We start from the raw sequence: 144179 nt of genomic DNA, 5'->3' as shown, positions 1-144179 counted from the left end.
CTCCCTAGCGCCCGTTGAGGGGCCGCGGCCGCCCCCGCTCCTCCCTTCGCTGCGGGCCGAGCCCCCCGCGCCCCGCCGGGGTCGGTGAGGTGAGGCCGCGGCGCGCCGTGTGCGCTCCCCGCCGCCCCGCCCGGCCCTGCCACACGCTGCGGAGGAGCCGCGGCGGCCGCCTCGGCGCCGGTGGTGGCGAGGCGGGCAGCGGTTCGCTCGCCGAGCATAGGGGCAGCCCGGGCCCTGCCCAGAGCGCGCAGCTCCGGCCGCGGAGCCTTGGCGTCCCCGCCTCGCGGCCCCGGTGAGGGCGCGGTGTCCCGCGGGGCGCCCTGAGCCGCTGCGGGTTTGTGCGGCGTCCCAGCTGCGCAGGCACGCGCCATAACGCGCTCGAGGCGCGAGAAGGGGCCGGGTGCGGGGCTGAAGCTTCCTGGATGTGTTTTCGGGGGCCACGTGCGTCCAAGGGCTGGAATTCGTTGTGTGAACGCCCCTGCTGGGCTTTGCATATTAGCTTTTGTGGCTGTTTTTTAGTTTAAATTGCCTAGAAAGGAGGTGAAAATAACGGTGAGGGTTTGTAATAAAGCACGCGCCCTGCTTGTCATCGCCTCTGCGCTTGAGTCGCCTTCTGGCGTGAACGCCGACTTCACTGGGCTTCAAAGGCCGTCACCGCCGCGGCGCCGCAGAGCTCATGCCCAGCGGCTCTTTGACGTCACGGCTCCTGCGCGGTCGTGTTTGGCCTTCGGGGGTTGGATTTCCTTACAACTTGGATTGGCAAGGGATGCGCTGACATTTGGCCAGCCAGTTGTTACCTGCTTCCCCAATTCCCTGTGCGCACTGCTCGGTGTGCTGGGTAATGTTATGGGAAAAAAAAAAAAAAAAAGCTATTTTGTATTTTTCCTGTAAAAGTCAGTGTATGTGTATACAAAATGTAAGAAATACCGGGCAACTGTTGAGAAATTGCTTTTGTGCTGACAAAGGTAAAGACTGATTATTCATAAAATGTTTTCTTTGGATCTAATGTCCCACTATATTGAGTTAGGGAGCTGTGATAAAGGAAAGCAGCAGAGTAAGTTTTGTTTGTTTAAGTAAACAATGAAGTTGCTGTTAATGTCTTTGCTTGATCTCATCACCTTCGATGAATAATCCTCCTGTAGCCCAGGTTCAGGATAATTTTAGATTTCTCAGTAGGCAAGAAAGGTAGTCCTCCTTCCTTTTCTGCTTTCATGCTAGCTATCAATCTGCAAGAGTGAATTCACTCTGACAGGCTTTTCCTACCAGTTTTGATACTTTCTCTTTTAACTCGACCAAACCAAGCACAGCTCTAAGAAAATTTCCAGAGGGAGAAACTGCGAAGGCAGCATTTCCTTCATGCTATGTCTATAGCTGCTGCATATCCATTTAGTCAGGATGCCATCATCCTGGTAGCTGTATTAATGCCCTCTTGTTGGCTAAGAGCATATTCAAGTGCTCTATGTCTTTGTTTTGTGAACCAGTGAAAGAAGATATTTGGGTGCATTTTAGAATTTGTGTTAAAGGTGCTATATCCAAAGAGACATAAACAGGAATTTGGATAGAACATTCTTGCTTTGCAGGTGCAGCTGCACCAGCAAACATGCTCCTTGCAAAGATGTTCCCAGCACAGCAAAGTGTGGGAAACGTTGGCGTTGTCATTCTGAGGCTGAAGATGGTCTTGTCTCTCCTACCTGGTGAGTCTCAGCAGTCCTCATAAGTGTCTGTTGTCTTTCCTGGATGTCCTTTTTCCTAGTCAAAAGCATGGTGACTGGGAATGAAGACAAACCACTATGAATCGGAAGTTCTATAGGGTCGTGTTAATGGTTCTTCTCATGACATTAGTGAGTGTGTAACAGTGCCAAATCATATAGGAACTGTTTTTTGCAATTTGTCTTGTCATAAACTCCTCAGAAATTGGTGGTCCTCTTTCTTTTCAGAGAGTGCTCCCATGTGAGTTGGTTTTGTAGGAATGGGGTCAGAAGAAGTGAACAGTCATGTAAGGCACAGAAATGTTTGAAGAAGGTAATGCTAATGCTCTAATGCAGGCAATGAGAATTGTCTTGGTAGTCCCCTCTGTTACGAATCAGTCATCTGGTTGGTTGTGAAATACAGTGTCACAGAAAAGAAGTTCCAGGGAAAAGAAAACTAATTTTTTGGGCTGTTGGGGAGTTGGTTGGTTTGTTTTGGGTTTTTTTTTCCTGCTGCGGTGAAGCTGCATTGCTTATTCTGTTAAAGTGTTCTCACTGAGATTAAAAGCAGGCAAATTAAGGAGGAGAAATTTAAGAATGCAAAAAAAAAAAAATCAATCTCAGTTTTGAGTTTAGGAAAAGGTCAGAGAACAAGAAAGTCAGTGTAAGTATTCCCAGTGCATATAGTTGGGGCTATGCTGCAGGTTAGTTGCAGCCACAATTACAATGAAAGTCCCAGAAGACTCTTCAGTAAAATGTTACGAGACTTTGAGGTGGTTCAAATCCTTTCCATGCAGGTGTTGTTGGGAAACACCCTTTACTTGCTTATATAGAGAACTAAGAGTAGGCCATAAGGGTTTCATGAGGAGGTAGATACCTCAACACAAATTGGTAGATATTGTGTGGAATATTATCTGAAACGAGATTTGGGAAAAGCTGGTGAAAAGGTAAGTTCCCGTCTGCAAAAAGGTTGGGTGTTTTTTTTATCTGTCCTCCAACTGATATTAAAACATGGAGCCTGTGATCCAACCACTAGTATCTTTGTTCAGTTTTCCATTTTCTGTTGATAATCCTGAGTGCTCACTGCATTATCAGTTTTTGTTTGAATTCTGTTCTAACTTGTTCTGGCTTATATTTGTAAATGACAAATCTAACATCTTTGCACAGCAAGATAGGTAATTAATTGTGGATGTGTGGATACTTAGCTAACACATCTCATGCTCTTAGTTAAACTTTCCAGTCAGTGTCAGCTGAGGAATTCAAAGGAACACTGCCAACTTTAAAAAACTGATTTAATTCTGAAATATCATTAGATGAAGTAACACAGAGTTGAAAAATAGATCTTTCTTAAAAAGGTAAAAAAATAGTTTATTAGGATTGTGTGTTTAGCACTTGTGAATGGTCATTTTTTTTACCATTTCTCCCATGAGTTTAGCCAGTTTCTCTTATTGAAAAAGTTCCTTATAAATACAGCAAAACGTATTGCTTGGGATAAAAGAACCTTACACAATAAAAGGTGCCGATTTTTTTTAATTTAAGGTATTTAAAAGCTAGAATAAGATAATGTATGTAGCTATTTAGCAGAGACAACAGTTGCAAATAACATATGTTCAGTTTCACTGTAGTTATGCTAATGGGAAATAGAAAATTGGAAAACATTGAAGGTAAAAAGATTCAGAAATAAAAGAATCAATCGGGACTTTCCAGGGGCGTTGTTCAGAAACAAAACTTAGTCACAAAGATGCCAGCACAAATATTTGTTGCTTTTTATAGAACAATTTTTATTATCCCTATATATGTTTACTCAGTGTTAAAAAGGTCAAGATAATTTGTGTGAATAATACCCGATTACCTTATACGGAGTAAGATACTTTTATGTTAGGTAATAAAAGAAGGATTCTGCGGGGAGGCAGCCATCCTCTGCCACTGCACCAGTGCTCTCCTCGTCCCAGCCAGTCTCTGCGGGGTGCTCATTAGTAGATGCTTTTTCTTAGAATTTCAGGTAAGCTGTGTAAGTTTGTTTTCTCCCTAACAGATTAATTACCCGCGAGTGTTCCTTGAAGGAACTTTTCAGCTGTAGATTGGAATATTTATTTTCTCACACATTTATTTTCTTTCTTCATTATCTGCGTGGTCATAAATTTCAGACATTATTACTGTAATGTTTATTAAGCCTTGTGTATCATGTTTGCAGTGCATCGTTCTTTGCTTATTCACTGTTGCTTATGTAAAATTGTAATTGGAGTTCTTTCATCTGTTACGGTGAAAACCTTTTTACTTTGGGATAAGTGGCTTGAACTGTCATGGTTCCCAGCTCAGAGTGGAGAAGATGGGGCGAAAACAGTAGCTGTTCCTGCATTAATTCCAATACTATGAGGAGCTTCTTAAAGTGACAATGTAAATATTTCGACTAGTTTTTGAAAAGCAGATGTGTTCTTTCAGGCTTTGATTGATTCCCCAAGATGTTTGCAAAAGCAACAAAGAATTTTGTGAGAGAAACTGACAGTGGAGGTGACTTGATCCCTGTTTCCCAGTTGAACGCCTCGGACAAGCTGCAGCTTCTGAGCTTAGTTACGAAGAGGAAGAAACTCTGGTGCTGGCAGAAGCCCAAGTACCATTTCCTGACAGTCACCCTGAGTGATGTGCTTACTGAAGACAAACCGATAAAACCAGGTAAAGCCATGCTGGGGCAGCCCTGTGATTGCAGATAAAAAGAATGCAAAGCCTAATCTTTTTTGTTATTACACTCAGTTGTGTTTCTAGAGGGCTCCTTTCAGAGGAATGCTCTGAAGTATTCTCCATCCGTGGAAATGAGATGACTGGATCTGTTCTCACTTGACTGTTCTGTTTACTAAAACCAGTAATAAAAAAAAAAAAACGTTTTGCCTAGATGGTCTACTGAAGTTGAGTGCTGAAGGTCATCAAACCATATAGTCCTACTGTTTATTAATTGTCTGCAGCCACAGGATCTCCCCTAGAGTATTTTTAGGGGATTCCAGTATGCGATAGTAGCGTGAAATTATACTCTGCTCCGGGTCAAAAGGGACTAGATAAGCAGTGTTGTCTTGGTGACAGTGGCCCGGGGAATGCTTGCCCAAGCAAGGCCAAGCAAGTTTTACCACTGCTTCCTTTCTTCTTGCACAGATTGTTAAAAATGGTTGACCCTTGGACTTCTTCCTTCATCCAGCTGCAGCAGTCCTAACCAGGTTCTAGGATTAATGATCTGGAATCCCTTATTTCTGGGCATGTCACAATTCCATACAGGAAAATAGATAAGTCTCTAAGTAGATGTTAATTGTAATTGCCTTGGAAAATTAACTGATTCTGAGTCAGTTATTTTGCTTATAGGTATATAAGATTCAGAGTTGTTTTAAGCTAATTAGAACTTGCATTGATTTTCAGTGAGCTTTGGGACAGCCCTGCCATGAGCTATGTCAAGATAGCGGCAAAATATTAACCCTATTGTATAAGCAGGTCTGCTTTGTAGTTTTGCTTTGTAGCTGAAGTAAGTTTCAATCATTCTTTATAAATCTTCCATAGCATCTGAGCTCAGCATTTCAATCACCTGGTGTCTTCCCAAAGAGGCAAAATATAAAAGGTAGGGGAGCGAACATGATGAAAACATGGAGAAAGCAGAAATAAGAGTTGCAGAGCTATAAATTTCAGTATTTACCTGCTCAGTACTGTTCCTTGCCTTCACTAACTTGTCACATTTTCTTTAAGTTTGTGTTTTTCTAATCACTTCAAGACCATTTCAGCACTTCTTTTCACAAAATAAAAATTACTTTTATTGCTTTCCTAGTAATTGTGGAGTCTGACTTCGCAAAATATATGGGGAAGTTTGAAGATGTTGTTCAAGGAAGTATTGAAACTTCTTTTGGAAAGATCAGCCTGGGAGTTGGAGGGAAAGGCTATGTGGAAAACCAGTCCTCGTTTGGAAACCTGAGGAAGCAGGAGATTGACTTGCAGCAACTTATGAAAGATGTCAAGGACAGGTATGTTTTTAATGTTGGGCAGCGGTGATCACTGAACAATTAATTGATTCTGTAGCATTGCCATTGTTTGAGAATTATTTTTATTGTAAGCTCTCATTTTCAGATGATAAATCATATATACAAAAACGAAAATTTCCAGATTTTGAAAGCTTGATGGTCGAATCTTTCCCTTTCATTTTAAGAACATCTCTCTGCAATTTAATCTTATGTATTTGCATGAATTACCATGTGGTACAAGACTCAAATCCTCCCTTCTTTGCATTCCCCTCCCTTCTTTGGGGAACTGCATTGAAACAGTCTGGAAAAAAAATGGATTGGTTTCTCTGTGTTACTGGGGCAAATGCTATGGAAACCGAATTCAGAACTTGTAATGGTCTTGTAAGCAGGCTTTATAATTTCTTGTGTGTGTGTGTGAGTGACTGCTAGAAAATTGGATTATTTGAAGTTGAAGGAATAGCAAAAGTGAGCAAGCACAGTCAATGCACGTTCTACTAGGAATAAAATGCAATTCATAAATCTATTCCTCACTGTTACACACTGTAATAGCTGAGGGGAACTATAATCTTAATTTTACAAGATATGCAACACTTCCTGTCCCACTCTGAAATTGGATTTACTTAATCTTGCAATAAGAAAGTCATGGACCAAAGCCTACTTGGCAACCAGCTGACAAGTCAGAGTCTGCTCTCTGTTGCAGGTCCTGACTCATGGGAGATGAGGGTGATTGGATTTTGACAGCATTGTACCCTAGATTTGTGGCAGGTGGTGTAATGCATTTTAATAGCTTTTGCAGATGCTCTGATAAGAAAGATGTTAGGTTTTTGTTCTCAGTGTAAAAGTTGTAGAAGCAGTGTAGATTTGCTTTAGATACACTGATGTTCTAGAAATAATCAATTCTCAGTTTTCACAGAAACAAATGGCTGTTGTTCTTTTTATCATGAGTGTTCACAAGCCACCAAACTTATTCTAAAAGGCACCTTGCTATCTTTGTACTAAATGCCTTATTAAAAGCAGAAAATACTGGGCTAAATATGGGTACCAGCCTGTAAAATCAGTATGCATCTAGTATCAGAAAAATAGTGTCAGTCAAAATTTAGAATCTTGTTTCTAACACTAGATAGAGTCCTGTAGAAAACCAAACTAGAGTAACTTCTATTTGTATCAGTAAGCTTTTACTTAACTTTCTGCAGTAAGTTACCTCCTCTGTTCAAACAAATAATCCTCCTGTAGTGAATCAGATGTACTTCAGGACATCTTGGGGTTATAATCCTGAATGTAACTAAATACTTAGAAATACGTTATCTTCTTTTGAGTGTGGAAAAGCAGTAGCTCTACATCGATCTGAATATAACTGTAAATGAGGTTAATGTGTGTGCCACTTTATACAAATATACATAGAAACTGTGGCAACGCCTTACAAATGAAATTCCAGTTACTCATTCATAAATATGCTGTGATTTATGATGGATTGTGTCCAAGCTTCTAGCTTTTGTCTCGTTCGTGGAGTGTTGTGTGGAATTTGGGAATTCGGCATTCAGGAGTGCTGGTGCCTGCAAGTTAGTGATTCTTGAATGCAAAGCATTATGGTACTAAGAGGATGTTTACCCATCAGTCCTTGTGAGATGAGAGTCAGCTAAGTGGTGTTGATTTTATCTAATGACATACGTTGCTTGTGCTTGTTTGATCAATTATTGTTTTGTTTATTATTTCTACACATAGAGCCTAATTAAGTTGCATTCTAAAGTGTTCTTGTACTAGGCTGTTTAAGTCAAAGTTGCAGATAAATAGCAGAAAAATCTTTAAAAAAAAAAAGTCAAAGCTGATATGCCTTCTAAACTAAGTCATGTGAATCTTCAAGGTTCAGCAAGCTGGAAGTCCTGAGTGGCAGCAAATAGGTTTCCTGTCACTTCTTATGTGAACCTTCTGAAGGAGAATCCTTCTGATCTTTTGATTAGATTCCAGATGCCACATTGGCCCTCCTTTTCTGAAAAGGGATGACAGCTGAAGGGTGCAGGATGAGATCCTTCCCGATTTGCAGAAGCAATGACATTCTAAATGCCGAACACACTTATTAACATAATATGCAATATAAAAATAAAGTTAAATGGTACTTTGAGGTATAGAATCTTGGCATATTTTATTTTACGTTATTCTAACTTTTCATATTACATTGTACGTGCTAATTCAGAGAGTGCTGTAACATCCTGGTTTTAGGTCAGAGTCCTGTGCCTTTAAGTCAGTGAGATTGCTATGGATTTAAGAATATGTTCCATCTTCCATTTTAAGGCTTTCAGTACTGTCTGCCATAAGATCTTCATAGAGAAGCTGCTTAAGTATGAGCTGGATGAGTGGACAGTGAGGTGGATCAAAAAATGGCTGAATGGCAGGACCCAGAGGTTATTGATCAGTGGTACAAAGTCCAGTTGGAGGTCAACAATTAATGGTGTACCCCAGGGGAGAATACTGTGTCCAGTCCCATTTAACATCTTCTTTAGTCATCTGCGTGACAGGGTTGATGAGTGTACCCTGAGCAAGTTTGCTGATGACACAGAATTGAGAGTAGTGGCTGATACACCCAGAGGGCCGTGCTGCTACCCAGAAGGACCTCAACAGGCTGATCTGGTGGGAACCTCATGCAGTTCAACAAAGGGAAGTACAAAGTTCAGCACGTGGAAAAACCCCAGGCACCAGTACATGGCTGAGGGCTGACCGGCTGGAAAGCAGCTTTGCAGGAAAGGACCTGGAGGTCCTGGTGGACACCAGATTGGACATGAGCCAGCAACGTACCCTTGCTGCAAGGAAGGCCAATGGTATCCTGGACTGCATGAGGAGGAGTATTGCCAGTAGGCCAGGAGAGGTGATCCTTTCCCTCTACTCAGCATTGGTGAGGCCGCACCCGCAGCGCTGTGTGTGATTCTGGGCTCCCTAGTACAAGGGAGAGATGGGCATACTAGAGAGAGTCCAGTGAAGGGCCGTGATGAAGGGAGTGGAGCACCCCATGTTTGACAAAAGGCTGAGAGAGGTGGGACTGCTCAGCCTGGAGAAGAGAAGGCTCAGGGAGCATCTTACTAATGTGTATAAATACCTGAAGGACAGATGGAAAGAGAATGGAGCCAGAATTTTTTCAGTGGTGCCCAGTGACAGAATAGGAGGCAATGGGCGCAACCTGAAACACAGGAGACTTTGTCTGAACATCAGGAAATGCTTTTTCACTGTGAGGGTCACTGAGGACTAGCACAGGTTGCCCAGGGAGGTTGTGGAGTCTCCCTTCTTGGAGACATGATCCTAGCCAGCCTGCTCCAGGTGGCCCCCTTGAGTAGGAGGGGTTGAACCAGATGACCTTCCAACCTCAACAATTCTTTATTCTCCCCTCCAGTGAAAGGGATTATGAGAAGGTTATAATCTCGATAGTTCTCATGGATTAACAAATTCGCTTGCTTGTTTTTACCATTTCACTAAGTTGTGTTAGGTGACTGAAATAGAAGTTCTGAGAGGACAGTGACAGCAGAGAGAAAGAAATAAGACCAAGTGACAGCAGTCATTCAGTTCACATCAGGTGCTGAGAAGTCTGACTGTCACACGTCCATCATTTCACATGAATGATTCCAAACTCTATGACTAGCATGAGAAAAACAGGGTGTTAATAGTTTTATGCTCTGCATGACTGAAAGATGTTTTTACATATTGCACTTTAATATGCGCTTTCATTGATTCAACTGTTGTCCACACTAAGACAAAAATAGATGCCTGTTCCTAATCTGAATACAGTAGAAATTCAGCCCATTTTGTTATTTATTCTTTACAACTCCTTGAGTGTTTATGCATATGAAGAGAAAAACATTCAGTTTTCTACCAAAGGTGTTACATGGGTAATACAAATTCACAGAATGTTATGAGACAGGATAGAGTAAAATCAATTGTGTGTGTGCCTGTGATTTGAAGGATAAGGAGGATGTCAAATAGAAAATAGAGGAGCTATCTGTCACTTGCATTCCCAAAAGTCTCTGGTATTCTTGGGGAAGATGTTCTATGAAGTAACTGTCAGGTTATACTGCAGGGAAAATTGTGAAATGCTTTCAATGAACTGACTATAGCAGATAACTGTGTTCCAGCATGACTGTAAGAAGTAGGTCAGAGAGGTTATATTTGAAATGAATTAACAAAAGAAATATTATGTGTCTGTGCTTGGTGGAAAGTGGCAGAGTGAGATCTGGTGGATTTTACTCTATGGTATTCATTTAGAGGTCTCTATTAGAGAAGGAGCAGAGCTGGGTGAAGGCTCTCACTGTGCAGCAAGCAGCATTTGTATGGAAGGCATGAGACTACTGCGCATTGTAAATGAAGTGGAGAAGACTGAACAAGCTGAGGAATTCTGGGCGAGCGGTGAGAGAGATTTGCAGTCAGTCATGTGGATGTTGTGGAAGAAGTTGCATTTGGGCGAGACAGTGAGAGTGTGCCACCCGTGTCTCTACTACTGGGAGAGGAGGTGTGTTGAGGTGATGTTTCCCGGTGCAGGACTGAAAAGGTTTTTCACTCATGGGTAGTTTGCATTAGGGAAAATTTGTGCAAGCAGGCAACAGTGCTGACTTCAGTGTGAGGATGGATGGAGAGTACTCACAGCAGTAACCATTCTTTTTGGTATTTGTAGTAAATTGGCGAGTACCTTGTTTGAGGATTTGTGGGGTGGGTTACTGAGAAGACTAGACAGAATTTGATGGAAAAAGTGGTCCTAGCCCCCCTCTTTTGTGAACGATCCAATCACACGTTCTATGTCTGAAGGAAAGACCCTCAGTCTCAGCTGTGGGGTTTAGAGCAGGCTCCTGCTTTCTGTGAGAGCCTGCTCTATTGTCAGGTGTTGTCTTGTTTTCTCTTGCCTTCCATTGGTTTCTGCCTTTCTTCCTTTTCCACTTCCAGTCTGTAGCAAATTGCCTTTGTGCCTCTCTATTCTGCACTGCTTTCCTCATGCAAGAATAAAAAGGTTGAATAAAAGTGAAGGAAGCCTTTGCATTATAGGAGATTGGAAATGTTTAATCCAACTAGATGTGGAGAGAGTGAGACCAAAACTCAAAGAAACCCTTCTCTGTTCATGTTTGAACTATAGAATCATAGAACATTTAGGTTGGAAAAGACCTTGAAGATCATCGAGTCCAACCGTTAACCTAGCACTGCCAAGTCCACCAATAAACCATGTCCCTAAGCACCACATCTGCATGTCTTTAAAGCATCTCCAGAGATGGTGACTCAACCACTTCCCTGGGCAGCCTATTCCAATGCTTGACAATCCTTTTGGGGCAGAAATTTTCCCTAATATCCAATTTAAAGCTCCCCTGGTGCAATTTGAGGCCATTTCCTCTCGTCATAGAATCATAGAATCGTTAGGGCTGGAAGGGACCTTCAAAGGCCATCTAGTCCAACCCCCCTGCAAGGAACAGGGATATCTCCAACTAGATCAGGTTGCTCAGGGCCTCATCCAACCGGGCCTTGAACGTCTCCAGGGATGGAGCATCCACCACCTCTCTGGGCAACCTGTTCCAGTGTTCTACAACTCTCATGGTAAAAAATTTTTTCCTAATATCCAACCTGAATCTACCTCCCTCTATTTTAAAACCATTACCCCTTGTCCTATCACAACTGGCCCTCCTGAACAGCCTCTCCCCATCTTTCTTGTAGGCCCCCTTGAGGTACTGGAAGACCGCTATAAGGTCACCCCGGAGCCTCCTCTTCTCCAGGCTGAACAGCCCCAACTCTTTCAGCCTGTCCTCATAGGAAAGGTGCTCCAGCCCTCTTATCATCTTCGTGGCCCTCCTCTGGACCCTCTCCAACTGGTCCATGTCCTTCTTATGTTGGGGACTCCAGAACTGGACGCAATACTCCAAGTGAGGTCTCACGAGGGCAGAGTAGAGGGGGAGAATCACCTCCCTCGACCTGCTGGCCACGCTCCTCTTGATGCAGCCCAGGACGCGGTTGGCCTTCTGGGCCAATCACTTGTTACTTGGGAGAAGAGACCGACACCCACCTCACTACAACCTCCTTTCAGGTAGCTGTAGAGAGCGATAAGGTCTCCCCTCAGCCTCCTTTTCTTCAGGCTAAACAACCCCAGTTCCCTCAGCTCTTCGTAAGGCTTGTGCTCTACACCCTTCACCAGCTTCATTGCCCTTTGGGACATGCTTTAGAGCTGCCAGCATAGTAAATAATTGACTTCAGGAAGGTTATTTACAGAACAAACAATCAGACAAAAACCCATAATCCTTATCCTTTAAATTATCTTTATGTATATAGGCTTATACTCTGTGTGTTGATAATGGGACTTAGCAAAGCAACATCTCATTGTATTTTATATATCATTACTTTTGAGTACTTCAGCTCAGCTTCTCAAGGTGGGAAGGAGAACGGTGTGCAGTACAGGTCACACAGGATCAGTAAGGGCTCCTATACAATAGATGGTGAAAGAGATGGTAAGAGTGATGGTTGTAGAACAAATAAAAGCTCTGAAACGTGACCTGTAAAATTAAAAAATGCAATGCAACTTGTGTGCCTGCATGCATGTGTTCTCAGGAGTTTAACTCAGCCATCTCTTGTTAATTCAGATATATCCCCAATATTCGGAGTGTTATGCTAGCAAACGAGTTCAGCTCTTGCAAAAATATACTCATGGATTCAGTGGCCATCGCCCTGCAATAGTTCAAGCCCTGCTCTGATTGTCAAACTTCAACTCTGCTGCATTGTGCTCTTGATGATTATTTTCAGTGATAATTTAGATAAGCTGAGTATTTGCTTACCTCACGTTGTCTCGTGTTTGAGTCATCGAGAGGAGCAGGATGTTTTGCCTTCTCCAGGCTGCGCCCCAGTAATAACTTGGGATACGCTCATGCGCAACCCTGGAGTCTAAGGGGTTTTATGATAGAAAGTTGAGTGCCAGAAGGCTAGAGGAGGGCGTTTAGCTGTGCTGTCCTAAAATAAAAGGTATTTGTAGCTGTTGGTAGGTATGTACTTTAAAGCTCTGAACCTGGTACTCACTAAGCGTAGTGGGAAGAGGAGAGCATTTCTGCCGGCTTTACAGTTGAACACATCCCCTGAAATCACTGGAGTCTCGGGGCTGAGGCAGCAGCCATGTCCCTGCCACGCCGTGCAGCTCTGTGCAGAGGACCCAGGTTACCTCCGAGACCCAGTGCCCATGGGACCGCGGCATCGGGGGCCGAAGCGGGTTGCTCAGCGCCCCTGTGGCATTAGCATCACCGCACAGACCCCAGTGCTGCCGCAGCTCGTCCAGCGCTGCCTCAGCCTCAGAAACTTCTTCGCCGCGCCTCTTTGCAAATTTACGTCTGTCTTCTGGCTCTTTCGTTCTGCCACTAGTTCTGCATCTGAATCTCAAAGCCAGGAGCATGAAGGGTTCTGAGCCAGTCCCACCTCGGGCACAATTCTGAAGTAGCAGATGGCAGAAAGTCTCTTGGATTATTTTGGTCATTCATTTGTACACACATAAATCATATTCATATGCTTTGTATGTTAACACTCATTCTGAAACTGCAAATCTTTATTTAATCTATATTTTTCTACCACCTTTGCTTGTTTTGTTTCTTTTGCTCTAACTTTTGGGGATACCTGGTGAGTTTGTCATCCTCTAAAGCAGGCAAAAAATATGTCATATGAAAGCAAACAACAAACTGCTTTTGTGCTTCTTCATTGTATTTCTTCCCTGTGACTTCTTAGGGCAAATGTTAAAATTGTAAGTTCTTAGTGCATTAATTTGTATTTTCAAGATGCTTAGCACACCTCTTCAGAATCATAAGTAATTATTATGAAGTGTATGATAGGCTTGATGGTCTGTTATTGTGATAACTAATAGCTCTGGTTTGGCAGACACTTCTAAGAGCAACAGTGTTTGTGATTGCCTGACATTTCTTCAATTTTTGCTTAATCCAAAGATTCATTGCATTCCAAGCATAAAGCGTGGCTTTGCAGCAAAAGAAAAAAAGTTGTATTAATAATCTCAGGAATGTTTGGGGCTGCTTTTCTAGTGGCTGCTGCATTGCTTCAGAGGTATTTTATTTGCCTTGTTTAAACGATCAGCTTTAAGGTTTTCAGACAGTTCATTCCAACTGATTGAACTTTCATATAAGCATGTAACTCTCCAAAGATCAAAAATTGCCTCTGGATATTTTTAATTTAATAAAGAATCAAGCTGACTTCAGACTTATACAGACTGCATAAATCCAAAACTCCAGAATCTAATAAATCTAAAACTTTTTAATTAAAAGTGAAGATATCTTGATTTAAATGAAGTGGAGTCTTTCTGTCGTATTTTTGGGGAGTTGCCATTTAGCCCCATGAATAGCCATTTACAGTGAAAGGGAGGAGAAAAGACTGACTAACTTGAGCCAGGGATAGCAATCTCCTAATCTTCCAGCTGTCTTGCTAGAGCTGTCTGTTCATAGAAGATATGACATCTCATCCAAGGACGTCCAATGAGTAGTTTGCAAAAGTATAATATAATTGACACTTTTTAATCAATTAAATACAGTTAGGAAGTGACTTGAACTGTTACCAGAAAGTCTGTTAACACCCCAGAAGACAAGGTAGTGAACTTTGTCATCTTTTCTTAGAAAATAATCCTCTCGTGTTGTTTGTGGGAGTTCACTTTCTTTCTTATGCTCATTCTAAGAACCTGACTTTAGAAATATCTCCAGCAGCATGTAAATGCACACTGAATTATGTTTTGGTGTGAGTAGGGATGACTTGTTAAGTTGGAAGCATTGGGCTGGTAAAAGGATGTACAAAGACAAGGGTGACAAGGCTGTATGGTGACAAGGAGATAAATGAGACCAAGTTTGGCCAGATGGCTGGAAAGTGGTAAGAATGAACTACGAAGAGGGGAGACTGAGGCTGGGAGCCATGAACAGCTGGTGTCATGTGAGGGTAGAAGATAACAGAGAAACTACATGAAGCGGGGCTAGTGAGCTGGCTGACTGCGGGACAAAGCTGAGAAGAATGAGAAGGAGGGGGAAGAAATAGGACTTGATCTGGTCAGGTAAGAGAGACAAACCGAAGAACTATTGTGAGGAAAAGTGGGGCTTCATTACAAAGAGAGAAACTAAGCAAACTGGAAGATTGTTTGCTGTGTATTTCCTGACTTCCAGTAGCTTGACTGCAACTTCACTCTTTCTGATCAGAGCTTTTGATGTGTAGATAATGCTATTATACTACACGCTTCTTATAGATTATTATAGGTATTTTTGTTGCATGTGCGTATGCATGGTGTATGCAGTGTTGTGCTAGGCTGTGGGGAGTTCATAATACGGACCATGAGCACAGGCCTTTTGTTTGTACTCCCTGGTTAGCTTTTTTGGTTGAAATCATTTTTTTGAGTAAAGACTGCAGGATGTGACCCATTGACTTACTGACACTGCACTAACATGAGACTCTGAAGAGAATGGTTAGCTGGCATCCCCTGCCATGGCCAGGTGAATGTCAGTGTGAGTTCACGGTAGCAGAGGATTCAGTCCAGTGTCCACGAGCCTGGCTGGTTGCTTTCATGTTGCTCTGGAAGCTTAAAGTTGTCTTTAGTTCTCCCTTGCGTTTCTTGCTTAGAAAGTAGCCAGACAACTGCCATTTTTGCTCAGAGTAAGGAATCAAGAATTCAATACATGTATTGGGAATTACTGTGGAATACGGATATTTACTACTACCAAATAACAAAAGAGAACGTAATAATTTTGAGGAGACTGCTCATACAGAAACCATTGTTATGATAAAAGCTTCTTCAAGCAATTAAGAAAAGTTTTTTTCTCAATTCTAGTATTTATGTTGTTAATGGTGTCTTTTCTTTTTCAGAACAATAAATCTAAACAGTAGTTTACTGCAACAAGTAATGGAAAGAAAACGTGAAGTGCTCTGCATCTTGAGAGAAAAGATAATAACAACTCAGAAGTGTACGATATCTGAACATATCCAGACAGAAGAAAAAATCAGTGGTGTGATAGGATGCAGTACAAAAATAGTAAAGGTAAAAGTTATTAAAAATCTGCAAGAAATAGAACATTTGGAGATTATCTGAAAAGAAATTATGATTTCTCCAAATAGACTTCAGAGTATTTTTCATGCTTCCTTAGCATGTTGAACTCTCTTTCTTAACATGTCGAACTCACTGAGCTGCTCAGTTGTGAAGCTTCGGGAAGGTAAAATGTTTTTTCCGTTGCCTCACTGGCAAAAGATACCGTCTTTTAGTGTGAGCCTGGAATGTCGTTTCCATGAATGCTGTCAAATTGCGTTTCAGTTTCTCTGTAGATTCCTGCCTACAGCAGAACATAAAACAAACATAAAACAATTCAGTGAAAGTTGAAGAGCAAAAAGCATTGCTGAAGGAAATGTGTTTGAAACACCAAGTAATCATTCATCAAAAATGTTTGCAGTGTCTACTGAATTTTAATATTTAACGAGAAGCTATTTGTTTTCAATCATGGGAGTAGAGATTAACTGCATTGTGAAGATACCTGAAAAATTGCCTATGAACTGAGAGGGAATTACCAAAGTCAAAACATGCTCATTCGTTGTAAGTTTTTTTTTGAAGCTGCAGATAAATCCCTTCTGTGTACGGGGTGTCTCCAGTAGCAGAAGTCTGGGAGTTGCAGTTCAACAACCCTCTGTGCAAGTGCCACCTTACTGGTACCAGTCTCCAGCTGAGCAAAAGAGGTGTCAGGGTAGAAGAGGGCAGGATACTGAAGTGGGTGCCCGTTTCCTGGTGACACAGTGTTTTGTGTGTGGCGAAAGCTGCACCTGGTGCTCAACTTTGTGGTAGGACAGGGTAGCTGAGGATTTGAGAGCTGCTCTTGGCATTCTGCTTCTGCCTCGCTGCCCATCTTTTTCCTTTCGTAGATGTCAAATGTAATGTGTGCTTTAATTAGACATCATGGAGAATAAAGCACATTCTTTTTCTGTATTTCCTCTAAATTAATTCTGTGTTTAAGCTACACGATAGCTGAATCAGATAAAATGTGAATAAATCTGTCCTCTAGGTTTCAGTGAGTGAAAATGGAAGTATGATGAAGGATTCCAGTGTGATCCTTGAAATTCCTCCTGCAACCACTATTGCCTATGGTGTAATTGAGTTGTCTATAAAGCACAATGGCCAGTTTGGTAAGTATAAAGGTCTCTTTCTGTGGCACACAGTTCAGCTGTGGACAGAGCTGTCTGTTGTGCAATGATTTTCGCATTTCCCTGTGTATGAAGGTGATGACATTGTATAGGTCTCCATTGCCTTGATACTTATTTGTGCTGTGAAACGCTCCTCTTCTGGTTTAGTAATGCTTTTTCATTTGTTTGCATAAATCATAAACTCTGAATAATTTAAGTTTCGAGGGACTACAGGAGGTCATCTAGCTCAATCGCCAGCTCAAGGCAGGGCCAACTTTTGAAGTTTGATCTAAGTTCAGAGTTCAATTATATCCTTCTCTGTTCAAATTTTGAATATCTCTGGAAATGGAGATTCCTTCACCCCTCTTGGAAGCCTGTTCTCATATTTGACTACCATCGTGGTGAACTTTTCTTTCTTTCTTAATAGCTAGTGAGAATTCCCCTTTCTTTAACTTGTCTCTTGCCTTTTGTCCTGTCGTCATACAGAAGAGTCTGGCTCCATCTTCTCTATATGCTTCCATTGGGTGGCTGTGGATAGCAATAAGGCTCTCCCTTAGCAATATTTTCTCCAAGCCGGACAAACTCAGTTTCTCAGCTTCTTCTCATAGATGATGTTCTCCAGCCCCCAGTGGTCTTCGTGGCTGTTTGGTAGATTGCTCCAGTATGTGCGTGTCTGTCTTGTACCGGAGATTCCAAAACTGGACATGGCGCTCTGAATGCAGTCTCCCAAATTGTAAAATCACTTTCATTGATCTTCTAGCTACACTTTTGCCAGTACAGCCCAGTATGCAGCAAACTTCAGTAGCTGCAAGGGCACGCTGCTGATCCTCTCAGATTTGTTGTGCGGGTCTTTTTCTGCAATCTTGCTTCTAGCTAGCTGGCCCTCAGCCCATGCTGTCGCCTTCACCTGTTGTCAGGGACAGTGAGCTGAATATAAATGAACGGTCAAGCAGGAATGTTTAGACAACAGTCATGCTAAGAAAAGAATTGTTCATGAAGTATAGGACTGAAATTTAAACTTTTCTGTCTATTTTACACTTTTCTGTCTGTTTTACACTTTCATATGTAGATTGTTCACAGAATCGTTGCACAAGTGTCTTTGCCATGTTTTCTGGTCATGCTTTACTTATTTCAGGTCATATACTTTCAGGTGTTAAGTTAAAAAAAAGTGTTGACATTGGCTTTGGCGGGGACTAGTGACGCTGCTCTGCAGAATCACCTGAGTTTTTCTTTCTTGTGTATCCTCAGTTAAACTCACTGACCTAAAGAAGGTTTCAGACGATGCTAAGCAAGAAAGAAGGAAATCAGATGGACTGTGCAGGGCTGAAAGTTGGAAAGGACTGATGTGGAGAGAACAGGAGATACGTTGAAGAAATAATTGAAGTGCAGTTGAGATTTAAATCCAGGATACGCTTTATTTGGATAAGAAATGCAGAAGATACTATCATTCTCCTTCAACTGACTTCTGATATTAAGGAAGTCTGTAGGTTCAGGAATATAAGTAAATATCATGTAACCTGTAAAAAAAAATTCCGAAATGCAGAATTGCTCTGACATAGACTGAACACAGAGATATACCAGAGGGCATTGACTTCATAGTCATAACAGAACTGTAATTCAGAGCAATCAGGTGTGGTTAAGGCTATCTGACTACATAGGTGTATAGCTGATAGCCTGCTTGCGTGATTTCTAGGTGGAAATTCCCATGTCCTGCTAGCTGATAATACATGGGTCTTGTTAGTGATCTGTATTTCTCAAACAACCTGTCTTGTCTCCTTTTTTTTTAATTTGTGCTCTCTTTCCTTGCCTGACTGTCATTGAGAAGGTAAAGTGCAGGAACTAACAAGAAAATTAGGGATTGGCTAGCAAGAATAAGTATGGTGGAGCCTAACCTTCAACTTCTTAATGTTTGAGCAGTGATCAGTGTCTGTGGAGGTAAAAATAGCCTTCGAAGTTAAATCCAGAGACTGATGTAGTCCTTTCACATGAGACTGAAAGTGACCAGTAGCAGGTGTAACATAATGGGATTCTCTTCACATATAATTATGGATTAAGGTCCATGTAAGTTTGGGGTTTGTTGTTTCTTTTTCTTTGCCACTCACAGTGCTATTCTGTAAGGAAGAATGGTATATAAACTTTCCTAAAAATGTCCTGGCTAATGTGACTAGTTGTTGTTGGACATTAAAAATAAAAGGGAAAAAAAATCTAATCCTTTTCCAGTTCCTTTACAGTATTATTTTCCTGTAATCATTCTGTTTAATTTCTACAGGCTAATTTTCCACTATATTTAAAAGCTGTTCCTGTTAAAAGGCTTTGCAGTTTTGTGTCTCTAAAATTTCACTGCAAGTCCTCTTGTTCTTGCTTTACAAAACAGGAGGTATGTTAGCACCGGGCTGATTGGCTTTGTTCTATTCATTGCTATATATTTGTGACTTGCATCCAATGTTTTTAAATTAAATTTTCCTAATCTTTTCAGTTTATCCCCGCAAAGAAGTCTCTTTGCCTTTGATTGTTTTCATTGATCATCTCAAGTTTTCTTCCATTTTTGTTCATGTTTCTGAATAACTAACAAGCTCTAACTGCACTAGTGGAGGTTTGTCATTAATGGGTGTAATAGAATTCAGTAAATATCACAGTATTAATGTATGGTCTTTCATTTATTTTTCCCTTTTTTTTAAAGCATATGATTAAATTAATGAGATATAAAATGAATTAACAGTCTTATTAATATAAAACTTTCAGAATCCTGTGTTTTCCTCTGAATTGAGTCCTCTTACAAGATTTAACAGCAGGGTCTGTGTCTCTTAAAACTTCTGAGGTGATGCTGCGTATTGATTTCCCTCATCAGCATCGTTCTGCCTTAGGAGGGCAGGTAGTTTATCAGCACTGTCTTCCTCCTTCAGGGTTCGTGTGAAAGCCTTATTATTACCCATGAAAGTAACATGAACATGGTGGCCTTATAGTGCCGTAGCTGCTGTCTGGAGTCTTGTTGCTTTGGGAAGTTCTTTAATTTGTGTTGATCGCTTTCTGCTCCACTGTAGCTTGCTCTTCTCTGTGAAGGGTTGTGCAGGCATAAAGATCTCTGTCGTCTTTCTTTCTCTGTGGCAGAGATGTCTTTGTCTGCTCTCCCTTTGAAAAAGCTTTTTGCTGATGGAGTGCTCTCTGTGCTTTCTCATCTGCTTTGAATGTCCTTAATTTGGTGAGACAGACTCTTAAAACTGCAGCAAGGTTATATTTGGGTTTTGTGCCTGGTACATGTGAACACTTGCTTGATTAGTTACTTTTTTTTTTTCTTCCCTCCCCTTTGCTGTCAGGTGTTAACTTTAAAATTGAGTTTCTCTTGCTAGCCTGCTCATGTTCTCAGACCTGCTGCAGAGGGCCAGGGGTACGGTTTCAAATCTTACATTTGCACCAATAAAAGATGATCAGAATATGCATAGGGCTTTGATTATATTCTGCATCTTTGGGGCACAGTATTGGAGGCCTGAACACAGAACTTGATATTCCAGATTTCCCAGCGTACCTCTTACAAAGGCTTCCTGTGTACCTTCCAGGAGCCCCTTAGCATCATCACGATGGAGGCATTGGGGTGGCAGGAAACTGCAGTCCTGTTTGGGTGGGGTCAGCCAGTGCTTGTCATGAAGACGAGGCAGAAAGGGTGATCCAGCCAGGCCGTGTTATTTTCTCCATTAAGTTATTGCAAAGAGACAGTGTATTGCAGAGTGGTTCTGTTAGTGAACATGCCTGGGTGAAGTCCTCTAGTGACTCTGGAAGCCCCCTGTTTTCTACTTATCTGGAGAACTTGAGGAGGGACCTGTGGCTTGGCTGAGAAAGAGGAGTCTTATCAGTGCCGTGACCAGAAGCAGCTCTGTGAGGGACTCGGAGAGTTCTTCTGAATCTCAGAAAGTGCTTTCCTGTGTCTCCGTCATGAGCGGATCCTGTAGCCCCCATAGCAGCACATCTCTTAATTGGTAGAAAATGTGAAGAATTCATACCTGCATCTCTTGTATGCAGTGTTCCGGTTTGCTGTGTCAGTGAGAGGTTTTCGTGTTATTTGCTGTCTACGTTACTTTAATTCACAGGAGCTGGTGTCACATTTTATGGGTGGTAGCTGCACCACAGGACCTTTGTTCTGTGCACGCTGTACCAAACATCAGGGCTGCAGTAATGTTTGGTAACTCACAGACGTAGCAGCAGACATGGAGAAATCACGTGCGAGGATGCTGCATAATAGAAGCAAGCATCTCATTCAGTAATTGCTTGTGAATTTTATTAATTTTTTTTTTAAATTTAATTTCTAATTACAGAATTCTGTCTGCTAGATGAACAGCAAGGAGGATTTGAAAAAGAAAGCACTGAAGGTTCAACTTATCCCCATTCCGCAGGATTCAGAGATACTTTGTTTCTCTATCAGCCAGATGCTGTTGATAATGAGAGGTACTCTGGAGCTAAAAACCTCATTCCCAGCGATGCTTCTTTAAGTGTATTGAAACAAGGTATTACCAGAAATGCTTGACATGATTACCTTACAGCCAGTTAAGCAACACGATAGAAGGAAGTACTCTGGTACAATAGTACACAAGAAATTATGTTAGTTCATTTTAATAGCCCTTATCAGGAACTCTTGGGGGAATACACTGAAAGAATAGAAAAATTTACTTCTACAGTAGGTATATGCAGTGGACTGTTCCCTAGGAACATTCTGAATCCCTTTGTCATAAATTATGATCTTACAAAATCAGGTTTTTATGCCCGTTCTGTTACATTCCAGATAAGCTCTATAAGATTAGTTTAGATTTATGCTTTCATTCAGAAAGGGTCACTGAAAATATTTTCTCATTATTTGGAAGATACTCTCAGTAAAGCTTCTCAGTTAAAGGTTACTTTAAGTCTCTAAAAATACAAAGACATCTCTCCTGCCTTCACTTAGCCTCATTATTTTCTGAGAAGCTTTGTAGAAATCTTCGGTATCAGCTAAGGCTGATGTAAGTGAAGCTTCCAGATTGGTATAATGGGTGAGGCACAACTTGTTTATTCTAGAGATGTGGAAGAAAGGGGCAGGGTTGTCACCAGAGGAATGAAAAAAGGGAAAACAAATCGAGGCCTCAGAACACGCTTTACTTTTCATCAGTTCTTGATAGAGTCCTTACAGCTGGATCCAACGATGAGCATCACTTTTGTTACCTCTAAATTTCACCCTTTGTTCATGACTGGTCAATAGACTAACTGTGACCAAAATAGATATTTGTTGTCCTGAAGTAAGTTGTCATTCTCCAATGTAGACTTGTTTGAAAGGCATAACTGTGTCTCTGTGTGCATATAAAAACCACTTACTTGTGAAAGAATGGTATGCCACTGTTTCATTTTTTCTTTTAGCTTGATATACCTTTGTGTCTTTCTTGCTTAAGAGGTTTGGAGATTTCTTTTAATTAATTAACCTGAACTGTCTCTCTGAAAAAAACTAAAAAAATTGTTTCTACTACAGCAATTTAATGTAGGTTTCCTCTTCTGTTATTTGTATAGACAGTTATATGATTGCATCAGGTAAAAAAAATATCTGCCTGTGACTGGTCTTTTTTTTTTTTTTTTTTCTTTCCTAATGAAGTAATTTTTAAATATAAAAGGCATCTTTAAAGAGAGCATGTTTCTTGACCGGAGTGACATGAAGGGAAATTTCTTTTAAACAAGGTTAAGAGCACTTGCATGCCCATATTTTTGGAATGTAGAAAAACACATTCCAACCTTCCAGTTGGCATTATTGACTTGAAAACTTATTTTCTTTGGCAAAGGGGTAATTTCATGTCATAAAAGATTTTGTTTTTTTGTCATTGTTGAATTGTGGGGAAGGAAGTGCAGTGAACTCTCTTGTGCTCCTATTGTATGTATTGTAATAGATTCAATATTTCAGTCAAGAAGAGATTTTTGTCCCGATTTTTGTAATAATAATCAGGTCGAGAGTGAAGAGTTGTAATTCTTGATGCACCTGATGAAATATGAGGACAATAACAATTCAGGATCACAAAAGGAACTTTTAATTCTGTGTGTGGACTCATACCATTAACTTTGTAATTAAACCACAGATTAAGAAATAAGGCTATGAGCAGAACTCTTCATTCTGCCTTATAAATGAGCATTGTCTGGAGATGAACTTTCAAGTGAGAAACTTAATATATGGTTAGTTCAGTTAACATTAAAATACTGACTTCTAAAATACTACAAATATTGAACACCGAATGTTGTTCCTCAGTAACTGTTCTTCTTTCTTAGAATTGTCATTGATGCATCATTGGCTCCTTAGGGAAATATCACCAGATGTGTTCCAGCCTTTCGTTATAACTTGTGATGATGGAAATCAGGATGTCAAGATGATGTGATAAACGAGCTTAGGAAACATATAGCAAAAATGGAAGCTGTTTTTACTGGCGTTTATGTAGCAATACTTAGTTTTCATTTTTACGGCTTTCTTGGGAAAGATCTGTCACAGTTGAAGAGTCAGTTCCAGCCCTTTGTGAAGCTGCCGGAAGACAAGCAAAGAGCTTTGTATAAAACCCTTTGTGAATTCTTGCTCCATGAAGAAATGGTAGCTGCCCTGGAGGACGTGGTAAGATGAAGAAACTTTTGCTTGCTTCCTAAAAGTAATTTCGCAATAGAGCTAGCATTCTCTTTTGCTTGAACCTTTTTCTTTTCAAGAAGTTTTACTTATTTTTTTGCTTCCAGGTAGATGATATCTGCACAGGAGACAAGCCAGATATGAAGGGGTTAAAATCTGCACAACAGCGAGACCTGATTGACTTCTTGCAGCTCTTAGGGTGCAGTTTACAGAGTGAGCTGTTGTTGCAGAAATTTCAGCCTCAGGATGAAGAACTCTTCTCAGCTGCTCACCTCCTCATCAGTGCTATCTCTGGTATGTCATGAACGAAGAGAAGAGCCCTTTCTTTTTTTTAATTTTCCTTTTAGAAGCTGTTTCTGAGTTAGTGTTTGTGGCTCTTTTTGAGCTGAGTGAACATAATTTATTCTGTTCCTTTTTATGGGTTTGATACACCATGCTTAGCGTTCCTGGCTGTGAATTAAATTCAGCCCTCAATGACTGACAGATTTTGCTTGTAAAACACACATTCCCCCAAGATCACTCAAGTCTCCTTTCTGCTGAATACGGGCATTTCCAGTTTGGCAAGATAATTTCTCTTGTTGCATGCCAGAGTTCTTCCCGCCTAAACGCTGAGAATTACAAATTGGGTGTTGTCTTCTGTGTAACAGCGTATAGTGTAGAGGTGCAAACTATATTTAGCAAAAATGATTTAACATAGAGACACTGCAATTAGAGGGTTGTTTTGCAGCTGAAAAGGAGATTAAACATAAATGTCAAACAAATGCCATGCTCACAATCTAGTTGGCACCACAGTGTTAATTAAAAGCTACCTGCAAAGTCCAAGAGAGACTTTCCGGGCTTTTTCTCCTCTCATACATAAAGAATTTCCTGACATTAAGATAACGAAGGGAAGTCCAGTGTGGTATTAGTTAGATGTGGCACTGTGCAGCAAAATGTCAGCGTGCATCCGTATACGCACAGTACCCAGGTAGGAAAGCTTAACTCATTTGCAGAGACAGAAAAGAAATAGAAAACAGAAACCTGCTGATGTGGTAACACTTGTCAGATGCTATTAACAGCAGGGCGCAGCTAATTGAGCGTGTTGCATTAGCACCTGGCTTTGGACATAATGCCTGCTGCTAATGTCCAGGCGTAAATGCAGTTGGATCAAGAATCAAAAGCTGTTTTATGCCTGTTGCTTCTATTAGGAATTACAGCCTTTGAGTTACACAGTTGAAGGACACCCCAGGGATCATTTAGTCCATCTCCCTGCCCTAAGGCAGTCTCAGCTATGTTGTTCCCCTCAAATTGTGTTTTTGCTGAAGTCGGCATCTCATACAGATTTTCAGAGCGGGGGTTCTTGTTTTATTCAAGGCCTAAATTATTCATCCAGCCTGCAGGCTCAGAGTGGAACACTGGGGAGATACTTAGGGAGGAGACAAGAATGATGGGGAGGAGAATCTCCTTTCCTACGAGCTGCCTTTTGTCAAGGGCAGGGATAGTCCGTGTGGGGCTTGTATGCATCACTCATCCCATTTTATTCTGTGCTCTGGGAAGTAGGCAGAAAGGGGCTGGATGAGCCTCTTCCAAATGTCCAGCAGAGCACATGTGACATCTGTCCTTAGCATTGAGTCACTTTGGTCTCCAGCGTCCATTTCACAAGGTGCTGTGCCTGCGGGTGGGCCTCAAAACCGCGGCTCATCTGTCTTTGCACAGCAGGAGAACCCCACAGAGCTCACTGTTAATTCCCCTTTCCAGCAGCCAGCCTTGTGCAGTGTTCACTGGAAACAATCTTTTCCCTTGTAATGTTTCCTTCTCAGAGCTGCCTGATTACACTCTTGTCCTGCTGCGTGCCTGCTGTGATCTCCAGGTTGTTCCGGCACTGTGTTGCTTGGTGAGTAATCAAAATGTGACTGTGCAGTGTGTGGGCCCCAGCAGCAGTAATGACTGTGGTCTCTGCCTTACTGTGTTTCGCACCCAAAAAAGAGGATGTCAAGCTCCAGTGTGAATTCCAGCCGTAGGCGTTGCTTAGGCAAGGTCAGAGTCTGACAGTGGCAAATGATGCAGGTAATTTACTGCAGGTGGATGCCTAACTTCTGCAATGTTTCTGTATTTGGGAGATTTCGTGGGTTGTGAGCAAAAAAAAATTGTAACTTAAGCCTGAAATTTAATGTACGAATAGTCTCACTAGCCCGTTTTGCCATCTCAGTAACAGTAGTCACCTGCCCTTGGGAAACTGAAATTTCACTTCGATAGCAGCAGCGCTTGGGCCTTGGCAAACTGTGAAGTTCCAAAACTCTGCGGCCATTCATTGAAACTGCTGAAGGAATAGGGCAAGGCTTTTTTTAAGCTTTTTAAGCTCACTGACAAAAATAATAATAAAAGCCTTTAAATATGAGGGGCAAGGGGAATGCTACTGTTTGCTCAGAGCAAGAGCAGGAGTTAAGTGTGATCTGCAGTGAGAGAAGTTGAACTGGGGGAAAGTGCAGTAGGTGAGATGTTTCTCCTTAAAGGGTGCCATAGAGCTTTGGTTCTGGATGAATACGTCGTACTTGTCAAGGCTAATAGTAAAGGGAATCTTGCCCTTCTGCCGCTGTCTTCTAAGCTTGCCAGTGGTTTTGTAAGAAAGAACTGAGCTGTGTGATGGCAGGAACAGCACTGCTTGGAAAGCCTTGTTAATGCCTCTGTCTTTTGCTCTCTCTCTCATAAACACAGCCTAACATCGCTTCAGCTGATGGCACTGTGGTGCTGAGCAGTCCTTTGGTGGCTCCTCTCACTGACAGAGGAAGATTTGATGTTGTGCAAAGGCTGTTTGCTTCATCAAACATTAATTTGGAAATGACAGAGTCTTCTGTAAAAGCTGTAACTATGAAAGAACCTAGATTCCTCCCACTCGTTCTTTACGTTGCATTGTATGGATTTTTTGCTTTAGGTGGGAATGTATAGCAGCTTTTTTGAGTATCCAGTTACTGCTCTAGCCTGTTCTTTCTTCTGTAGCATTGTTGTGTCTGAGCTCGCAGTAGAGCTGCTCAGCGGAGCACTTGCCGCAGCCCAGCCGGGCGGTGTGGAGGGCAGGGAGGGCTCTGCATGCCTGGGCTGAGTGCGCTGCGCTGCCGTCAGCTGTGCTACTGCTCTGCAGCTTCACTGAGCGTGTCTGTCTGCGGCCGAACGTACGTAAGTGAGGGATGAAGGGGAGGGACTAAAAAAGACAAACCTGGAACAGAAATTGAACATAGCTGTTCTGGTGGGTGTCGGATCTGCAGGGCAGTAGAAGCCTGATTGCTCGCATTAATATGCGTGGGAGGAAACTGCCAAGTACAAACCGCTTTTTGTAAGCGAGCAAACAAGCAGGCTCTGGTTCTGCGACGCAGTCAGTGTTTTGCTCGTTTAAGACTTGATGTGCAGAGTTCCTTCTCTGAAGCAAGGGGAATGGAGGGCTCTCAGGTACTGATGAGGTTTTCACTTATTAAGTGTAGTTTGGCTTTACGGATGTGAACTGCATACGGCAGGAAATAAAAAACCCGTCTTTTTAAAAAACTAAGACCACCTTAGGGATTTATGCCTCTGTACAGCATTTCTGTTTTCTAGTAAGTTTTTATTCACCTTAGCAAGTTTCAGCTGTCGAATTGCATTCTGAACTTCCCCTTAGAGGTACAGTGATGCCTTTTGGTGTGCACACATGAAACGTCCCTGCTGCACTCCACAAAAATGATCGTTTTACCCATATGACATTGTAAGTGCGGATGTTTTGCTTGTTTCTTTGACTAAGAGCAAAGTGTTAGGAAAGCACTTTGTGCTTTGGACTATTTTGCCTTTTTTTCATCGTAATTTTTTGTAATCATGTGGATGGGACAGAAATGCAGCAGAGATGGCTGTAAATATGGGCTTGGGAAGATGATGTTCCAGGTAAGTGGAATATCGGTACTTGCAGATAAGATTGTGAGACGGCTGACAGGCAAACAGGCAGGCACCAGTTGAGGGGGGTGATCAGTAACAGGCCCTGCAGCTTAGCTGGTGGGTAGGAGTCCTCAGTTCAGTTTTCTGCTCTACTCTCGCATGGTGTTGAGCAGATTGTCTAAGAGGTCTTTAAAAACGCGTGTTGTCAGTGAAGCTTTCCCCAAGGAAGTAGACTTTGCAAAAAAGCACCGTGGTACCCTTCCATACCCCGGAGAGCGCAGGGCAGCCTTGCACGCTGAGCTCTTGGTGTTTGTGTGTCTCATCTGTTAGATGAAGCTGGTGCTGTTGCCTGAACGTTGCACTGGTGTTTATGGAAATGTCCTGTAGGAGGATGGAAGCATGTTACTCTGCTTCTGGGAGAGATGTGTCTTTGTAAATGGGAAAGTCTTCTTTTGCCAGTCACTACTCAAAAGTTGCCTCTGTAACTAAGTAATTTTTGAAAAACTTTCTATTAAACTTTATGTTAAAACAATAGAATGCACTTCAGTCTTGGTTTCGTCCTTTTATGTGCTCACTGTTGAGGGGTTTTCCAGCTTTTCTCTATTTGGCAGCACTTGTGTGACCATAGAAGCACCTCTAGACCAGCAGGTAGCACTAGGATGGCCTTTTTGGAACTGAGTGAGCAGCACAGCTGGAGGAAAAAAACACTACGGCAAGTTACATGTTCCTCATTTTGTCTCCAGTTCTTCCATGCCCTTGAAAGCACTGTGATCCTTATGCACATTAATATTAAAAATAGCTCAGACTGAGCATATGAAGATCCAGGGGAACCGCAGAAGCAACGTGTCTCTTTCCAAGTAGCGCGTGCCTTGCCTTTCCCTAAGATAAATGAGGATAGCCTCTTCAGGGACCCAGCCTGAGCTGCGCTGATCCAAATTAATACAGAATCCACTTCAGAAGAGCTGGATGTGCATCCACTACGTCTTAGATAAAACAGCAATTTCTTGCGACAGGCCGGCCTCACACAGAAAATGCTTTTTCAAGGTTAGACAGGGCCTTTCCTAGAAAATGGAGGCGGTAAAAGGGCTGTAAGGTCCTTCAGAGAAGGTCGGTGCTTGTCTCGTAAAAGGTTTGATTTCACACTCCAACTTCCCTCCCCAAAATGTCGCTTCCCTTTGCTGTACTTCTGCATTTCCCCCAGGAAGGGGGAAGAAACCACACCTTTGCCATTCAGAATCAGGTCAGGACCAGGGAAGATGAGGTCAGCAGCTCTTTTTCACAGAGCACGTGTGGTCTCCAGTGGTGAGCAGGCTCAGCCCTGCTGTCGGTAACCGGCACTTGCTTCGCGCAAGCTGCTGTCCGGAGTCCCTCGGGCTGATTACAGCAGGAGAATGACTCCCTTAACGCTACAGTGCTCAGAAAATGAGGAGCCCAGATTCAGCAATGATGACATTTATAGGATGGTGAGAGCTCCATACATGGAGCAAGCATTTGGCACATTCAAGAACATCAGGTTAAACAAGACCAACTGAAAAGGTGCTTTTCTGAATTCGACCACTAAACGAGACCCAAACACACCGTACAAGCAGTGCCCGTGTACCTGTGAAGCCTGCTACGCTTTTAAAAAAAACAAAACAAAAAAAAAAAGCCCAAACAACTAAATCCAAGCAGCGCGTGGAGCGCAAAGCCCAGCCTGTGCAGACGAGTTGGTCAGTGCAACACTTGGTACCAGCGCGTTAGTGTAGAGCAGGAAATAGTCTGTTAATGTGGTGCCAATGTACAGCAGTAAAAGATCAGGTAAAGATAAAAGGCAGATGTGCGCTGATTTCTCCTTGATGGCTTATTTGGCTAAAATTCAGAGTATGACCCCAAAAAATCATCATAAAAAAAGCTAATTACATTTTTCAATATTAAATCTTTATTATATACAAAAATATCTTGTTGGGAATTAACAATTTCACAATTTGTACATTAACATTTTTATGTTTGGCTGCGTTTATTGTGAAAATATTAGCTGTGAAAAAGACGAGGGGTTTAGAAAACAAGTCCTATGTATTAGCTGACTTTAGCAGTATGCAGTCAGAATGCTGACAAGTCCCATCTAGGCCTGCTCTACAGTATTGTGTGCAAACAACAATTAGGTACTAAGACATCTTCAGGTTTACATTAGAAAGTTAAGCTAATAGTTAAGATTTTTTTTTTTTTTTTGGTAGGATGTTCTCAGCTAAAGAAAGTACTTTTTTTTACAGGAGAGCAGTTTTTAAAGTTTTACAAAAATGTCAAATCCAGTTTAATTTAATATGCTGTAGAAGAAAAAAAAAAAACAACAAACCACAATAGCTTCCAAGAGGCAAAAACAGTTGTGAAAAGAAGCAAGGTAAGGACATGCACGGTGACAGACTTCTAATACACGTTTAAATCCAAACACTCCACTAAGATTTTACAGTTTTTAGCCCAGTTTGGGGTGGGAGAGTGGCAAACTTTCTTGTATTTTAAAACCTAAGGAAGCCGTGCCCCTTCTTACACCAGAGTACACAATGTTACAGGCAATATATGATGAGGGAGTGGAGGAGGGGAGGGAATGCTCAGCATGCATTTTCAAAGGGGGAAAAACACATTTCGACACTTATCTCCATCTGTAATTGTGTGCAAGACCTAAACCAACAAAAATCAGTCAAAAAAGTATTATTTTTTTTGCAGCCAACAATTCTGCTGCCACCCCAGAACTGTACAAAGCGGCGCCATTCCTTTTGCTTTACACTATGTCATGTAAGAGGTCAAATAACAGAGAAGTTACTTAGGCTTTTGGAAAAGGTTTTACTGTGTTCTAGGTAAATGTTGGCTATTTACGGAGTAATACTTGGATCAGCCGTGAGGACAGCCAGGCTTGCATGGACAAGCATGTGCATGGAGTTAATGACATTAAAATGAAAAGGATAAATGGGATAAAATGTTTCTTTAAACTTCAACTTTAACTTTAACACTTTAAACTACTTAACTATGTCAGCCTTGCAGGTTGGTCAGTAAGTATTCCACATCCAACCACTGCCTCAGCCGCAAAAGGAACTCTATACCCAACTACCATGAAAAAAGGTTAAAAATGTCAAGAACAAAATTCATATTTACTTCGAGTGTAATTTATTCTATAAAATATAGACATTGCTGAGACTCTGTGGAAAAAAAAATTCTGCTTGGAGATGAAACTGCTTCACCAAGCTGGAGTTTGTTTCCAAGCCTGTACAGGTAAATTCCAGCTGCAGTACCAGCAAATGAACTGAGAATTCAGCAGTTTAAAATGTGGCAGTTTGTGGAATAGTATCCCACCATGGAGAATTCAGGTAAATTAGAAGAACCTGTCTGAGTTACTTGCAGTACTTACCCCTAAGTTTTATTTATGTCTCTGTGTGCGTGCACATGCACGAGAGTACTCTTAATATGTTTGGAAGCCAAAGCTACCTTTGAAAATTGGCTATTTTACAAGTGTTTTCACTCTATTTTTTAAATTTTTTTTTTTTTTTAGTATCTGTCTTGGGACTAAAACCGTAAGTTACACCAGTCTTTAATACTTATTTTTCTATTGACCACTATTTCCTCTACAAGACACCAGTTGAGAATCCGAGACAATTCTCATCAGTAAGCTTGTTAAACATACGTGAAAACCAAGAAGGGTAGGCCATGAAAAGAAACACAGAAAAAAACCCAAACACCACAACAATTGGGCCAGGACTTCACCACCTTCAGTAATGACAGTCCACTAGAGAAAGCAAAAAGTACCTTCAACTACAGAAGTCCTTTTAGTGGCCCCGGAGGGGTTTTGGGTAGAGACTGACAGCTGGTGGGGTGTTTAAGGCATGAGGCCTGGCAGACTACAAGTCTGTGTATCCAGTCACCGCTACCTACACACGGATCGATTGACCTCGCCACTTCTGCAAAAGCAGTATCGCAAAGTTTGGCAATAACAACACGGAACTCTAACTCTGCAGAATGGGGGTGAGGCAAGAAACCCCGTGTGAAGCAAACAGTCCGTGTACGTTTGCATGAGGGACGCAGCAGACCTTCACCTGCAGTTTGCCCGAACGCTGCACCTACAGGCACACGGCGTGATGGGGACTCTACTCAGGAGGCACTACAGGTGTACCGAGAAACAGCACCTGCCTCCAAGTTCAGTCTGAATGAAGAAGCAAGACGGAGGAAGCCTGGGTGGGAAACCAAGGAATAGGTAAAGGAAGCCTGAATTTATTTACTTTCACAATAGTAGCACATGCGTAAAGATGGATAACAACCCATATCTCCTAATTTCTGGTATGGTGCTCTACTGGATCGTTCTCCACCAGTCCTTAAGCACAGCAGAGAGGCAGGCTTGGCTCCAAAGGGTACCTAGTCAGGAATTTTCTGTGTTTCAAGGAGAATAAAAGTTTCCTATTTCATATCTGAATCACCCGCTTCAAAACGAAACAAAACCAAACCCAGATGAATTCCTGAACTCTGAGCTGCCGGCAATTGGTACAGCGAGTCTTTCAGGTATGACTTTAGAAGATGCAATGAGTTAGAGTTGTACAGAAGACTGGGAAAAAAAGTCGCACTTTGAGTCTATCCATGATGTGACAGTTTAGATAAACACAGATTCGAAAGTGATGAGCTGATCTGCCATCCTGCTCCACACCACTTTTGTACACAGAGTGTGCTGGCGTGAGAACAGCACAAGTTCAGGGTACTGCACTGGTTATAAATTCCCTTTCCCTTGCCTACATCGGTCTGTGATTCTGCTCCTGTTTTACCTTCATTTTGTATTTGCAGAACGTTTTGAAAGACCTTTCTAAATCTGTGCAAGATGACATATCCCATTATAATTATCCCACTAAACTTTAACTGACTGCATCTTGTCACATCATGTAGAACTTAAAGCAGACTTGCTAGTGTACCATTTAGAGACACCAAGGTAATCACTTGGGTACACATGCACCAAAGTATTTACATTGAAGTGGAGATTGGTGCACACTTAAGGGAATTTTTAGTGCATTTAAAGAAATAACTTATGGGTCTTGGCATACTGACTGTACTCTTATGTATAACTTCTCATTCACAGGGCAACTACAGTGTTTTTTTCTATAAGTCTCTATATGTACAGAATTTTACAGCACCTCATGCACTGTCCAAAAACAGATAGAAATTACAGATAAATATAGAATTTTTAGATTGAAATATCTGTATATTTAGAAAAATATACATTAGTAAACACAATAAACCAGGTAGAGAAGTGTACCAGTTCTAAAGTCTCACATGCAGGTACATTTCTGGATTAAGTCATGGTAGCTTAGTAATGTGATAGCAGACGTGAGCATTTTTTTGTTTTACCATCCACATACATACATATACACAGACAACTATTTGATAATTTACTTTTCTAAACTACTTAAATATTTATCTTGTGATACATACCACATATCTTAAACATTTAGCAGCATCTTCACCTTGCTCAGACACACCTATTGTTATCATTAACAGTCAACGTAAAAAGTTTTCCCGTTAGTATCTGAAAAATAAATGTTTAGTACAGAATGTTACATGAAATCCTAGTTATTTTAAACCTCCCAAAATACTTCAAACAGCTGTTACATTAAATACTTTCACTTGCTCAAAACTAGCCTTTCATAGTGTCTTTCACCTCTAATTGCACAAGGTACAGGTGTCTCTATCTGACATCTGATACGCTGACAGGTAGAGACACTCATCCCTGTGTATGTGACCAAAATGGCACCATCATTCAAAGAACCTCCAAGAATGCCCTTTTTTTGAAAAAAGTAACTGCCATTCTCATTCTAGTCATCCTACCAGGTAGTGACAAACAAAGTAGAATATCTGATGAAAATCAGATTTTGCTAAAAAAACAACCAAACCAAACCCCCACCACAAAAACAAACCCACCCCACTCCCTAACATTATATCTACCAATCTGAACTCTCACTTTTCAGGATTTAATGAATAGATGCAAGGAATGTGGTGTTTGGTTTGGGTTTGTCTTTTTTTTTTCCTTACAACCTGCACATGGACATCCAATTAAAACCTGCAGACACTTCGATACGATCTTTGCATGCAGCCTAAGCAAGCCATCTTCTCTTATTGCGTCAGAAGTGTACTTCTCATTGGCATCTACATTAACACCACCAAATAGTCAGCCATGGGGCTCCGCTGTACAAGCTGCTTGTTTTAAAAACCACTACGTGAACCTGCAGCGAAAGCTAAAGCTTTAGGCTTCAGCAAACACATACCTGTTTGGAAATTGCTAACCAGGGAGGCTCTTCTGACAGTATCCTCTCTGGGATGGAAACAGAAGGAGCACAGAGGTTTTTCTAACTAAATCTTGGTGTCCATGTTTCATGTGTTTCATTTGGTTAAGTAAATTTATGGAAAAAAAGATGAAAACAGGTTACATTTGCCACATAAAGTACTATAGTGTGGAAACTGAGGAGTCTTCTTATTCCATTCATTAGGGAAGAGTGAGCTCAGCCCACTTTTGGCATCACAAATAGAGTATTTTCTAACTCATAATGAAAAGGCATCGTATCTGGCCAGATAGCACATCTTATTTACAGCGTATGTAGGTCTCTCGTTACACAGTATACACACACAGAGTTTAGTCACGTTCAGCCCATAGTGCCAACAGCAAATCATTAAAACAGTCAAGCAATGGCTCTGCTGTCATTGCTGCCACGTACAACACTCCACCCACTTCTCAAAGCGGCCTCTGAGCGACAGGACCCCAGAGCATGTCCCATGGGAAAGGAAAATAAAAGCCTCATGGGGGTGCCACATTTAAAAGCTCTGCCCAACCTAAACAAAACCAGAGAAAACATATCCTGAAAAGTATTAACAACAGAACAAAGTAGTGGTACAAACTTTCCTTAGAGACTTTCAGATTCCCTCTAAAAGACTGGCATCTCAGTATTAAGAGCCACAAAGTTTAGCTGTTATACACAGTTTCCACTAACGTTCTTCACATACACTGGGATCTCAAGCCCCACCCTGTCCCTTTTCCCCTACAACAACCAACTTTATAGGCTTTGTAAAAATCATCTGTAGTACATGGGTGTTTTGAGGGTTTTTTGAGACTTTAACTTTTCCTGCACTGCATCAACTCCATTCTTTTCCCTTGTGCATGTAAAAGCCTTTAAGAGCCCCAGGAAACAATACTGTTTTAACAGTGTCTAAGCCTCTTTTCCTTCTGAGGAAGTTGCCTTTTGATAGCATTCCGTGTCACGCTTCGGTGTTGAAAAAGAATTCAGAAGTCAGGTGCCTGTCACCAGATGGAAGAGTTTAAACAAATAGATGACTTCAGTTTAGACACCTAACCTGGTAAGTGATGGCAAATGTTACTATATACAACAGCTGACATTGTAACATAAAATACGGTCCTAAAAAGAGCTTGTCTTAGCAACAGGCTGTATTTTCATTGTTCTTGTTAAGCAGAAATTTACACCAACGTAAGTTTTGATCGATGAACTTGAACCTAATATGAATTCTATCCATGAGCCTAAGGGGAGAACTGTCACTAAACAAAAGGAAGGATGTTGAAAAACAAAAAGGTATAAACAACATCATTGCTTTTTAGCAGTAAGCTTCCAATTCACAAGCTATCTAATCAAAATGCAATTAAAACAATGTAACAAAAAGCACAGAAATTCCATTACATCGCACTCATAAAAATACAGCAGTTGACCACACACAAATGTTAAAAAAGATAATATAGAACCCAGCTAGATATCACAGGAAATTAAGCCACAGATCACTATACAAGTATTGAACAATGTCCTAAGAAAAGAAAACGCCTTTTTTTAAAAAAAAAAAAAAAAAAAAGTGTTTTCACAAGTGTGAATAAATAGTCCTAAACATTGTCACTCGATGAGGCTCCACCTTACCAGGTTCTCTCTCACGCTATTCCACCGCTATTCCAATTGCACTGAATTACCTGTGTACAAGCTTTCTAATGTCTGTACTTCAGCCATAATGGCCTAACAGCCTGGCTCCCAACAACGGCCTAATAAGCAGCTTGCAAGGTATTGCTTTACGTTATTTTAGGAGACACATATAAGGGAACCTACACCACAGTTGTTCTAAATCAAGAGACATCAAGAATTCGTGAAACACCAAGAATGCACCAACATTAAGCTGAAAGAAGCTGGAGCAATGGACCTGTGTGTTGGTTGCTGCTTTTAACATTTAAAATTTTGCTCCCATTAAATTATTATTTTTTTGAGGAAGAAAAAAAGAAAAAAAAACTAGTGTTCTTTCCTAATAAGAGCTATAGACTTTTGACAAGTTAAACACTGACGTTAACAAGTTTTACAAAAATTGTTTCAAGTATCCTTTTTTTAATCACAGTGAAAATGTAAGACCGAGATGTAAATGTTGAAGTGAATGACTGAAAGTTTCTTAGATGAAAAAGGCAAAGGTACTAAATCAAAACATATAAAAATGCTTAAACGCATTTCCTTCATGTGATATGAATAGAAAGGTTATCTGTAAAAAGTTAGAAAAATTAAAATAAATTACATATTTAAGTACACTTCCCCTTCAAGGTTTTTATAAAAATTCAGAATAGTGTACTTTTGAATATACACAGAGTAAAAACGCACAGGTGCCGCAGGTTGTCGTCAGTGTCTGCACGGCGTCACGCCGGCGTGTTTGCGGCAGTTGGCTTCACGTGCTGCTCAAGCTGCTGGTGAGCCACCTCAGTACACCCAGCTGATGGGCACCCACTGCGGTTCCAGCCTCAGTCTCTCGATGGCAGCCTGCAGCTTCTCGAAGGCTTTGTCGAGGTTGTCGTTCACGATGGTCAGGTCGAAGTAGTGGTTGTACGCTCTCTGGATCCGTGCGCTTTCGTCCACTGTTTTTTTCAAATCGGTGTCCTGTTGAAGAGATTTTACAGATTAGTAAGAACGTACGACTTGCCAAATCCTTCCAAATACAGAAGAGGTACCCCTTTGTTACGTATTGCAACTGACTATTTAAAGCTATATAGCGAATAGATTTTAAAAATAATGAGTTTTCATTTATAGTAAATCCACACAGAACTTCAAGCTAAAATGCACTGAAAGGGCTGAAAAAGGTACGAGCTGTGCCAGTAACATCAAATATGGCAACAGAACATTTGCAAATCTTGCATTTTTAAAGAAAGTCAACAGAAGCACATGAACTTGGGCTGGTCTGCACAACGAGCAGTTAATCATTTTGTACGTGTAACTGACGATCCAATCAGAATAAAATTAATGCTTTAGGAATGACGAGTTGATCGGTAATGAAGCTATATTTGTGCCCATTTTTTGTTTCCACAGCACCAAGAAACCCAAGAAGTTAAATTAGTATGAAACGAAAGACAATGAAAGATATGTTTCTAGTAGAACAGAGCTCTAGAAGACCTTAGAGCTTTTAGAGGCTACTTTCAGCCTTGCTCACCTGACATCAGTTCCCCAGCTGTAAACTACTGCTGCATTATTTTAGTTCTGACATGAGCTGAAAAATATGCAGGAAGTTTATATTCCTACATTATGAAGCTTTCATGAAGTGCTGCCACTGAGCATTTTTTTACGTTTCATTATGTCCTACATTCTTAGAAAATTCCTCTCCACTTTTGCGTAAAAGCCTTTTTTTCTGTAAGCAGCTACGAGATTTGTTTCCTTGACAATATTTATTTTCATATTTTCAAGTCTTTATACAGTTGTAAATTCAAAAGCCAAAATGAAAAAGTCAGTTCGTGAATAGCCTTTCCTTCATAGTAAATGAAGGAGACAAGCAAATGTAGCACCACAAGAGCCAGTCCTTTTGCAATGGAATGGCTTAGCGTGCTAGAAATAACGTAGACAGACCCACTAGCAAGTAGAACATAATACTTTAAATGACATTTATTTTTCATTTGTTCAGGAAGTACAAGAATATGAAATAGGAAATCGTGCTCTTTATATACATGTGCACAGATATAATTTAGAATCCATAAATGAATATAAATGTGTATTTTAAATTTAACTATGCTCTTTATTATTCATAAGGACAAGTAAAACAAAGGCAAGGATGTCCCTTAGGGAATCAAATATTAGGAAGTGCAGGAAATTATTTTTATACTTGTCTGGACAGTTTTAAGCTTGCCTTCTTGTATATTCATCACGAAACTCAGGGTTCATTTGGGGCAGGAAGGAGGAAAGGCAGAGCATCTAGAGAGATGCTAGAATCGGTAATAATAAGAATCCATGACTAGGACTGCAGAGCCTCTCATGTGGGTAAGAGAATGGGATCTCACAGGTTTGAAAAGAAGAAAAGAAAAAAAAAGACTAAAAATCCCATATTCATTTAGCAGAAATTAACCCATCTCCATTTTATTGCTTTGAATGCCCCATCAGCATTATACAAGAGGATAGTTTCCTTAACTGCTCAGTCTGGCTTTTTTTGCTTTGGTCCTGCAGCTGGGAAAGCTCGTGCCCATACAGAATATTCATCATTTGCTGCGCTGGAGGAAGCATTTCCCTCTGCTACACACTGTGTCTCAGAAAAGGAGAGAAGATCTAATGAATAAAAAGTGCCACCTTGCTTACAAATCCAAGGCACTCAAGGTGAAGAGAAGCTATCCAACACTTCTTATTCTGGCAGCTCCCAGCCATTCTCAGTGCAGCGTGTGCTGCAGCAGCAGTGGAAACAAGGCCTAATTGCATTCTGTTGTTGGTTGTTGGTTTTTTTTTTATACAGGCTGCAATATCTTTTCTGAGGATTACAGATTCCATTTTTAAAGCACACCTATGTTATAAGACAAAACTGAACAAAACTTTTTAGGAGGAGAGATGGGGAAAGTGAAGGAAAGACATTTACATAAAAGAACAATTCCCACCATCAGATATGTACAATTTGCTGCATGTAATCCAAGGTGATACTTCCCAAAGAACATATTACAAGTAATTTTTGTAATCAACACCTCTCTGTAAGAGGTCTATTTTTAAGAAAGAAGCAATCTGCCTTATACATAGTATTTGATTAACTTCTACTACCTATTCAGCAAGAGTCTTGCCTAACTTTTCTTAGATACATTAATTTCAGAACAAATTCCACGTAAAATGAAAGGAAAAAAAATCTAAGAACATTCTGTTCAAAGCAAACTAAATATGAAAGAATCTGCTTACAGTGAGAAGTTTGGTTGTAATTCCAGCATCTACCACAGCCTTGTGCATAGCACGCAAAGTCTCCAACTCTGGAGCAGCAATGAACACGACATAGGGCATGAATTCTGAAGTCCTCAGTATTTTCAGGGCCTAGAAGCAGAGAAAAAGCAAAAAAAAAGCAAACAAAAACCCCAAGTATAAGAGTCACCACACATCCCCATTACTTAAAGGGCATTGCAAAACTACTCTGTTAAAATGGGTAGAAACACATAGGTGAAGATTTTTATTTCTATTTTAGAAACTCCTACACTGCCTTTTGAAATGCTCAACATCATTCTTTCCTTAGCTAAAAAGATTATTTACTGCTCTGCAAGACTCCTCTTCCAGCACAATTTAAGCTGGGTTTTTTTTCCATCTTTGTAACTCATTCCAACTACGTGCCACAAATGCAAGAATCCAGTTGATATTGTAATCTTTAAAGCAGATAAGAAGCCCTCAAATTGAAAGGTGTACCTCTTCAACACTGTCCTCCCACTCTTGTAGTGTTAATGTTATAAATTATATACCTGAGGATTCACGTCCAAGATGCAGGTCCTTCCTGTCTGAACAACTTCAAGGATGGAATCAATTTTGGTGCCATAAAGGTTTCCTTCATATTCTCCATGCTCTAAATATCTGCCAGCTTTAATATCCATCTCCATTTCAGCTCGTGACACAAACCTGTACGCTTGCCCATCCTTTTCATCATCCCTTGGCTTTCGTGAAGTAACTAAACAAAAAATTTAAAACATAAATTGAATGTTTCTTTTTATATTTGGAATACAAATATGAGACTGGACTGCCTATTAAGTTAGGGACAGTACAATACATATTAATATACAATTACAGTTGTTCCATATACAGATGAATTCATTATTCTAGTGTAAGTTTCAAAACTGAGCACAGTCCCTCCCGTTCCCTTTATTTCTATTCTTTCCTATATGTTGCTTACCCACCCATTTGTTTATTTCCTTTGTATTACTCCCTCACGCCATATACAATACTCACTCATGTCATCTTTTTAATTATTCACTTAGTAAAATAATTATTTAAGTGACTTGGAAATCAAATGGAAATTTAATTCTCAAATGCCAGACGTACTTCTGAAAACAACTGAGCACACATCAAATCTGCCCCGTGCTCCAAACCTCAGCACAGACTCTGCTCACTGTATTCGCCCTGTTATTCAGGGCAGAATTACCTGAGCGAGCTACAAAGAAAGTTGGCTTAAATATCAGAAGCAGCTCAGCCACCGCAGCAGAAACTTCATGGAGGGCGGCTAACGCTGCTTTCCAGGACAACTTACCCGTTAGGGCAACGTCAATTCACTGCAGAGAGATTAAAGCCAATATGGAAGTAGAGCATTAGCAGCTATCTTGGGTATTTGCTACACTGTGCAGTGCTGACGTTATTTAAGCAAGAAAGTGAGAAGAGAAGAGAAGAGAAGAGAAGAGAAGAGAAGAGAAGAGAAGAGAAGAGAAGAGAAGAGAAGAGAAGAGAAGAGAAGAGAAGAGAAGAGAAGAGAAGAGAAGAGAAGAGAAGAGAAGAGAAGAGAAGAGAAGAGAAGAGAAGAGAAGAGAAGAGAAGAGAAGAGAAGAGAAGAGAAGAGAAGAGAAGAGAAAAGAGAAAAGAGAAAAGAGAAGAGAAGAGAAGAGAAAAAGAAAAAAATAAAGTCCCAGGATGCACAATCTTCTGAAGCAATAAATGTATTACTAGAATATTTAGTTCTAGTCAAGATTCTACAGAAAGATTAAAACTGTAATGGTTAATACAATACCAAATAAGAAAAATAAAACTAAAAAAAAAATCACAACATTTTGAAATAAATTTTGGAGAATGAGCTTTAACAGCTTACATCCAGAAGATGACTGAACAGTTCAGCTATCCAGATAACAGTTTAGCAGGGTTTTTATACTGTGACAAAATTACTCCCACCCTGAATCACTGGGATGAACGTCAGGTATTTTCCAGATAATCAGAGACTCAAAGTATGATGTTACAATAGGAATGCTGACAACTTACATGGCACTGTAGTTCCAAACCTAGTAGGATTCAGTACTATAAACCTGTTCTTCAAACTTCTCCGCCCCACTCCTTGAGCCCCAATTAAGACCAGTGTTTTCCTCTGAAAAGGAGGCATTTTGGCCACTTCCTCATAGATCTGGATTTCATGACGATCAAATTCTGCATCGATAAGTGTACAAAAAATAGTTAATACACAGTCAGTACTGTAAGAAAAAAAAATAAGTAGTCCTGCCATGTATCAACAGACCACATGTAAATATAAACAGTACTCAAAGAACATTAAGTCTGATACAAGCTTTCCTGCTTTAAATTGGCATGGGAATAAAGTACTTACCCCTTCATGGACAGCATAAGGTCAGATTATTACCTTTACTTCCAAGAAGAAAATTTGAGATTGATCAGAATGGGAAAACTGTGATTAACAATTAGTGAGTTATCACAGAATCACAGAATGGTTGATGTGGGAAGGGACCTCTCGAGGGCATCTGGTCTAATCCTCCTATTCAAGCAGGGCCACCTGGAGATGGCTGCCCAGGATCACATCCAGACAGCTGTCAAAGAGCTTCAAGGAGGGAGACTCCAGCCTCTCTGGGCAAACTGCCAGTGCTCAGCCTCACAACAAAAAAGTATTTCCTGATGCTCAGAGGGAACCTCCTGTGTTGTTGCTTGTTGCCTCTGGTCCGGTCACCGGGCTCCTCTGAAAAGAGCCCAACTGTGTCCTCTTTGCACCCTCCCTTCAGATATTTATACACATTGGTGAGATCCCCCCTGAGCCTTCTCTTCTCCAGGCTGAACAGTCCCAGCTCTCTCAGCCTTTCCTCACAGGAGACATGCTCCAGTCTCTTCATCATCTTCGTATCTCTATGTCTCTCCTACACTGGGGAGGAGCCCAGTACACTTCAGGTGTGGCCTCACCAGTGCTGAGTAGAGGGGAAGGATCACATCCCTCAACCTGCTGGCAACAAAGCTTTCATTTTTTTTTCTCTTTCAACACAAAGTTCTCCTCTGACTTCCACCTACCAAAAGATGTACTCAGCACCACCAATCTTCACTGGTCACTATTGCTTTTAAACCATAAAAACTATCTGATCTATCAAATTTATAATCAAATATTTTTCTGCAAATCCTCCAGTTTTGGATACACTAGACTCCGCAAGTTTAGACGCCTAGAGAACTTTGATTCATATGGAATATTAACAGATACCTGCATTTCTTGTAGTGAGATACATCATCTTTTTCTTTTTTTTGCTGCTTATTGTTCCACAGAAAGGCCCTAGAAATAAAAATTGAGACAAACTCATTTTTGTTAAATGTATTTTTCCAAAGCTTATTTACATGAACATATTCAAGTTTAGATTAATTAAATTTAAAAGGACTCTTTTAGAATTTTATATATTCTAGGGCAGGAGATCACATCTATTTTCATTCACATCAAATGGTATAGTAAGAACCAAACACAAAGGAAAAAATAATTTTCCTAGAAAGCAGCAGAAAAATTCACCATCATGAATTTATTAATTTTCAGTCCATACTATAAAAACATAATTTTTTTTAAAAAAAGAGCTAATTCTTATGCCTTTCCCATCTCATTTAGCTTTTCATCAGCAGGTGGCAAAACTGATTCATGTATCTATGAAGACTAAGCATAGACTTTAGCCTTTGTCCTTCAGTCAAAGCTAAAAATTAGCATTTTGCAATATTTTATGTATTCTCCCATAGCAGTTTTCTAGTACCTATGAAAGCAGGAAAAGCAAAACAAATTGAGTCAGAGCAAAATCTATTTCTGAATTTCATTAAATCTCACCTGAGTTGTCCCAGTCCCTCCTAACAAAGGCCTTTCTCTTCTCTTCCAGGAACTGGCTAGGAATAAGCCCTGCACTTCCTCCTTCTTTGACATGACTAGCCTGGAGAAGAAAAAAATAAAAATCATAGGTAACTCGTGAGAAGCATTTTTCTCATTGACATGGTGTTGACTGACTTCCACGCTGCCACAGTTTCTCAATGGCAAGTATTGATACGTTCACTACTGAGACTTGATTCAAACTCAGATGTGGATATTAAAATTATGTCTTACAGTAACAGTGTCTTGCCATTGAGTATTAAAATTCAGAAAACTTAATTGGGTTTAATTTAAATAAATTAGATATAGTTTTCATTACTTGTTCCCATTAACTTCGTAAGCTCTGTAAACCTTTGGCATTAAAATCCTAAATTGAGTTCTACAGCTCCAGACATTGAACTCTCAGGTGACAAAACTCAAGGCTGTATAGAACACAGTACACTTACTCTGCTTTCTTGAGCTGCTTCACACAGGTTCCAGTGCAGCTTATTAACTGTCACTTCACAAACAGCAAGTGCCATTAACGCATGTCTAATCATGCCTTCAAGCTTTCTGCACTAAGTAACTACAGATTTAAAATCTTAGTAACTGAAGAATTCCTGGTAATGAAAATTTGGCTGAGATTCTCTATAAAATAATTTCATGGCTAGCTCAATTCTCAGCAAGCTTAACACATACAAACACACTGTTACAAAACATTACACTTTTCTTCTCCATCCCTGGTTGGCCTATCCCTTGCTAAGAGGAACTGTTTGCTTTTCCACTTGTATGCATTTACCTATGACCAACTGATTTTTTTACAGTTAGCAAGTTTTCAGTAACAGTCTAGCATTTCTAGAAAGCACACAGAAAAACTAAGCTTTTTCCCAGTGACATGATCTGCACAGCAATACTTGGAACACACTATCCTGGTTCAAAGCATACCATTTTTGCTACTGATTGAGTGTTTAAGTTTACTTCTCCTGGACTCCCACAAGTTACAACTGGAGAATGTGAAAAGCACTACAGAAGACAGCATGCAAACTAGATGTCAAACTACTCTGGAGTTTGCGAGTGTCTGACTTCTGAAACTAATTAACTTGGCAGTAATAAATTTTCTGCCATCTCTCACACTTTTTGTTTTCTTTCTTTCTGTTATTACTGTCACTGACAAGCAACAGAATTCAGCAACAGTTGTTGCTGCATATTCAAACATTTTTGTTGATCTTAAATAAGTCATATATATATATTGCTCTGACGTAACGTGGCTATTGCTTGTTATCTAGCAAAGGGTGAGCAATTTAGGGGTGGAATAGGAAATTAAAAATGCTAAGGCTCTTTGCCTAGATTGCCACTGCCACTTGCAGTTTTGAGTATCTTGGTTCTGAAGTGTCTTAAAGGTTCACTTGTCCCATTTTCAAAGGTATTGATGATGCTTAATTGTGTGTGTAGCGTCTTGAAAAAATAAAAATAGTATTAAGAGCTGGATTACATTTCTACTGAATGCAGAAGTACAACCTTAAAGCAGGATGAACTGTTACTATTTGAAATAGTGTCACACACACTTTGATTATGAACATGCATGTTACAGCTCAGATACGGACCACCACTGTGGAAATAAAATATACAGCTTCTCCAAATAGCTATTCTCATCCCTCGTCAAATCCACAGGGTTAATTTGCCTCTCTCTCTCCTCAACTCTGAGCACTCAGGAAGAGGTCCACTCCTTCCACAGTCATTATCAGGGAAGGCTTACTACAATGAACATAGTCAACCTAAGACTCTCTGCTAGAAATTGTCCACTTAAACTGATTTTGGAATGTCTAGGCTTGCGATACAAGGACAAAGACAAATAAATAGTAGTAATAGCAAAACAAGTGTTACTTATACCATTTATACCATTCAGTTTTCTCTACTATTTCCATTACTATCTTGATACTAGCTTGAAATTGGATTGTATTGTAAATATTTTTTCTTGTATCTGCTGTTAAACGAAAGAAGATAATAATTTAAAGAGTTTATTAAGGCAACTAGTGAAGTTTTTCAGTTTTTTATTTTATTTTTTAATCTTTTTACCAACCTGCCACCAATTTGGATCTTCCCGGTTTACAATCTGAAGAATTTCTCCTTTAGAAAATTTCAAACCTGCTTCTTTGCATGGGATGAGGTTGTCATTATATGGATTATAATCAAAATGACACTTCACAAAAACCTGAAACGTGTAAAAATTTACAAAGCTTATACATTATAAAATACATTGTTACTAATTTATCTGTCAAACTGAAGTAATGTCTTTACCTACAGCATAAAAAGTTTGACATGATCAAAGTTACATTTGGCAAGTAAAATACAATCTATGGAAATAACTGTCATATACCAGCTCGGAAAGTAGAAACGATCAGCAATGCAAACCTTGGCTGAAGGAGCTTCATGATAAAAGAGAAGCCAACTGTTTATTTGGACAATATATTACAAAACACTCATTTTTGCATTTCAGAATATACAACTCGGTATTCTGACTTTAAATAACTTAGAAATAATACCAAATTTTCAGAAGGCATTCCAGTCTTTTGGAATCTTAAGAATTAATTTTGCCATGAACTCACTGTTTTAAAACAAACAAGATACATGACTGCTTAAGACTCCAATTTTGATGCAGGGGAAGAAACAGTAAGTTGCATCAGTAGATTGGAAACATCTTTTGCCTTTTTTCTACCAGCATGGGGAGCAAAAGGAGCAGTGGACCCGCCTCAAATACAGCACGTTCCCTCAGCATCGGCTCAGCGTAAGCACAGTCTGTTGTAGTCACGGGCATTAAGACCCACTACCTGAAGGAGTGTCTTACAAGACGTTGCAAATGCACTGATTTAGAGCAACAAGTTACTTCTGCAGTGGAGAACTCGACAGCCTACAGCAACAACAAAGGATAAGGAATAGCCACCAGACAAGTTCCTACTTAAGTCAGGGAGTTCAAGTTCCTCTGTTGAGTTCAGTATGTTTCTGAATTCTATGAAATCAATTACTTGGGCACTGATCACGTTACAAACACGCAGTTCACTGCAGTTTAGCGTGATCATGGCTAGGTCATCAGAGGTCACTGGATGTCAAAGAAACATGCTTGGAAGTATACAAACACTGAGCAATCTCAGATACTAATCAGAATTTTTTAAGCAGGCATATTAGGCACAGTAGGAATCTACTGAATAAACCCATTTCCAAAATGTACTTAAAGGTGAGTACAGGTATCTACATTTTAGCCTTCCTGCTAGCATTAAATGCACAAAATAATAAAAATATGTCTAATCTAAAATCTTGAAATAATCTTATGTGATAAAGTACCAAACAGAAGTTCTTTTGACAGAATTGTTAGAAACGTGCTACTGACCTGTTGAGGAATAATAGTGTCTCTGTAGCTGGGGAGAATCTTCAGAGTGACACTGCCACTAATATTTTTCAGCAGTTCCTGCAATTCTTTTGGATTGTTTCCAACTTCATGCCCATTCACTTCTTTAATAATGTCACCTACATGCAGAAGACCTTGTCGGTCTATCATTCCACCATGAAGAATTCGTGCTATTACCAGATCGTTGTTCTCAACTCTAAACGTAACACCCTGAAAGAGGTACATGACATCTAGTTCACCACTGTTTGAATTTCAGTTTCATTTTACCATTATTTCAAGTAAAAATATACAGCTATGGGATATTCTACCTACCCCAATGAAAACAGACAGTTCCTAACACACAGATAAGCGTCAGGTGACACAACAGTGCCTTCCGACAAGGTTTTCATATGACTGAACAATGACTGTATTGTTCTTGATTGTGTGCAATCCTGTCATTTTGTATCAGGACCAAACAGATGTTGTGTTAGTCAGTTCAGTCATTCTGCCTAATGACTACCTGTTCACTATCCCATAATTTCTTAAAGAGAACAGGATGGACAGCACACAAATACATTCTTATTTCGACCTCTCAGTGCTGATTCTGTCACCCATTGAATTACACAACATAATTATGGAAAGAATTAAAACGAAATGCGAGAAATTAGGCAGGTGCAAACACTTTCGCTCACGCTTTAAATTAAAGACACACTCATCCTCAATTACTTACCAGTGGTTCTCCGGCTCTTTTGTGAATTCCAAGAATACGAATAGCATCTACTGGAACAATCTGGTTGTTGACTGAAGAATTATTGACTTCTGGGCTAGAAGGAGGGGAATCGTAACATTTTGAAGCCACAATATCATGTGCTTCCAAGAGTGACTGTAAATAAACAGAAAAAGCTTTTTTTAAATCATGAAATAACCATTCGCAAAAGGATTTGGTGCTGAATAACCACTGAAACTGCCCTTTTGGGATCAGATCTTAAAACTCTTACTTCACATGGAACAGAGTAAAAATTTACTTTCATGTTTGTATGAAACATAAGTACTCACATGGCCTGATAAGCCTAGTGTCTTGGCAAATATGCTCTCTTTTATAAATACAAATGCTTCTTCTTAAGGAAGTGTAAGAGAAATGTAATGATTCTGGGAGGAATATGTGAACTTGCGAGGAAGAAGATGGAAAAAGGAGAACCTAAAATAGTCTGTCACATAATGAGATAGTATCTGAGCAAATGCTTAAAGTAAATGAACAACCCACTGCAAAAAAAATTAAGATAACTCATCATTAGATACTTATGTTTAATGTAATAAAATTTTCCTCCATAGTAATTTAGAAGTAACTGTTAAGTTAAAGATAATTACAGGTATGCAAGCCTTTCTAGCCATCTGCAGAATGAGTGCTTTCTGCTTGCATAAAGCCAAGGCAGAATTCTAGTACCAAATTAATCCATTTTGACAGAATTCACTTTTTGGAAGACGAGCTCAGATCTTATAGTTAATGGTGTTTTTAGCAGTCTACATATGTAAGCACAACCAAAAAGGAAGAGATGCAAATAAATACAATCATCTTTGGAAGACAATGTAGTTTAGACTTGATTTTGTTGTAAAAGATACCGTAAGATTTATTTATAAGACAATACATACAGGTAAAACAAGATCAAACTTGTGAAATTAGACAGTGGAGACTTTCTGTCTTAAAGAGGAAAAGGGACATCCTATAACCACCATATATGGTAGTTCACGATAAAGCATCCTTTGGCACGGAGAGTCTCACTGACAGATACAGAAGAGAAAAAGAAGCAGGTAGAGGAGATGCCTACTGGGCTTTGAACAGAGACCTGATGAGATACGGTCTTAGGTTAGATCACTGACTGGTGTCAAATAACTAACTACAGAGAAGACATCGAGGACAGGACATCAGGGCCTACCATTGATAGTGACACGCACCCGCCAGAGGAAGACAGCAAACTACTAGAATGTAGAGCTGGTGAGCAGGCAACACTTCAGCAAATTTAACAATTTTGCTATGCAGCCTGCTCCATACTTCTGTAAGTCACCTCTAACCACATCAGTTTAGCACTAAGCTCAACATGCAAGCCCTCAGTGTGTCACAAACCCGAACAGTGATTTTCATCTGCCCGTTACACGATGACCCTGCTGATATTTCAACTTGAGGTTAGAAGGAGGTGCTAATTCACCGATTCTGTCCCTGCCATTAAGACGGTAAAAATAGCTGCTTATTGTGGCTGCTCTGATACTGTGGGCAGAAACCAAATCAAATTAAATAGGAAAAACAATAATTTATTTAAATCAAGCAGCTGTCACATTGCACCAATTTCTAATTCTTCATTATCCAAGACAGATCCGATCCAGAAAACAGGAGAACAGATCTTTGTTAGCCAATGTTTGCAAGCAACATTTTTGGATCTTTCTACATTTCCAAAATGAACCCAATTAGTATCAACCACACATTTTAACACACTACCACTGACAAAACCATGTAGATTCATCAGGAGGGTACTTCCAGTTTTCTCTTTAGGTCACATGCTAGAACAAATTGTTCCCAAATTTTCAGGACACAAACTACTAGATTTCTCATGGAGCCTTACACATAACCAGGCTTTTACAGACACCTGCCCTTAACAATCATGTAATTTATGGACTGTAATCTGATCTGTAGTCCAAAAAGACTACTAAGCAAACAGTCTGTGCCATCATTTGCAAATCAACATGCTCTAAGATTCTTCAGTTCTTAAATCTGTTCCCATCCACATTCTGATCCTATTTATTCACTCAGTTTCATGGATAAGCATGAATTCTTTTAACTACTACTGCACCATCTCTCAACCACATCTTTTTCCTGATATTTACATGATGGCTGAATCATGGAAGGGCTATCAGGGACTGTACATTGCTGCCCATAGTTATAAAATGGTTTCTTTAAGAAAAGTAGTTTATCGGTTTCCTTAAAATAAGCCACGGCTTATTCCTTACCTTGCTATACCTATCTCTCAGTTCTGAAACTCAAGAATCTAAACCAGTTTTACGAGACAGTTCCAGCCAGCCAGGCTATGGCACGCAGTCCTGAAGAACACTTAAACAAAGCCACTGGCAACAGGGGCCACGTGTCTGTATCCACTGTGGGACTACTCGCCAACATTTTATGTAGCTCACAGTTACTTTCTTATTTCAGTAATATGGTTGAGTGATCTGAGAAATACAGTTGCATGAACTTCACTTGTTTCTTTCTTATGGAATACCCTGTGCTCCTGCAACTCCAGAGCTCCCCTGGAATCTGACCTTTCCCATACTGGTGCTAGAACACTTATAAAACCACTGCCAAAGTCTACAAAACAACAGGGACTAAATAATCAACAACCATAAAACGGTTCAAAGGTTTCTCCATACAGCATATGTGAGCAGGATCAGCTGATTATCCAAGACTTGGTAACTGTAGAAAGGTTCTCGTGGCAAAAACGGCATTTAGAAGAACTCTCTGCGTATCACAAGAGATACTGCGCAATGGACATACAGTCCTGTGGCAGACACTATGGCCCCTTTGTGCAAGACACTGTCATAAAGTAATCCATAAACTCAGAATATATTGACTTCTTCACAGTAGTTTTCTGTGGCTGTACTTAAACTTGACAAGCAAAAAAAAAAAAAAAAGAAAAGTAATTCAAAATTCAGTAAACAAAGAAACATTAAGCATCCAAGGCTCTCTACAGTGCTGAAGCAAAGTTCAAATTCAAAATTTGTTTTTCCTAAAAAAATTCTCAGCACAATCTGTACAAGTTATGAATCACTGCCTGCCCTATAACTATATCCCCATCTGTGATCCAGTAGAACAACTAAATTACAAATAAGGGACTAGGGGTAGGAATATGTAGGTAGGAATATATACCCAAGAGCAGAACAACTGGAATTCAGGACTCCTTTCCAAACACTTCAGGCCTCAAAAGTACTTAAAATATTTCTGTTCCTCTTTTATGCAGTAAATATGTGCTAGTCTTCTCTGATAACACTGTTTAAATATTAGAACTTCATGAACAGGCTACAGGCCCCTAATGTGCATGTGAAAAGACAACATTATTAAAGGCTGTTCTGGAAAGGCAAGGAAATCATTTAAGACCTTAGAGAAATTGGGGAGCTGGTAAGGAGGCATGAATATATGGGAAGAATATAAATTAAGATCTGTTTAGAATTAAGATCACTTTTCTAAATGAAACATTTGAAAGGTATGATTAGCCATGATAAAGCTAACTATTAGAAGAAAATATTGACTGCTTTTCAGACTAAGTATTTTATTACCAGTAGCATCTACTATTTAGGATGAATGGCTTGCATGATTCTGGAAAGCTGCAAGTAACAGCAAGTTCTTCCATAAGCAGCAGAAGTGATTCTTCTGCATGTTTAACCACTCCAACAGTGCGATACTTTCAACTCCTCCCTCTTCCCTCAAGGCAACCTCTCTTACCACTCCCCCCTTCTGCTCTCCAGCTACTGTCTGGCAAGACTTGCTATAGCCTTTGCTATGCACTGCATGTGCCAGGTGGCTCTTCCATACTTACTGGCCTGATGGCCAGCCATCAATACTGTGAAACTCCTAAGAACTTAGTATCTTCCACACTTTGACCTCTGAAAAGTTTATTTAAAACTAAAAGGAGTAAAAAGTGGAAGAGAGGAAAAAGAAAGAAATGAAAAGGAGAAACGAGAAAAGGGAGGGGACAGTCAAGCATAACAGTATAACTAAACATGCACCTGTACTCTAGAATTCAGTCCTTCCCCAATCTATCTTCTGTAAAAATGCTCTACAGAGGGATCTGGACAGGGTGGATGAATGGGCTGAGGCCAATTGCATGAGGTTCAACAAAGCTAAGTGTCAGGTCCTGTACTTGGATCACAACAAGCCCATGCAACACTACAGGTTTGGGGAAGAGCGGCTGCAAAGCTGCCCTGTGGAAAAGGACCTGAGGTCTTGGTCGACAGCCAGCTGAACATGAGCCAGCAGTGTGCCCAGGTGGCCAAGAAGGCCAACAGCATCCTGGCTTTTATCAGAAATAGTGTGGCCAGCAGGACTAGGGAAGTGATCATTCCCCTGTACTTGGCCCTGGTGAGGCCACACCTCGAATAGTGTGTTCAGTTTTGGGCCCCTCACTACGAGAAAGACACTGAGGTGCTGGAGTGTGTCCAGAGAAGGGCAACGAAGCTGTGTAGAGCACAAGTCTTATGAGGAGTGGCTGAGGGAACTGGGGTTGTTCAGTCTGGAGAAAAGGAGGCCAAGGGGAGACCTTATTGCTCTCTACAACTACCTGAGAGGACGTTGTAGCAAGGTGGCTGTTGGTCTCTTCTCCCAAGTAACAAGTGACAGGACAAGAGAAAATGACCTCAAGTTGCTGCACCAGGGGAGGTTTAGATTGGATATCAGGGAAAATTTCTTCACCGAAAGGGTTGTCAAGCATTGGAACAGGCTGCCTGAGGAAGTGGTTGAGTCACCATCTCTGGAGGTGTTTTAAAGACGTGTAAAAGCGGTGCCTAGAGACGTGGTTTATTGGTGGATTTGGCAGTGTTCAGTTAACGGTTGGACTCCATGATCTTCAAGGTCTCTTCCAACCTAAACGGTTCTATGATTCTAAAAGAAATTAAGTTCTGTAATTTGATATTTTCAGCACTAAATGATACATTCAAATAAGCTATTGCACTGATGACTTTTATACCACATTTGATACTTGTATGCTGAGGTAGGTTACAACTGGATGATGCTGTGATAAAATGGCACCATTCACTTGTAAAACACAGAATCAGCCTATAAAACAGTTACACAATAGTGTCCATGAAACTTTAAAAGAGTCAAGTCAAGGTGGCTTTTTTACACATTTACTGAACTGGAGAAAGGATGCAAACTACAGTTTCTATAATTACAAATGACATTGTATTTTTCCTTTCTTCCTTACAGGTCCCTTCTTGCAGAATTTGGAATACGCCTCCTTGCACCAAATGACGCAGAAAGGACAGCACTTATTTCTTGAGTATTTAGTTAATTTTCTGTTTCCTTTGCAGAAAGAGAGAGAGATAGCCTCCCCAAGCCTTAGAAAGAATATTGTATTGGTCTGCAAATTTTCCTAGGAGCTCTTCTAGAATGGTCATGACTACAGTATCGGTTAAATATGAACACTTAATCAAAATACTACTACTTTGGCCTCAGTTGTTTTTGTTGTCTGCCGCCAGATGGGGAATAGAGGCACAAATTAAGGGCTGAAAAGTACACCCTAATTTTAGGCTTCCAAACTGAATCACATCAGATTTACTTTTTAAAAGTAAGTGGCTAGCTGCTTTTTGCCTGTATGCACCAGCCAAAACTGTCCATTGTTTCCACAATGAAGGAGGACTGAATGAATGACAACTGCAATGAAGCAGGACTGAAGGCCTCACAACAAGCACTGAGAAAAGAAAAAAAAACCCAAACCACCCAACTTAAAGCTGCTTCAGATTATTTCTTTTTTAAATAAACTCTGAGAGAGTGAAGAATAGGTTAGTTCTCCAGGGCAGCATTTAACTATCTTAACCATAAAATAGTCTTTTCCTTTCATATCTAATTCTTTGTGTAACATCCAGGTTTTGCTGCAAATGAAGCAGGGAGCTCTAGAAATGGCTTATTTCTCTTACATGCCCATGACTCATTCAATGGCATGGTGAAAGAGGCAGCATGCAAGCTTGTTCATAGCATGCAATAATCATGACATGAATTTTTAAACTAGGTTCCAAGGAGGAATCAACAAATCGTGAATCAGTAAGTTTGATGTTGATGCTAAACAAATCAGAAGTTCCCATAAAAACCAGAATGATTGGACAAAATAGATCATGGGAAAGCATCGACATGCTTTAATAAAGGGAAATCATGGCTCTCCAATGTAGTTAAGTTCCTTGAAAGAGTCACCAAGCACAGCAGCAAGGCAGTTACTGTTGATAATACAGATCAATTTCCAAAAGGCCTTTGATAGATTCTTTCATCAAAGTCTTTTAAAGAAACAAAGCTACTACAGGAGAAGCAGTAAGGCTCTCAAGTGGATGAAAATATTGGTTAAAAGACAGAAAAATTTGGGCCAGGATTATTGTATTAGTTTTCACAATTCATGACGCCAGGGGATTTCCTCAGTTCTACACCTGCCAATACACTGACATGTCAGATAAATGATCTACGAAATGGGAGTAAGAAGTGAAATTACAGGGTTTGTTGCTGATGCTGCTAAACTATTCAAGGAATAAAACAATTTGATTGTTACCTGCAGGAGCACCTCATGAGCAACAGAGTGAGAACAAGGCAAATGAAATTCAACACAGACTACAAGGGAAAACACAATCATGATTTAACATATTAACTGACAGACTCAGAAGTGGTATCTCAGAGGTGTAAAACAGCACAAAACCAAACCAAAACCAAAACAAGAACCCACTTCTATATTTACCGAGCCTAAAGGTACCTCTTCTTTACTGAGAGGGTGACTTTGACTTGCCAGCTTTAGTTTCTCTACGTAACACAATGGAGCTCTGTCAGGTCTGTCACTGCATCAGTTGGCCCCCAATTCCAATCTTTTGGCATCAAAACTACCAATTCCTCCAAACTCATCCCCTCCTTTTCCAGTATCAATTTCTGCTAAGGGACCAAAGACTGATTTGCAGGTTTATTCACCAGAAGCGTCCAAATCCTTGTCTTTGATCCCTGAGCTATGACAGCCTTCTGGACAAACAAAAGCACAAGGCAGGCCAACATACTGCTCTTCGGAAGAGGCAGAGGAACTGTCAGCACTCAGAATAGCTACTACCTCAAAGGTTAAACCCTTAAAGTGTTCCCCTTTCCAACAGGTCGCAGCTTGAAAGCATTTCCAGTGTTTACCTATGTCAAACAGTAATGCACCTCACTCCTGTGTTTGTATAATGTATAGCTGAAAATTTAGGGAAAAAAGTGGTTTTATACTCATACACTCAAAAAATGTCTATGACTCTATACCTGTTTGCCAGAAGCAGCACATTTATACTTGTGGCAAAAGATCTGCTTATGTTATTCTACATGATATCTACAGCTAAGTACTAAAGTCGGCTGAAGCCTTCCTGGGAAGTTCAGAATCTACCAAGGATTTACAAACCCTAATCTTTAAGGGTCAATACGGAAGCTGGTAATAGAACAGCAGCTATGGAAAAACATCTGCTTTTGACACATGCCAAAATGTCACTTATGTTAAACAGAGCAACAGTGAGAGGGATGCAGAGTCCCAATTTAAGCTGCAGTGCAGATCACATCATAAAAGAATTACGTTCATTCACTCTGCAAAGTGTACATCTTCTTACACATAAGTATACAGGCCAACAGCTGAACCAAAATGCAGAATGGTCAGTATCAGGAACTGAGACCGCCTGGAAATGCTAAGGATAAAGCCTTCAGGGAATTGTTACGGAAACTCCAGTCATTCAGGAAGTAAACGTTTGTCCAAGATTTATCACAGAAACTCCAGTGGCTTTTAATAAAATGAGTGAAGATAATTTTTGAGGTCATACCAAAGAATAAAATTGTGCTCATTCTTAACACCACATGGCTTCTGCTTTACCTTTCATTCAGAGTAAAATCCTACACATTAAAGTTTGCTACAGTTCAGGTTGTGCTTCATTATTATTCCTAGATCTATATGTAGACACTGACTGATACAGGAAGTTGGCAATATACAGTAAAAAGGCAGCACCTGAAAATGAGGCTCCTTGAGTATTCCAACCAATTCTGCAATATTTTCATCTTTATTTACTAAAGGACTGATGTCTTCAAGAATTTCATTCACCAATTCCAGATTGTTGTCACTGACAGCCTCAAGTTTAGAATCTTCCAGTCGCTCATGAGCCTGTAAGATTAAACATATGAGACTATACTGTAAATAAGTTTCAAGTAGTCACAATTTATAAACCTTTTAAATAATTTCTTGGTGCAACCTTTAGCAGGAAAGTCAGAAAAATTATACATGGTATAATCTGCATATTTTCTCTTATAACTGCAGGAAGGATTTTGCATGTTCAACTATGTGACCCAACAAACTTTGTAAGCAGCACCTGTCAGAGATGCTTTTATGTCCTTATTTCCTATAACCTCTATGCCATATACACCCAACAGTCCTCTCCGAACAGCAAAGCACCTCAGATCTTTCCTGCTTCAGAACTCAGTACAATTACACCTTCTAGAAGAAGGACAAGAAAGGAAATACGGGATCTGCTCAGAAAAAAAATAGCCTGCAAGAGAAGCATTTACCCCAGGCTCTTCCCATTCAAGCACCTTCAAAACAGGACATTCTAAAGGAAAGTCTGCATAACTAATGGAAATACTAAAGAAAAGTCTGCAGCAAAGTATCCTGGGCTGCATTAAGAAGAGTGTAGCCAGAAGGTCAAGCTCTACTCAGCACTGATGAGGCCACAGACCTGGAGTACTGTGTACAGTTCTGGACATACTGGAGACAGACCAGTGAAGGGCCATGAAGATGATGATGGGACTGGACCACCTCACATTAGAGGAAAGGCTGACAGAGCTGGGACTGTCCAGTCTGGAGAAGAGAAGGCTCAGGGGGGATCTCATCAATGTATATAAATACCTGAAGGGAGAGTGCAAAGAGGACAGAGCCAGGCTCTTCTCAGTAGTGCCCAGTGACAGAACAGGAGGCAACAGGCACAAACCGAAACACAAGAGGCTCTGCCTGAACATCAGGAAACACTTTTTCCACTGTGAGGGTGACTGAGCGCTGGCACAGTTTGCCCAGAGAGGCTGCAGTCTCCCTCCTTGGGTATATACAAAAGCCATCTGGACATGGTCCTGGGCAACTGTCTCCAGGTGATCCCGCTTGAGCAGGCGGGTTAGACCATATGCCCTCCAGAGGTCCCTTCCCACTGCAACCATTCTGTGATTCTGTGGTAACTTTTCATCTCTTTCTAGAGCTACTGCTGTAGGTAAAATCCTTTCCTAAACAATGCAGATAAAGAAATTAATTGAAAGGCAGGAGTTTTGAGCTGCAAGAGAAACATCTCAAATCTGAATGCTTTACTTATTTATTACAGGTAGTGCTGTATCATAAAATTAGGGAATACGAGGAGGCCAAAAATAACTAAGATTCTCAACACGCTCAATTAACAGTTATTTACAACACCGTAGCAACAAGAAGTTCAAAAAAGACCAATTGCTTTAGCATGGAAAAACACAATAAATAATAGATACATTTTGGAGTCATCTATATATACTTCCCATATATATAATTTGAAGGTATGCACGCACATCTACTTTCTTATTAGGGCTTTAAAGCAGATGTTAAAATAAAATCTTGCTAAAACCAGAAAACTTTGTTTCCTGAAATCATCTGAGTATTGAATTCTACTTTGTATCTATAAAATGGTATTTCTGCAGGACTGATGATCAAACACTGGAAAGGCTAACTTAAAATAAAGACATTTCAGACATTCCTCAACACCAACATGCACAAACCAAATGACCATGATTACAAAGTCATAGGAAGCTTGGCACCTACACACATTCTCCTTAACAAGCAAATGCTATTTTGTACATAATTCATACAGTAAACAACATCCTTCTTTTAAAGTTTACTTCTTTTACAGCAAGTAAAAACACCAATCTATTGACTTTTAAACATACTCCAACTGCAAAACCTTTATAAGATCAGAGAATATGCGTTACCTTCTTTCTCACTCATTTTCTTTGAAACACCACCACTAACACAGAGTATAACCTAAATACAAATATTCTCACCTTTCACCTCAAAATCAAGGCCATGTATATGCTGGGGAACATAAAGTTTATCAGTCAACAACCTCTGATCCTGTAATATGTTGGGGAGTAGCAGGATATGGAGTGGTATGTATAATAAAAAAAAAAGAAAAAGGAACAGTGTTTTTTTTTTTCCGGTTCATCATTTCAGAAATAGTGATACTGAACTGAGTCTTTTGATTCATTCAATATTTATTATACTTGCCAAATGTTCAAATAGTAATGCTTTTGCCTCCAACAATCTGACATCCTAAATACAGGACTCAATGTTTGTAGATTACTCCTAAGATGTTTCCTTGGTCTGGGGTAGGCACTCACCTGGTATGCTGTAGGCTACGCTACAATACTAAATGCAATAGCGTGACTGCAGAAAAGATCAAGTTCTGAGGTTCAAAAGAATAGTTAACAATCCAAGAGAATTTTGACAAGACAGTTCAGTAGCAAAGCTGAGTAAAATTCAGGCATGTTCCAAATTCAACAACTGTTTTCAAAAAAGCATAACAATTCTAAAGGCTAATTAGATTGAACATAAATCTCAACACAGGAAAGACATGGATCTGCTGGAGCAGGTCCAGAGGAGGACCACAGAAATGATCAAGGGGATAGAACACCTCTCCTAGAGGAAAGGCTGAGAGAGCTGGGGTTTTCACCCTGGAGAAGAGAAGGGAGATCTTACTGCACCCTTTCAGTTCTTAAAGGTGGCTAATAAGAAAGATGGAGACAGACTTTTGAGTAGGGCCTGTTGCAATAGGACAAGGGGTAATGGTTTTAAATGAAAAGAGGGTAGATTTAGACTACACATGAGGAAGACTTTTTTTTTTATGATGAGGGTGCTGAAACAGTGGAACAGGTCGCTCAGAGAGGCTGTAGATGATCCATCCCTTGAAACATTCAAGATCAGGTTGGACGGGGCTCTAAGCAACCTGATCTCATTGAAGATGTCCCTGCTTGTGGCAGGGGGGTTGGACTAGATGATCTTTGGAGGTTCCTTCCAATCCAAACTATTCTACAATTCTAAAAACATCAGTAAATGACAGGAAAATACATTTTACAGTGATTATAGTTACTCCTCCCTTTCCAAACCACCTACTGAAGAATGGAAAGGTATAGTAAAAGAACCCTACCTCAAAAAAGATCAGTAATTTCTACCTTGATGCCTTTACTCTAAACAGAAAAAGAATGAAATTAACTTAAACAAAGATTAGTCAAAATTTACACTGCAAAATATCATAAACTACTATCCTTAATGCTCACCTTCATTTTCTTAAGGGCTGAAAAGAAAATAATAGCTTGTATGGCTCACAACACATTTCCCTAAGTTTCTTTTTGTCCTTTTTGAGATACTTTACATAATGATTAGTCTTAATAACTGACTAATAAAGGAAAATGAAAAAGTTTTTACATTTGTGGCCAGGTCTAAAATGAATCTGACCACCTCAGGGTCCTGAGAATTGCCTAGTCAATAGCTCTTCTAATAGAAAAATAAGTTTTATGTATTTTTAGAGACAAATGGATATATATGAACTATATATACTTCATGAAATGTGTTGTCGTCTTGATCTTGTCCTTATTTAGCTCTGCTGGTTAGGACCGAGTTTTTGGGTTTAATTCCAGAATAATTACAAAATGAGTGCAGTCATGCCATATGAACACAATTAAAACCTTTCAGCATTCTAGATAAAGCAAGTTTATAGTCAAGAATCTGTTTCCATTACATGCACTTTTTTACATCTTCTAGTCATTAAATTCCACATAATTGTGATTGGCCATTAAAGCACAAATTCTTGGTAAGAAAAAAAAAGCTTTGCAATGAACGTTTTCTTCATGATAAATATTAAACTAAAGATGATGTATACAGCAGATACTGAAGTTGGAAACAACTCTAAGTAAGAAAATGCTTTTACTTACTCTAGTATATTTAGTATACAAATCTTTCCCTCCGCAGTCATCTCACTAGCAGATGAGATACTTCCATTATTTCTAGGTTTATTGCTATGCAATGTCTTCCACTTACAACCAATTTTTTGAATAGCTAAACAGAAGTAAATTCTTACATGAATTCTTATGACTTTTCCTTTCCAGATTTTTATACTGAGTAAAATCCCTGCACAACAATCCTTTAGCTTTACAGAGTACTTCATGCCTGCCCAGAGGGCATTGCTTTCAGATGTCTATTCATATTAAAGAGATTGCTACATTTAAGTTAACTGTTTTTTCCTCATGAAAGGAGCTTATTTTTATGAAGTAAGATTAAGAAAGAATATAAGTGCTGTGCAATATTGACTTCAACTCCTACTGGTAAGATCAGCTACATTTTAATTACAGAGTCCAAAGATTTTTTGTAAGTATCACCTTACGTATTTATAATTGATTGCTACCATCTATAAATAAAAGGTTTTCATAATGCAAGACAAAAACTAAGGATAGCTCATGTCTCAGAGAGCTGACAATCAAAGGCCCCAGCATTACTCTGAGATCCAGGAACAGGCATGGAGAAAACATTTCACTGGGCTGATCAGAAAGTTGTTTTGAGCCAAAACCAAAAAGAACACTTGTTTATGCCATGGGGGAAAGAAGGTTATTGCTCTCACTTTTCATCTTTGGCAAAACCGCTAAAAGTCAGAAGGCACACAACAGTGGCCACGAGACCGTATTAAACCCAACTGCTTCTACTTTCAAGTATTTTGACATTTTCTTCATCAATAATGTTACCACGTTATTTCTGGATTTTCTGAATTTTTCTTTTCCTCTAGAATCTTCCCATATAATAATAAACCAGCGTGCACAGAAATGACATTATACCAAACTTTCACCTTCAAGAACTCCTTCAAGTCTTTTACTGAGATGTACCGTACATAAAAGGCATTGTTAATATCTCAATCCATACAATGTTCACACAATAATTTAACAGTTAAAATATTTCCAGATTCTGCTCAGAGCAGCAAGTTTAACTACCTTAGCAAGCGACCTTACAATAGGGTTTTCCATAATTCCTTTAAGAAAAATCAGGTCTATTTCTTCAGCGCCTGTCGATGTCGGCAGATCAGTAAGGTTATCCAGGACCTGCTGCATGGCTGTTGACAAAACAAAAACAAAAAGTTAAGTACTGACCAAAGCAGGCTTGCGTAAATAGCAAAAGCTCTGGGAAACACCACAATATCAACTTTAGAGACGTTAAGCAGCCAACTACATCTTCTGAGAGCAAGCGGACAGAACTTCTTTTTTGGTTGTTTGAAAGATGGAAATAAAGGATCTATCCAAACTGTTATCACCACAACCGTCTTAAATTCAGGCCCAGCACATTCCTTTCAAGATTTGCTACTATTCAAAGATTGAAAAAAACAAACAAGTATAAACTATGGATAAGGTATGCATAATCTTCCAAATACAATAAAAGTAACTCATTCATGACTCTCTTTGTTTACTCTCTCTTTCAGAGGAATTTTTCAGCCCTTATACACACACCAACTAATGACAAGTTTTACAGTGCTTACATAGGCAGAGGTCACTGTTTTTAAAACGAACACATAGTTTCAAACCAATTTTTTTTAACCAAAAATTTGCTTCCAAGGCAGCTGTTACCTTGGGAACACTTGTGTCCATCCCCAGCAGTCCGCTACAATGAGTTCTGATTTACTGCACTCCAGCACTAAGGGTAGATGGTGCAGATGCTGACACCAACCTGGCACCACAACACACTGCAACAGAAAGTACATCCTACAATGCGCGATATATCATGCCTGCCCAGTACCCTCAGTGGAGATTTTCCTGGCTATCTACAGACTCACAGAGAGAACTGCAGCAACTTGGGTGAGAGTGAACAACGGTGCCCAAGAGAACATCAGAAAATCCCACTGTCCCAGCTGTCTGGTCCTGTGAGTTCACTGAAGTGAGTGATGAGAATTTATTTTATAACTCTATGCTTCAACCTTCCCATTTAAGATAAAGCTGAACAAAACAGATCTGTTATGTTAGACAACAGGTTCGGTATGTTCTGTTCACATATTACAGAGTTCTTGTACATCCAGGTGCACACGCAGCAGTCCTTAGCGGAGATTATATCAGCTAGCCCTGAGCTTGCAGAGATGAACGTGTGCCAGCTCAGGCTGAGCACAAAAGGGGGCACCACTGGAGACAGTCTGATGTCCTTCACAAGGGAAACGGTCATTCTTTCCCTGTTTCCCAACATATGATTAAGTACTTTTATCTTGTAGTATTATCTCAGTAGTGAATAACCTATACTGTTCTTAACTATATTCTTTAACTCCTGCTAAGTTACACGTGCATGCTCAGACACTTACACAGGTATGCTGAACGAGTCTTCTGTTGAGATCCCCAACAAGCTAAAAAGCATTAGAACCACCACTGTGTACAGCAATGCTCTGCATGTTGCATAGCAGCATATATCAAGAGAATTAGAAAGCCTATATGCCCCTTCTCCCACACAGGAATTTACCCTTAACTTTCCTCATTGCTTTATAATGAAAGCTATTATGAAACACTGCACAGTAACAGAACAAACAGCATTTCTCAACACCTACTTTCTGATTTCAATTCTTCCTAGAAAATTCCATTCCATGAAAAAATTTTCTGGCCATTCTTTCTGTCAAATGGAACTGACTTTTCAACAATCAAATCACTTGTGTGCCACATTTTAAATACAGCAGTGTATGTCAAAAGACTGCATTTTTAAAAAATATGTTTTAACCGAACTTCTCGCTTTCAAAAAGAGAACCTTCTGAGAAATCATGAGTAGGAGGGAAAATGACACTTACTTTATGCTTTCAGATTTCGAAGCAATATTATTTTCACTTTTTAATAGAAAAAGTGCTGCTAGCAATCACACATTACGTAAAGTCACCAAATCAACCTCTAAATTGTCTACATCTTCCTCAGGCTAGGTATGTCCTATATCTTGACTAATTCAGCTGTGGATGCAACTGCCATGTTTCATGTTTTCTCAATTCCTAGTTATAGATTCATGACTCTTAATGTAGTCATGCAAGCTATAGCATTTGCAGAAGTAGACAGATGTTTCTAGCCAATTTAAGTAGTGTACTAGGTGCTGCATAAATATTGAAAGTGTTAAAACAATAAGCTTTCTTTACATTTTTAACAGTTATGTAAACAGTTTTTAAGGGACTTCAGGTTAGTGCTTTTGTTTTTATAACTAATCTGAGTGAAAATATAAAGCTTCCTACAGGTCAAAGCATGCATCTCAACTACCAGTTGCAATTCCGGCACTTGATGCTGACACAGGCGAGCATAATAAAGATACTCTTTATATATTTCCATGTTAATAAGCTGTTTCTTATACAACCCTTTCAGAATTCTGCCTTAAAATGATCAAATTAAAAATTAAAATCTCTACATAAAAACTTTATCATCAAGGAGAAGAGCAACACGAAGCTTCACAAGAATGACTTTCAAGCTTTGTGCAGCTAGACAGAGTATTTTCAAATTAATATTTTATTTAATAAAGGTTTCATAAATTCTAGCATCAAAACTGCTTAAGTATATTTTAGAATTCTCGGAAAGCAGCAAACACCCCTATCAACATGCAGAGTGCAAAAAATTCACAAAAGCAGACTTGCATCCCAGGTGATCAAAACCAAAAGCAGCTGTTTTGAAAACAGCTTCCTACTGCTGTGCATCTGATGGTCGCCTTCTCTCATGGCAAAGCCATCACGGAAAGAGTCTTCTTTCCTATAATTAGTGTTGCCTCAATATTAGAAAGAAAAACAAAAAGGCAGGTATAGGTAAGTTGGGATAAGACACCTTTACTCACCCTGGAATGGTTAAGTTTGAACACAAGGTGGGTCTCTATATTGCCTCAGTATAGCTAGTTCCCCAGGGAAGATCTTTCTAAGAAGTTGAATTAAATAAATAATTCTGTTAAGCATCTCTTTATTTTAAACCAGCTACAAGGTTAATTAAAAAAAAATACAGCACGAGAAAGCTTTAAGAAGCTTCAATAAAGTATCTGCACCTGTTACTTAGTACCTGGTAACTAGAAACTAGAGCAACATTCATATGCCTCACTGTGTTGTACGCTTCACGTTTCACTGCTTTAAGTCCACCTGGAAAAAAAATTCAGAACATGGCTAAATGCTATTTTTCAAAAAGTCATCAGGAGCATCTTCCAACAGGAATTATGTCAGCTGGTTTATTCAAAAATAGACAACAATAAAGGGTACTTCTTGTGACGGACTAGACTAAGCATTTCAATTTCAGTGTTTTACATTTATCATGCAAGTCATGGGCCAGCTTCAAACCTAGTTCCTGTTTAATGCGAAATGCTAATATTTGCTCGCATGTGAAAATATTTTTGGAAGTCTAAGCAACATACTGACCTACACATGCCTTAGATATTCATACATGTACCTTCAAACAATGTGATTTATCCAAAGACAATTTGGGGCAGGGGATGGGAAGATGCTTTGGTAAACGTATTATAGACCCTCTTTTTATGTATCTACTCAATAGCCTTTTGTTTATTCGTTCCTAGGGGAAAAAAATCTTATTAAAATACAAACAGCAGGAGATACGTTGTTTCCAGGCTTAATTACAATGATCTTTCAGAATAACGTAGATAAACATGGAATTTCAAGTAGCAATTTTTTCTTTTCTGAAGCAAAGCCACCTTAGCTCTTTTAAAAAAGTGTCTTATATTGGAGCAGCAGGAATGAAAGCTGAAGATGTACGTACTCATGTAGGAAAGTTTCACTTAAAAGATCAGGTCCTATCAAGCAAAAAACAGATGGAACTAAGGAGTTTAGAGATTGCCAAATCTAAATACCCCATCAAAAACTGTGCTTTGAGCCTCCCATCTCTTCTCTGGCAAATCTGCCCTTGAAATGCTGATAGAGGTTACTCACTGAGGCGGGGTGGGAGGTAGGCAAAAAAAAGACCTGTAGAACTTAAATGTAAGTCAGGCACACCAAACTGCATAAGCAGGTTCTCAGGAGTGCTCCTTATTGTTGAATACTTTGGTGTCCAGTAGAAAGCAAATGTGTGCTTTTCCTTCAGTGGAAAGTTAATTGGGTCTCTCTTGCGTCTCTCATCCCATCCTTTAGAGGAAACTGGTAAGAAAATAGGAACTTTGAGAGTTCTACCCTGTACCTCCTTCCCTCTCTGAAGACAAGCCTTTTTCTATATTCAAAAACCCATCTGGGTAAAATTTTAATTCTCATCACAACACAAAAGGACTTGCCTTTGTCAGGACAGCATGAGACAGGCATGGTTGACTACGATGGTTAACAAAACCATCTAGGAACACACCTATTACAAGAAACATGCATTAACGACAGCCTCCGGACAGAACAGGAGGAACCGTGCAGCAGAAACAGACTCTCAGTCGAGGCAAGGTGTTGAAATAAAGGGATTCTTAGGAAAAAGTGACAACAGAACTGAGTCTGAGCTGAGACTCCAAAGAGCAAATCAGATTACAATGGGACACTCTCCACTCCAGTGCCTGGCTGTGGTGACAGGGAACACACGTAGAATTAATTTCCACAGTCAATTTTCAGAAAACATCTTCATAACTATAGACAGTTTAAAGCCTCGAGTAAGACTCATCAGGAGCATACTGGTCTGCTGCGTACATGCACTGAAAATTTAATCCTACTCTGCATATGACTCCATACTCAGAGAAACTAGTTTGCCATTTGAACTCCATTTCAAAAAGGGAAAGGGAGGGGAAAGACTTGTTAATTGATCTCTGTGGCAAACAGCATGCATCCTGAAGCATAAGAAAACAGAAATCCCACTTACTAATACAACATTTATGAAGCAGAATTAACTCCTCCTAATTCACATATAGCTTTTCAGAAAACCAAAGGATGCTTCCAAAGGTTTGATCTACATACTGTACCTTACAATACCAAATTCAGACCAAACAGAAGTAAAAGATACTACGATAACTCTTCTTGTATTTGTAAGAAAAAGACAGGTTTTCACTAAGCTCTAAGCTCTCAACTGTGACTCTTCTATCAAATTCGATTTTACTCTTTCTTTCAGTGCCTAATTCTTGTCTAGATTAATTCTACATAAAGGAAAGAGGAAGCATACATTTAAATAAATTTTCCAGATTTGCACACAGAAGACAAATGTGTCACTCACTGGGGAAAATTAAAGCTTTCCAGAGTGAATACCTTGCACAGAGTTTTTAGCTCAATTTCATTTTATTAGTCTCCAAGCTTACAAACTAACAGGAATGAAAAGAAAATTATGGATAATATATTTAAATAAACATACGCATATTTATTTCCACATGACCTACTCATCTGGATAGGAAGGTATAACAAATACCTCAAGGATTATTGGTGAGGCTGGTGCTTCACACAAAGTCTAGAAAGTTAGATTAAAATCTTGTCACGTACACAAACTTTGGAAACAATTTATTGTGCGATTTAAAACCTTTTCAAGAGGGACATATCCAAAAGAAAAGTTTCACAAGACACCCAATATGCATAGACAAAAGAAGATTCATTTGTAACTCATACAGCCCTTAACCAATGACTGCTGTTTAAATTTTTCCCATTTGTATTCATTTTTTAAAAATGGATTTATGCTTTAGTATACTGCAGGTGAAAGAAAAAAAACTTAAAAAACATTATTTTCATTGACCACTTCTCTCTCCAGTAACAAATTACAACATTTTTGGCAGTCTAGGTCTGAGAAAAGGAGTACCTATGAACAAGTTAACATTTTGAGCTAGTACAAACAATTTCATTCACTAAGAGGCTATTGACCAGGAATATATGAAACACTGACCAAGTCCTCTGTTACTACTGTTAGAGTAAGCTTCAGAAACCAGGTTTTAAGATAAAAGTCTCTGAGAAAGCATTATGCAGTGAGCACATACAACACTACCTCTGCGTTGCTACAGCCAGCAACTGAATTCAGCAAGCACAGATCACATTTAGAAATGCCTCCAGAGAAGCACTAGAAAAGTAATGTACAATTGCAGTTTAGCCCCTCTGCTCCTCTACGCTAGGCTACAAATTAGTTACATAACCCCATACAAGGTAGGCCTATGTTGCTTGTTGTAGTAGGGTACGATGATACTTGGGCTCTGAAGCATCCAGAGACTTTGCATCCCATCAGCACGAGGTTTTATCCAGGCTACGTGACAAATAATTGCCAAGCAGGGAGCACTGGGCCAATGCAGCTATAGCCCCATCGATAGCCACCATAACTCAAGTATTTCTGGGCAGCAGTCCACTGTAACATCATGTAGGCACATTTTCTAGATAGGATCCCTTCCTCATTCCTCTGCTCCAGTCTGGGGCGTCTCTCCATGTGAGACACTCCTCCAGGACCTTCTCCAACGTGAGTTGTTCCCGCAGGCTGCAGTTCATCACTGACTGCCGCAGCGTGGGTCGCTCCCACGGGATGCAGTTCTTCAGGAACAGGCTGCTCCAGCACAAGCTTCCCACGGAGTCATGGCCTCCTTCACAGGGTCCTCCGCAGGCTGCAGGTGGGTCTCTGCTCCACCGCTGATCTCCACAGGTGGCAGAGGGGCCACTGCCGTCTCGCCACGGGCTGCAGGGGAAACCCAGCTCCAGCACACCTCCTCCTGCTCCATCCCACTGTCCCTGGTGTCTGCAGCGTTGTTCCCCTAATGCCTCTCTCCCTGCGGGACACACTGGCGGCCCTGGCTGCGGACGGCCACCTGCAGCCAAGGCCCGCGCCGCCCCCGCTCTGCTGCAGCTTCCCCCGCAGGTTTTTTCCCCCCTTCTTAAATATGTGATCACAGAGGCGCTCCCGCCATCGCCGACTGGTTCAGCCTTGGCCAGTGGGGATCTGACATGGAGCCGAGGAAGCTTCGAGTAGCTTCTCACAGGAGCCACCCCCTGCTACCAAGACCCCACCACACAAACCAAACACACTATAAATAGATGCTCAAGCAGCCCCTGCTCCTATCAAACCTCACTCAACTACACCGTACTCGCCCGTTTCTTCTTCATCTTCATGAACTCTTAAGGTCACAAAAGCTGTGGGGAAAAATGAACAACCCTTCCCCATCCCAAATACTGTAGCCGTATTTCTTTCAAGCTGTGAAGTTTGTCTAAAAAAAGACGAAGCACAAATTTTCTGATGGAACAGATGGACCTCACAGCTGCATCTTTCGGAAAGAAAAGCACTATTTTAAAATTATTTCAGTAAAGATAAAAAGGGAAGGAAGCATCACATCTCCAAAGCCAGCTGAATTAAAAGGATAAGTCTTACTTGAAGATATATATCATGACCAACAATAAGATATTGATGAGAGATACACTAAAATCCAGTACGGAGGAAATTGTGTTCTCTTTCTTAAAGGATTGTAAAGAAAAAGATCTGAATTGTAAAGTACAAAGGCAATTAACTTAACTTGATGTTCACTAACTAAGCTTGATGCTTTGAAGATAAGCCTATACAGATGTTTAAAAAAAAAGACAGAACACTTGGTAATATTTATTAGAGAAAGACTGATGCAAGCTTCAGGCACAGATGATGATTAACTGAGGAGGCATACACATGCACACACACAAATATGCTAAATACTTCTTTTCTGACAGAGAGAAGCTTCTCATATAATGATTTAAATTGTACACGTCAAACCCCACAGTTGAAAGTTCTCTGCAGCAAATAAGAAGGGCAGCAGAAACCCGCATGGTGATTCCTCTGTTGTAGTCCGAGCCACCTAATGAATTTGCTTCTTCATTATGGTATTTGTACCACACTGGAAGAGGCAGAAGGACATAAGATGCCTTCTGAAAGGTTCAGGAGACGCAATTATTTGAAAAGAGATTTCATTTTCCCATTTTTCTGCTTAAATAGTTTTCATGCTCCACTAGAAAAGCAGCATTTCTTACTGAATTACAGCATACATAAGTGTTTGAGAGTAATCAGTTAAAACAAATTATTACTAAAAAGTAAACATTTTCCTCCCAGGAGTACATTCAGGAAATAACTGGATCAAATTGTCAAACTTCAATGGCAAGGGTCCCCACAAGATCTCTAATCCAACCTCACGCTCTAAGAAGCGACAGTTATAAGAGCACACCATGTTGCTCAGGACTTTACCCAGAAAAGTCCTGAAAACCTCCCAGGATGGAGACTACATAACTTCTCTCAGCAACCACTTCCACTACTTCCTAATGATGAAAAAAGTTTTCCTGAACCCACAGTCTGAATTTCTCTTGCTTCCATTTATGTCTTTTGTCTCTCATTCTCACTGAAACAAGTTGCCCACAGAAGTTGTGGAGTCTGCAGCCCTGGAGATACTCAAAACCCAACAGACACAGACCTGGACAACCTGCTCCAGTTGATCCTGTTTGAGCAAGGGGGTTGGCCCAGATGATCTGAAGGAGTTCCCTTCAACCTCAATGATTCCGTGATTCTGTTATTATTTCTTGGCATCCTTCATGCAGAGGGAAAGCTTCGCTCAATGCTATTACTCTTCTTGAACTTTGCTACATACTCTTCCACACCATGTAAATACTACCTTTAAATAAATACTGGAAACTCATATTGGTACTATACTGAAAGACAGAAATTTCCAGTCCTTCTGTAATATAAAAGGCCCCAGTTTAAACCCATAAACACCATCAGCTCAGTTATGGACGCTTGCACTTCGCCAGGGCAACTCAGGCAACACTGAAAAAGCTATGCTACCAGTGGTCGTTCTAAGCTAAATATAAGAATTTTCACACTGTTAAAAAAAGAAAAAACAAAAGCAGACCTATGCCTCTAAATAATTACTTTATGAATTGATACTAAATTGCTAATGTGCTGTTTTACAGATTCTAAATAAAGTTTATCAGAAACTTAATAACTACAGTAAATCTTTGCTGAACATTCGAACATCACTCAGTCGCCAACAAGTAAATAAAATTACTTCCAATTTCTGAAAACTTTACGCATTGCCCTAAATATAAGAAGCTTTTGCTCTAGCTGACTATTTTCATTAGTCTTTCTAAAATGTAGTACTAAGGACCCAAATTTTGAAACCAGTTCCGTTTCCCCTCTAAATTGTTTATTATACAGTTATGATAAGGCACAGCTTAAAGGAAATCACTACTTTTCCTCTTGCTATTACAAATATTCATGTTGCCATTTAGAAGAAATAATCTTTGAGGAGATCTTTGAAAAAACTTCAAAACATAAGCATTTCTCTGCACAAATACGAAGACCAAATATTCCAGACATTGAAGAAATTTTTAAAAGGTGCTTAAGTAATCCAGAAATCTAAATCTGCTGGAGGCAGTAGAGGTCAGCAGAAAGACAAGCAGCGCTGTATGTATGTAAAAGCTTCCATTGTAGTAAAAAATGTAAGTGCTCCAAGGGGAGAGAAATTAAAAACAGTATTGTGTCTCAAATTACAAAGCAGCAGTTGCATTTGAAATAAAATATGGAAGGAATTTAAGGCAAAAGCTTCAACCACCATATAGCACAAACTAGAGTATGCGAAGGCAGGTCAACTAAAAGCTTTTTAAAAAGGTCGAACTATTTCCTTTTTTTTGTAGTGTTCTTACTTCTCAGCTACAGATGTTCGGAAAGTATGTACTGAAGTCACGCAAGGACTACTGTACTTTAACTGAATACTAGCACATGCCCCAGGAGAAATTTCCACTTTGGTGAACAAAGACTGTACTCCCTTAGCTCTTCAACTACTTCAGTACTTCAGGTACTAAGGGATATTTTAAAACTGATTTTTCAATGAAGGCAAAACGCATTCAGTGGATATGCAATCTAAGATGCTACTTTGTACCCCGAGTTTCAGTACAAATTCAACAAGTTTCAGGACTTATTCTGCACTACACTCAACTTATGCAACAGGCTGAACTTACTGGATCACATCACTCAACCTCCTTGCTATTTTGCAAGAAGCAGTTGGATGAAGAAACTTGTATTCTTCTATAGTCACATACACAGGCAATTAATGCCAGTATTTATGAATTCCAAAATGCCAGCATAATAGATGCAACAAAGTAAGTACAGCTTTTGAATTACGCCTTTCTCTGTATCTTAATTTTTCAGCTCTAAAGTGCACCCTTACAAATGAATCAAAGCTTTGTATCTCTATTTTTCTCGCAGGACTCAAAATTATTTATCAGTTGCAGGGTGACTGAGCCTGAAGACAGAGTAATTGACTAACAAAATACTAACAGTGTAAGTAAAAACCTCAGTTGTATACCTAGAAGGAAGTTATGTTAAATATATTAACAAAGAAAATAATTCAGTTTACTGTACCACTTGTCTTGGTGGAAAAGTTGAAGTCATGCACAACCATCTATACAATTTTATCCCATTGATAACTTTATCCTAAGACACCAATCAGAAATCAATGAAGAGACCTTCCTACATCAGATCCCTTCTTCACACAAGTACTAAATTTAGACCTAAAGAGGAAATATTGAACCCCCTTCCAAAGGAAAAGGAGAATTCCACTTTAAGCGTTACGTGCTTTCATCTTGTTACTAGTCTCCAATCGACATTGTCATAGTGGGTAAAAGCGAGCTGTGAAACTTCTGAGTTGCGTGTTCTCCTGCACTTCTAAGAACAGGCACCCCAGCAGCAACAAAACAGGAGGTTTAAGTTCTGTTATGAACATGTTTCTTCGACCATTCGCGCTTTCATCTAGGTACACTGTGCAGGCATATTTTCAAAGAAGAAAGCTAAAATTCACAAGGATTGTAAGGCACCATACTGTCAGTGTAACTGTCATGGCTCAGAACAATACTTACACAGCTCTTTTGTCATGTGGTTTGGGTACGTCTGCAAACAAGACAAGGTACTTCTAACACACAAAATTGGACACTCTACTGCACAGCAAAGTAACAACACTGTGCACCTCCAGAGATCCATGGTGAATCTGATCACTACAGATGTTGGTTCCCCTGGAGTTTGCATCTCAGGGGCGCTTGCATCCTTCCAACTGAAAGCACCTGATCACTCAACAGAACACTAGTAGGAAATTAAAAAAAGCCACACTTCAGATACCTGGGCATTTCCTTGATCTTGGATAATATGAAATTTAGCTTAAACAATTCTTTCTGCACCCTGTTCTTAATCCAAATCATCTACAGCTAGCAAACAATGCCTCAGTTCTCATTCTTCTAATCTAAAGAAGGTAATTTTCTACCCTAAAGAAGGCAATTGACTGGGAAAGAAGCAAGCCTAGCATAATTCATCTGCATCTCTTCCAGTCTGCACCTTTTTTCAATATGGACAGTCAGAACTGTGCAAAGTATATCAGAGAGGAGTCCCGAGTGCCTTGCACAACACCATTACTGCCTCCCTCTCTACTGATACAGACAGATCACGAGATCTATTTTGACTTTCTCTGTTAAAAGCAGCAGTAGTATCTGGATGAAAGGTGATTTCTGGTGAAATTCATCATTGTCACCTTTCATCCAGATACTACTGCTGCTTTTAACACTACCTACTTTTACAAATTTAAGTGGAGACACTGAGGAATTCTAACAATTAAGAATTTTATGATGAAGGTTTTTGATATCAGGTGAAATAAAGCTGTATTAATAAACTCTCAGACCTATTTAATAAAAACAGCAAAATGCTTTTTTAAACAAAAGCATCCAAACACATCACTTTCAAAATCCTATTGCCCCATCATGATGCGGCCACTCCAAAAAATACACCTGTGCCCTTTTAATACCTCACATCCATATATTAACATTTCATGCATGCCCTGCTTCGGATCTCTGTTATTGTGAAGTATTTGTTTAATTATCACTTTCAACCTAAAACATTGGAATATTTAAATTAGATCTGCATCAATGCAGACATAAAAATATTTTTATTTGAGGTTCTATTACAGATACTGCACAAGCATTTGAAAATTGCTCAATGAATTCATATGCAGAAAACAGGAACACAAGACAACTTTTTAGAGCACAAAATAAAGCACTTTAAAAAAAGATTTAGACTATCACAACACATTATTTAATCAAGAACGAAAGTGATTTGAAGTTAAAATAGAAAAGATATCTGATTATTATAGGACTATTATATCTACCTCATTTTTCTAGAGGGGAAAAAGACCCACCATGCAAAACTTCTATAGTGAAGTTCTCAGTTAATTCGGAGTCTACTTAACTTCACTGAAAGTTTTTCTCTACATCACAACTTGCAAGTGAAAAATTTAAGACAGGAGTGAAACTGCAAAAATTATAAAATGTAAGTTAATCTCTGGCCTAGGACCTCAGATTTCAATGTTACATGATCACTTAGTACATCTTCCGGAAGTTTCATTTGAAGTTCATTCTTAAACTCTAACACTCCCACTGAAATAATCCCTCTTATGGAAGCACTCCCCATCTCTGCCCATGCAAACTTATTAGGAAGCTGTAAAAGCAAGTTGCTAAATGAACCATATTATAGGTCGGGGTGACTTGCAAGAGGAGAAAAAACATAGTTTTCATGACTACCCTTGCCATATGACGCAGTTCTTGTTTATTCTAAGGTAAAGCCTTACCTACAAGGAAAAGTTACAAAAACACACTTGGAATGTTAGTAGTGATGTAGTGTATGGAACTTGGCTTTTTGAGTGCATCCTCCAAGCTCAGGAGTGATGCATCCCAACAAAGAGGAAGTTGGGCAGAGACGCCAGGAGGCCTGAATGATGAACAAGGAGCTCCTGGACAAACTCAAGTACAAAAGGGAAGGCTATAGAGGGTGGAAGCAAGGACAGGTAGCCTGGGAGCAATACAGAGAAATCGTCCAAGCAATCGGGGATCAGGTTAGGAAAGCTAAAGCCCTGACAGAATTAAATCTGGCCAGAGGGCATTATCAAGGGCAATGAGAAAAGCTTCTACACCCACGTCAGTAACAAAAGGAGGACCAGGGAAAATGCGGGCCAGACCCTCTCCAGAAGGAAACGGAGACCTGGTTATCCAGGATATGGAGAAGGCTGAGGTACTCAATGACTTTTATGCCTCAGTCTTCACTGGTAAGTGCTCTAGCCACACTGCCCAAGTCACAGAAGGCAAAGGCAGGGACTGGGAGCATGAAGAATCACCCACTGTAGGAGATCAGGTTTGAGACCAAGTCCATGGGACTCAATGAAGTGCATCTGCAGGTCCTGAGGGAACTGGCAGATGAAGTTCCTAAGCCACTATCCATCATGTTTGAGAAGTTGTGGCAGTCCAATGGCTAGACTGAGATTAGCTGTAATGAAGACATTCCTAACCATGAGGGTGGTGAAACACTGGAACAGATTGCCCGGATAAGTTGTGGGTGCCCCATCCCTGGCAGTGTTCAAGGCCAGGTTGGATGAGGCTTTGAGCAACCTGATCTAATGGAAGGTGTCCCTGCCCATGGCAGAGGGGCTGGAACTAGATGATCTTTAAGGTCCCTTCCAATCCAAGCCATTCTATGAATCTATCATCTGAAACATGGCTAAGTCTACAGAAGGGAAAAAATTAAAGAAATTTTCAGATCATTTCTTTCTAGATTCAAACTGCAATGCTGTTTTTAAAAGCAGTTCATACATTTCCTCATACACTAACTCTCTTCAATCTCGTTTATGGTGAAACAATAAAAGCTACCGACTTTCTTGGTTTTGACCCGAGTCCATTGTTCTGTTCTTTCCCCCACTGCTTAGGGGTCTCAAAGTAAGGGGTAGGAGGAGAAACAAGAGGAAGATGTTAGTATAAGCAGTACCTGACTGAGCCAAGAACCTCATTGGCTTTTAGCAATGGAACTTCTCAGATTCACTCAAGTTTCTAGGCCCTGTTACTTGGGTATCAGGAGTCAGAATTACTTATAACATCATCAACAGAAAAGAAGTGGAGACGACTCTCAAAATAGCCTATTGAAGTCCTCCTATGTACAATCAGAAATGGCAGGTTAGCAATCACGATTCTTCTCCATCCCCAGCCTTGGAATTCCAATGCAATAGAGAAATAATCCTATGTTTTAGCTTTTCCACAAGAAGGTATTATGAAGTCTGGGTCCTGATCTGGAAAAGAGTAATTGCTTTGCCAACCATCTTCAGCATGGCAGTTAAGAGGACTGTCTCATCACACTAAATGATTTCTCAAAGTAGTCAGTCCCATCCATAGTAGTATCTACTTACGATACTCCTCATTAAGTTCCTCTTTATCAGAACAGTATTGGGCCTGAGAGATATATAAGAAGAGAGCAATGTATCCTCCAACGGATAAATTGGTTCTTTGGGCACAACTAGCTTTAAGATCACAGAATAATTTAACATGAAGTTACCTTCAAGTTCCCAAGTGCACTTAAAAGGGCAACAATGTCTTTTTCTATAATGCTAAGATGTCTTTTTCTATAATGCTAAGATGTCTTTTTCTATAATGCTAAGATATCCAACATTTTTGGCGTGTCACAATGTCAAAAAAACATCCATGACGTTCGTAACTACTGGCAACAGAGAAAATAAGTACTACCTGAGCAGACAGGTCATACAGCACACACAAGGTAATAATAAGTAGATGGAGTAGTCATGGCTCATGCAAGCTCAACACTCAAGTTAAATGGGAACATTCTTCCTCGTAATTTTGAAAAGTCTGAAACAAAACATAGTCTAAGAACACACTTTCAGAAAATGTCAATTCCTCTTGATAAAAAGGAAATCAACCTGTTTAGTTGTTTTTTCCAAATAATCAGCTATATTTCTTGCATTTTCCACTACATTGTTCGTGGAGGCAGACCCAAAACCCAAGTGAAATCTTGATTCTGCTTTGACTCTTCAGATACCCTGTCAGTTAACACGGTCTCCAGCGTACTTGCATATATTCCACTCATCATGTAGTGCAACAAGAAGATATATACTCAGGACAGAATCTGGTTTGCTGTCTCTCCTTAAAGAGCAGCTGAGACTTTTAAGCAGCCCAAGCTTGCGCTTGCCTAAATCAACAGATTCTGATAGCTCAGCTGCAAGCAACCTATTTGTCAGCTATATGCATGTGCAAAGCTGCAAGGTAGCACAGTGGACTTTTGCTTGCTTTTTGGTCCAGTGGGGAGGGGAAAATAGCTTGATGAAACACATAAAGTAAACCACATACAGGTAGACTGCCAGAACGCCTGTCCCTGCACAGATCCAATAGCACACTAACAGAGGTACAAGCCCAGCAGCCTTTTCATAGCCAGGCAAGCACTCACTGGATTGCTGGTCCACCTACGAGTGTGAGTCTGCACACAGAGATCCATTAGAAGCATCAGATCTTCATGTTGAAACTTCCTTTGAATACTTAGTTTGAAAGAGACCTTAGCAACAATAGTAGTACACTGCTTGGAAAGGTATATTTTATTTTCATTAATACAATAGCTTTTCAGAAATCAAGCTTACTGATGGCAGCATTTCTCTACAGAAACTTGCCATGGTAGCAAATAGCAATGACACTTGATCCCGTAAGAAGGAAGTTGTGTTCAATGACTGAAGCAGTTGAAACATGAAAGAAGCCTTCTCAATTGCATAAACGCTGGCAGAGTTTCTGTTTTTCTAAACACAGTGTCAGGACTTAAACACCACATCACTTCTCAGCATAAGTTTTCAGACCCAGCCAAGCCAACTTTCACACAGAAGGAATCAACACTTGCTTTCAATACCAGAGAGACTGGTTTGAATGAGCTCCTGCCAGTAGTTAAAAAAGAAGCCAAGTCTCTGTACTTAAAAATTCTTCTCTCAAATTAATTACCATCCCCCTGTCCAGAACAATGGACATCAAGGGCTATGAAGGAAAAAAAATACAATCAAGCATGCATCGCATTGGCTCAACAGAGGTTTAAATTATGGCTGAAAGGGTAGAGAATTAAAAAGTCTGCTGATTTTTTTTTATATATATTCTAAGTACTTGAAATTCATGATGCAATTATTACACAAATTTCACTTGTGCTCAAAACTGATTTTCCTGTCCTTAATAAATGAATTGTTAGCATACTGAACAAGTTTAAGCAAGTACAGCAAGAAGCCTTGTAATTTCCTGGTCTCATGTGCCTGTTATACTTTTCTTGCTCTGACAATACCTGTAAACTCATCCTCTGGCACCACATAACTCCTCTTGACAAGAAGGGAAGGAAGTGTAGGAAGCAAGTGGACATGCAGATATTCAAATTTAAGATTGGGCACATGAACTGTAATTCAGAAACAGCAACTCAGATTTTCACTACTGGCAATAAATCAAGTTTTGTACCAATGGATTTTACACCTCTCCAGACTCAAGGTGTCAGTCTTCTCTGTTCTTACAGGTAGTGAGTTCAAATAAAATCAAGCATTACCAAATCCACTGATGCCTCAAGACAAACAACAGAGTTCAATTATCCGCATACTACTGCTGTGTATGACAAATGTCAAACGGGAGTCTCGAGACTGTTATTTGATCTTAAAGCCAAAAGTAGCCAATGGCCCATATTCAGTAATACAACACATGAAAAGAGTCTAAACTTAAGTACAAAACGAAAAATACTTTTATCCATTCTGAAGACAATACTGAGTAACAGCAGGAAATTCTAGAACCCTTCCCCTAAAGGATTTTCACTAAGGCCTTACAGATAAAGCACTTTCTGTCAGTTTCCCCAATTCTTCTTTAACCAAGTCCATCACTCAACAGACAGATCTTGTTCTAGACAGATACCTGAACCTAAACAGTATCTTTTTGTGAGAAAAGAACAATCTTACAATGTTGTGTGGGAGCATATGTCAGTTCTCTCTTGATTTAAAGTATCAGAAACACTATCTTAAGTTCTAGTCTTAATAAAATAAATCAACCAGTAAAGTAATTCTACCAGTCTTGCTCTTCAGTTATAGGGCCAAGAACAGGTGAATACACATTTTTCCGTATGAGATATAGAGAAAAACAATTCAAAGACTGACAAGAGAAGTACATTGCACAGCACAAATTTGCTAGTTCAGCAGAGCTGCAAGGCTCAACTGTAAATCTGAAGCACAGAAACATCACTGCAACACATGGCGTCCTACGATTTTTGAGGTAGGGTCCATAAAAGACATACACTACAATAAAAGCACCCCAAACAAACTTACAGAGACAGCACTTCTGATACTTTGTACAAAGATGCCCCTAATAAAAGAAGTAGCTGATTTTAATCCTTTAAAGGGTTTTGTTGGATTATATTTTCAGGAAAATATATTTTAATAAGTTTAATCTCCACTGAGATGCACAAAGTCAACAACATCTTAATGTCAGATTATCTCTCATGGGTTTTTTGCAGTCATCTGTTTTGTACATTTCCAAATTATACCAGCCATCATAACACAAGAGGCATGCACACACCCCCCAACATCAGTGTTTGCAACATTTAGCCAAAATTTAAACCCTACCATAAACAGAAAAGCTGGTCATCTCTCCAACACAGAAACAAGAGTAAAATATTTTTTGAGGTCCAAAAGTCCTAAACACCTATTTAATAGCGCATTATTTGGAAATGTATTGAATAAAAGGCAAAAAAAGGCTGGAAAGTAGGCAACACATTATGATGAAGTCAGAAAAACTACAAACAGCAAAAGGAGCGGCTCAGAAGGAAAAACTGTAAGATGGCTCACAGCATGTTCCAGCTGATGGCCCAGAAACCACACCTGGCCTGTCATTTTTGCACACAATCTAGCACTACAAGATAGTGCCTTCATCATGCTGCAAGAGGCAGTGTTTAAATGGTTCTGCCACCTGCTCCACCTGTCTTCACGTATACAGCCCGGCACTTCTACTCGGAAAGTGACATTATGCTTACTACTTCCTTGATGGGAAAGTGAGGAAGGTTCCCAAAACTGAGTACGTTCAACTTGCCACTCATTGTGCTCCTCTTTCAGCCTACTGCCTGAAAAAAACTTTGTTAGACAACATTACAGAGAAGTGAGATTCACTAAAATATTACCGAAATTATTTAAGTGTACTCAAGCTGCAAGCAGGTTAGCAGTCCCAGTGACTTCAAAGTTAAGGCATCTGTTAAAGTTGGCTTTGGGAATTAGGCCAGAGAAAAAGAGCAAAAACGAAGGAAGTGACCTACTTGAAAGACTCATTCTGAGGTTTATATGCTCAGATCCCCTCAAAAGAGGCTGACATGAGGTATTTGCATATATTTTCTTAAGCATAAACTGTGAAATTTCACATAGTATAACTCTTGATTAACCCATTTGGCTCACAAAGGTTATTCATGCTCATACATACTCAAGATTTTTTCCACTATCCTTCCATTCACTGTCTATTTCTGTTCACCCAGGGAAGTACTCCTCCTGTTTCCAAATGGCGGCTTAGCTGCATTAAAAGGATGAGTCGTTTGATTAAAAACAATTTGTGTTTACAGACATTTAGAGATTTTTCTAACATGTTTAAATTCTATTTTAAAAGATAGCCAGGATCTAGAGTCCTGGTGACTCCTCACTTCTTTCACCTTTCTTCATCTTGTTAACTCAGTCAGAAGCTGCCAATGAACTCTAAAAACTATGTAACGAAAGCTTTAGAAGGATTCTAATTTTGGTCACAGATAACCTAGTAATTCTACATAATATTAGCTGAGATTTATGACGCATTCAACATCTTTAGATGCACAAGAATATTTTTGGGCATCACTTGAACAGACAGTATTCAAGTACAGCTGGTAAATTTTACTCCTCTTTTTTCTCCTATTTCTATACAAGAAATTCTATTTCTCCTATTTCTATACAATAAATTTGTTCAGCCTGGAGAAGGGTTGTTCAGCCTGGAGAAGAGAAGGCTTGGGGAAGACCTTACAGCAGCCTTCCAATACCTACAGGGGGCCTACAAGAAAGCTGGAGAGGGACTTTTTACAAGGGACAATGGCTTTAAACTGAAAGAGGGTAGATTTAGATTAGATCTAAGGAAGACATTCCTCACCATGAGGGTGGTGAGGCACTGGAACAGGTTGCTCAGGGAAGCTGTGGATGCCTCATCCTTGGCAGTGTTCAAGGCCAGGTTGGATGAGGCTTTGAGCAACCTGATCTAATGGAAGGTGTCCCTGCCCATGGCAGAGGGGCTGGAACTAGACGATCTTTAAGGTCTCTTCCAACCTAAACCATTCTATGATTCTATGATTTTATTTCTGGAGAGCAGGTAAATAGGTAAACAGGCATATAAGCTCGAGTGCTTGGAAGCTAAATATCTAGTTCTGCTGTTCCAGCTGGACACATCATCAGGCAGAATGCAGCAATGGCCAACCAAAGAACAATCTGTGGGTATCCTGGTCAGTCTGACATGTTCCCTAAACTACATATATGGGTAATCATTAATCTGCTGCAAACTTACCACCAGCTCTATTACCAAAACAAGAACTAGTACTGGCTCAATCTTCACAGTAGGGTACAATGATACACATATCACATCTCAGTTATCAAGCACTCCAGAGAAAATCCATGTCAATTATTTAAAGAAACTAAAGTGTAATCCAGTCCAAGGATAAGAGTTTCTCATGTTTAATCAAACAGATCTCCAGTGCACAGTAGCAATTTATATATGAATACTAGTCCATGAAGACGTTGAGACTAGTTTTGAAACAGAAGCATCTTGAATAGTAAAAGCACACAATACGAATTACATTAACAACCCACAAGTCTCAAAATTAAACATTAATTGGATTCTGTGACATTACCCGGGGAAAATATGATGTACGCTTACTTGGGGTTTTATACTTTCCTAGACAGTTTATGGATGCTGGGCTTTTTGTTTACAGACAAGTATTCTGTTTTTCAAGACACATACGTATATATGCATATACACACACACACTCTTAACACATAGACATAAAATACTAGACTTTATAAAAAATGCCCTCCTTTTATGTATGTATACATATATGTAGGTATACAGTCAAATACACACACATAAACAAAAATAAAATACATATGTTTTCTTTTAAAGCACTTAACGAATTGACTGCCAGCTCCAATCCATTACTGATAACAACCCTTTCAGTTCAGATGGGTAACATCTCAACACTCAGCAAGACCACATCAAACAGGAGAAAGGTCCTGATGCAGGGTCTTTCTTCAGTGCAATATCAGGGAGTAGTAGTCTTTTTCTTACAGATAGCCATACCCACAGCTGCTTACTTGTGCCTGGCATTTTATGTCATCCTCTTGAGTCTATACTGGCTCTCTAATGACTTTCAGAGAAACAGAAAGAGCAACAGTGGCAAATGTGCTATCTTTGTTGTCTACAAGGGGATGGACTTTCTGGAGACCTTCAGTCCTACGCCTTTAGCATTATCAGTCATTCTGCTGTCTTAGTTTTCAATCCCCTCTGAAATTACATTCAGATCTTTTTGCAAACTGCTAATGTGCAGGCCCAGGGCAATTACATAAGATGTTCTTTTAGTTGTGAACAACACATTAAATTTTGGATGCTGACACTGTTGCAGATTAGCACAATGAAATTCCTCACCAGTTTGTGGCTAATGATGTCTAGGCACTTGGGGATCATGATATGCTTCTTTACCCCTTTCTGGAAGCTGAATTTAAGGCTATCCAAACACTAAATTTCCTGGCCCCAGATCCTTCTCATCAACAGACATCCACATCTTCTGTCTTCTTGAAAATCTGCTCAGATACAATGTTAATAGGAGCTCTGGATAGATTCTGAATGGTTTTGGGAGTTGCATTGCATGTTGGAAAAATGATATGGACAAATGACAGTTCTTATTATTTGAAAACTTATTTTTAATTAAAGAGCACTCAAACACTTTTAGGTTTGTAATGGATTCAAGTGTTACATTGCTAAGCTGTAAGACTTTACTAACAATGCAGGTAACAAGTTTTACCCATTAACGTTGCATTTAACAAACAAATCTTGCATTAGTATACAATGTTTCTGCACTGTGATACCAAATGCCAACTACAGAACTAAAATTAACTGCCTCTACACATATCATGGGTAGTCTTGAATTAAACACAAACAGGAAGTCATGTCCTGAGACCTCAAAACACCCAAGATTTCCTTGTCTATTTCAAAACAGCACTATATTCTCAAAAAATGAAGTTCACTTACAAATTCATCTTCGTAGATTTCTCTGATCTAATGCTTAAGTGCATAGCTACTTCTTAAAGTAAGTATAATACAAATGGAAACAAGCCATCTATATAAAAGCAGCTGCATTTCAGAATTAGTGTCCAACCACAGTTCACAATCACCTATCCAGAGAATCACCCTTCCTGCTGAAGTTCATGAATAAAAACGGGAAAAACACTTTCCTCACTGTAGTATCTCCCAAGACTAATTCTGCTCCTCTGTTTATTTCATACTGACTGGCTCTCTCTCCCAAGATTTTGTAATAGAGGTAGAATGTAGTAACTTGTTTTATTCATGCAGCTTACTGCCAAACTACTTGAAAGGTTTGCAAACCCAGAACTCTGGAAATACAGATTTAACAAAAACATTGCTCTAGCTAGAGTTACTTAAATGTCAAAATTGAAAGGTTTAGTGTGCTTACTCTCTGCTTATTAAGTAAATATTTCCAGTATTTCCAAATTAAGAAACTATGACTGAAACTAAGTGAATACACCGTAAGCTTCAGGAGTAGAACAGACATCTACCTGGAGAAAATACAGTTACAGATTAAAAAACGTTAATGTTAACCTTTAAAATGCAAGTAGTCTTAGCTATCCCAGCCTAGTAATAAGGAAGAATAGTAAACATGAAAAGTGATCTGAATTTTGAAGTAATTACAGAAAAATAAAATTCAACGTATTAACTCACCCTGGAGGAAAAAACAGAGTAATCTAATTCAAACTAGTCTATGGCTGTCCAGAGAGATTACCTCTGGAAGTACAGTAATTACATTTGTAAAGTAAAATCACGTATGCCGGGGGTGGGGAGGCCCAAGGGATTTATTTTACTTTTTTTAATTTGAAATGCATAAAAGCTTCATAACGGCATGAATACTGAGAAATTTTGTGTACAAACGTACACATTCTGTGTAATGGTCTTTTCTGGTGGTGGTAAATAGATACGTGTAACTGGTAAGACTGCAGAACACCAGATGTCAAGCATGAACAGACACATAGTTCCACTGTTCCATATAGTGCCCCTACATTCTAAGCTAAGTAGCAGAGTGTTTTGGAACTTCTTGCAAAAGTCCTTCTTGCCAAATTTGTAATTAGACTAATCCTTATAACTCTAAAGAAAAACCTCCTACTGGTTTCACTGAAAGTTCCTCTATATATGTTTTTGCCAGTACCTTACAAATGAGATTACTTTTTTTAAAAAACCCACTATATTCTTATGAGCTCTAACTTACTTAATAGACCAGATAAAGTGTTTTAATACAACATCTTCTGTTAACAGCACCGTTCTGACAGTCTCACTGTGATACAAAATTGTCTCAAAATAGTTTGGTGGCTTTGTAGAGAAATAAGGTGTGTGGTCAAACAATGCCTAACCTTATGTCTTGTATATATAGAAGACCTCTACTAGAAGCCAGAAGCTTAAGTTTTGAACAGTTAAAGAAACAAAGTGAAGCAATACCAGAAGCTTGGAATCCGGTATAAAGCATTCATTTCCCTTGGAAATTTCAAATGACTTGTGACAATACATCGTGAGACCTTCCACTTTACAAGGAGTCCAGCTGCTGAACAGCCTGCCGCTCTCTTTTCCATTTCCTATTCATTAGTACCAGTGAAGTACTTCCTTCTGAAGACCCCTGCTCAACAGTTTTACTGTTGCTGCTTACAGCTTTACTGAACTGTAATGGCATGCAATCTGAGCAAAGACTGAGAACTGTATGGTAAACTTGGTAAGCTTACCATTCTGCTGCTGTTTAGTTAGTCTGCGCTGTTTGCAGAGCCATTTGCCAAGATTTGGCAGTTAAATGTGTACGCTTCAATTTATAGCTAATAAATTCCCTTCAACAGTAAACTTGCATGCTTCCAGGCAACAGCACAAAAACTCGCAGAAAACAGATGACAGCAACTTCCCCAAGCAATAGACTACTGGTTGGGAGAATCACTTTTTGATCCAATTACTAGACCAAGATTTCTAAATGCATCACGTTTTGGCTAGAGTGGATTTTTTTTTTTTTTTTTTACTGAATTTAGCTAGTTACTTGTTAAGTAGCACCTGCTTGCTTATCACTGTACACAGCTAAGCACGCAGGCACTCGTACAGAAACAGCGGGCTGCTGCCATCCACCCAGAGCAGCAACTGACGTCCCTGAGCTTCTCCAACGTAGACGTCAGAGTGTAACCACTGGAGGGAGCGTTCGAGCTGCATTTCTGCTGAGACACAGGCGGGCTCTGCTTCCCGCTTTCAAACTTGACACTCGGAACTCGAAAAGAATAAAATAAAAACCACCTTTCTACACCTTTTAACAGCACCCAAAGCCTCTTAGCCTTCTCTCCAGTGCACACATTCAGTCACTCTCCCATTCCAATAGCAAGATTTCTAACAATCCCTGAGAACCTACATCTTGGGAGTCTCATGAGGAGGACACACAGATGGGTAGATTTTTCCCCACTTATTATGTGTCAAACTTAAGAGGCAATCCAACTGCCAACTCTTCAGGGCTCTTCTACCACTTTCCTAACGTTTCTTTTTGTGTATTTATTGCCCTGTCCTTGAAAATGCCCAAACATTTCTCCCTTCCAATAAAGGGAACATGAAATGGGCATGATCCCTGCAGGCAGCAGCAGAAGGATAAGGGTTCTCAACCATTGGTCAGACCAACTCAAGCACAGTCATTACCTTTGTGTGACCAGTTAATGTTACAGAAGTGCTGTTTAAAACCCAGTAACACTGGTGACCAGTTTATCTTGCTTCCCAAAGAACAGTGACTCAAAGGTAGTGTGTCAATCTTACCACTCTTGAGACAAGACACCTAAGAGATTACCACAGAGCTCAGGATGGACAATTCCTCTCACCAAACAGGTCCATGCCAAGGCTAAATTTATCTATGCAGCAAGCAGGCCTCCCTGGAGAAAGCTCAGAAAGAATGAAATAAACATCACAGAGTCAAGCCAAATATCACTAGTGTTTCACTTCACAAATAAGCTTCACTTGAAGGTTGCTTTAACTATCACACATAGCAATGTATACAAAATAAAGAGTTTGTCCTCAGAGGGAGGATTGCATACAATTGCCAATTACATCAAGCAACATGCTTCTGGAAGTTGCTCAAACACTATGTAAATTAAATCTGTATGAAAGAGCTTCATTGATCAGAACCGATCAAATCAAGTGCTGCTCATCCCATTTTGCTATCGCTTAACAAATCCAGCATAAGCAGCCAAACTGTACCAGTAGATCTGCGAAGAACTGATCGGCATTATTTGCATTCAGATGACTGCCTTACAGTCATACACTCTATAAACATTAAGTTTCACTTAACAATTTCTCCCTGCCCACATGTTCTTTACCAATGAATGCATAAATTGAACTTTCAATTGTTAATTATACCTCCTTCTCCTGCACTTCTAGTGACCGGAAAAATGCACATGAAGCTGTAAGAAGCAGTGTGAGTACGGCAAACTTAACATCACTCAAGTAGTTTCTGTCCAGCGACACTGTGCTTTGCTACAGGACAACAGTTCACAATATAGTAAGCCAGAATTGCTTGGAAAGGTGAAATAAACTTCTCGCTCATTTCATTCACCAGACGGCAGTTTGCCTTCCCAGTTTCACAACTTCTGCTGTATAACCAGTTTCATCTTGCCAAGAAGACTTCTGTAAACTTCAACAGTGGATCAGGAAAGGCACCGGGTGGAATTTTAATATGAAGATACGTAAAGGCTGACTTACCAATTGGCCCATGGACTTGTTAAAAAAATAAATCAATGTCACATACAAAGTTGTTGAGATGTTTTACATACAAAACCTCTCATACAGTAGCTGCATGCATAACTCCAAAACATAACACCGGTAATAAACGAACAAGGAATCAAGTAGTTTTTTAAAAAAGGTATCGAAGAATATAATAACAGAGTCAGAATGGTTAATACATTTTTCTTTCATTCCCCTACAGATTTACTTCAGTGCTCCCCTACATTGTTATTAGTCTTAAGAAAAAGCTTTACCCTATCTTTTTACCCTCAGTCTATTTACACTCAATCTACTTTCCTCCATCCTGTGTTTAGATATTTAAAATGGTATCGCTTGAACTTTTCATTAACACACATTTGACCAGTGGGTAGAGATCAGGCTTTAATTAGAAAGCTAAAATCAAACTATTTGAGTAGCCAATCTTACTACGGAAATAATATTTGAATGCCAACACTATCTCAGTCAAAGACGCCTGAATGAATTATCTTAAAATAAAAATTTAAACTCTTTTTCTTACCTCCTAATTTTCATTATTTCAACAGTATCTTGACAAAATGTTTGGAATCAAAAAATAAAGGCTTAAGCTTATTTGAAATCAACAGTTGTGTCTCCACCTGCTGGAAAAGTGAATTAATTTGATCCTTTGAGATCTGGGTAAGCGAAAGCCGTAAGAGTAAAGTTTTTGTCGAAGATGCAAACAATTGGTTTCCTCCCCCTTACCCTCTCCAAAAAAAAAGAGTTTGCAAAAACCACTGACATTCCCTGCAGTCGGATTACCTGAGGTTCCTACTCTCAAACATATGCTTGTCAGAATGCAAAACTAGTCAATACTTCAAAAATAACATATCCAAGTAATTTCTTAAATAACATTTGCTGCCAGTAAATCTGAAATGTCATCTAATTTCATAATCTTGCCCATTTCCACCATGCTGTCATGAGACCCGGACACCAACATTAGAACAAGTTCTTTGAATAACCGACATGCAAAACCCACAGAATAGTTGCTAATATGAAGCATTCTCCATCTGTAACACCTTTTTTTAAGAGACCTTGAAAATAATTAAACATGAGGTAGAGAACCTCCGATTTTCAAATTATTATTTTTATTATTTAATATAGGTTGTGAAATTACTATCATTTTAAAGACTCTAACTAACCCAAAATAAATGTAAATGTTTTAATATGGAGAAACACCTCTCCTAATCTCTCTTTTTCTCTTTTTTGTCTCCATTATTCTTGTAAGAATGACATCAGCCGTAACTAAATAATTCACGCTTGCTTTATTCTGAAAAAAGCAATTTTTAAGCCACAGGATAGTACATTAACATCACAATGCTCTGTTTATCCCACTGCAGAAGACAACAGTTTTGCTGTAGTATAACCTGAGATCCAACTGCATATGTTTATAATAATGACCATGGAATCACATAATACCTTAACTTAAAAATTATCTTAACTCCTCCCCCCACAACCTGAACCATTATTTTGACATTTTGCTAAACTCAGATGAGAAAGACTTTAGTCACAACCATACTGAGCTAGTCAAAACCACTAACTGGTCCAGCTATTTGGCACTGCCTTCTAGCTAGCACACACTTAAATAAAGTCTTAGATTAGTTTTAAGCTCTGAAACAATCATCATCTACTATTTATCCTGTGATAAAAAAGTCACATTTACACCTTCCTGTCAATGAAAGCAAACCATTACATTCCTTTAATACTATTTGTGACTGGCACATCTGTATTTCAGCCTCTCTCACGCATCAGCCTAAACTAAACTCACTCTTCCCCAGGACCCTTTATGAACTTCTTTCTATTGAGGAGAGTAAAAACACTTTCCCCTTACAGACTGGCTCTCAACCCTGCCATCATATTCTACTTCATATTTTCACACAAATAACTCGAATAGTGTCTGTGCCACTCCAGTTGCAGGATGTTTCTAAAACATCAGTTCTTTACTACGTATGCAAGGACAAATCCACTCCAATTTGCCTCGGCACAGAACTTACAGAACATACACTGTGCAATGCCTACTGGTACAGTAACTTGTTCAGCTTGTTAAGAAGAGATTAGAAGAGTTTTTCCCTACACCTCAACTCCTCTATTGGCTCTCTTTTCCTCCAAAGAACAAACATGAATATCTCATTCAAGGCCAGCTCGGGGGGAAAAAACAGCAGCAGTAACAATTAAAACACAAAAAAAAAAGAGAGAAAGAATAAGCAGCAAAAAAACAAATGCAGGAGTATGTGGTGTTGAGAACTCATCTGTCCATCCTGTGGTACTCCCGCAGCAAATACTCTTTCCTCATCTAGTAGTGTGATTGCTACCTCAAGTTAATTCCCTCAAACAAGGATGAGTCAATTTTTATCCATTTTTATCTTAAGCACAGAAGACAACAGAGCATTTTATTTAAACTTGTGGGAGATTTTTATCCTTTCAAATCTTAGGACAGTATAATTCATTTCACATCTGAATGGAGACTGCAACACGTAAAGTACTACCACAAACATTATCACAATCCAAAGTGCATGCCTGTCTGTTAAATAAAAAGAAATTCCTTCCTCTTTTCTACATTATAAGAAAAGATTCACTGATGTACATATAGATCAGTGTCCTGCACAGAGGATCCAAAGGCATTCACAAGAGCCTGGGACAGACACATCAAGTCAGAACTGTAAATCACTTGTAACTGTAGCAGAAAACATAGTTTTAAAGCAGGACACTGAACTTTTATAAAACTGCATGCAAACTTTAAGTAATTTCTACAAATAAATACATTTAGAAAAACAGAACAATTCCAGGACTGAGCAACTGTATGAAGAGACTCACGCTGAAGACTTTTGGCTATCATTATGGTAGCACAAAGTTTTCCTCAGATCACAGGCCTTTTTTCTGCATGTAGAAATACCCAACACAAAGACCTAATATCAAGCTGGAGCTTGATTCTGACTGAAGAAGCTGAGTGTTTGAGGACAATGCTCCGATCACACCCTTAACAGCTCAAAATAAAGCCTGCCAGATTATTTGGTATTATTTGGTTTTCCTGCTTTTACTGCGGTTAAACATCAACTAAAAATGCCAAAACTATTAAGTTATACTGCCTAGATCTCTGTTCCTTTCTACTTCCCTGAGGTTTGCATACACAGTAATTCTGAAAAAAAGATTTGATTAAAATTTTATGCTTTAAATAAGAAACATCCTAAAAGTCAAGGTTCTTGCAGAGATTCATCCTCTGAGACTTCCTTAAGACTCTTTCATATTTTCACTCCTTTCTTTATTTTATTCTTAAAAACCCCAAAAATATGTGATCAAGCCATGATTTAAGTTAATAGCTTCCATTATTTGTTTAAATAAAATTAAAAAAAAAAGCTACAAGAGGTAGTTCAAGAAGGTCCATTTGCACATATGTTGCAACAGCTTTTCAATCATTTTAGAGACTTTTAGTATGCACAGTTAGCCCACTAATATAGCAGCAGAACAGACACCATTCCACATAGCTGGTACAGTATATTTGTCAATAATTTCCATATTAAGTAGTCTTGACAAGATAGGCTGAAACAGCAGTGATCCGTAGCATTTGAAACAAATGCAAGCACTCAATTCAAAGCAGCTGAATGTACACTCTTTTGGTTAGATGCTGAAGGTTCCATCAAAAAAGACAAAAAAAACCCCAAAAAACCCAAAATCCAACAACGAAGAGAGTAGTAAAGTTTCTCGTCTAGAACAGACAAGGAAATATAAAAAACTAACAAAGGTACCAGCATTATGACACCATGCCTCAGTACTGCAGATTTTTCACAGCAATATAGATCGCAGGTAATCTATATAGTGCAATACTTTGAGAACAAAATAAGGACAGTGAGATCATCAATTCCAAACATTCCAAGGGAGGCAAGAGGAAATTAAAGATTTCTCTGAAGAGTCCTTTAAAAATCATATTAAAATGCATTCAAACTAGACTCAATTATCAGCACTTTATTCAAATGAGAATTTTCTCCATGGCATTTTCATTAATAATTTTGTGACAGATATTGCATGGTCCAGTCACATGACAAAGCGTTAAAAGACCACCGCCTTAGCAGAAATAAAAGGAAACATTATGATGCTAGTGTCAACTCAACCAGTTTAACAGACACTATCTGTTCAGAAGCAGCATGCTAAGATTTGTTCAAAGCCTCCTCTAGTCCGACATCTATTTATAGCTCCCCAGCCTCTCTACAATTTCTCACAGCCGCTTCTCCTCCTCCCAAAGCCAAGTCGGGGAAGTTTAATGGATATAATCCTGGGCCTTGTGCCGCAAGATGGTCAGATCATCTGCAACTCTCCTCCAGCGATTCCACGTGCCATAAGATCAGGAGTTAATGAGAAGAGAATGGTCTAACCTACATAGGAGTCAAATGCATGGGATAAACCTTATCTCCCCTCTTTAGGAACAAGCTAATTTTTCCTCTGCCAGCATGCTGATAGTAATGAACCACACAAACATCAAAGTCTAAGCAAAAGATACCCGCTTCCCTCCTCCTCACCACAGAGCAATAGCCTAAGCCAACTACCTTGAAAGCCAAGACAGAAGCTACCCAAGTCAGCTTTTGACCCCTGGACAGCAGCAATGTCATCCATGCACCTTCCCACTTACACTATAGAGCTATTACTGTACATTGTACCTTCCTCGAAGAAACTAGGAGGCTGTTGGCTTTTTCCCAGTGCAGTTTCTGGTTAACGTGTGATATCCACCATCCAGCCACACGTCTTTACAAAGCACTGATCCAGATAGGCTCCTGTTCACCAGCATCTCCACCAACTATAACATCGCAGAAAGGGTGCAATATTTTCCTGCATATGGAGCACAACACCACAGGCTGAACTCTGTCACAAGCCCTCTACATCCGTCGTGCCTCTCCTACCACCTACATCCACTTGCCTGCACTACTAGTACAGAGACCAAGGAGATGACAGCACTACTGGAAACTCCTGCCCACCCGATCGCAACCACATTTTCACCCCTTTCCACAGTCAGAGGCAGACGGAAGGGGAGGGATGACTTCCTCGGGAGAAAAATAACCAGGGAAAGGCCGGGGCAGGGATCAAAAGAGGAGGAATCACCCCAAAGAGAGACCAGATAATCCCTGCGATTCGAGGCTGCGGAGGGGCATAACCGGGGAGGAAGGGACAGCGAACCGGGGGGGATAATCCGGCAGAGAAGGGGGGAGATAATCCCCTCGCAGGAGGGGAGAGGCGGAGGATCCCGGAGAGGGAGGGGCGGGAAATCTGATAATCTCCAGGAGGAGAGAAAATACCGGGAAGGGGGTGGGAGAAGGAGGGTGGGCGGGTAGATAATCCGGAGCGGCAGATGAAGAGCGAGTCTCCCGGGGACGCATCCGGAGGCGGGAGGAGGAGGGTTAATCCTCGCTCCGGGGGCAAAAATCCCTCTTCTCCGACTCCGGCGCTGCCATGTTCGCTCCCCTGCAGGCCTGCCCGGCACCGGTACCTGCGGGCGGGCGGCTCTTCCCCCTCACGCCACACGCACACGGGGCGCCTCGCCTCCAGCCGCCGGGGCAGCGCGCCCCGCTCCGACCGCCCGGCCGGGATCGCCGCGGGACCCCGCCTCCCACCACCATTTCCCCGCCGGCTTGAAGGGAGGGAAAAGCGGGCGGGCGAACCCTCCCCCCTGCACACGCGACCCCCTCGCCCGTACCGCAACTCACCGGCTGGCACGGGCTCCTGCTCCCCGTCCCCTCCTCAGCGGGCGCCGCTCAGCCCCATCTACGAACTCGGGCGCGCGAGCTGCCGGTTGGCGGAGGGAGAGCACGAGCCGGAGGAGCCGCCGCTTTCCCCGCCGGCTCCGCCGCCGCCGCCGTTCCTGCCGCTCGGCGCGCGCCGCCGGCGTGGCTGTAGCACGCGCTCGCGCTCCTCCTCCCCCGCCCCCTGCCTCCGCGGCGCGCGCGCGCGCGCGGCCTCCGCGGCGGTGGCGCGCGAGCACCTCCCCCGCCTCCCGCAGCAAACGGCGGGGTGCCGGAGGGCGCGCGCGCGCCTCCGCCTCGCCTCGCCCCGCCGCCCGCCTGCCCGGCGGCGGGCCCCGCCCCCGCCAGTGTGTGTGTGTGTGCGCGCGCGTGTGTGTGAGCGCGAGGGCCTGTGTGTGTGTGTGTGTGTGTGTGTGACCGCGCGCGTCAGCGTCTGCGCGTGCGACAGAGCACCTCCGTGTGTGGCGGTGCGCCTGAAGGAGAGCGCGTGCGGGTGTGTCCGGGGGGGACTCGGTGTGTGTGAGCGGCCACGTGCGTGTTGCCGTGCCGGCGGGTGTGCGTGAGGGTGGCTGCGGGGATGGAGGGCGCTGGTGCGTGAGGGAGCGAGCGCGCGTGTGTGTGTGCCCGTGCCCCCGCGCTGCGGAGCGGGGAGCACACGCGCTCCCCGCCCGCGTTCGGTGCGGGTGTTCGCCGGGGCAGGTTCGGGCTGTCCCCGGTGCGAGTCCGGGGGAGACGCGCCAGCGTGTCGCTTGGCGCTGCCCGTCTGGTCACCCAGTGCGGGAAACGCTGGCAGAGGCAAAGTCCAGTAGTTCAAAGGCGGGCGGGAGGGGCGGAATTTCGCGATACTTGAAGCATCCAAGAGCCCTGAGATGGAAACAGCGCTGAAAAACTGATTTTCCTGCGCTTCTGATCACTGTTTGCTTTAAACGTTTCGTTGTTTTGCGCAGTGGTAATAGACGAGCTTTTGCTTTTTGCCTCTGGTTGATTTTGTGGAGACTCTCTCCATACTCTTGGACTTAATGAAATTTGAGTTGCAAACATTAAGCCAGTCTTGTGCGCACAATTCTCACTGAAGCTGGAGTGCGTATCTCAGGGTAAACTTTGCCCCAGAAAATAACGTTCGTACTCAGAACAATACTTCATTCCTCAGCTTGTTTTCATTTGCTTTTTCCTTCTCTTCCCGAATTTCCAAAAATTTTTAAATCCAAGTGTCCAGTTCGACTGTAAACTTCTTAACTATACTGTTTTAAGAATACACGATAGCCTGCTGTGACATATGGTAACCCTTAATAATAAGCTGTCTGCAATTCCCACTGGCTTTTGTTTTGGGAGCCATTGGGGAGAAGGGAAAGCCAGAACTATGTGGGGGTAGAGTTTGAACAGAAAATCCACTAGGTATTAATTTTCATTTTTACAGGTTCAGATAGTGCTTTCCTACCAGATAACAAATAAACTGATTTTTATGCAACCAAAGATAATCGAAAGAAGCAGTGTACCTATGATGGGCATAGTTAAAGGAATTGTGAAACAGCAGCCAGGAGGTGAAAAACCTTTCTCAGGTTGACTAGTAAAGATACATCATGTAAATAAGATCTTGCTGTCTTCATCTTAGGAAACCAGCATCTAAAATTCCTTTAGGAATTATTTTTACCTACTCTTCAAATTACAGTAGCTACCAAAGGCTCTGCTCAGAAAAGTCACTGTGCCGAGAGCTTCACAAGCACGTGGAATTATGCATCCCTGAGTCCAAAGAGCTTACAGCCCTCCTGCGATTTCTCAATAAAAAAGTCCAAATTGAACATATTTTTGGTAATTTGCTTCACAAGCAGTTATCTTTTCCTTTTTAAACTGAAAGGAAACTTAACACGTGAGACATTCTAAGATAAGTAATGACCTACCACCCTTTCAATGTTTGAACTCCTGCGGCTACAATGGAAAAACTGACAGGCGTAGAAAATCCTCACACCCCGAAAAATAACTCCAGATCCTTCTCTTTCCTTTGACCCTTGCTTATTTTTTGTGATGTTCTAATGGAAAACCTTTTGAACCAGAGCCACAAGACGTGTAACTGTCACCTTCTCTTGTATTTCACAACTCGACATCTTGTTGACTTCTTCTCTTACAGTTGCTGTGTTCGAGGAGGATGAACATCATTCTGTTAAGGAGAAAGGGTTGCAGCAATTTATGCTGCCATTTTTCGTGATATCCTGACTTTACCTTCGTGGCCACTGAAAGAAAATCGCTTCACTGCAAAACTTAGAGATTCCTTACTATGGTTCAACTCAAAGCTCGAATCCAAACCTGTGAAACATGAGAGCCCATTTTGGCTGTAGCAGAAATATCTAAACACCAAGTACTTTGACTGCTCTGCAGCCTTTTGAATGTCTTACATGCTGGTCTCTGCAGCTGCCATTTGGCTATTAAAGCCCTTTAGGGAATGTGTCCCAAGTGCTCACACACCATTTCTTGCCCACCACTGAATACATTTGACCTGTTAGGGCCAAGGAAAAAACAGAGATGTATTGTTTTAGGGAAGAATTTAGAAACTGATGTTTACCCTCTGGCAGGAATTATCATATCCTTTTGGCTTTTTATTACTTCCATTCACATGCCGCTCATAACAGAAATCCCCCGTTCAAGGATGGTCATTAGGACCCTGAAGTTCACTTCTGATAGCTCTGCATCATTCCTGCAGTGAAAAACAACTGTAAATCTCTTATCCGTTTAACCAGCAATTACTGCACTTCAGCCAACCCTCACCCTGTTCCCAGTTTAGGGCAGGGAAGATGAGGACCTGGCCAGTGTTGACTTACACCCCAGCAATTTCTGGCTAGTGGTCATGATCAACCAGGCATAAGTTAGAATAGTGCCAAAGCCGAGTTGCTTTATGCCAGGGATTATCTCAGTCTCTGTCTAGCCGCGGGATTCAGGGAGCATAAAGACTGTATGATAGGTCAGCCCCAGCCCTCATGCTTTTGAGCTGATTGATTAGTATTCACTTGAACTGGAGTTTATGACCCTACAGGGCTTTGAACTCTGCCTTTGATGATACAGATCTCACTCAAGCAAAAGGTTTCTTTTACTAGGAAGTCTGATGCTCCTCTCTGTAAAGCTGCAGAGACTACAATTGCTAATGTTGTCCTGGTTCTCTGCTGGTGCTACAAGTAACATGGTAGAGATCTTTCTCCAGCGTCTTCTGGTTTTGCTAGGCTCCTACCCTGATGTAGAGGGGTTAGAGGAGCAGACATTCCACTGTACAAAGTGTGGGAAGGAGGATGATGTGGTTTGAAGTCCCCTTATGGTTCTGAGTGTACGAATTTAAAACAAAACCTGTAATCACCAGTAGCACCACTGTATTTGCTTATTACTGGAGGAATGATCTACTGGCTGATGTCAACTATGCCAAATTTTTCTTTATCTAATGCTCTGCAGAATTCTGGGTCTGAATTTTGAATTCTCTGCCACTGTTCTGATGACTATTTTGATGAAAAAATGAACAGATGTACCCACAGAAGAGTTGCTGCTTTGAATTAGCTCCCCTTTTTATACTTAATTGTTGTGGGCAACTGATGCGAGTGAAGGACTTTGAGAGAGTACTTTTTTAATATGATGTTTTAAGCTGATTGCTGACATACTCTGCTAGTCCACTGTTCTGTGTACTTTAGTTTACCAGTGTCTAACTTGGATAATCAGTTGTTACGATCAGTCTTCAGACAGCTGGATCTCTGGACGACTCCTTCATTTAATAACCCCTAAAATATGCTGTCTTCATCACCTGATAAATTACAGACAATAATGTGTCAGCTTCTTTGCTGTGTTTATCACCATTTGGGAATCTTATGACGATAGCTTGTTTATGTATCCACTGGCATACCATCCAAGATCATCATCATCAAAACAGTGAGATTTTTTAAATGAAATTCTTTGTGCCAAAGAAATGAGCTAGGGGTTTTTCTTTGTGTACAGTATGATTTCATGTCTGTACACAAAAGGTCATGCAAGATTTTCAAAAAGATATGGCAAAACCAGCAAAATCTGTAAGAAATTGCATGATTTTCCAAACTATCTCAGAGAAACTCATTAAAAGATCACATGGACGATTACAAATAATTGAAGGTAAAATAAATACAGTTTTCTTTTGGGGAAGGGGGATGATCAAAACCACAATAATTAGGAGAATGTTGATTTACATGGAAAGGCAATATGAAAGTATACAGTACCCACAGAGTTAAAAGGCTATACATCTAATTCCTAGGCTATTTTCATCACTGAAGTCTGTTTGCATGTGGAATTCAACTCCACAGGAGGAGATAATCAAGACAAATAGTATGGCTTTATTTTTAAAAGGGGTGGATAATTTCATGGCAGCTTACAACATTGGTAACTGGGCAAGCTAAGATAATAAGGCTAATCAAATCTCATGCTTCACAGCACTAGTTCCCTGCGGGGTCAGGAAAAATCTTTCCACTATATACAACACTAGACAATTAGCAAGGTTATTACTGGGGAGCAGAAGTACAGCCTTCTAAAGCAACAAGCTTTTGCCATTATCAGAGAATAGAGACTGTACTTGGCCAGATAGAGAAAATAACAATATTTTCTTATGCCACTTCTGCTCCTCTTTGCTGTCAGAGTTTTAGAATTACGATATTGGAGTTTGTTAAAAAAAAAAAATAAAAATTTCCACTGAACATGATTACCTAAGTGCAGTACTGTCTGAAATCTCTCAAAAACTTTTACACCTGTGACTGGTAGCCCAGTTCAAAAATAGCTGTCCCTGACTGAACACAAGAATGGTATTGATTAAGCTGTTGCAGGTTGCAGGTGCCCATTGCCCTCTGGTTAGGTCAGTAATGTTACAGAATTTGCTTCTCTGTAGTGATTTAGGCAGAAAGACTTAGTCTCAAATGATAATCAGCTCTTAGTTAGGAGCTAAAATGACATATGTTTGGAATATTTAGTTTTGGAAGTACTGTTCATTTTCTTTAATTGCCTGAACATATTGTTGTAGGTGTTCTGTGTGTATACTTCAATTTTATTTTCTATCAGCGTGTGCATCAGAGAAACGATATTAGCTGCAATTGAAAATATTTAGCTATTTTTTTCTGCAAAATTTATGTTCTGTATGTGAATGCGATACTCTTTATGAATTGATGGGTTATTTTCTTACAAGGCAGAGGAAGCACAATAGCAGAACAACATCTTTTGAAAGCCTATGTTATGAAAAGAACTCTCTTTCTATGAGCTATACCTCAAACACAAAGAGTGGATATTTCCTTGACCCCTATATCAAAGATTCTTATTTTAAATGTACTAATTATTTTCTTTTCTCCTGTGCACAACCTATGTGTGTTCTCAACTCTCAGCCCACATACTGTTCAGAGTGGGAAAAAACCAAAACACAACCTCACCTCCATCTTGAAATTTGGGTTAAATGACAAGAAAAATATAAAACATGAGAGGAGCTTACATAAAGATAATTTCAAGATTTCTTCACAGGTGTAAAAGTGCAAATCTTTCTTATATAAAGAATATTCAATTCCTTTCTTTCGCTGGAATGCATGGCCATGAGCAGTAGAAGATTCAGCTAAACAACGTTGAATTAAAAATAAAATTTTTCTTTACTCCTTATGTCTCAGTAACAAGTTCAGTAAAGGATCTACTGTCTACGGTATCCTCCTGAATACAGAGTTAGGCACAAAAGATCCATAGAGCTGAACAACGAAAATGTGGGTCTCTTACTGAATAGGGTAGGTGATTTAGAGTCAACAGACACAGCTATGTTTTGGGTACTCAATGACTTCTTTCCCTTGCTCTTTGCCAACAAGGTCTCCCAGGCATCCGTGCAAGGAGGAGGGGAAGTACCAGCAGCAGATGAAAATCATGACAGGGATTACTTGCAAGAACTCAGCTCATAGAAGTCCATTGGGACCAGATGGGCTGGACCAGAGAGAGCTGAGAGGGCTGGCTGATGTCCTTACAAGGCTGCTCTCTTTCAGCTTTGAAAAGTCATAGAAATCAAAGGAGGTCCCTGAAAACTGAAAGAAAGCAAATATTGCACCCATCTTCAGAAAAGCCCAACAGGATGATTTGGGAAACTGTAGGAGGCAGTTAGGTTCCTGGGAAAATACTGAAGCAAGTCTTCTTGGAAGGGAATATAAAGAAGGTGAGTGGAAAAAGTCAGCATGGATTTTTCCATGGCAAATCATGCCTTACTAACCTGCGTGTGTTTCTATGGTAAAATGGCTGGATTTGTGGATGAGGGGAGAGCTGTGGATGTCAAGACTTCAGCAAAGCCTAAAAAGCTTAATAGACTATAGCAAGGTTTTTGACACCAACTCTCACAAAATCCTTTTACCCAAGTTCACACGTTTCAGTTCGGATGAGCGGACAACTGGATGGATTGGATGGTCAGGCCCAGAGGGCAGTGGTTAATGGACTGTGCTCTACCTTGATGCCAGTAGCAAGAGTAACAAGTGCAGTACCAAAGGGGGTCTGTCCTGGGACCTGTCCTGTTTAACATCCTTAACAATAACCTGAGGAGGTGATAGAGTGCTGGTTGCTCAACAGATTTGCAGGTTAGACTAGGTTGGGGGTACAGTTAACATGCTGAATGGGAGGGCTGCCATCAAGACAGACCTTGACATTCTGGAGAAATGGGCCGACATAAACCTCATGAAATTCAGCAAGAACGAATGCTGAGTTCTGCACCAGAGATGGAGTAACCCCTTGGACTGATTGAGGCTGGAAGGAAGTGTGTCTGCCTAGTTGGGCAGCAGTTCTGCTGAAAAGGCCCGGGGGGTGTTGGTAGAAAGTGAGCTGAGCGTGAGCCAGGAGTGTCCTCTGACAGCAAAGAAGATCAACAGCAATCTGAGATCTATTAATATAGGAGGAAAGTCAGTAGATTATTGCCCCCTGTTACTGGGCACATGTTAGACCACATTGAAATACTGTCACCAGTTTGGGAACCCCAGTACGAGAAAGACATTGAATGAACTGAAGCAAGTTCAGCAGAGGCCCACCAAGATGGTTGAGGGCTGGAGCTCTTGGCCAGCGAGGAGAGGCTGAGGGAACTGAGCTTGTTCAGCCTGGAGGAGACATGGCTTGGAAGGGGACATAACAGCAGCCTGGCAGTGCCTACAAGGAGGTTATTGGGAAGATGGAGCCAGGTTCCTAAGTGGCACATGACTGAAGGATGAGAGACAAAGGACATAAATGGAAGAAAGGGAAATGTATGCTGTAGGTAGGGAAAACCTTTTTCATCATTACGAAGCAGTGGAAGCAGTTGCCAAGACAAGTTGTACAGTCTCCATCCTGGGAGGTTTTCAGGACTCAGCTGGGTAAAGCTCTGAGCAACGTGGTGCGCTCTCATAGCTGTCCTTTCTTGGAGCATGAGGTTGGGCTAGAGACCTCCTGGGGTCCCTCCCTATCTGAATTACTCAATGATTCAGTGACTCAATGAGTTCACAATTTGTATACAAAATATGGGGTAAAGGAACTATGTCTACAGGGAGATAAGACAGTTCTGGCATATATGCTTTATCCAGTGAAATGATAAACCATAAATTATACTGGGAGCATGGACCAGAATGCAGGATACAACTGCCCAGCTGTGCTGTAATAAGTTGGCTGTAGTTCCATACTCCCCCTTGTTTGGTCTCCTTTTGACCTCAGCACTTTGCACTCTTGGCTGCACAGCTTTAGGAGGAAGGCTTGCATGTTTTGAAGTCTTTTTTGGCCACCAATAAATTTCTTAGTTTTTTCCCTTTCCATAGCCTCCTTCCCAGAGAAGGATGTCCCCAGAGTGAAAGGGAAGCCACAGCAAAAATTCTGAAAATAATGCTTGGCAGATCTCTTGACAAGATACTCATATCTGAAAATAATTTCTTGAAAGAAAATGCAGAAATTCCCCTATTTCACCATCTTGTCTTCAGTCCAGACACACAAAGATGAAATTCCAGAAAAATAGAATACAGACATTCTCATTTTCCCTAAGGTTTCCTTTACATTGTTAAAATGATGTCATTTACGCCCACTACAAAATTCTTTTACACTACGTGATGGCTGTAAAGGGACCCTAGTTTAAACAAAAATCAAGTCCCAAGAAATCTTTGTCGCATTCAATAAAATCAGAGTACCAATGCAGAGATTTTTAATTAAAAACTTTGAATAAACTCAAGGGAATCAAATCGTTTGTGAACCTAAGCATATCAGAAAAGCCGTGGCTCAGTGGCCTACATGAGTAGACTCAGTTCGTTTCATAACAGTGTTCTCCACCTTACGTAAAGTGTTGCCAGAGAGACTCTGTATCCTTATGCTTCAAGGCAAAATTAATAGGTAGCTAAGGTCAGGAAGAACCATCCCTCACAACAGAGAAATGAGCAGTATTGGCAGGTTTGGACTGCAAGGCCCTCTTCCCTAAGCTGCTGTTGTAGCTCTGGCTACAAAAGACAGCTCCTTTCCTGACCTCTTTGGCTGCAAATCTTCTCAAGATGAAATACGTTGCTGTTCATATCTCTCCAGCAAAATGGGATGCCAGCAAAACACTGTGTCTCCAGTGAAAATCTAGTAGAAGATAATAATTGTCAGTAGCAAGCGTTGCTGCCTGTTCCCTGCTGTCTCCCATGGCAAATTCATTTAAAGAAACCCACAAGCCAGTCTGGCAAAGATGACAGCAGCATCAGAGGACACTTTTCTGCCTGAATGAGGAAATAAAGGAGAAATAGTGAAGACAAAATATGAACTGATTTTAAAAGGTACATGGATTGGTAAAGGGAACAAAGGGCAAAATAAATGCTGATTAGGTACTTTACTTTTTAGAAAGGACTTATTTTACTTACAGCCACATTTAGAGATCAATTTCTGATTTTAGAAAAATATAATGTCATGGGAAGAGTAGTTAAGAAATTATTCCACCAATATTGGACTTACATAACTTCTGGTTCCTCTTCCTTTTTAATTTTCAAATGCTTTTAAGACTGTAACATGTAATTTTAAGATTTGAGCCAGTTTGTCCTTAAAGTATTTGAAAGAAATCCAATTATGGCTACTACAGCAAACTAGGCTTTAAAAAAAAAAAATTACTTTAGGCACATGTAACACAATATCTCCATTTAAAGTCTAATTACTTAGACCGCATGGTCTAAAAGACTCAAAACCTGTACTTTTAGTTCTTGCTGTTAATTTCTTTCATAAAATTACTTATCATTTGAGAAAAGTTGGCTTGTAGTGCTAATAGTATCCTTTTGTTCTGAGTTTTATGTCCAGTCATAACACCACTTCTGGTGTGGAGCGCATGTTGGAAAGCCAGGGAAAATTTGGCCTCCTGAACCTACTTAGGCAATTTCTTCTGGGACAAGGGGATGGTTGCAAAACAGATGTATGGAGCTGTACAATACAAACTTGTCTGTGAGAGCTACAGACAAAGCTCTCATTTCCTTTGCCTCAGACAAATTTCTGGCAGAAGAGGCAACTGAGAACAAAGCTGATTAAACGTCGGGCAGCACCTGCCAAAGGGGAGGTACAGACTAGTTACTTTATGTTTCTCATAGGACAAAGGCTGTTGGCAAGGCTGAATTTCTGGTTATTGGTTAAACTCTGTCATGCAAGATACTCTTTTTGCACATTACCTAGGAAATGTGGCAAAATTTCCATCGTTATCAGTCTTCGAGAACCTTCAGAGTATCGCAGATACGGTTCATCCTGCCTTGAGAAACAGACAGGGACCATTTGACTTTTGAGGTCCTTATATTCCCAGTTTTCTGTAATTTATAGAGAATAATTTATAAACCAAATGGAAATTATATTTATCCAGTGTTTTACATTGCACTGAATTATTAAAATATCATGTATGATCTTTCACACAAAGTAATTTTAAAGAAGCTGTACTATATAAAGGAATTATTGTTTTTATAGTATTTATCAACTGTATACCCTTTTCCTTATTGTTTTTCAGACTTGTTTATTTACATTTAAGCTTCGTAAGGCAAGGATTATCTTCATTCTGCATCTGACCAGTGTCCAATCTGTTAAAACTCCAGTTCTTGTTGGTCCCCAGGCACTCCTAATAAAACTACTAAAAATAGTAAATTATGTTTCTTAGTTTTCAGCAACATTACATACAGGGTCCTCTTTTTTGTTGTGACTTCAGATTTTAGCAGACTGTCTCCTATGTGTTCTGGTGCATTTTTATGCCTTTCAAAAGCTGTGTACTCATGACCCTACTTCCTTTCAACATCTTAAAGATATTACTTAAAATCAAATGGTGTGAAACTTAGGACTTTTTTAAAAGCAAAACTTACAAGCAGCAATGTATGAAGTCCACAGCTGCATTAGTGCTATCAGACAAGGGTAAAATAATTTTTTTTAACAGACTGCCAGTGACTTTTAATAGCACTTCTTTCCTACCTGGCTTTTAATTTCTCATTAAAGGAAAAAAAAAACACCAACCAAAATTAAATATGTCAATCAAAATTGAAAGTTGGCAGCATTAGTTTCCCAGGCATAAGACTACTCAAAGCAAAGCTGGTTAATAGTGACAACTATCTACAACCTTGCAGTGTGTTGGACTTCAGCATGAGACCAAATTTCTTCATAAACTCACACACGTTATGCAGAGATGCTATTTAGTCTACCAGTCAAATACTGGAATTTAAAGGGGGGACAGGAGAAGAGAGAAGGAAAGAGAACATGCCATTGATATTTAACAGTGCACAGCTGTTTCAGAAGAAAAAATCAAGACAAGGAGTAAAGAAAGTATTCAGCTGTAGATTGGATTTTTGAAAGTGGTGGACAAAATTTGGCCAAGTCACAATCATGTGATTTCTTCTAATCACAACCAGGGATCAGGTTTCTGACTATATATCTTGTCTAGATTCCTGTCAGCATCTGAAGAATGCAAGACACAGCTCAAAGGCGGGACAAAGGTGGCTTACAGCAAAGGCAGGTGCAACCACTCTATAGATGTGAAGACATTCATAGCCATGTGCTGCTTCCATATCATTTGATCTCAAAAGCACGCTGTACCCACTGGTACTGTTGCAGAGGTTACAGTCGTGCTGTTTCTGGTTATTTGTGCTGACTTTGTGGCTGTTTGAGCTAGGCATGGCTGCTCTTGTCCCACTACAGGACAGAGTACAGTCCACTAAGCACCAGGTGCAGGCTCCAGGACTAAGCTTTCAGTTCTGCTTCTGGGGCAGACGCATCCACTCTCAAATCGCCAGTACTGTTGCTCACAAGAGCTTGTTTCCAGGTGTACCCTACGCTGCTACTGGTAAGGCCAGCAGGTGAGGTTGTGTGACAGCTAGTAGGCTTGTTCCTCAAGCTGGAAATGAATTGAGATCCTCCAAATGCAGAGCAGATAAAATCAAAATCAGACTTAAAAGACCAAACATCGAACACAGGTATCAGCTGTTAAAAAACTTGAAATAAATGGTTAGAAGTTAAGATCTGAGGTTCCCATTCTTTCTCAATGGTGAAGGCTGGCCTCTGCTGCTATGGCAGACAAAGCCCTTCACAGGGAGGCCATGTCTTTCACAGCAACAGTCTCAGGAGTAAGACATACCTTAGAAAGAAAGGGATATCAAATCATCATAGGAGATATGGCATAAATTAGTCCTTCCAGGGTTAGAGAAGTGTTTCTGAGTTGCACTGAAAGCCGACATAGAGTTGGCAATCCTTACTAGGGATCCATCCTGTTGCTGGGATGTGCAGCTGTCTGCCCTCTTCCACTCACAGAAACAGAAGGCAACATATGGTTTCATACATCTATCTTCTGTGGCATGATCTTTTTTCCTCTGCGTAAGGGAAACGGAGCGTTGAAAAGCCTACCTTTTTAGCGGTGTATTAATCACCAAGTGCAAATTTGCAATCATCTAAACTAAACACTTGAGTTTGATTTTTATTTAAAAGAAATCTTAGCCCAACAGATATGATTTGTGTTTATCACTTACACTTCCAGTGTACTAGATTAAAATGATAGCTTTAAAAAATCATTACAGAGTGCACTGGAAGCCCTGTCCTTTTATTACAATCTATTTTTCCCTAAATAGGAATATGAATTCATAGAAATATATTTCATTAAAATGGATGGGTTTTGATAAATACTAGAGAACCATATTATTATAGGAATAGCATACAATAAAACAGTGTAATATTAATTGACTGTTAGTACAGTTCTTGGGTAGCTGAAGTTAAGTAACTTTGAGCTTCTTGAAGCACACAAGGTGTATTTTAATAGACCATTAAAACATGGCATGTTGTGTCTTATTGCAGTATATTATGGAGTGAAACAAGCTGCATTTCACTGAGAACATATTGGCTGCTTTTAGCCTGAAAAAATGGATGAGAACATTGTGTTCCATACATGTTGGGAGAACCAGAAAATTGTGGCATTTCTCCCCAGTGACACAGAACTTTATGGAAAGATGTGAGTCATACTGGGTAGGAATCTGTTGCCTAAACTAAGACATTTTTGACACTACAGGCAGCCTGCATGGTGTCCAGCTGTCTCTCCAGGAGGTGCCAGCCTCTTCTAGGTCTCTCTCCATCTTCACTGTCATTTCTATGCAGATGTCTTACATACTTTATTCCATCTGAAGGACTTCAGATGCCTGCTTATTCAGACCTGAATGACTAACATTGCAACCTCTACCTCCCATAATAAACCTGCTAGACTTCAGCCATGAGCTATGCATAGACACACATATGGATAGACAGGTGGATAAGCAAGCTGTCTGGAGCACAATTTTCAAGACTTTCCATAGAGCTTTGCTATTGATGTGTTCAAAGGGATAGGAAATAGGTGATGGAGCTGCTCTCAGTGCAGTTGTCTCAGCTGAGACAGCTGATGCATTTCTCACCAAGAGCTTTTATTGCGTCAAAAATTTGTTCCTGCAAGGCCTTCTCCATGAGCTCTTTGGCTCTTCCTCAGAAGTGGGTGAGCTAAGGAGAACTGACAACACCTCATGAAGCTTCTCAAGCATCAGTGTCCTCTCTGTGGATATCTAACAAGGACAGGAGTTTCAACCCATGCATTGAGATTTCCTCTTCCGGTCACAATTCAGGCAGTGTTATCAGAGCACAGAATGAGTTGCCACTACTGCTGCAGATACTGGAAACGAGGAGGAAAAAAGCTTTTCAACCAGAACACATTAATTTAGAAATGTTCTAAATTTACCTGCTACTCTAGTTGTCTCAGTACATTTTTTCTTCTTTCTTTACAGCAGAAAGTTGTCTTTATATTTGTGCCTAATACTTTATCAGATCTTAGTAAACACATAATAATAAATGATCCCAAATTGGTATGCTGTGATAACTTACAAATATGGCAATGCTTTTGAGTTTTCTAGTGCATTAAAAAAAGATTACATTAGTACTTCAAAAATAGAGTGAAGTAAATAAGCTATGACAGTATAAAGAAATGTTGGAGAGAATGGAATCAAGTTAGTAAAAGAGCTCTCTGTTTATTCAGAACAGAGTTTGATGTGCTAACTATTAAACATTAACATATTATCTTGATGGATTTTGTACCTACACACTTTAACATCACAGACGAAAAAGCTTTAAAAATAGTGCATTGTAATATGTGCTTCTTTTATTAAAAATGCATGGGCAAAATAGATTGTATTTTTCATCTTCACAGTCTTGTCATTGTTCTCACAGTGAAAATCACAAATTCTGTTTTGAAGCTGAAAATGAATTGCAGTTGTCATTAAATGTGGGTGTTTACAGATGTTATTAATTGAGAAAATAGTACACTGTGCTCAACAAGAGAATGCTTAATTTATACTCCGGAGAGCTGAAAGCTACCCTAGAAAGAGAGAAGAGCACTTAGCAGCTTTTGAGACATGAAGAACATGGCACATGAAGAACATTATCTCTCTCTTGCCTTTTTTTATTAATAACCTGAAATAGTTTTCACTGTGTTTCAAATTTCTTTCATCAAATTTCACCAATAACTTTGTCAGCCAAAAAAAGGATCTAATCCTTCTGAATTTTTAATAACTCTTATAAATTGTTGAAAACGGGCAGTGTCCAAGGTAGATTATGGAATGGACAGCACCTTCTGACAAAATCTTCTACATCTTGCATTCCCCTTCTAGTTTTGCTAGTGGCCTAACCACACCAGCTTTCATCAATTTCAGTAGGAGATTCAAACTCTGTTCATCTCTCGGGATCAGGAAATTAATTTTCAGCAGAAATGTTTTATGCAAAACAGATCGGCTCCTTAAAAAAAAAAAATTCTTTCCTATTTAAAAAATATTTTACTCCAGATTTTTTGGTTTGAACTGCTTTGTATCAATGGAGATCAGAATCAGCACTTTTAAATTATGATAGGAAACTGAAGGCAGAATTGGCCTGTAATTATCTTGCTCATTCCAAAATTATCTGAATCTTAAGAAGATACAATTGACTCTTCTCTTTCAGGAATCAAAATACATGCTATTGAGACAGATGTTCCGTTAAAGCAAGTATGTGTGTAGATTTTGGCAGGTAATAGAGAACAGGCAAAGTACAGAATGAACAATTATCTCTATTTAATTTTCAAATTAGCCTGTTAAAGTTTTTCAAAATGTTTTTGTTGGTTTGATAGGAAAATACAGAACACTTCTTATGGTCAAAACATTATCTTTTAATTCCCTGATGTGGTAACCTAATCTAGCACATTCGAGTAGTAACAGAATTTATCCTTTATATGTTTCAGTAGCACCGAACAGTGTTTCTATGATTAATACATATAGCAAGATGTCCCTTACGTTTTTTCTAATATGTATTTTTTTACTGTATCTTACTACGTTTTGAAAGACGAATATGAAGGCAAAAAGTGACCTGTGTAAAAATAACCAAATGAGTAAAAAATCAATACTGCATGCCAAGATATATAGCTTGCATCTGCACTGCTTCACACTGTACGAGCCCACTTTCCAACATTGTGGTGTCTTATAAATATGTGTTTGACAGCTCAGTAGCAAAGTATATTCCCATTTTGAATGGAACATTGCAATTCTGTAGAATGTTGGTTCATTGTGAGTTTGTCCAGTTGGCAAGTTAATTAATGTCAATCAACGAGAAGAGTTATAAATATCTTCCTACACCACACTCTCCCTTTTGCTTCTTCAGCCCAACTACGTATGATGGTTTTGACCTGCGCATGATCATTAAGTTAGCTTGAATTGTATCTTGCTTAAGTTGATCATTTAAACAGTTAACCCTTGCTTAACATGGCAGCTTGTTATTGAAGGGCTTCTCAAAGCACAATCCTTTGTGACTCAGCAGGGGCTTGCAGGCAGATGGTGACTGCTTTTGTGCTGGAAAATACTTGAAAAATCGCTCAACAAAATGCTTAAACTAAGATTCCACGTTAGTCACATCTTATGCCTTACAGGATTCCTGAACAATGTTTCCCAGACTGGGGGTCTCATGAACCTTGTCAGGAAATGGCTTTACTGGGTTTGCAAAATACTGGAAAAAAATGTGATTGCACCAAATCAGAGTGTTCTTCTCAGATGAGATGGCAGCAGCTCAGTGCTCCTAGGGCTGGACAAGAAGAAACACTGCCATCATGTTTGTGCAGCTGCACTGCAAACATCTTTTATTTAACAGTTTGCACGTTCCCGGTCCATACAAAAGTCTGCAGACGACTTGTATAGCAGCTCTCATTCTGTGCCCCCAAGGGACTAGGTACCAGCTGACAGCTCTAGGACTGCACCCCTGAGCTCAGCCAAACTTAGGCTTAAATTCAGCTTGGCTGAAAGTGGCTGGGTAGTCTTCCTTCAACCTGTCTGAGAGCTCAGACCAGCAGCAGTTTTTAGTGAGCTTTCCCAGCTGGGCTTTTCCAACTGAGACTTTCCTCCCAACAAGCTGGTTTCTTCCTGGTGCCTCTCTCTTATTTTAATGGGAAATACTCAGGTTACCACAGAGTATGGCCTCCCACTCTCTGGGCCGAGTTCGGGAAAGACAGGCATTTCAATGCCTCAATTTAATTACCCACGTTATTTATTGGCTCCCACATCTTTCCATTGATTGTATGTCAGAACCTAATTCAACAGTATTGGAGTGACAGGGAACAGAGGGCACCCAGGGGCTTAAGGCACTTGCATTGTTTTCCTAAAATATCTTGAATCATACTGATTTTTTTTCTCTCTCTAAGGAATGGGAGAATATACATTAAAACCAGAACTAAACATTTTGACACATGAAGTCAAGGAGAGTTTTGCAATCAGCTTCGGTGGAGCATGATTTAACTGTAGCTGACCAGCTGCTAACAAGGTAAAAACATGTCCATGTGTTAATACATTTTCATGACATCCAGATGTGTACATTTACAAGCCCAGGAAAGGGCAGCCTTGCTAATCTGAATTACAGGGTGTCTTTTCAAAGTTGACAGAAGTGCTACTCTTGCTGCTACTCTTTAATATGGGCAGATTTTGTCAACTGCTAGCAGGACACCTATTTCCTATATTCCACTGCTTATTTGAAATATTTATGTAGCATAATAAGTAGGGAAGAGCTTTGTCAGTAGACACATGCACATCCTAGGGAAAAGCCTAGCTTTTCTCTGAAGAGAGCTTCACAGAGCAGCTGAAGTTAAATTATTAGAAATTTGAATGCAGAGTTTCTCTCACTAAACTTGGGAGTACTCTGGTCCTGCAAGCCAGCCAGCAATGGTGAAACCCTCTCACTGGAAAAAAATCAGATTCTTTCATGTCCTGAAGTTAAGATTCTTTCATTTGTATATAGTGTTGTATCACTTTTTTGATACCTTACAGGAGGATAAGTCATTAGGAGAAACTTGAACGTAGAGAAGGCTTGACACTCTGGGATGGGGAGGATAGGAATAATAAAAATTCTGAATATGGGTGAGGAGATGGGAGGAGAAGGCAGAAGAGATGACTAGAGTGTTGATACTGCCTGCGACTGACAGCCGCAGGAAAACTCATTAGGGCTGAGGAAGCTGATGAATTCTCTATGATAAAATAGAGTTTGAATATTAATAAGTTCTGCCCCATTATTGTCCAATTTTAAATCCATTAAATTTGAAGGGGCTTAAAGTTTGGGAAAACACATTTTCTCATTCTTGTGCCATGATGAATAATGCAAGGATTAGGAGACAGTACTTTTTGCAAGGGTCCAAATCCATGTGTATACTGAGGGTTAGCACATAGCCAATGCACAACTGAAGTCCTACTTAAATAATTTCTTTTTGAGGGTTTCCATAAAACTTAAACAGTGAACTAGGCTCTCTTTCTGCATAATCTTGGCAATGTCACTCAGTATTTGCTGTCAGACAAGGAAAAAGAGTTACACAATGTATTTTTCATTTGTTTTGCTGTTATGCTGTTTTAAGAATAATGCTTTGCCATTGCTTGGATCTGTGATTCATTTGATTGTTTTCCCTCATTTCAAGATGAATGGTAGTTTTTAATCTGTTTGCTGTCATTTCGCATTTCACTGAAGCACACATATTGCTCTTATTGCCATGCAAATAGGTGCTATATAAATAAAATGTATTATTATGATCATCAAAGTAAAAGAACCCAGAGTCATGTTACACAGTGTGCTCTTTGCCAGACTCGGTGCTCAAGCTTACAGTCCATCTCTCCGCTTCAGCTGGCAGTTCTCTGAGGAGGCAGCGTTTCAGAGCCGCACCGACTAAGAAGCATCAGGGCAAAAGAGTAAATGGAAGTAATGGGGCAGATTTATCACCGATACTTCCAGAGAATTACAACTTACTTTCCTCAGGCAGAAATCAGTGATAAGAATACAGCTGTGAGTTTTGAACTCATCATATCTCAGAGGAATGGAAATGGCAGATTAGTACTCGGGTGGGAAGCCTCCCAGGAGGACCTGTAGCCATATTCCCGTCTCACTCCTGCACTTACTTACTGGATGCTCTTCTGCCTCAGCTGCCTCCCAGAGGAGTAAAGGCAGTAAGTGCAGAGGCACAAAAGCATCTGCTTTGCCTGGCATCCCTTTGGTCAGGCAGTCCATGGAGAAGCACATGTGAGGATACAGGAAGTAGTTCTGGGGTGGGTACAGCTTGAAAGGCCTATAGGTCCTCCTAGTCTTACTAACAATATTGCTGTAATGTGGCTTTTGTTTGTGTGTTTGGATTGTAAACTGGACTCCTGGAGATATAAATGTGACAGCCAGTCGTCTCTTGCTTTGCTCAGAAGAATGAAGACGCCTGACATGTTCACTCCAGAATGACATCTGCTTGAAGATAAGAAACCTCAAGGAATATATTTTGGAGTGCTGTCTGCATGGGTGTGTTGCAGTGGAGGAGGAAGAGATCTTACTTACGTTCTATTAATTAAGTTGTTCTGCTATAAAACAGAATATATATTGTGCTAAAGTAGGCCAAAAAATTAAATATGTTTCCTGGATGCCTGGGTAAAACGGGCTGAGCTATATCAGTTCCAAACACATGGTGATTCATTGTATTCTCTGGACTCCTGAGAGAGGCTAGTTAGCCTGCACTGGTCCCATCTTACTGCTGCTACTTTCTGTGCTGGCATGTAATGTACCTACGGGCTCTAGATTTCCTAATTACTGTGTTCTTACTGCAAGCCAAGACTAGCCATATTTTACAGTGTTCCTGAGGGAATAAATGTATCAAGCCTGTTGAAGCTGAATGCTCTCTCACTTCTTGAAGGTTTTCTTATCATTTACTGCACTCACCAGCTGGGTTATAGTGTGATCTGCTTCAACTGGACTTCTGCTGAGCATCCTGAGGACATCTGGACGCAGGGTCCACACCAGGGAGATATCTGAAGGTGGAAACAAAAGCCTGGCTGGGTGTGAAGCACAGGGGGAAGGAAACTGCTAGAGTGCAGTAGCTCCTCCTGATGAGGAAATGTTATTTTAAGGTTTAGGACAGGATATGTGGAGGATTTTAAAGTTCAGTATATATTTTACTGAGCAGGGGAGTGTGAAAGGTAGGACACCTGCTTAAGGAGACTTCATGGGATACAGTGACAGAGGAATGGTTATCTCTGAAAGAGGAATTAGGAGCAGCAGGAACAGACCGTGGAGGCATCTGGAAAAAAAAGCAATGCTTGAGAGCACGGAGGCCTAGAGGCTATAACATGTGCATGCAGTGCCCTTTAGCACTGCCCTATACAGACAGACGCATACCATACTCTTACCTTCCATTTGTAGGGCCATAACAGATGCTGGTGGCACTATCAGTCTGGGAGAAATCTCCCCTAAGTCCTGAGTGTGCCATCACACATCATGTCAGCGTCAGTGGCAACCAGCAACATGCAACCTGTTTGCACAGTGAATGCAGCTTGGAGGATCCTCACTTGAGGATATTGGAAGCGGACAAGCAGTGTGCGGTGCAAATGAGTCAGGTGGCAAACGCCCTCAGGTACCTTTGTGGTACTGCAAAGAAGCAAGGAAAGCTGCAGAGCTTGAGCTACCGCGTGGACATGTCTGATGCGGGCCAGAAGCAAGCTCTGCACATGGGGCACTGCAGTGTGGGTGCAACGGGGTGAAGCTGGTTGGCGCAGTGAATTTGAGCCCTAATGCTCGCTGCTCCAAGCAGCGTAGCTGAGTCACTCCCCACTGAGTTGCTCTCCCCACTAAGGCTGGAGGACACTGATGCTGGGGCTTGGGTGAGAAACAACCTAGATTCTTCAGGGCTTCCTAACCATATCACTATTGCCTCACTCCTCTGTCCTAACACCACTGCAACTAAAGGATGGCAAATTACGAATGCTGAGATCCAGCTCAGAGACAAACCTCTGCTCTTCTGGTGCATTTCTGTTCTGGCATCTGCTCCACCTCTGAAGACATATCATATGATAAAGTCCAGCAGAAATAATAGTATACTTTTAGTAGGGACAGGTTTTTTTCACCTGGCTGGCAAGCCATCCAAAAACACCTCTGGATTTGTGCGGGAGGGTTAGAAGTGAAAGCTGCCAACTGACTTCCTTGACAGCCCTGTTTTTAGTCAATGTGTCACAGTGTCCTCCAATGTCAGTCTTGTCCCAGTTTTTACAAATGGTCTTCTTTTTAATCCAATTTTTCATGGCCACCTGAGGGACTGTTGTAACTCCATCAGTTAACAGATATCAGCTCCACAGCACCTGCTGCACCTTCTACCTTCCCCGTCTCCATGCTCTGCCTCCCAGCGATCAGAGGGCAGTGGCTTTTTGCTGGCAATCGCTGCTCAGCAAGGAAGGGGCATCCCCAGGACTGCCATTTTATGGCACTCAATTCATGCCAGGAACATTCTGCAAATTTACCGAATATCATTGATTTGCCGAAGGAAAACAGCAGAAAAAGTCGTGACTTCCCTCATCCTAACAAGAAACTTTTCCCTCATGAATAAAATACCAGGTCTTTTCTGTAAGCGATACCACTACTCATTTTGGTGAGACCTTTAAATACAACCGGGCAACATTTGATGCAGGGTAAAAGCTATCAGAGAACAAAAAAAAATGGCTCGATGTATTGCTGATCTAGACAAACTGCCACCGACTCATTGCTGGCTCATGCAGAAAGCGAGCATAAAAATTTACAATTTTAGCTTTTTCCTGGTTAAGTGGAAAAACTGGAGTTTTGCATGTGCGCTGAGGTGTAGTATACAGTGTCGAGGGTCAGATCAGCGCAGCTCCCAGCTGCTGAGCACATGCAAGGCATTTATGCTGGCCTGAAGTAACACTTCATGTCTCAGGAAAACCATCTTACATGCCGCAGGCGTTGACTAGGGACTCACTTTGAGGTTGGACTGTTTGTTTTTTTATAAAAACTGGTATTTTTCATTTTGATTATCAAGGAATTGGAACAAACATCAACAAGAAATATTGAGGTAGTCTCAGAAACAGCCTGCAAGAAGGAAAGCTGAGTGAGAAGGATTTGTGGTAAAAGGGAAAAAGTTATCTGATACAGACAATACAAATGCCCCTGCAAATGGCTACCACTCCAGAGCTGACTCTCCAGAGCCAAGTGGCTTGAGCTTGATGAATCCATGTGGACTGTGAGGGCAAAGCTGGGGCTTGTCTCTACACTTTGATTTTTCTGCCAGGAAACCAAGATGCTTCCTCCAAGCTGGAGGCAGACCATGAGACAAAATTGCAGACAACTGTAGACAAGCAGGGAACGTGGGGAAGAGATAAAAGCCGCAGCCCCATACGACAATGTGGGTTCATCTTCTGACTACCTCAACCCCTGTGAAAAATGGGACTTGCTGAAAAGATAAGGAGTTTTAGCCCAGGGAAACAGCTAGCTAACTCTGGACTGAACAACGGGGAAGGAGGGCCTTCCTCTGTCACTTCACAGATAATCCTGCATCTTGATGAGAGTGGTTATTTGACAGTGTGAAGTCCGTTCCAAAATTTCCATTCATAGCACATTATCATCAGTATGGTTGAAGATCCTTTCTTACCAAAAATGTGGAAGAAAAAGGGGAAAATTTATCTGAAATTTTTTAACTTTTACTTACCACTGAATCTTAAAGATAGCTTCAAAAACGCTGTGTTCTGACTTCCATGACAACTTGCTCAAGAATAAGGATATTCATCATGAAATAGATGATCTAAAAAAAATCCCTCTGTGGAACTTCAGCTACTTCAGCTGAGCAATTCAGACTATCTATATCTCAGCAACATCTGGTATATGTGTTTGTTGCTCATCTTTGGTTTGTAAATATGTTTGCTCTTAGTGCCATGTGTTAATACAATTTTCCTTGTATGGGTGGGTTATTTTCCACTGTGTGGCACAATTAAGAATTTCCCATTTATAACAACATGTCTTAGCAGTTTTGTCAAAATATATACAATCATTAAAAGCTAATAGGTAGCTGGTATTAAAATGCACTGAATGTTGATATGTTCTAGATTCAAGTAATCCTGAGTAGAGGCTATTGATTTTACTGGGCTATGAATGTTCAGCACTTCTGAAACCCAGGTCCATAAAATGTTGTTGTTTTTATAACCATCCAAACTAATAGCCTTAATGCCTGACAATTGTCCTTTCCTCTCTTGAAAATAACGATCATGTTCTTATCATGACTCTTACACTCCCTGCAGATTTGTTTGCCAAAAGACCAGGGCAAATGACTACAATCTATAGCATACTAACATTTAAAAATAGCATGACAACACTAGTCTGTACATACTCTGTTTTCATAACATCAGAGGCTGAAACTTCTTGGCAATTGGAGAAAAAGCCATTAATACTCATAGCTTTTTATTTGCCAAGCCAGATTTGTTTTAAGTTTCCCTTGGCAATAGCAGTAGCTCCTTCAGACTGCACAAGCAGCTACACCTGAGCAGAATCCAAAAAGGACACCTTGCTTCCACCGCAGAAATGTTAACTCTTGCATGGTGACTGTGAAAGAGCTCCTGGTACTTCAGTGCCAGAAGAGTCCTCCTGACAATCGTATAGCAAAAACTGCCTGTAACTCGCAAAACAACCATTATTTTAGCCAATGTTAACGGTAAGTGTGAAGATTCACCTAACCTGCACTGCATGCCACTGCTGAAAATCTAGTGCTTTTCAGAGGCAGACACTCCTGGTTTATTCTGCTCAGGAGAGAAGATACAACGCAATCTCCAAACACAAAAATTATTGATGATATGAAATCAGATGTTTGTAGAGAAACCAATAATATCATGAGCTAGTAATTTGGTTCTGATTAAGCCCATTTCTAGGCGATTGATTTTTGCAGTCTGAAGCATGTCCCCTAAAACATGATTCTCATGCTGCTTGTCAAAGCTGTGAGTTTGCAAAATTTTTCAGGCCCTCCCTCTTGGAGGTAGTTCACTTGAACTGTTGGGTGATGGTGACTCCCCTGACGCTTCCCTTCTGAAGGTGATGGCAGAGCTACCTTTAAACAGTCATTCGTCCCACCAACACCACCTATTTTTGTATTCTGTTCTCATCTCAATTCTAGTGAGAATCGTGCTTTGCAAACTAAACAGGCGAAAAAATGCAGTACTATCTGCATTCCGTTTTATTTTGTTCATAGTCCAACCATGCATCTTAAAAACTTTGAGCTCTTTGTTTTGTTTGAATCCAGCACATTAAGCTTCATTTATACTTAGAAAAAAATATATGTTGAAGTTGTTGTCTTTGAGAGCATCTGATTGTTATTCTTTGACTGAGCTGTCACTAGAGGGTCCATTTTGAGCTCATTCATTGAAAGCAGTGGCAGCAACAGCAGCCAGCCTTAGCTCAGTTCTGCCTCCAGAGATTTGCAGAGAAGCTATTTGGAGTTTATCACACAGTTTTGCAAAACACTACAGCCTCGGCAAGCTGTCATAAAGAGCCTCTCATTCCATCTGGGCTCGTTTACAAGTAGTATTTTATTACTTTCTGCTCTGTTTTACCCTGCACCTTGCAAAATTTTTCTTCCTCTCTTTTACTCTGTTGATAGATTAAAAAATTCTGAAATATGACTCTGAAAAATGCTTGGTATTTTTAATGCATTATAATTCAAGAACTATCCAGTTGCACTCAGACCAGAGCTCTTTGATGCTAAGCTGTTCCATGTCTCAAACGCCCCTGGCCAGAGTCTGCAGCTGAAAGCCTTATCCTGAGCAGAACCACTTCCCAAAGCCACTCTGCGGGTCTGTGACTAGTTCCCACCCATGACTGTGCCATTTGCTGTCAATCAGCCACTCCCATCTGCTCTTTTCATAAGAGAATTTTTTACTTGAGCTCCAAAAACCACTAGTGTCTGAAAAGCAATGTGCTTTTCATCCCATAAGGAGGATATCAGAGCAAATAAAAAAGTCCACGAGGCCAATTTCACCCCTGTACCTTGCCCTGTGTATGTCACCTCTGCCACAAATCTGTCTCCCGGGAGAACTCTGCTGGGAGCAGGTGCAGCAGCTCCTTCCCACCCTTTCCTCAGCATAGCATGACAAGGGACTTGAGGGTGTTCCACGTAAGAGGCTTCAATTTGGGGTTGTATCAGACTTGTCATCTTAAGTACAGTCATCTGCGTCAGTAGAAACCTAGGTGTGCCCTCCCCACCAACTCCTGGCATTCCAAGCAGCAGTGCTGCCAAATCTCACCATTTTATCTGAGGGCATACAAACATTTGGTACTTTTCCCAAAGTCTCAGCTCCTTGAGTCAAGTGATTATGAGCACACATCAGCTTGCAAAGGTGAAGAGCCAAGTTCTTGCCACCACTCTGCCCTTTCCAATGGAGCTAAAGTGTCATGGGAAAAGAAGCAAAATGCCCCATTTGACAGATAAAATGTAGTGGATGATACAGTCTTGCAAGCCAAGAGCTCCACCAGGAGCAAGGATATAAATGAAGGAGACGGATTTATGCAGCTGCCCAGCCCCCCTGAGGTTGCTCTGATTTTAGTTCCATGTTTGATGCAAGCCCATCCCATAACGCTGCATTTTCTGACTGGGAGAGAAAAGCTGCTGCCACCTTAATGTTGCTATTTTGCGCATGACTGCCTGCTGGCTAAGTTTCTCTCCCTTCCAGCGCTTACGGTTGAGTCCTGCTCTGTTCTCCTCTGTCTCTTAATCCTCAGAGGCGGTGTGTCCTCGCATACTTTTCTAGCTGAGAGGGAACTGTCTTTTCCCTATACATCAGTTTCATCAGTCGTATGGATTCCATATGAGACTTAAAAATCATTGGTCTGCATGGAATTCTTGTACCTATTTAGCGGCGGTAATTCCGGTGATTTTTCTCTTCCACTTCCTGTTCATCCACATTAGTGGGTGACAGCCTGTAACAAATGCTTTCGTACCTGGCAGACAGTATTTATTAGCATAAATTCCAGCTCCTTCATGACGTAATTAACACCAAACGTTTCTGTCACTTCATAAGATCATTTTTTTGACCCATGTAAACAATGATGATTTACAGCTTTGCAGACGAGTGCCTGAATCCAGCTCCTCTTTTTTATGCAGAAGGCTCCGTTTATTGTAAAATGAAGTTTTCTCAAAATCTGGTCTATAAAGCAGAGTCAACCCACATTCATTAATTTTTCCTCAAAGACCTACTCATACTTAAAATACTAATTCCTTTTAAAACCATGTGTTTGTGTCTCTGATGTCTGTCGATATAGCAGCAATTTCACAGCTGCAAGCAGTAAGTTTTCTGGGTGACCATACCAAGAGTTTCGCCTCTGTTTTGATCAGAGGAACCCAGTTTTCTTCTCTAGCCCAGCCTGGTCCTTCGAACTTTTGCATTTTTGTTTTGTTTCCAGATAGCTACAAGAACCTAGCAAGTAGGTCTGCTCTTTCAGATAGCTTTTCTGACACAAGAAAAAAAAAGTTGAGAATATCATACCTGATTTAGAAAATGTTGCGTACCCTCTGAAACCTAACATCTCGTCCAAGAACCCTTCTACTGAGGACTGCCAGAAGTTCAGTCATAATTGCAGTTAGTGTTAGCATTAATCCAAAGGTTTGTGTTTCCTCTCTCCCCTCCCCTGTTAGCAATTTCTACCTAATGAGAAGTGTAACTGATGGTATTGCTTGCACTTGTGAGAGGAAGGACATCCTTCCACACATTGCTGCCTGAAGCTCCATCCATCTGGATGTGTGTTTCTGGATCTCTTTTCTTCATACCCTTACCAGACTCTGGGCTTGGGAGCAATGCAGTAGAGTGGTACACACCCTCTTCTCGTACTCCCATTACACTGAACCCCGTGAGTGCAGCTCTCTTCTGCAGGGATACACAAATCCTTAGTGGAGAGATGGTGGGGACAGGCACCCCAGGCCCCCTCTGGGGACCCGAAGCCTGTGCCACAAGCGAAGGCTGACAGGGATCTCAGCTGAGGACTGTGGGTGCAGGTAGGCAGGCGCAAGACCCTCTGCCTGTTTCATGCGGAGTATTGAAGGGCTCATCGTACAGCAGCTTTTGATTGCTACCCACTTTGGACGCGCGCCAGAAGCAATGACGTAGAGATGAAAGCTTCTGTATCCCAAAAGCAATCCTCTAAGCTATCCAAGTCTCAGTAAAGCTCTGACTGTTTGCTAGCTGAAGAGTTTTAGGTTGGTTATGCAGCAACGATAAGAGTGAAAACACTCCTGTAGAGAACACCAGCGCTCTTTTTATTTTGGATGGTCAGTCTGTTTCATTTCTAAGTATTTGTTTGGGTTTTTTTTGCTGTACCACTGCCCTTTGAGAGATTCATGCCCACTCTATAGTAAGGGGGGATGTGGCTGGCTTAACTTCTAAAAATGTGCTACCTTGCATACCTCTTTTGTTAGTTCAAATAAAGGAGTCTATTAATGTAGACTATTCTATTTAAATTACATGTTTATGCTGCTTGAGTTTATGGACTTACATTAGCTTTAATTCTTACACTGAAATAAGCAGTAAAATAAAGCTGAAAAACATACAGTGCTGCTAGGGTCACATTTTTTAGCTGAATTGCTAAGGGAATATTAAGCATGCTTTGGCTTTTTTTTGATAAATTGTGATTTCTCCTTCTCCCAAAGTCAACAGAGTAGTATTATGTGTTTGTTTCTTCCACCTCTTTGTAAAACTCAGTGTGTTTTACAGTTTTTGGTACCGGGGAACCTAAGTCTGCAAAGCCTGATGCATGTACCAAAAGGTCTGGAGAGCTATTCCCGAAAGCAGCTGGTTAAGATCAGACTGATTTAAGAGGCAAGAGAATATTCCAATCTGCCTGATTTTAATCAGTCTGTTTCAGGAGATGGCCCTGAAGCTCTGTGTTATTTTCAAATGTTTGATCCCCGTGCTACTACATGAATTTGCTATTACAGCAGGGTCAGTAAAGTGCTATCTCTGCTGAGATCAATGGGAGTTTTGCTGCTGACTTCAGTGGAGTCATGATTCACCAGTGATATAGCTGGGGTTTATCTACTTTCGATTTGACTGCTGCAGCATTCCCCCATTTCTCATGCATACTGAACATGAATATTTACACATATTTGCCATCTGTGGACATCATTGACTTTCACCAGATAACCCCAATGCAAACACTAAGTTTAACCATTTAACAGTTACAAACACTAAATTTAAAATGATTCTACTAGTGAGAGCATAACACGCAAACATCTATAACGCCATTCGATTCTTGAGCAGATGAGCCTTTGTGAAGAGATTTGATAATTTATATGAAAGCTGTTAAAATCACTGTGCGGATTTGAGCAAAACAGGACAGCTCACGGACCTGGACTCTTATGCAATTATTTAAGTTTGCAGAGCAAAAGGTACCCAGGAGCTCTCCATCAAAATTGCAGATGCGCTTTTTTCCTAATCACAGAAATCTTTAAATAAAATCACACTTCTTAGCACTTTTGCTACCTGATTACAATGTTTAAAAGATGCTTCTTTCAATGCATGCCTAGAAACATGCCAATTCACAGCTCGTTGGAGAAAGGAACCATGCAGCTTGCTGCTAAACACCATTCTCTGATCCAGGCTGCTTCTCCGTTGAATCAGGATGGTGTTGCATGCTGTGTAGCTGGTAGAACTGGTCTAATTCCCTGGTGTGATAGTTCAAGGAGTTTAAAGAAATAATCCTATACTGGAAAGTGTGCAAAGATATAAATAACTTAATGTACAGTTTATGTGTATAAGAATCATAAATAGAATTAAATTCATTAATAGAGTCATTTGGCTACATTCACAGCAATGTGCAAACCCATTAAAAGCTCCAAGTCAAATTCTAAATAGAAAGTTGAGGGTGGCTCTTCACTTCATTTAAAAGTGTTTTTTTTTTTTTTTAACTAAAAGTCTAACTGTATAGTGGGCGGTATGCTTTTACTGCTGAATAATTTCTGAACGTCAGAGCCCTCAGCACTTCAAAAAAGGTGATCAGCACCTCAAAGAACATAGAACTCTAGCAAGTGAGAGAATTTTGATCATTTAATGTTAATGAAAAACAAATTTCCAGTAAACATTAAGCATGCTAATGAAATTCATTCCAGTGGCAGTGGATTTATGCACTATTTATTATTTTTTATTCAAGCAATTGCAATTACCTAAAGAGAAATGGAGATTCCTACACAAGTTATTAGTTTGAGTTGTTGAAAAAAAAAACCCTTAAGAACTCTATAAATCTCTTTGAAATTTCCTTTAACTTTAGATTCCTATTGAGAAAAGTATTTTAATGAGGAAATGAAAGTGTAAGTATGTCATATCTGAAGTTTTAATTGAATTTGTTGACGATACTGTAACAGCAGCAGAATGCAAGCAAGGACTTTGAAACAAAAGCAATGAGCCAGCCAGTTGCTGAATGGCAGCTTATATGCAATTGAATATACAATCATATAGAATATTTTGTCCTAGCTTCCATTAGTGGGAAAGAGTGGGTGTGTATGTGTGAGTGCATGTGTGTGTGTGTGCATATGTGAATTTTCAGCTTGAGACTGAGACTCTGGAACCAACATCCACACCTGAATGCGTCCGGATGTGGTTGTGGTCCTGATTCGGCTCTCACTAATATTTACTTTTCAAGAGTCACAGTACACAGAAGGATTGTTTAATTCAAGCTGCACTTAGGGAGATGGTAGGAAGTAGGTAGGGAGATCACAGCTGCCTGTGCTCCAGTGGCTAAAGAGCAGTTTCTCCAGACAGACACCCACATTACCAAACTTGCACTCATCTGCGCCATACCCCAAGGCTAGAGGCTGCTTTTTACAATATTTGCTTTAACTGTTTGTTCACAATTTTTTACATTTGCCAAACTAAATGAATACATTATCTAGTACCCCGATCATCTGAGAGTAGGATATGATGCCAATGGAGTAAGATACACAACTAAAAGTGCTATTCAAAAGGGCACATTCAGCCACGTTCTTCTCATCTCACAGGAGAAAGAAATCTGAAAAACATGGCATGTTATCTCTAAACATCGCCAGTGGTACTTCTCATGTACACACAGCCAGGATCAAAATAAATTACTGGAAATATCAAACCGTTTACACATATAAACACTACTAACCAGTTGACCTACAGCTCAGTCAAAGAGGAATCAGAGTTTGCTTGTGATTCCAAGTCTCATGTAAAATATCAGCTGCTTCTGGCTTCAGAGTAAATATGTGCTTTGGTTATCAGGCACCTGACATTTGCAGGATGAATCCTGTGTGAATTTTAAAATAGAGAATGAAAATGAAAATCCTTCTCACTTGATCAAAGGTAAACTGAGTAATTCCTGGGAAGATTACAATTTTCTGCTCCTGAAAAGAAGCACCTGGGTATTGTCAAGGCAACTTAATTGTCCATTTCCAGCAGATAACAATGAATGAACACTACTAAGCTCTGTTTGTGTCACCAATGCAGATCAAAAATCTTTTCCATTGAATTGGGCATTGCTGAGATTGTTCAGCAACAGACTTTAGTATAGGGGAAAATAAGATCTCTTTGAAATATCACGTTAAAAACTTCCAGGCCTACACAACAAGATACCTGAGAGGGAATGAAAAATAGCAATTTCCTGATTAATTTGATTTTTAAATCAGAAGCAATGATTACTTCAATCCTTTTGTATTCCTGTCCTAAGAGAGAGAAAATGTTTCTGAGTAAACAGGTAGGATGAGAACCAGACAGAATTTAAATCCTGTTTCAAAGACCTCATGAATTTTACCTCATGACCACCACGGGTTTGAAACCATTGCCCATTCTTGGCAAAACAGAAGGAACAAGTGATTGGAATTGCATTTCTGTGGAATGGGAAGATAAAGGCTTATGGAGGAAAAACATTAGCAGCTCCCTGATGATGTGACTCTACTGGAGTTAAGCCAGCAAAGAATGTGGCCGTTTTTCATCAGAAAAAGAATGTATTCCTATAGAAAAACTCCCGCCACACACGACACCATGTTTTTAGGCAATAGGGGCACCCTACTTTACATGAGTAAAATTAGTGTTAGAAATGGTATTTTTGGTACTGTGGAAATTCACTTTTTGTCATTTCAGTTCCGTATCCAACCAGAAGAATAGTAACTACAATTAAACAGAATCAGATCATGTTTTGCTTCTATTTACCAATAAAATTAATGATGTATTAATGCAAGACCTGTGTGTTGCAAAAACTTAAGCCCCAGTGATCTGAGGTTAAGATTCATATATTTAGATTGTTGTCCGTTCTCATGATTTAAGAAAAGCCTGAGATTTAACAGGGTTATTAGAGCAATCATAGAAGGCTGCTGTTAGAAACGCTGGATTGAGCTTGAACTGTCAGTCACTTCTAAAAGTAATATATACAAGGTTATCAGATGACCATGAAATGTCTTTTCTCATCAGCTAGTGAGAGCTTCAAGAGCTATAGGCTCTTGAAGTGGCAGAACTCTTGGAGGCTTGGTCAGAGGAAGGGCTCAGAAAGCCCTGCAGCTTCCCCAGCACGGACCGAAGAGAAATGTCTATATTCCTGGCTGCTTCTGCAGCAAACGTTCGTTTTGTTTTTTATTTTCCTGCTGGAATAGTTCTTTAGAAGTGCCTGTGTTAACAGAAGAGAGAGTCATAGTAGGAAATCCAAGCTGCTGCCTTCTTAGGAGAAACTTTAGTGCAGCCATGCAGCTTCATGGGGAAGGAGGGACATCACTGCTTGTACAGTTATCACATACAAAGCTTCATACAGAGAAAGTTTCTGATCCAATTGGTTCACATGTCAATATATTAATAATGGCAAAAAAACCCAAGAACTATTAGAAAAATATGTGGAGGAAAAAAACACTTGGATTTGTTTTACTCAAGTACTGTACTACAAGCCTCGGTATCAAACTGTTCCCTCTGACTTTCGGTGAGAGAGATGAAAACCTGACATAATCTGGGTCAACGGCAGAGACCATAATTCCTCTCTAGCACTGTCCCTCCATCAGCTGGATACAAAATAAGATGCCCTGAGGTATTTCAGTGGGCCTGGGGTAATCAGTCAGGCGGGAGGGACAGATCAGAAGACCGACTCCTGTCTATAGCACTGTCCTCAGCTGACCCCAGGGATTTCCAACTGGAAATCAGAGCTATGGCTAATGCTGCTTGACACAGAATTAACTCTCCCAGGGCCTCCTCTTTGCTTCTGCAGAGCTGCCACAGAAAAAGAATGTCTGAATTGGATTGTGTGCTCCCCACAGGATCGTGCTGTGAGGAAGACTAAAAAGATGGAGGAGAAGTGGGAAAGGGGAATCCCTTAAAAGATCCATCTTGTAGCCCCATAGGGTACAGTCTGAGGGAGAGTCCATAGTTTCAACTTGTGTAAATATAATATATCTCCCATATCTCGCCCACAGGAATAACAATGGTCTGCAGCAAAAAGCAGCAGGAGTTCTGTATCATCTTTCATACTGGTGTATTTAGATTGGAACTAGAAAATAAACTTTTGAGTTTCATCACATTTTCAGACTTCAAACATATATATAGCACTGCTTTCTCTCTCTTATAATTGCAAGCAGAATAAAGTGGTTTATCTGTTATAACCAAGTTAGCACCACTCAAGAGCGTAACAATGATTTCCTCCTCAATCACTTTATCATCTTACTTTTTAGGTGCAATTCATCGTTTCATAGATTTGCTAATTTAACATGCACATGTCTCCCCAGTAGAGAACCTTAACAGGAACTTTTACATCTAGAATCATGCAAAATTGCTCCAAACTCTGAACCAAGATGTGAGAGAGACACCCATGATGTGGAGCTCCTGGGATTTCCTTGGATCACTTCTGCAGCGTCACCTAACCCCAGATGCCTCCCAGGGAGGCAGGGCCCACATCACACGAGGCAACCCAACCTCGCTGGCTTCGCGGGCACGAGGGCCTCCTCCCAGGCAAGAGCAGCTGGTCCCACGGTGTCTGTCATCGAGGAGAGTGCAGGCAGACAGGCATTTCTTGGGGTCGGATGTTTTCTGCCCTGTGAACAAGCCGACAGCTATTTACCAGGAACTCATTACAGTGCTGGACCTCCAGTTAAACAGAGCGTGTCAACCCCAGATCAGCCCAGAGCTGCCTCAGCTCTTACAAGGGGTTAACCTTCACCCATGGAGCCCCAATTCAACCTTGTTAAAATTTTCAATCAGTAACATAACAGCACAAATTCTTCCGCTGATGCAGAATGGAGAACTTCTGAGGCATGTTGAGCAAATCATGAGTTAGACATTGCCCTGGAAACACCCCTGGAGCTCCCTTCATATGCTGCATTTTTTTTCTCTCCTGAAAAAGAGGTATTTGCAAGCCATGCAAACGAATGAATGTGATTCCAGAGCAGTATGCAGCTCTTCTTTTGCCACATATACAGACACTGGTTTTAGTGTGCATCATCACATAGTGATTAATGGCAACATGGCATTTACTCCAGGGAACACAGCCAGCTTAAACATGAAAACCCACATTGACTCAGACGGACAGACAGGCATATAAACTTTGTTTATTTTGTCAGCCAAGTAAGCAAACTGTAAAAATAAGAATAAAAATATCTGCTCTGATGTTTGCGTTACTTGGGGACAAAGTGATTTAGCAGAATTACCAACCATGATTTTTTCTGAATAGAGTTACACATACTAGCCCGTTACGGCCACTGTAGCTAGGCTGCGCTCAGCACAGTACCAGATGCAAGAGAGAGAAAAGAGAAAGGGACTTTCCACCGTCTCTTTATTCCTCTCTTTTGTTGTTCTCAAGGGATACCATAAAGATACCGGCCTCGGGAACAACCTCAGTTATGGTCAAACCTAAGGGGCCGTTGCAACAGCAAGGGGTCACTGGCCTGTGGTAGCACTTACATCGTGCTGCCTCCTCCTCGCCTGGCTGCTCAGTGGTGAGAGCTGTCACTCGAGGTCCTGCTGGGACGGAAAGGCTCCTCAGGAGACCAGTTAAATTGCTTTATGGCCCTTTCTGCTACGTTCGAGTTGCAAAAGTGCTATATATATTGTGAGACTAGCGTTCGGGTCTGATATTTGTATTCTGTATATATTTCATCTTTCATAGCCTTCGGAGACTGTATCAGATGACAAACGGGCTCTCCAGATATTAAAGGTTTAATGCCACTGATACAAACAAATGAAAAGGACAAAGGTTTGTGTTATAAATATGAAACATGGAGTGCAATTGAACTAAGTTATTTTTACATCTTATATTAAAATGGCCCTTTTCTCTTAATTTTTCTGATTTTAGCTTAAAACTTTCAAGGTCAGTTCTTCTCTGGGGTAGTTTTGTGTTATCTGATGTACCCTTTCCTGATTTTCTCAATGGTGTTCCTTAAAAGGATGTTCTCCTAACCTTTTTGTCTTCTTTAATACAGTGGTTTTTTTTCCCTGAAAATTTTTCAAGGAGATAAATATCTTTTTAAAAGTGGTGCTTTTTTTTAGAGCAAGATTGCTTTCTGTCAGAATTATTCCATGTAGCACAGCATTATAATTCAGTTTTGCTAGCCAGCTACAAGAAGAAGCATTTGTGAATTGCATTGAAAGGACAGAAGAGAAACCAAAAGTCTAATGCCATTCAAACACACTACTATATGTAACTTTTCTGTGATTATTTTCCCCTACTCTGTCAGACTAGATGGGAGTCTATAAAATAGACTATAAAATAGTCTAATAGGCTAAAAAACCTAAAAATAGTTATATATTTAATACATAAATCTTAGTTAAAGCCCTTTTGGTGGAACACAAAATCCTTCATTTATTTAGTTTTCATAAGCACATAAAAAGGAACAACACCTACAACATACTAATTTCATGCTGAGAGGGAGCAGGAATCCTTAATTTTCATCACAAGAAATACTTTTAAACAGCTGTCTGCCCATGACTGAATTTTTAAGTATCAGAAATCCAATGGAGTCAAAGACAAATATAAAACCCCTTACGTGGTATGGATTCAGGTATGTCCTTGCCTTGATCCATGCAAGTATTTGTCTATCTTGTATAATTTTGCTGGTTCGATGTTTTAAATCAAGACCATGTAGAGAAATAAGACTAACCAAATTATCACACTGTGCTACATTTCTTTATACAAACACTGCCGTAATTTTTAAGAGTGAACCCAAGATAATACGAAACAATGATGAACTCTTCTAAAATATAAACTCCGCATTCTGTGCAAATTACAATATTATCAGAAAGCTGAATTTCTCACTAATACATTATAGACTTCTCAGCTATATGCATGCGGCAAGGGTATTAGAATGATAGTATTTTAAAAATAGACTCACATATTTTTTAGTGTAATCAACCATGGATGAGGCCCATCTGTCATATCTAGTCTGTATGACTAATTGTTAGTGGTCTCTAATTGAAATTTAGATTTATTAAATAAACAGAGAAGCCATTATAAATGCACTAATTCAATATGTGGAGTAGGGAGGGCAGGATATGAAACTGGGCAGTAGCTTCTGAGCATTGTTTATGTTTATACATATTGAGATTAATATGTTCCTGTCTACTACTGGGCCAATCCCTCTGCAAGGCACATCAGAGTAGGCTGGCAGATGTCTAAATAATGGCAAACATTCTTCTCGTTATTTCCACACTTCAAAGAGGGTTGTGAATGGAAGATGGGCTTAGGCTTTTTGGAGGTTTATATTTTCTAGAAGCTTCTAGGAAAAAAAGGCTTCCTTGTTATCATAAAATATGGTAAGCTCCAAAATGTGACCTGTGGTTTTATATATACCATAACAGTGGCCAAGGTCAGCAGAGTGTCAAAGAATCTGTGTGCGGACAGTAGACAGATCTCTTTTATAGACCTTAGATGAAATCCCAGCCAGATTGGTGGCAAAACTCCCGTTAACTTCAAAAGAGTGAGGATTTCACTCCTTGGACATGAAACGCATTTCTGTGATGTGCTAAGCATCCTCAGCTGGCATCAGGTAAGCTCATCAAGGAAGGAGGTCGCTCAACCCCTGCAAAACTGAGTTCTTCATCCCTAGAAAGCAAAGCATCTTCTTCATGCTCTATGAGAAAGTGTTTTCAGAATGGCTATATGGCTAATTTTTTTTCAGTGGAATAAATAATGGCTGAACATATATAGATGTCATCACTAGATGCAATTTCTCAGTTGGTGTCACTGTAGAAGCTAAAAGCAGAAAAATCACCAGTGAGCTCTCTGCGTTGCTTTATTTTTGCTTTACATTGTCACTTATTTTAGCAACCCCATATTTTCTGTGCTAATCTGTTTTACTATGGAGGTGTTTTAGCTTTCTGTTTGGAAAATAAGGCTGAACACTAGATTTAATCCCAAGGATATAAGATCATGCCTTCTGTGAGAGCCTGTAATTCTTTAATGACTGCAGCATTGGCATGTTGGGTATGTGCATGGGCAAGAAGCGGGGGATATTTTTTAGCAGCTAGTAGCTTGATCCTTCAGCCTTCTTAGCAGCTTTAAATTGCAAGCACTATCCTGAGAACTGAGGGCATTCGGTGCCCTGTGGGGACTGCCAAGGATTTCACAGAACTGGCACATTCAAAAGAGTGCAGCTCTGTGTGTTTTCAGAGATGAATTTTGGGACTTCTGCCACACAGAGGTTTTTTCCTGAGGTTTTTCGTGTTGTTTTGAAAGAGCTGCTTTTGCTTTTTTTTTTTTTTTATGAGAACTAAACCAAATCCACTTCAAGTAAAAAATGCTTATTTAAATAGATAACCACTTACAGCAGATGTACCAGAGACCAGTGTCAGAAAAAGGCTGGAAATGCTAACGCTATTAACATAAGAGGTCAAATCAGACACTGCTCTTGGATTAGGCAGAGCCTCCAAAAACAGTTTATGACCAGAAAGGTCTCCCTTTTGCTTAGGTATGTCACTTTTGCGTCTCAGCTCCGCCTTGACCCTGTTTACATTGGCTGTGGCAGAGCTTGTTTCCAGAGCACACTTGCAATTAGGGTAGGAAATTTTGTGGGGCTGTTAGGAGACTGCAAGCAGTTTTTACACAGAAATAAGCAAGACCAAGGGCAATGTTTTGGAGAAAAACATAGAATATGAATATGGATGTCATGGTTGCTCAGTTGAGAGGAATGAGGAGCCACTGTGGGAAGAGAAGTCAGATCCTATCTTTGTCTAAAACATTAATGCCCTGATTCTGACTGCTAAACGTAGAGCAGGATCCACAGTCATTTTGTTACCCATAATGATAATTATCATGCCTGTATGGTTGCAGCTTAAAAGGATATTTTTATGTTTTATTAAACGTTCCTACCGTTGATGAGAAACACTTTTGTTTAAGAGTGAGCAACATTTTCCCTGAAGCTCAGTTATTGCATCAGGTGAAACCATGGATAAATCCTGCAGTCATTTCTACCTAAGCACATAACTAGAGAAGGAAAGAGCGGCACTGGCTCTTGCTGAAGAGGAAGCACAGCACTTCGTTTTCCTGTTCATACCATCCAAGGCTGCAACAACTGTTTGTTCTATGGTCTAGCAGGCATTTCGCCCTCTTTGCAGCATGCAGCCTTGCTTTGGGTGCAGAGCTGATACTAGGCATTGCTCTTATCCAGGATTGCTGCGCTGTCGCATTTGTTATTCTGGCTGGAAGAGAGAAGCTCTACTGTTTCGAGTAATTTTCTGTACATCCTTCTCTACAAACTTCTTGTTGGCTTCCTGTTTTATAGAGTTGATAATGCTTTTTCTTTGTAAGCCAGTGCCACAAATGTTAGCAGTCTAGGTCTGGTCTTCATTATTCTTTTGTACCTTTTCCAAAAAAATTATTTTCTCTCCTTGGCTCTTTATCACTTTTATGGTGACTTGTTCATATTTTGAATCCTAGGATTTTGCTTACTTTTTTCTGGCAAACCTTCTTGTGGCTTGGTGTAAATTACAAATTATCAAAACCATCTAATATTTCAGAAAAGTGTGTGAGATGACCAGAGGGAAGGAAGGATTTTGCGTTTCTTTGTTTTAAAAACCCAGTCTTGGGAACAGAACTTAAGGAACTTGAGAAACCTGAGCTGCTAATTCACAGCAGTGTTTGAAAATGTTACTGTCAGCCTTAAAGAACCCACTACTTTAGCTGCTGTCCCGGTGTCAGCTCATGCGATCTCCCGCAGCGGGTGCGTGCTAATGCCTTTCGTTTCGCTGAGCTGCATGCCACAAAATCCGTCCTCCTCTGCCTGCTGTCTCTGTAGGATTCATTCCCTCTCACTAGTCCCCAAGTGGAGGCCAAATTTGTCTTCCAAATTTTGCATACTAGGCCATATATTTCTTCCAAATTTTGCAGACTAGATGCTGAGCTATCTAAACTGGCATCACACTGCTGACTCAAAATCTTAAAAGACAGAAAAAAGTGTAATACTTTAGATCGAATGATCATGAAATGTTGATGCAGTACCCAGGGTTGGGAAGGATCTTTCACATTATGCCTCAGTCCATGACATGTAACTGAGATCTATTTCATCAATAAGCCATGAATGAACTCTCCGATACTTTTTGTAGCTATTTTAAGTCCTTTTTCCCTAAAGCCCAAGCCTCGTTTGCTCTGCCCAAGCCACCTGCTGGGAAGTTGTGTGCCCTGCAGCTTGTCGGCTTTGCAGCCTGTCAATCAGTGTTCGCTGTCATGGGACATCAACATCTAGAGATCTGGTAAATAAAAATCAGGTCAAGCCTATAACGTTTTCCACTGAGTGAAAATACATAAATGTTGCCACTGTGATTAAACTCTCTCTTTCTCCGCTTGTCTTAGGGATTTATTGCTTACACGCAAGCTTATCAGAACCATAACTTGTCCAGTTTTGCACCTATGCCTCCTAGTTTTTATCCAATTATTTCCACTCTCTGGTTTTGTAAACTTCTATTTCTTAGGCTGTGCCCCTTCCCATCAGGAAATGTCTTCTGGGGTCAGTTTTGAAAGCAATGCACTATGATTTAGCCTCATGCCTGCCATTAATGTCAGTGGGAATCAGGCTGCTAAACCTCTGAACACTGTCTTTAAAATGTACCCCATAGTATTTGAGCTTTCACTGCATTTACAAGTGTTTCTTTATCAGATATCTCACGTCAGACACGTATATGCTGGCGGACTAGCCGGTGAAAATGGACTTTTTTTTTCTCCTTTCTTAATTGAACTGGCAGAGGAGATGAATGAAAGCCCAGAGGGAGCACAAATAAAAGGGTCAGGGTCAGACAAAGAAGGTTAATGCTTTCTGTGGAATCTCATCACAGGACTTAGCAGTGCTACCGCAGAATCGTGAAGGAGATTACGTGGCTTGGTCAGCAGCGTACGCAGGACAACAACATCAACACTGAGCTAATTAAATGAACACAAATTACAACAGCTTTCAGGATCAACAACTCACCTTGTAGCTCGTGTTTAAAACTGATTTCAGATGTTACCAGAATGAGCAGCTTCATGTAAGATAAAGCACAAGACGTTTACAAAACTGCCTACTACATCCTTATGTCTCCCTGCCCTAAGTCTACACAGAGTTTGCATATGAAAATTTACATAAAGCATTCAATCGTCCTTACTAATGTTTCTATAATGATCAGCCTGCCCAGACATCCTATCAGGGAAAACTGAAGAGGAAAAAAGACTGAATTAGAGAAACGTTTTAAAGGCTTTGCATGGCATTTGCGAGCATCCCAATAATCAACCCCATAACTGTGCATTTTATTAAAATCCCACATGTTTATTTGTGCTGCTGGAGTTCTTCCGCTTAATTAACAGAAAAGAGAAAGGCAAGGCCCTGCCTTAAATTTACTCGTCCAGACCCGTATCCTGTAAATTCCTGTGCACTCGCTTACTTTTATACACCTGAATAGCACCTCAGGGGCCAGAGCTACCCAATTGTGTCCTTATGGAGAGGTACTCCACTGACAGAGATTCACACTGAAGTACCTGCAGCCTCTTGAAAGTGCCCCGGGTACATGCAAGTTCCCGACTCGGGATGCACTCAGCTCCACTCATGTTTCTGCAGTTTTTGCAGTGCTGGTGTGAATGGGTGCCCTCTCGCAGCCCTGCGGAGCTGCCCACTGCTCCCTCTGCACCTGCAGTCACAGGAGGTACACATGATGCTTGGACATAGCCAGAGAAGAAAATTCAAGTCAGTGGGATCATTCGGACAAGAAAGCCTATTTAGGGAGCCACAGTCTCTGTGTGGAGACAGCATCTAGCAGAAAGGGGGAGGACTTCATGAGGAGCCTTGATCAGCTCCTAGGAAATGCTGGGAAGGACCAGATGGTTGTGATTCATGTGGATAGCGGTACTGTAGGAAAGGCAAGGCAAGGAGAGGGGAGAGGTGATGCAAGGTGCTAGAGGCAAAGCTGAAGCTCTGAGGGGCTGACAAACAGGATTTCCACAGTAGCTGTCTCTGAAATGCCCCTGGTACCCACGCGCTACCAAGGAAAGAGGCAGAAAGGCGGAACATTTAATGCCTGGCTAAGAAATAAGATAAAGGAATAGGCTTGTGCAGTCTGAGTGAAGGCATCAACATAATGGGCATGTAATGATAGGACAAGGGGCAATGACTTTGAACTGAAAGAGGGGAGATTTTGATTAGATATAAGGAAGAAGTATTTTACAATGAGAGTGGTGAAACACTGGAACAGGTTGCCCAGAGGAGTTGTGGCTGCTCTATCCCTGGGTGTGTTCAAGGCCAGGTTGTATGAGGCTTTGAGCAACTTGATCTAGTGGAAGGTGTCCCTACCTGTGGCAGGGGGATTGGAACTAGATCATCTTTATGGTCCCTTCCAACCCAAACCATTCTATGATTCTGTGATTCTATGATTTTATGATAACAGACATCAGAAATACAGTGGAAGGAGGACAGTAAGTGGGACACTGTAATATTCAGCAAGTTTAGAGTAGGCCATGCTAGGATCAATAAATTAATGAATTAACCACATCAGTATGAAGTATAAAATCTGTGTGGATTGAAATTCCAGATTTAAATAGGAAGGATATAGTGTTATCACTGTAGCATGGGAAAAACTCTGTATGATACTGCCTCTGCAGCCAGGATGTCGACACTGGCTGCAGGGGGGATTTCCGAGATGCCAGAGAGGCAGAAAAGGCAATATCAAATGTCAGACTTCCATTATTTCCATACAAATCGGCCAGATATTGCACGAGGATGTAATGTGAAACAGTCAATAACTATTGCATGGAGGAACTGGTTAGGGATGTTGATAAGAAAACGGCAATTCTAGAATTGTCTTGGAGGAGAAACATATACAAATGAGGAATTTAGTTTAAGAGAAGCGAAATGGGACAACAAAGAAATTTAATTCTTTCCTGCAGGCAAGGAGTCTGCTAAAGGACACTGTGCTGAAAGTACAAGGCCAGTGCACATTATTCATCAAGTAGGCTTGAAAATAGGGACTACATGGTAGCTTTGTAAGATGGCAAGATAAAGGAGGTTATTAGAAGAATAACTGCAAATCCTTCAAACAGCTAAAGTTGGATCCAAATGAGTAAGTTAGAAAGTAACAGGCACTCTGGAAGATTACATGTACAAAAACAGACAGCCAAAAAGGAGCTTGATGAATTTCTAGCAAAAGGAATCAAAACTAGCAATAAATCTTTTTTTTCCTGAGCATCAGGAGCAAGAAGCCTGCCAGAAAATCTGTGGAGTCCATTGATTACCAGATTTCAAAGGAAGCACTCAGAGAAAATAAAGGTATTAGAGAAAGTAAATGAATCCTTTGCATCACTTGGTTCACTGCTGAAGAGTAGATTCTCATATCAGAAACCTTTTTGGGATGGGATGACCCTCATCAGCAGGTGTATCTGAAATAGCTGTGCCCAGGAACCAGGTCTGGGAATACTATAGCAAAATGAACAGCAACTGGTTGCCAAAAAGCAGATGATATCACCCAGGAGTTTCAATTAACCTCAAGGATGAAATCACTAAATGACTAATAGCAGATTATAACTCTGTGCTTAAAACTCCCTTGATATCCAAAGAGTGGTTATCAAATATCAAATGCCAAGCCAACTTTTTTAGAAAGGTTCCGGGGGAGATGTGAGAAATAGCAGACTTGAAAGTCTGAAATCTGCACTAGGCAAATTAGTAGAAAATGTAACAAAGAACAAAATTCATCGCCACTTCAATAAATTTGATTTACTTGGGAAGAGTCAGCGTGACCTTTGCCATTTTTACATATTTGAGTTGTTTGACGAGGTTAACGAACATATAGATAAGAGCAATTCAACTGATATAGTCTACTTGGATTTTCAAAGGCTTTCAGCAAATTTGTCTCTTGATTCCACACTCCAGGCTTTTAAGGGAATCAAGCAGCTATGCCATGTGAAAGAAAGTCATTGCTTGATAAAAAGACATTTAAAAGTTAGAGAAAGGGATTAGAGAAATTCTACAGGGCTGCACAGTGCAACCCTTGCTGCCAAGGCATTTGTAAGCAACCTGGAAAAGTGAGTGAACAGATTGGAGAGAAAGTTTGTTGGCAGCAGCAAAATATTTATACTGTTAAGGATAAGGACTGACTTTATGAGTAGTACTTTATCAGACTTAGTGACTAGACATTAAAATGGTAAATGAGATGCAGTGTAGATAAAGTGATACATAAGGGAGAAAAACAATCATAGTTTTGCAGCTAAAATGACATCCTGTGAGCGGATCAAGAGCACTCAGAAGCAAGATTTGCTAACCTAGGCTGTTTGACAGCTCCATGAATATGCCAGCTCAGCACTCAATAGTGGTCAAAAAAACCCAAATAAAATATAAGCGCTTAATAGGATAGGAAAAAAGAACGAAAGAGGGAAGAACATTATGCTAGTGTGTGAACTCATGAGTGATCCATGCTGTGAATAGTCTGTGCAGTTCAGGTCTTCTCATCTCAAAAAGGGGACAGCAAAACCAGACAAAGTTCAGAGGAAAGCAAGAAGTACGATCATCTTCAATATCTGACCAGCTACAGAAAGCTTCTGTACAGGCAGTGACTTTACCAGGACAGGATGCTCCAGTGTGGAGGAGAGACAACTTAATGAAAGCAGTCTACAGCATGGAGAGTAGCATGGTGAGGATGCTCAGAAATCGATCACTCACTGTCTTCTCCAACACAAGGGCTGGGCAAGGGAAGGGTGGTGTTACTACAGTTACAAGGAGCCACAATAAGTTCAGGGGATGTTGGAGAAGCTCACAGATGCGAAAGCCTTTGGAAGCTAGTGAATACAGAAAAACCACATCTATCTCAGGAAGTTCCTGGCAGAAAATAGCTTGCTATTCAGACAGTACCATTTTGGGCATCTGAGGGAAATGCCATGTATGTTCATGCTGCTCTCATACTTCACTAGGCATCCACCTATGGCCACTGATGGAGAGAGGATACGGGGCTAGCTCAGTTTTGGGTTTGACTGGGCGCAGCTGTTTGTAAGCTTTTATGCCATCAGCTACACACACACAGGGTGTTCAGTCTCATCCTAGGCTGGGCTTTCCTGTCTGAGAGCCCACAGCAGGAGGAGCATAACTTGCACCACTGCACACATGCTTACACAATGGCACTGTCCGTCTCTCCCACTGTCATGCAGAAATCATGGCCCTTGGTATAGAGCCGGAAGGAGGGGAAGTTGGGAATCTGCTGGGCAAGCAGCACAAAAAGGAGGCAGCAGCTGCTCCGTAGAGCTGCCGGAATGTTGATGCCTGCCTGGAGAACTCTATGTACTTCCTATGCACTTCCCCAGCCTTTCCCTTCCCCAGTCCCCTGCCCCATGCTGCGATCTGCCAGCAACCTCCTCCAGGCAGGTGGTGGTTTGGGGGTCCCTCTCTTCTGCCAGCAGCTAACATCCTACCTGGGAGTGCAGGGTGGTTCTTCTTACCCAGGGACACAATGAGTCCACCCACAGGTTGCTGAGCCCGGAGGATAAACATGTAATAAAACCCAGAAATAACATACTGTTGTCAAGGGTAGAGACCGTTCCTTAGCGTGCAGCAAGCTGCACTGGCTTCATCCAGAGGCTGCTTGCAAGCGGTAAGCCTTGAAAGCCAACCCACTAGTCACAGTCCAATCCACAGGGTGCTTGTCCCATCAGAGGATTTAAAACAGCAATAGCAACTGCATGCATTCAGGTTTAAGCCTCTTTACAGGGCCGAGACCAACTACTCAAAGTGTACACTTAGAAATTCTCTTTAAATCAGTGCACCTTTGCTTTTTTAAGGCCAGCTCAGACCAGTCCCAGGCTTAGCCTTTTGAATCCGCTCCACCTTTCTACTTTGTTTCTCTTTGGGCTTATAGAGAGTGCAGATTGAATACTTGAAGTTCTTTATTGGCACTATCTTATATCTTACTGTAACAAGTCCTGAGGACATCGGAGCTCCACACCCTACAGAGATTTACTTAAAACTTAAACTTAAATTGAGCCAAACTATTTTTTTTAAAAAAAGATATTATTCATTTTTCAATGGAAATGGACACTGAAATTCACAAGACTAGTTCCTCTGGGATTTCCATTCTTCCTGGAAGCAAAAAGTATGGGAACTCACATGAGAGTGCCTACTTATATGAGATCCTGAGCTCCATTTTTAGTCTCAAGTGGTTAAAACTAGTTATGAAGTCGTTCAGGTCAGCAGCTGGGCTTGGAGTACTTATCTAATTGACCTAAGCTTGGCAAGCTTTTGATGTTCCCTCATGAGTGATACCGCTCTGCAGTACTAAGGATATAGCTCAGTAATCATAGATTTAATTAAACTGAAACGTACTGTGTTTTTTATGTTTTTTTTCTCCAAAAAGATGAAATCTTGCCACATAAGAAACAAACTGATGACATCAAGGATCAGACCTGATGTAACATCAGTTACCGAGGTTTTGAGTCTACATTCTCCTAAAGTATATGAAGAGAGCCTATGTCCAAAACCAGACAACAAACTTTTCGGAAACAATTATTTGGCAGCTCCATCTCTGAGGATGAAGGACTTTTCCCTCTTGCTAAAACAATACTTCTGATTTAGCAGCTGGTTGAACTACAGCCTTTCTGAAAAGAGCGGATGACAGGGCATAAATACGCTCCAGCAGTTGCAACATGGCTCTGAGCCCTGGAGAGAGAGTTTATTTCCACTAACTGGCTGCCAAAAGCCTCTCTCCTGTCAAAACACAACAGATGAATTCACACATTCCAGATTTACGTTCCCTCACATTTGTGGGCAGGTGATCAACTGCAATCATCCTGCAAAAGGCTAAATAATAACCACTATGGCAGCCAGCTCCTGAGCTAAGTATCCTTGAGCTTTCTTCTGTTGTAACCTTCTCTTCTCACATTGGTAATCAAGTGGGCTGAGTAAGAGGCTTTGTGACAACAGAATTAACTTCTGTGAGCCCATAGCAGCTTCCTATCCCTCCATGCCCCATGCATCACAGGTGGCTTTTTACCTTCCTTCCTCCTAGAAACCTGACAGAGGGAGGAGAAGAGTTCTTCTCACTCCTAGGGTTGAAGATAGTCTTCTGCATAGGGATTTCTTTTCTATCTCTCCTTTGCCAAGACTATGGATGCTGCTGGCAGTGGTGGTGATGTTAAAAGGACTGTATTTTAATAGCAACAGATTTATTTTTTTAACTGAAATAAATATATTATTTTTGTGAAAGAAGATATGCTCTCAATGGAAATGTTAAATATTTCATTAAAGTCTGAGCATCCTCAAACCACAAAAAATTAATTTCTTTTTAGCTTTCACTTAGTTGAAAAGTTAAGATTTCTCATTGAAAATAAAACTATGTCGTATACTAGATGCATTCTCTGATCAGTCTTTCAGTAACAAATTGCTCCTTTCCTTCAAATAATGGGGAGAAACTGTGATTTTTAGCTCATGCAAGTTTAACAGGTTGTAGGTTGCTCTGACTACAAGTATAACTTCCTGCGTTTTTTTTCATAATACGTCTCATTTACTTCTGTTCATAAAGTAAGAAGTAAGTACTTCTCATTAACCATTCTTACATTTAAAAGCATGCTATAAACATCATAATGCCAAAATCATCCTTCTGAAAGTTATGTCTTTCTTAAATCATTCTTTAGGTTTAATGTTCCTCTTATTCCCTTTCCTTAAGAGTGCATTCATAGTTCCAAAAGGTTGAGAAGATAATTGCTCTTTCAGAGGGCAAAGCATGCACATTCTTCTCTTCCCCTGAAAATCGAATAGCACCGAGAGGGATCCTGCCATTTGCGGCTCCATTTGTCTCTACATAGCAGTATCTTCCAAGTGTTGTTCTTGCTTTTTCCCTCAGTGAAGCTCCCGTATACTTCAGGATTTTATACCCCTTCTGGCAAACAAAGAAAGGTACCAGGAGCGATCCTGACATTCATGGTTCTATTTGCTGCAATGTCTGCCAGGTTTTGCTCTTGCTTTTCTTCCTTGCTGAAGCTCCTGGGTACTTCAGGCTCTTATGTTTCCTTCTGCCAGAAGGGCAACTCAGAAATATTAGCTTTCAGGCAAAAGGCTTTGGCTGAAAACTTGGGTGGGTTGATTTTTGCCTGCAAAAGTCCACCTGTCAGGATTCATAGATTCATAGATTCATAGATTTCTAGGTTGGAAAAGACCTTAGAGATCATCGAGTCCAACCATCCCTAATCCCCATTAAACCATATTCTCAAGTAGCTCATCCACCCTATTCTTAAACACATCCAGGGATGGGGACTCAACCACCTCCCTGGGCAGCCTATTCCAGTGGCTGACAATCCTTTCAGAGAAGAAATACTTCCTAACATCCAACCTGAATCTCCCCTGACTAAGCTTATGCCCATTTCCTCTTGTTCTATCACCCATCACTAATGTAAAGAGCCCTTCCCCCACCTCCCCACCATCTTTTCTCAAGTATTTATAGGCCGTAATCAGGTCTCCCCTCAGCCTCCTCTTCTCCAGGCTAAACAGCCCCAACTCCCTCAGCCGCTCCTCATAAGTTTTATTTTCCAGCCCCTTGACCAGTTTAGTCGGAGGTTAATTGACTAAACTGGTCACTAAACTTGACCAGTTTAATTAGGAGGTTAATTCTGACATGAATTGCACATTTTCATCACCTCTTTCTGTAAAAACAGAATGTGTTTTATGGCTGCTCGTATCAAATCACGTTTTTAAGGACTTCATTATAGAAGGTTTACTATATTGTCCATTAGTTGAAATTCTTCTGCAGAATATCAGCCATGGGCAAACTAGGTGTCTGATGACTGCTTATTAGAAATGCAAGAGATTAGATAATGGGGTGTCTGGAGAGGAAGAAAATAGTTAAATGGAATTATTTTAATTCTTTCAATTTCTTTCACCCCCACTTCCTATTGAATAGTCCCTGACTACAGGAAATGAAATTCTTATCTTTAAATTGGGTTTCTACGAAACAGATTTCCATACCTCACTGGATATGTTGACTTATTTTGCATTTATGGCAGGAAAAGGTCTGCATAAAGTTTTGCACCTGGAACAAAAAGTCCTTCTGGATGCTGTATGAAAAGCAGCCCATCACCAGGAAGAGGATTTTTTTCGTCTAAAGTGATCTTATCTGAAAGCCAGGGAGAAAAGATATGGAGCTCGATTTGAGAGCCTGATTTGCAGAATCCAGTTAAAGAGGTTCCCTGTGCCTTCATTCAGGTGTTTCATTTTAACCACGATGGTGATTATCCTGTGCTCATCGTGCAGCCGAAATCCCCCTGAATTCAGAGCACTCCAGGCAAACAAAAGATGCAGTCAAGGTCAGTGTAATTTTACCATGTGACAATAGTAGGCAAAGGTAAGTTGCTCTCTCCTGTCTCAATCTAAATGCTAAGTGCCCCAAGCACTAAAAATTTATGTGTACTCTTCTACGGCAGAGGTGCCAACACGGACAGCAAGCACATCGCAACTTTAGCCAGGAAGCAGTGTTTCAGCAGGGACCAAGGAAAGAAGTTCGTGTTACACGTTCCTTGCAGTGGGTCTGGCTTGAAACTGCTCTGCTTCTTCAAGCTTTCCGTGAGCACTAAATTCAGCAACAAATCCAAAAAGCACTCATTGTTTGCGTTTTCCATGATGAGGGACCACGACTGGCTGGAATCGGTCCCTATTGAATATCTTTGGATATCTGATGTTCTTTCCCTATCAAATACCTTGGGGAAAACGTAAACGTTAAATATCTCATTTACCTAAGTTCTAACACTGTGGGCTGCTGGCAGGGCTGGCAGCTTTGTTTGGGCTAGGTGGTACAGACTAGAGCATGCTTACATCCCTCCATTTGAGTGAATTGATTTTTTTCGAGAGTCAGTGCACACTTGTAATACAATATACAGCAAATCAAAAGAACAATTTCAACAGCAGAATAAAGCACAGAACATAATAAGTGTCTAGAAGAAATTAATGTAACCAGGAACCATGAGAGACAGATCTAGATACATAGATATTTCAGTATCTATAGACAGACGCATTTGCATATAGCTAAACACAATTAAGGGGAAAATGTCAGTGCACACTACGCAAAGAGGAGGTGGGCTGTGTCATTCCTTCGTTGGGAGGAGCTGCTGCAACAAGGGAAATCTGGAAGATGCAGTGCACTCCTATGGGATTCCTGGCCAGGGGCTATGAATGTACCGTCATGGGTACAGCACAGGTGGGCCACAGTCACAGAGCACCAAACTTGCACGTACTCCTAATCACATTTTTAAATGCATCAAGTCATGTGAAAGCCTGTTTATGTGGTACTAAACCAATGCAAAAGCTAAACATCTCTCGCCTTTGACTAATGAATGCTCTAATGACTAATGACTCTGGGGCTATTTCCTCACTGCCAGCTTGCTCAACCTCTGCTTCTCAAGCAGCCAGGTCCCCTGATGGTGCTGCTGTATTTTTTATTATGATATTCTGTACATGCAGTTTTACATAAAAACGTATCATTTTGTCCCTGTGGCTTGTGCTCTTCCCAGGCTGTCATTCGCTCCATCTTTTTTCTCTTTCTAGAACTAGCTACGGCCTTCCATTCCCCTCCTCTGCTCATTATTTTATTTCTCCCTCCCCCCACCTCCTTTTTAATAAGATTTGTGTTTTTTTTTCTGTGACCTGTCCTACACTGTTGGCCCAAGTGTCTCGCAATCTTTTAATAAGTCTGCTCTCACAACCTGTAGAGATATTTCCCTTGTTTGACAGATGAGAGGCTAAGGTGTTTCAAGGCTTGAGTGTTTAGATGCAGAGAAAGCAGAGTCCAGTGAGGAGGTAACTGCCTCGATTCTTTCATGATCCTGAGTCTCAGTTGTTTCCTCGAGACCATAACAAAGCATCCTGGGACAGGGCAGGTCACTGAAGTCTTGTGCTAGTGGTGCCACCTTCCTTTCTCACTTTTTTCTTGGCTCCTCACCTCTCTTATTGGTTTTTGTGCTTCCTTTTGTGTAAAAGAAAAACAAAGAAGGAGGAAGGATGGTGTCGTCCCCTCTTGCCACCATTTTCATTTCAGTTCTCCTTTATGCACTTACAATAAGAAGGAGACATATTTGCAGGCTGTTTAACATTTCCCATTTAAAAAGAATGCACCAAGTGTGAAGTTGCTGGGGAAGGACTGAATGATGGAATATTCGCAAAACAAAATTTAAACGAAATAATCCATTACCCTGCACACACTCTTTCCTGGGGAGAGAAGAAGCAAGTCTCATGGGACAGAAGGTAGTCATGTCTCTAAAGGTGTTACAGAAAAGCACTCGCTACCCAGGTGAAATAAGACTTTAAACACCAAGCCCACCTCCTCATTTATGTCAAACCTCCTGTTGTGTTGCAGAAGGGGATGGAGGCACAAGGGAAGCAAAGGAATGGCAAGCTTTCAAGTATGATCTTTTGGGAGTAGTCTGTTCAGTTTCTATTCCACATGAAATTTTGGCATAAGTGAGGAGATAGACTTGATGCACTCTGTTGTTCGGGTAGACATTGAATACTGTGTTTGATCACCTGTTTAGGACTTGTTTGGTGTTCTTTCTGAGTCTGTACACAGGAGGGAGAAAAAAGATATTTTCAATGAGTAGCAGTTGAAAGGAAGAGAAATATTTCATATCTGAGTGAAAAAGACAGGAAGGTCCTGATGCTTAACGATAGGTGTCCCCTGCATAGCTTAGATCTTGCTTTTCTTATACATACAAAGCTCACTGTAAGTTTTGTATATGCAAAGAGAAAAAGCCGCCAAATGCAGCTGCACTGCATTATGTGGATTCTTCAGGGTCCCACGGGGTAGCCTCGTCTTCTCAGTAACAAATCATTGCCCAAGTGCTAGGAAACATTTGTGGGAATGACATCCAGCTCCTTAAATCTCAAGCATAAATCGGATCCTTCCTAGGAGTGGAGAGTTTCTGAGGTTTGTCTCTCAGGAAGTTTGGGAGGCTGAGGGACCATCCATTAGTGAGGGGAGAATTGCTGACTGGTTTGAAGAAGCAGTGGAGAGAGAGGAAGGGGGTTTATTTTGGGTTTTTTATTCATCGAGCTCTCTTAGCCTGGACCTGTGTGTTTGTGAGTGGACTAAAGTGTGATAGACAGCCTTTCATTGCCATGGCTTTAGTATTTGGTGTCTGTGGTTGGCAGGAGGCAAGATCCACCCACAAATGTTACAGTATTTTTACACTTGGCTTGAATATCTGTCCCCAAAACCACTGCATAATACACCAAATCCTTTGCTAAAGATATTGACACCAACAATATTAGAACTTATTTTAAAAGCAGTGCAATTTCACTGTATGATATTTCCTAATGGGATGAGTTGCTTAAGTTACTTGTTGCTTTAATAACTGTAGTCATGAATGGGCTGAAGGAGGCCTGGGTGGAAGAATTCAGAAGGGGTTCTCAGAAGCTGTTGGCATGTACAGTGATAATGAGGTGATAGCATTTTCAGAATTGACCTAATTTCTATCATTTAAAAGGAATCCTCCCTGTGATAAAGAGACTTATAGGAGATCTCTGTATCAGATAATTACATTGTAATGGAGATAAGGATGCAACAAAACCCTTCCTACACTGTGAGTCAGACCTGTCTCACATGAAAATCAAGATGCTTGGGCTGCATAGCCCTTCAGGTTGTTCTGAACGACTGCATTTGTGTTTTCCTTGCCACTTTATGAATGTTTTAGTAGGAGGACAAGATGATCTGCTTCAGCCTGTGTGAGAGCCTCTGTCCCTGCAGCAGCCGGGGCCGTGCCGCATGGCCCGTCACATGCACAGGGGCGAGGGAGCCGCTTTCTCCCCACACCACCCCGCAGAGGGCACGGTCTTCATTTCAGCCCCAGCCCGATGCACCTCCTGTGCATTGGGACTGGAGAAAGGGTCACAAAGTCACAGTGACGCATCTATCCAATTGCACAAAAACCAGCATGGAAGGCACGGGGTAACCTTTGTACCTGTGGTTTGGAAAAACAGCCATGCAAGGACACCCTGTAGCTTAACAACCCGCTTTACCCAGAGTCGAATGGTGAGCGTGGGCGAGGGTGCACAGACAGGGCATGGTCTTACTCTTCTGCCACAAGCTCCCGCTGTACTGTGGGTGCGTCTTTCATCCTCCCCACACCTTGATTTTCCAGCCATTAAATAAGACAGTGCTTCTTCCCTACCTCCTAGCCATGCTGAGAGGATAAACACATTGGAGAGATCATAGCTATTCAGACACTGCGGAGGTTGTGGGGGACAGTGGGAATATAGCAGCACCAGAGATAGAAACCTGTGGGCACAGATGTCTGTGTGTGTTATCCCGTGGGCTGGTTACTCACCCCATGTGTTCAGACTCGATAGACACACACAAACACAAATTGAACGGAGGCTGTTTGGTTATCTGCCCCACACTGGCTTTTACAGACACTGGTTGCATAACCTGCTGAAATAAGGGTAACACATAAGACAGCTTCTCAGCTTTTTTTTTTTAAGCATATCTTGAAGCGAGAGAATAAAGTTATCCTTGAATATTTTTGCTTTCCCCCCTTTGATATATTTGCTATTTAAAACGCAAGGCTTGTATTTTATTTTCATAAAATTAATTATGTACTCCCTCTAGTGTCAGAAATTGTATATGGGCTTAAACAACGTTTGATCAAATGTTGCTATGAATGCTGAAGTAAGGTTCGATTTAATTTCTCCACATTGCAAGGTTAATAAGTTATAGAGTATGTAGAATTAAAAACAGTCCTACATGCTGCTGTTCTGCCTCCTCAGCACTGCAGCCATAGAAATGAAATATATTATTAAACCTTGAAATAATTACTTGTCTTATTTATAAAGCCAGGTCTCTGATTAAGGCTTTTTGCCACCTTCTTTAATTCCAGTTCCAACCTGCTGCTTTGACAGGGAACATCTGAAAAGCCAAATTGTGCAACAGAAATGTGCCCAAGGGGAGAGCTAGAGTCAGAGGAAAAGCCAGGGAAGGACTACTGAAATTCAGCAGAGAAGAAAAAGGGAGTTTCCTCAGTGCCTTGGGATCTATCATAGTTTCACAGGCTTTCCCAGATCTTCTTTACCGTAAGTTGTGAGCATTTGGAGCACAGGGCTTATGGCTCTTGGAGCATCCAGGGCAGCTCCTCCGGGTAGTGAGCCCACGAGGTTGAACCCTTTAGCTGCACAAGATGCTCGGTGCATCACTTCTTCTGCTCAAGGAAGGCCAAATGCAGTCATGCTTCAGGGGCACCATGCTCCCCTACCCAGCTTTTCTGAAGCGTCATTGCCAGGGTTTTTCCAAAAGGTCTGGGGGAAGGAGCGTCTTCTGTTGCACACAGGAGAGCACTACTGACTTCCAACAGGCACATATTGACCAGGATATTGGATGTCCTCTATGGGTTTCTTCTCTGATGCTGTTTTTAAATCATGGGTAGAGGTAACACCTTCTGTTTTCCACTAATTGGAAAAGATGAATGTCCCTGGCAGCTGGCCGCCTGCAGAGACTCTGGCCTTCCTGCCAAGCAAGGTCATAGAAATGCGTAGCTCAGTAGGGTGAGCAGTGGCAGGTGGAAATGGAAATCAGAGGAGTGGTCCCAGCTCCAGGGGAGGCTCAGTCCCTGTGTCTGGTTTTCATGCTAAGGCACCTAAAGTCAAGCACACAAATGCTGAGGCCATGAGTCTGGATGACCATTCACAAACAAAGCTCCTTTCCTGTAGCCACCTGACCACTGATTATACATGTCTAATTTTATCCAGCCAGTTTGAAAGAACTATCATTACTCCTTGCCTAATCCTCCCTCTGAACATCCTGTGCCATGGCCGTGGGCAGCGCAGGGGAGGCCGCAGGCATGCACGGTGCAAGAGCAAAGCTGCAGATGGGCAGGGATGGATGCCATATCCTCAGGGATGGACTGTAGCTCCAGGTAGGTCTGGAGGAGGTCCAGGAGGTGCATTGATGCTCACTTGCGATGCACATCTATCCAGATCTCAGCAGCTTCAAAGCCTGGTCTTAGGGAAGTAAAAGAAAACAGCAGCCCTCCATGCTGTTGATTTCCTGAAAATCTACAAAGCTGTGCACTGAAAATTGTGCCATGGCGTGGCTGGCCAACCTTCTTACCAAAAATATACCCAGCACTATGGGGTCCATCCCCCTCCACACACCATGGGGAGTGCCACCGGCCATTTAAGCGAAAGGGGAAACCAACCATTTGTTCTTTTTCTTTTCATGGTGACAGACTAGCCAAGGCTGGACTGCTAGGAAATCTTTTGAAGGTCTGGAAAACATTGCTACAATTTGGCCTGTTTGGATAAGCATCTGTAGGGCGAGATCATCCTGCCTCCCCTTCACCTGTTTGCTGCAGCCAGGTAACACATAGGGCCAGGCAGCAAGCAGAGGTGACCACCAGCTGGGGATCCACTGCCCTCTTTGGAGACCTTCTGGTTCGCCAGACCTTGCTCACGTCTTGGCTGTTTTCTGCTTTTGATCATAACCATCTCCTTCCCTTCAAAACAAGATTAATTATTTAAAGGCATCAGGTATTGTACTGCTAATGGGAAGCCAGTGCTCTACACTGGGCACTCACCCGCAAAGCTGTGTGAGCACCCTGGAGTGCCCACTCCTGCCCGCCTTCAGCCAAGCGCTTAGCCTCAGTCAGGACCTCATAGCTGCTTCCTTTAAAAAGAGAAATAAAATGAGTGAGCTTCTTTGAAGCTGTTGTGTTTCTTTACAATTCACCTACAAAATGTCCTTTCCCTGAACAGGGCAACAAAGAGGGATTTCTTTACTACAACCCCAGCTCACTTTCAACCAGCACTTGACCCAAAAACTTTCTCTCTCTCTCTCAGTGCTTTTTTATTTCCCTTAGGGACATGGTCCCACCGATTATCAGGCAGCATCTGGTGCCACCTCGCTGTGTGGTTTTTCTAGTCCTCCTGCTGCTGTGCGTCACAGACACATGGTCACATGTGTTTTCAGCAAACGCTCTTCTACCCCCACTGCCTGACGCCATCAACCTAGAGGTTCTCTCCAGCTATATGTGCGTGTTTATATGTGCGTGTTTTTCCATGTGCTTATGTTCTGAAGGGTGACATCTGTTGTTTCAACTACCTGATTTGAGGAAGGCACTCACTGGCTTCTTTGCATGCCACCTCCATGGAAAGGTGACTGCTGTATTCCCCAGCGTCAATAAAGCTGAAGCAATTCTTAGCAATACTTGTGTTGTTTTAAAATCGAATTTAAGATTTTCTTCTCTTTCACTTGATAAATGACAAAACTAGTCAGGGAGTTGTAAAGTATTATATCAAAATTTTGCAGTTATGATGTTTGATCCAGGTCCCACAAGCAGCTGTACAAGCTTATGTCTTAGACTTTTTAATGCATGCCCTTAACTTTATTGGAAACAACTTGGCAGGATGAACTTCTTGCAGCATGAGGGCCCCAGCATGAGACCAGAAAGTAATTTGCCTCATTGTGCCAAGATTACTGTATTTAACAGTATCATGCTTCATCTCCAGCAATTCACTGCCATTTAGAAAGGCATCTATGAACAAACAATATCCAGAGGTGGTGCTGAATATTTTTTTAAGTACTTCATAAGGATGACACCATAAAGATCCTGAGGAACTATGCAAAATGCTTGGAGGTGCATGGCTGTAGGCTGACAGGCAACAGAGAGGAGCTGCAACAAGGGAAATTCTGTTTAGATATAAAGACATTTTTTTCACCATGATGATGGTCAAATATTGGACTATGTTGCAGAGAGCAGTTCTGCAATGTCCATTATGGAGATATTCCAAACTCAGCTGGACACAGCCACAAGCTATCTGATCTATCTGAACCTTCTTTGAGCAGGAGGTTAGATGAGATAACCTCCAAAGGTCTCTGACTGAAATGATGATATTATTCTGTGATTAAGTGCAATAAAATCACATAGCCACCTTTCAGATATTATGGTGAATTCTGCATTTGCATGGACAGCAAAAGCATTAACTAAACTGAAGATTCAGTGTGTTTGCCT

The 144179-nt window shown here is 40.6% G+C and overlaps 2 protein-coding genes across 3 annotated transcripts; one reads left to right on the top strand and one right to left on the bottom strand.

The window, feature by feature from the left end:
- Positions 1-1600: 1600 nt before the first annotated feature.
- On the top strand, positions 1601-26348 carry GSDME (gasdermin E). 2 transcript variants are annotated; one of them, XM_086614987.1, is made up of 10 exons: positions 1601-1689; positions 4231-4361; positions 5491-5683; positions 15515-15686; positions 16696-16816; positions 21121-21309; positions 23287-23414; positions 23531-23717; positions 25223-25296; positions 26118-26348. In XM_086614987.1, exons 1-10 carry the CDS (start codon positions 1601-1603, stop codon positions 26346-26348), a joined length of 1515 nt encoding a protein of 504 aa, XP_086471113.1. The 2 variants fall into 2 exon arrangements, with proteins under 2 accessions (XP_086471113.1, XP_086471111.1); XM_086614985.1 differs by lacking the exon at positions 1601-1689 and having other exon boundaries at positions 4151-4361.
- Positions 26349-36028: 9680 nt separating this feature from the next.
- Positions 36029-89999, bottom strand: PALS2 (protein associated with LIN7 2, MAGUK p55 family member). Its single transcript, XM_086614477.1, has 12 exons — positions 89976-89999; positions 59474-59592; positions 54447-54599; positions 46436-46588; positions 45709-45936; positions 44404-44535; positions 42309-42408; positions 41709-41777; positions 40502-40663; positions 39007-39209; positions 38462-38590; positions 36029-36205 (listed from the first exon to the last, which is right to left on the bottom strand). The coding sequence occupies exons 2-12, from the start codon at positions 59588-59590 to the stop codon at positions 36029-36031; spliced, it is 1623 nt and encodes a 540-aa protein (XP_086470603.1). The 5' UTR covers positions 59591-59592; positions 89976-89999.
- Between the last annotated feature and the right edge of the window lie 54180 nt (positions 90000-144179).

The sequence above is a fragment of the Tauraco erythrolophus genome, chromosome 7, assembly GCF_009769465.1.
Source record: "Tauraco erythrolophus isolate bTauEry1 chromosome 7, bTauEry1.pri, whole genome shotgun sequence".
Lineage (NCBI taxonomy): Eukaryota > Metazoa > Chordata > Aves > Musophagiformes > Musophagidae > Tauraco > Tauraco erythrolophus.
Note: the sequence above shows the minus strand (reverse complement) of the source record. Positions and strands in the feature narration are given on the sequence as shown.

What these genes read in the sequence shown, in the direction of transcription:
- PALS2 (XM_086614477.1), bottom strand. Translation starts at nt 59,590, where the DNA reads ATGCAGCAGGTCCTGGATAACCTTACTGATCTGCCGACATCGACAGGC. An exon ending in AAGATCCAAATTGGTGGCAG is followed by an intron (nt 42,409 to 44,403) that starts GTTGGTAAAAAG and finishes TTTCTTCTCCAG; the next exon opens with GCTAGTCATGTCAAAGAAGG. An exon ending in GAGGGACTGGGACAACTCAG is followed by an intron (nt 41,778 to 42,308) that starts GTGAGATTTAAT and finishes TTTTATTTCTAG; the next exon opens with GGCCTTTCTGTGGAACAATA.
- GSDME (XM_086614987.1), top strand. Translation starts at nt 1,601, where the DNA reads ATGCTCCTTGCAAAGATGTTCCCAGCACAGCAAAGTGTGGGAAACGTT. An exon ending in ATGAAAGATGTCAAGGACAG is followed by an intron (nt 5,684 to 15,514) that starts GTATGTTTTTAA and finishes TTTCTTTTTCAG; the next exon opens with AACAATAAATCTAAACAGTA. An exon ending in TTTAAGTGTATTGAAACAAG is followed by an intron (nt 21,310 to 23,286) that starts GTATTACCAGAA and finishes TTCTTGGGAAAG; the next exon opens with ATCTGTCACAGTTGAAGAGT.